Source organism: Tyto alba, unplaced genomic scaffold (assembly GCF_018691265.1).
Source record: "Tyto alba isolate M040663 unplaced genomic scaffold, T.alba_DEE_v4.0 Super-Scaffold_8, whole genome shotgun sequence".
Lineage (NCBI taxonomy): Eukaryota > Metazoa > Chordata > Aves > Strigiformes > Tytonidae > Tyto > Tyto alba.
In genome coordinates this window covers 23,232,201-23,354,096 of record NW_024881329.1, presented here as the reverse complement: position 1 = coordinate 23,354,096, position 121,896 = coordinate 23,232,201, and the positions used below count along the sequence as shown (strand labels likewise).

At 56.9% G+C, this 121,896-nt stretch overlaps 16 protein-coding genes and 2 long non-coding RNA genes across 35 annotated transcripts in view; 13 read left to right on the top strand and 5 right to left on the bottom strand.

Annotated features, from left to right (window-relative positions):
• Positions 1 to 865: 865 nt before the first annotated feature.
• ANP32E (acidic nuclear phosphoprotein 32 family member E) lies at positions 866 to 14,289 on the bottom strand. Of its 4 annotated transcripts, none has more exons than XM_042784584.1 (7): positions 13,984 to 14,289; positions 11,928 to 12,077; positions 11,198 to 11,320; positions 9,619 to 9,784; positions 7,942 to 8,096; positions 5,793 to 5,847; positions 866 to 3,693 (listed from the first exon to the last, which is right to left on the bottom strand). In XM_042784584.1, the coding sequence occupies exons 1-7, from the start codon at positions 14,245 to 14,247 to the stop codon at positions 3,626 to 3,628; spliced, it is 981 nt and encodes a 326-aa protein (XP_042640518.1). In that variant the 5' UTR covers positions 14,248 to 14,289; the 3' UTR covers positions 866 to 3,625. The 4 variants fall into 4 exon arrangements, with proteins under 4 accessions (XP_042640518.1, XP_042640520.1, XP_042640517.1 ...); XM_042784586.1 differs by having other exon boundaries at positions 866 to 3,690; XM_042784583.1 differs by having other exon boundaries at positions 7,942 to 8,099; positions 13,984 to 14,288.
• Positions 14,290 to 14,836: 547 nt separating this feature from the next.
• LOC116962703 lies at positions 14,837 to 19,299 on the top strand. The gene is made up of 3 exons (XR_004407738.2): positions 14,837 to 16,615; positions 16,735 to 17,561; positions 18,269 to 19,299. It is a non-coding gene; the product is annotated as an uncharacterized LOC116962703 (long non-coding RNA).
• A 12,813-nt stretch (positions 19,300 to 32,112) lies between these two features.
• Positions 32,113 to 33,052, bottom strand: LOC116962697 (M1-specific T cell receptor beta chain-like). Its single transcript, XM_032997311.2, has 3 exons — positions 33,010 to 33,052; positions 32,515 to 32,844; positions 32,113 to 32,429 (listed from the first exon to the last, which is right to left on the bottom strand). The coding sequence occupies exons 1-3, from the start codon at positions 33,050 to 33,052 to the stop codon at positions 32,113 to 32,115; spliced, it is 690 nt and encodes a 229-aa protein (XP_032853202.1).
• A 1,487-nt stretch (positions 33,053 to 34,539) lies between these two features.
• On the top strand, positions 34,540 to 36,214 carry LOC122152526 (titin-like). The gene is made up of 3 exons (XM_042784909.1): positions 34,540 to 34,584; positions 34,941 to 35,232; positions 35,934 to 36,214. The coding sequence occupies exons 1-3, from the start codon at positions 34,540 to 34,542 to the stop codon at positions 36,212 to 36,214; spliced, it is 618 nt and encodes a 205-aa protein (XP_042640843.1).
• Positions 36,215 to 37,330: 1,116 nt separating this feature from the next.
• On the top strand, positions 37,331 to 41,955 carry APH1A (aph-1 homolog A, gamma-secretase subunit). Its single transcript, XM_042784590.1, has 7 exons — positions 37,331 to 37,456; positions 39,517 to 39,687; positions 39,929 to 40,002; positions 40,242 to 40,364; positions 40,487 to 40,614; positions 40,959 to 41,082; positions 41,352 to 41,955. The coding sequence occupies exons 1-7, from the start codon at positions 37,344 to 37,346 to the stop codon at positions 41,414 to 41,416; spliced, it is 798 nt and encodes a 265-aa protein (XP_042640524.1). The 5' UTR covers positions 37,331 to 37,343; the 3' UTR covers positions 41,417 to 41,955.
• On the bottom strand, positions 41,571 to 46,609 carry CA14 (carbonic anhydrase 14). Of its 5 annotated transcripts, none has more exons than XM_042784577.1 (11): positions 46,453 to 46,602; positions 46,270 to 46,290; positions 45,221 to 45,400; positions 44,971 to 45,113; positions 43,401 to 43,496; positions 43,257 to 43,323; positions 42,994 to 43,151; positions 42,785 to 42,911; positions 42,655 to 42,675; positions 42,477 to 42,555; positions 42,173 to 42,354 (listed from the first exon to the last, which is right to left on the bottom strand). In XM_042784577.1, the coding sequence occupies exons 1-11, from the start codon at positions 46,502 to 46,504 to the stop codon at positions 42,273 to 42,275; spliced, it is 1,026 nt and encodes a 341-aa protein (XP_042640511.1). In that variant the 5' UTR covers positions 46,505 to 46,602; the 3' UTR covers positions 42,173 to 42,272. The 5 variants fall into 5 exon arrangements, with proteins under 5 accessions (XP_042640508.1, XP_042640507.1, XP_042640509.1 ...); XM_042784576.1 differs by having other exon boundaries at positions 42,477 to 42,561; positions 46,453 to 46,600; XM_042784574.1 differs by lacking the exon at positions 42,785 to 42,911 and having other exon boundaries at positions 41,571 to 42,354; positions 46,453 to 46,608.
• Positions 46,610 to 48,902: 2,293 nt separating this feature from the next.
• LOC116962707 lies at positions 48,903 to 50,164 on the top strand. The gene is made up of 3 exons (XR_004407741.2): positions 48,903 to 49,182; positions 49,283 to 49,361; positions 49,482 to 50,164. It is a non-coding gene; the product is annotated as an uncharacterized LOC116962707 (long non-coding RNA).
• A 283-nt stretch (positions 50,165 to 50,447) lies between these two features.
• MRPS21 (mitochondrial ribosomal protein S21) lies at positions 50,448 to 52,842 on the top strand. The gene is made up of 3 exons (XM_042784600.1): positions 50,448 to 50,542; positions 50,845 to 50,940; positions 52,618 to 52,842. Exons 2-3 carry the CDS (start codon positions 50,858 to 50,860, stop codon positions 52,796 to 52,798), a joined length of 264 nt encoding a protein of 87 aa, XP_042640534.1. The 5' UTR covers positions 50,448 to 50,542; positions 50,845 to 50,857; the 3' UTR covers positions 52,799 to 52,842.
• A 166-nt stretch (positions 52,843 to 53,008) lies between these two features.
• PRPF3 (pre-mRNA processing factor 3) lies at positions 53,009 to 67,446 on the top strand. Of its 5 annotated transcripts, none has more exons than XM_032997330.2 (17): positions 53,009 to 53,173; positions 53,553 to 53,630; positions 55,247 to 55,428; positions 56,204 to 56,334; positions 59,471 to 59,617; positions 60,087 to 60,170; positions 60,281 to 60,501; positions 61,677 to 61,983; positions 62,714 to 62,880; positions 63,522 to 63,604; positions 64,194 to 64,337; positions 64,621 to 64,720; positions 65,263 to 65,376; positions 65,932 to 66,050; positions 66,642 to 66,725; positions 66,841 to 66,902; positions 67,201 to 67,446. In XM_032997330.2, the coding sequence occupies exons 3-17, from the start codon at positions 55,284 to 55,286 to the stop codon at positions 67,345 to 67,347; spliced, it is 2,055 nt and encodes a 684-aa protein (XP_032853221.1). In that variant the 5' UTR covers positions 53,009 to 53,173; positions 53,553 to 53,630; positions 55,247 to 55,283; the 3' UTR covers positions 67,348 to 67,446. The 5 variants fall into 5 exon arrangements, with proteins under 5 accessions (XP_032853221.1, XP_032853223.1, XP_032853222.1 ...); XM_032997332.2 differs by having other exon boundaries at positions 53,010 to 53,127; XM_032997331.2 differs by having other exon boundaries at positions 53,015 to 53,121.
• A 667-nt stretch (positions 67,447 to 68,113) lies between these two features.
• On the top strand, positions 68,114 to 88,899 carry RPRD2 (regulation of nuclear pre-mRNA domain containing 2). 2 transcript variants are annotated; one of them, XM_032997328.2, is made up of 11 exons: positions 68,114 to 68,464; positions 75,091 to 75,220; positions 78,315 to 78,415; positions 79,585 to 79,662; positions 80,989 to 81,041; positions 81,879 to 82,005; positions 82,924 to 83,099; positions 83,756 to 84,041; positions 84,402 to 84,677; positions 84,966 to 85,169; positions 85,850 to 88,899. In XM_032997328.2, exons 1-11 carry the CDS (start codon positions 68,245 to 68,247, stop codon positions 88,555 to 88,557), a joined length of 4,359 nt encoding a protein of 1,452 aa, XP_032853219.2. In that variant the 5' UTR covers positions 68,114 to 68,244; the 3' UTR covers positions 88,558 to 88,899. The 2 variants fall into 2 exon arrangements, with proteins under 2 accessions (XP_032853219.2, XP_032853220.2); XM_032997329.2 differs by lacking the exon at positions 79,585 to 79,662.
• A 987-nt stretch (positions 88,900 to 89,886) lies between these two features.
• On the top strand, positions 89,887 to 98,258 carry TARS2 (threonyl-tRNA synthetase 2, mitochondrial). Of its 2 annotated transcripts, XM_042784564.1 has the most exons (18): positions 89,890 to 90,426; positions 90,547 to 90,767; positions 91,343 to 91,457; positions 91,576 to 91,697; positions 91,783 to 91,900; positions 92,399 to 92,463; positions 92,568 to 92,646; positions 92,741 to 92,887; positions 92,976 to 93,074; positions 93,975 to 94,141; positions 94,229 to 94,391; positions 94,508 to 94,645; positions 95,330 to 95,407; positions 95,500 to 95,600; positions 95,983 to 96,084; positions 96,539 to 96,611; positions 96,933 to 97,047; positions 98,005 to 98,258. In XM_042784564.1, exons 1-18 carry the CDS (start codon positions 90,367 to 90,369, stop codon positions 98,151 to 98,153), a joined length of 2,112 nt encoding a protein of 703 aa, XP_042640498.1. In that variant the 5' UTR covers positions 89,890 to 90,366; the 3' UTR covers positions 98,154 to 98,258. The 2 variants fall into 2 exon arrangements, with proteins under 2 accessions (XP_042640499.1, XP_042640498.1); XM_042784565.1 differs by lacking the exon at positions 92,976 to 93,074 and having other exon boundaries at positions 89,887 to 90,426.
• Positions 98,259 to 98,522: 264 nt separating this feature from the next.
• ECM1 (extracellular matrix protein 1) lies at positions 98,523 to 102,675 on the top strand. Its single transcript, XM_042784571.1, is given in 8 exon segments — positions 98,523 to 99,328; positions 99,605 to 99,682; positions 100,194 to 100,498; positions 100,595 to 100,749; positions 100,751 to 100,952; positions 101,831 to 102,051; positions 102,279 to 102,366; positions 102,460 to 102,675. Coding segments are annotated over 8 exon segments (1,254 nt in total). The 5' UTR covers positions 98,523 to 99,282; the 3' UTR covers positions 102,619 to 102,675.
• A 2,460-nt stretch (positions 102,676 to 105,135) lies between these two features.
• On the bottom strand, positions 105,136 to 106,217 carry RPS27 (ribosomal protein S27). The gene is made up of 4 exons (XM_042784601.1): positions 106,116 to 106,217; positions 105,783 to 105,891; positions 105,577 to 105,687; positions 105,136 to 105,335 (listed from the first exon to the last, which is right to left on the bottom strand). The coding sequence occupies exons 1-4, from the start codon at positions 106,119 to 106,121 to the stop codon at positions 105,307 to 105,309; spliced, it is 255 nt and encodes an 84-aa protein (XP_042640535.1). The 5' UTR covers positions 106,122 to 106,217; the 3' UTR covers positions 105,136 to 105,306.
• A 260-nt stretch (positions 106,218 to 106,477) lies between these two features.
• Positions 106,478 to 108,808, top strand: RAB13 (RAB13, member RAS oncogene family). Of its 2 annotated transcripts, XM_032987243.2 has the most exons (8): positions 106,478 to 106,650; positions 107,514 to 107,574; positions 107,673 to 107,733; positions 107,883 to 107,960; positions 108,050 to 108,139; positions 108,237 to 108,302; positions 108,432 to 108,482; positions 108,567 to 108,808. In XM_032987243.2, the coding sequence occupies exons 1-8, from the start codon at positions 106,527 to 106,529 to the stop codon at positions 108,639 to 108,641; spliced, it is 606 nt and encodes a 201-aa protein (XP_032843134.2). In that variant the 5' UTR covers positions 106,478 to 106,526; the 3' UTR covers positions 108,642 to 108,808. The 2 variants fall into 2 exon arrangements, with proteins under 2 accessions (XP_032843134.2, XP_042640525.1); XM_042784591.1 differs by lacking the exon at positions 107,883 to 107,960.
• A 333-nt stretch (positions 108,809 to 109,141) lies between these two features.
• JTB (jumping translocation breakpoint) lies at positions 109,142 to 110,337 on the top strand. Its single transcript, XM_042784592.1, has 5 exons — positions 109,142 to 109,318; positions 109,419 to 109,459; positions 109,547 to 109,632; positions 109,742 to 109,821; positions 109,951 to 110,337. Exons 1-5 carry the CDS (start codon positions 109,242 to 109,244, stop codon positions 110,105 to 110,107), a joined length of 441 nt encoding a protein of 146 aa, XP_042640526.1. The 5' UTR covers positions 109,142 to 109,241; the 3' UTR covers positions 110,108 to 110,337.
• A 124-nt stretch (positions 110,338 to 110,461) lies between these two features.
• On the bottom strand, positions 110,462 to 112,534 carry CREB3L4 (cAMP responsive element binding protein 3 like 4). 2 transcript variants are annotated; one of them, XM_042784581.1, is made up of 9 exons: positions 112,340 to 112,534; positions 112,057 to 112,213; positions 111,842 to 111,927; positions 111,673 to 111,753; positions 111,480 to 111,586; positions 111,290 to 111,382; positions 111,111 to 111,186; positions 110,928 to 111,024; positions 110,462 to 110,849 (listed from the first exon to the last, which is right to left on the bottom strand). In XM_042784581.1, exons 1-9 carry the CDS (start codon positions 112,448 to 112,450, stop codon positions 110,635 to 110,637), a joined length of 1,023 nt encoding a protein of 340 aa, XP_042640515.1. In that variant the 5' UTR covers positions 112,451 to 112,534; the 3' UTR covers positions 110,462 to 110,634. The 2 variants fall into 2 exon arrangements, with proteins under 2 accessions (XP_042640515.1, XP_042640516.1); XM_042784582.1 differs by having other exon boundaries at positions 111,290 to 111,358.
• Positions 112,535 to 112,675: 141 nt separating this feature from the next.
• SLC39A1 (solute carrier family 39 member 1) lies at positions 112,676 to 115,926 on the top strand. 2 transcript variants are annotated; one of them, XM_042784588.1, is made up of 4 exons: positions 112,676 to 113,074; positions 113,328 to 113,598; positions 114,270 to 114,400; positions 114,849 to 115,926. In XM_042784588.1, exons 2-4 carry the CDS (start codon positions 113,424 to 113,426, stop codon positions 115,473 to 115,475), a joined length of 933 nt encoding a protein of 310 aa, XP_042640522.1. In that variant the 5' UTR covers positions 112,676 to 113,074; positions 113,328 to 113,423; the 3' UTR covers positions 115,476 to 115,926. The 2 variants fall into 2 exon arrangements, with proteins under 2 accessions (XP_042640522.1, XP_042640521.1); XM_042784587.1 differs by having other exon boundaries at positions 112,677 to 113,091.
• A 567-nt stretch (positions 115,927 to 116,493) lies between these two features.
• CRTC2 (CREB regulated transcription coactivator 2) overlaps positions 116,494 to 121,896 on the top strand; it is an 11,920-nt gene continuing 6,517 nt past the window's right edge. For both annotated transcript variants that reach the window (XM_042784562.1, XM_042784561.1), the window contains exons 1-4: positions 116,494 to 116,684; positions 120,489 to 120,590; positions 120,900 to 121,016; positions 121,247 to 121,308. In XM_042784562.1, the coding sequence (XP_042640496.1) occupies positions 116,514 to 116,684; positions 120,489 to 120,590; positions 120,900 to 121,016; positions 121,247 to 121,308 (452 nt within the window). In that variant the 5' untranslated portion in view covers positions 116,494 to 116,513. The remainder of the gene's footprint in view (positions 116,685 to 120,488; positions 120,591 to 120,899; positions 121,017 to 121,246; positions 121,309 to 121,896) is intronic.

The window sequence follows — 121,896 nt, the reverse complement described above, 5'->3', positions numbered from 1 at the left end:
CCTAAAGATCAGGTTCCCCGTTTGGTCTCAGTCCCGTGGGCGAGTAGGTGCACAGGGATTGAGTGGTCAATATGAGGCTTTTGATGGAAACGCAATTCCTCCACACACTTAAAAAAATTAATAAAAAGAAATACCAGAAAACCACCACCCATTTCTTAGCTAATCACTCATCTAGTAGAAGAAAAGCCTGTTTAGTTACTAGCTTTCTCAAGTGCATCCAGGGGATTTTTGCCAAGAATGCTGGACTAATCCCAAAATAAAAAACACAATGCTATGTCTAGCTGGATAGGAGAAGCAGCTTTTTTTAAACATTGTTCTTAAATGAGGAGTAATTCACACAGACTGAGGCAGCTACTTTGAAAGGACTGCATTAAACTTGCAGCTCAGGCTGTTGGGCACACCAAGTCAGCATTTATGAAAAGCAAAATATAAACAGGCTCTTGATTTTCAGTGGTGGTTTGTTTTTTTTGTGTTTTTTTTTTTTGTTTGTTTCTTAAGACTCAGCCAGACTTGCATAGCTCAGCTACACTCGAATGGTATTGATTTATATGGCATGCAAAAGCCCTGTCAGCTCCAACACTGTTTCTACATGAAAATAATCTGGAAAGACTAAGGGAACTATCCAGACCCTGCTTTGAGTTTTCCATAGCATCCTTGACAATGACAACATTACCAAGAGATAGAGTATCATAAAATCCCAAATTCTAGCCCCAGAATGATACACAATTCTACAGATTTTCCCCAAACTGATAACAGTGAACAACAGTTTCTTCTTACTCCATTCCTTAAGGAGTATCACATTCTCCACAGCTGTACATACTAAAAGAAGTAATCCAATACAATATTCTCAATTTATTTGAAATAATTCGGTTTGAAAACTTTTTAATTTAAAATTTACAGCACACGTGGGGAGGAAATGTTTTGTTACAACTAAAAATTATCAGAAGAGTGCTGCAGGGTTGTTTTCTTTAATTTAACACTGTCATGGCTTTATTCAAAACACAGTTGCACAAAATCAGTTACTCCAAAGTTTAAGGAAAGAGTTTGATAAGGAACCGAAACACACTATATACATACTGCCATACAAAGAGCATTAAAATAGGACAAAACCTCTACAAAATATAAAACCCACCCTTACATATTTGCATGAAAAGACCACCCACCAAGCAAAAAAGTTTCAAAAGTTATCTGGAGGCTCTGTATTACTCATTTTAAAAAATGCTATGCTGTTTAATTGCATGCCAAGCTGACAAATATGAAACTATACTTAGATGGTAACACTGAGGAAAAGACAAAGTTACTTAGGAAGTTAAGGTTTGCGTGAGGCTCAGATTTTTAGATGTAGCGGCTGATGCACGACCCTGCAAGTTGTTCCGAGGAAGTGTGAAGCCTGCCTGTCTGCGGGAAGGTCTGCTAACCCCTTCCAACTTTATTCTGTTTTGCCCAATTAGCTCATCCAATGTCCGAGTTGGACTCGCTTACTGAAACAAGACCAGTACTCAAGTAATTTTAATCCATCGAAATAGAAAGGTTTCTTCCATTTAAAACTAATTTTATATGCATCAGTGAAGGACAGTTAAGGAAAACCCTGACAATGAGGTACTTTAAAGTACACACTTATAAATAATAGGTTTCAATCATTCGCCGAGACTAAAAAAAAATAAGCAAAAAGATGGGAAAACATACTTTACTATCTCAAAGCTGAGCACAAAGCAACGGCCTTGAACACAGAGCCTCCATGACAAGATAGGATGTGCACTTACCTAAGGTTTCTATTCATTCAGTATTCATACACAAACACAGGAACTCAGATTGTGGTTGCAAATGTAGTTTTACCACTACTTTTCTAGTGTCTTTACAGATATTCATTAAAAAAATGCAAAACCCATTTAGTCAGTTCATTTCCAAGTATATTGCCGTCTGCCTGACTCGTTTCATTCCGATGCCGTTAATGGCTGGCTATGCTTTACAGCTACATGAGAAACTATGATTTAAGGCTCTATTCGGGGGAAAAAAACACACACACAAGAAACTGGGCTTTGCAGAACTTCAACCCTGCAGTATCTAAACTTGATTTAAGAGTTGGAAGTCACATTGAAAGTCTGCTAGTGTGTGAAATACCTATTAAATATTCACAGGTAACGATCTATGGGTGACTGACTCTCACTTAGGTCCAGGAAATCTCCCTCTTCCCCACCCTTGGTGTCTCCCCCAGTTTAATGGCAGCTATTGTCAGCCAAGACAGATATAAAAATAAGTCTCTTGAATAAAGCTGTGTGTGATATTTGGTTCAGTACCTACGTGACACAATGTAAATTAGTTTTATATCAAGACTACTGTTTTAAATCCAAATCCTGACTGAAAGTGGAATGCTGTATGTTTGAACTTGCGTCGCAGTGGCTCAAATAGAAAACATGGATCCATTGGGGCAGAATTATTAAGACCTGTTGGTCACAATCAGGCTGCTAGAAAAGAAGCTCGTCTGCATGTCTCCTGTACTTGCCACCAACTATGCAATGGAACAAATTTCTGCAGCCATTCAATATAAAAACCCCTAAACTATTAACTAGTATTATACACGAGCTTGAATGTTTTGCTTATAACCAGATTTAAAAAGTTTAAAAGGTGACCTGTGAGGAGAGATGAACTCAGGTTCATCTTTCCCCTTTCGACGAGTCTATAAAAGTAAGGGGGTAGTTTGAAAAAAATGTGCTTGAAGGAGTTACCCCGTAACTTCTGCATCAGAAATGCACATATTTTATAGCCAAACACCATGATTGTTGCAGAATTCCTGAAATGACAATGCAAGAGCAAGTGAGTGAAAGTTTCACAAACACTTCTAGTGAAATGGTTTAAAACTACAGATTATTTGCTTTTGTCAATACCTGCAATGACTATGTATTTTGGAGAAATTTTACGGATTACATGACCCTTTCTGTTTGCCAAGATACATTCTTGAAGGTATCTAGTGAATACTCCAGCAAACACTGAACATCAGAACAAGCAGAAAAAAACAAAGATCTTCTCAAACCCACTCAGGCTTTACAATGTAACACACAAAATGGGATTAGAAGACTTAAAAAAAAATATTACAGGAGTCACCTTTTAAAAAGCTGAAATAAAGGTGTGATCTAGTTGTTGATTTCAAACAGAATCCCTGGTAAGCTCACAGTCAACTTTTCATTTAAAAGAGACTGGACTTTGCCATATAGCATTTTTGAGTTCAGCTTTTTAAGTATAAAAACTTCAAAATCTTGACGGAAAGTCACAATATTAAACCCACGTGAAATGGGTGTTTTAACTCTGGGCTAATGATGACCAACACAGCAAGCTTGTAGAAAACTAAAGAGCTCCAAATAAAAGTCTAGGGGGAAAAACTCGACAATGGCTTCAGTGATTATAGGGCTGAAAATTGTTTTCTACATATAGGTTCACTAACAGGCTATTATATCTTATTTGGAATGATAAAAAGGGCAAGAATAGTAAAACCACACTTCTCCTATAAAAAGTTAACATATTATCTTCTGTAGGGACATCTATGGTACATGGAGACATACAGATCTGCATAATCACTATTGCGTATTCTGTAACTTAAGAGTCTGGTCCTACTTGTGTCTATCACAAATTAATCATCCTCTTCCTCGCCTTCATCTTCAGGGTCTCGTTTCCTCTTCTCCCCTCGGATGCCCTCTGCTAAGGAAGAGAATATGCACACATCTCATTATGTTCTGCACAGACATCACGAATGCAAAGTTATACTTTTAGAACAGGTAATTGAAATAGATTACTGTTGGTTTGTAGTTAATGCCTTCACCGCTGTAACATCTGCGTTGCTTATGGCTCTCAAAAAAAGATCAGTTTACATTACTCTGAATAATTCATGCAGGCCATATTAAACTAAGTTCAAGCTAAGCATGTGATGTTCCATACAGGAATTATTGATATGAAGCAATTTCTAAAACAGTGTTTGTTAACATATATTTGAGAATTAAAATGGAAACAACGTTTTTCTGTCTGCCTAACTTACGTTTTCAGGTGTTGCATACACCCTGCCCAAAACCCAGCAGTTTCTGCAGATACCAAGTGGAACACGCTCCGTTCTTGCTCCAATGACAAACTGATATAAGATCTTGCATAAACATCTTTGTGCTTATTATTAGAAATATGCTTAATTCAGTCAGTGGACTATGCGCTCTTGTGGTGAAATCATGAAATGCAATTTTGTCAAATCTAATAGATTTATTTTCCAGCAGTCATTTCCTGGCTAATTAGCCATCCTGACCGCCTGCTTTGTTGTCTTAATAGATTCGAAGGCTGCATTTGTAAGAAGTGAAGAATTGGCATTACTGCGTGAGAATTTCAGTTTTTTCAAGTGCACAATACATCTCCAAAAACTTTTCCATTAAGCCAAGTGTACAGATAAGTCTGGTGAGGAATTCTAGAATTTGTCTATAGTTTGCACAGGCGTGGAACCAGGCCTCAGGATTAATACAAAACTTTGCAGCTAGGGATAGTTTAAAGATCAGAACAGAGCTCCGAACCATTAGAAAAGTGAAGTTCTGGGCGAGCCTTGTAGCAAGAGAAGTGCAGAGGGAAAACCAGCTCATTTTAAGATAAAGCTTGCCAATTTTTTTAAAGCGACTCTCACAGCCATCAACCGGTAGTAACATGGGGCTCCTGCCCAGTGTCTCCATCGCCCTTGGAACACAGAGATGCAGACAACCGAGCCACCCACAAACCAGAGCACACCTGTATCTGCACGAGAGTCAAAAAATAAGCTGCCTGCCTATAGAGCAACCTACAGAGCAATCGCTCTGGAGTTCCAGCAGTCCAGAACAGAGCAGGAGCATCGAACACGCAGCTGGTCCCTACCCTGACGGCTTGGAAACCTCACACAAGGTGCAAAAAAGCATGAGATACACGTTTGTCCTGTTTAACTTCTGGCAGGTCCTCTTTAAAATATCAAAAGCTAAAGTTATTTTATGACAAAATACCCAAGTAACCCACTTCTTGCAAACAGAACTATGTTCCACAAAATGCCAAAGGAACAGGATCAGCCTGCAAGAACCAGCAGCTACACACCCTCAACATGCTGTACCTTCTCAAAGCAGGATGAACCACACACAATGGCTTTTTTTTTTTTTTTGGCAAGCTTTTGAGTATTAAGCATGTATCTGACTTCAAAACCTCAATTTCATAAATTACTAAGTTACAACCATTGATAAAAAGACTAGATAGAAAAAAATAGGATTGGGCTCACTAGGTAAGCCGCTGGGCAGGACAGTGGGTCAGGTTTGCCTCTGAAGTAGAAAGGTTTATGGGAGAAGCTGCTTTCAGCCTGATAAAGGGAAAAGATAGAGCTGCTGCCACTGCTTCTAGGGCTTTGCCAGTGGTGCCTTAAATGAGGTATTTTAAATGTATGTAAATAACATTTGCAAGGTATATGGAAGAGTCCCTCTCCCCTCCATGCTGGAAAATTAAAACTTGTAACTGTGTAGGAGATGCAGTATCTTTCATTTTAGAAAGCTGCTTCAATGACAGACTGAAAACCTGTCATTTCTTCTTTAGTTTTATTTTACGAGTGGACAAAAAATATCCAGTACTGCCCAGCTGCTTTACTGCCTGCTCGAGCTCCTGCTTAAACCAATCCTAAAATACTCTACATACCTTGAGAAACAGAGCAGCCAAACAGTGATTTATGGCATTAAAAGTGCACATCCCAAACTTGCAAAGTTAGAGAATTACAAAGAATCAACTGTTTTAGTCACAACTTTAATAACTTGAGAACTTACCTTCTTCCTCCTCATCACCTCCTTCTTCAACATAGTCATCATCATCATCTTCATCCTTTACAAAAATTGTGAAATATTTTTACAAATGCTGTTTATTTAAGTTTTGCTTACATGCTGATCCTGAGCAGAAATTCAGAAAATCCCACTTACTCTGTTCAGAGGTCACATTCCACATTTACTTTTTTGTTACTGGCCATCTGTACAAGGATAGGCAGCCAAACTGACTAAAGAACATTTAATCACCCAAGCCAGCATACTATCTGGTCCAGTATTCTCATTTGTTTTTCCCTCTTATCACTACCTTACGCCCGTTCAAGAGTAAGTTATTGCAAAATTAACTGAAGAGGCCGCGACAGCAAACAGAGCTGACAAACAGCTTTCGCTTTCCTCTCAACCCACTGTCATTAAAGGACAAGGAAGAGGAGAAAGCAGAACAGCTAATATCTTTAAAAAATTTTTGTTTCTACCTCAAGTAAATTAAGTTGTTGAATTTTTTCCTTACTTTTTTAAAGTTGATAGCTGAAAAATGTCAACCAACTAATAATCAGCTGCCCCAGAAAATTAAACAATGGTGCAAAGTCTCTGCCCTACTGGCACCACGTCAAGCCTCGAAGACAAGCTGAAGTCTTATTTTGATATCCATCTGCTATATCAAATTTTATACATAGGGTAATTTAACAAGTAAAAATGTGAAAACAGAGCGCCCATCTGACATATGCCCTTAGAACATGGGAATTAAAAAACTCTCTGGATTAATTCATCGCAGTTAGAACGGTGCATGATTTCATTTTTGAAAATACACGGAAAAGGTACCAGAGCAGAACTCTCAAAACTTGACATGCTTCCCCCGACCACCACCTGTCCCTTACCTAAATTAAGGCAAAATACAATCTCAGTATCTGCTTTTGTCGCACTGTCATCAGGAGGGCCACGGCTTTGAACTCTCCTGACAATGTTCACGGGGATGCACAGCAATTCCTGGTCACCCAACACACAGAGCATATGCATATACTAACAGCCACGCACAAGTAACTACCAATATTCTTCCTAGTCACATACTGTTCATTTTCCAGAAAACTACCTTTAAGGTCTTGGCTTCAAAAGAGATTTAGTTATTTAGTTTTAGCTTCATAGTGTTACAGCCATTATCTCTTTGGAGTATTAAGGCAGGAACAAAGTTACATTCGTAAGTAAATGGCACCAGCACTAGTTCCAAGAACAAAATGAAGAACAGTGAGGAGTTTAGCTCAAGATTTTCTGCACGACCATGTGAAATGCAGCCGATGGGAAGTAAACTCTTATCAACAGCACGGGAAGTGACGTCCACGGGCTGTTTGTGATCCGCAACGTGTGAGCTGCCTGCGCAGACTTGCACACCAAATGCCACACTCGCCCTCAAACTCCTGCAGCTGTCAAAGGACAGCACTAAATCAGGACTCCTAGGTTTTACTTCTATCCAATAATCATTTAGGCATGACCAGTTCATATCTACAAGAATCTACTCGCAATCTTGTAAAATGTGTATGCTTTCTTATCCTAGCTTCTTAATACTCCTCCCTTTGCTTTTTAGCACAGCACTACTCGGAAGATCCTCTGGGCTACTTTCCACAGCTCTCCACACCACCACTAAGAACATTTTGAAGTGAGTGCATGGTAAAACCCCAGCACTTATCACAGCAGAAACCATCGACTTTGCCTTTGTTTCATTTTACCTGAAGTACCCCTAACTTGTTGCTACGTTGTTCTCTTCTTGTTACGTTGTTCTTTCGCAAGACCGAGGTTATGTTCTTCAGTTTTCCAAGAGAAATTACTTTTTTCTACCTAATAGGTATTTCTAATCTGACACTTTAAACGGTAGTGGCGCGTAGTTTCAAAGCGCTGGGGAGGCTCTCTTAGCTTCTCTGCCATCCTGTGGCATCAAGGGGTGGGCTAAGAGTGGCCCAGCTCTTGGGAGCCAGCCAGGACCACCCCGGGAGCTGACAGCCAGCACTCAGCAGCGAAGCCCACGCTCCGTCCCACAGGGACGGCGGCCTTCTCTGAAACACCTCCCTGCATTCCTGTTCCCTGTGGCTACAGGTTCAAATTCACACACAAGTCTGGAGGCAATTTCTCTTCATTTCTTGGATTTGGTAGAATCTACAAACTTTACCTGAATCTCTTCTTTCATCAGGTAGGAAAGACCAACTTCCTCCTCTTCTTCACCTTCCCCCAAATCTGAACCTCCATCATCTTCATCATCTTCCTCTTCATATTCTCCTGGAGGACCAGCTTCATCCTCCTCTTCATCATCATCATCTTCATCACCTTCTGAAATGAAGGATACATTTATACATATATGCTAAAAGTGAAGTTCCATGAACTCCTCTTTATGCAAGTTTGTATACACCAGGCCAAGCGAGTTGTAATGTTTTGTTTCCAGAAGGATTTTTAAATTTTTTTTTTTAAATGCAGGCAACAAGTGAGAAGCAAGCATGACTTTAATGAAGTTAATCTTTATAATTTTTTTCCCTGAAGAAAGGCTACCTAATTTACATCACAAGCTTCAGGCAAAATTCTCAATGCCTGAAGCGGCTCCGTATGCAAACTCCTGCAAGGGAGCTGAAAATTTAGTCAGTGGAAGGGGAAGAGAGGCTTCTATACAGAATCAAACTCTAAAATATTTAAAGGCAAAACCAGCTTAACAGATTACATATATCTGTTATTTAATCACTTACTAGTGAAACACCCACAGTTCCAAAGAGATGCTCTCTCATTTCATTGCTGTCTGGAACATATAATCACTTTCACAGTTTCAGCTAAGCAAATTACAAGAAATGACAAGGTGATGTAACACTTAAAATAATTTTCAAGTTAATAACCTATTAATCTCTTTCCAAATATTTGGTTTATTTTCACCTTCCAAGTATCAACTATTTGGCTTTCACTGAGTTTTTAAACAAAGGCGTCCAAAGTTTGCTGTGTCTGAGCACTTGCCAGGAGCCCCCCGACAGCCGTGACCCCGCGTGCAGCAGCATCAGCTCCCAGCTAAGGATTTAAGGCACAAAAAACCCACTGAGAACCCCCCAGCAAACCAATACAGCCCAAACCTTGCTGGTTATTTGCGTGGGTATTTAGAACGCAGACACGCACAAGACGCTCCATCACAACAGCAGCCCGTCAGATTTCCAACAGCGCTCAGAACACATTTTGGGTGGGTTTTTTTCTTAACAGATTTGACTGTGTCAGTCATCTGTTAAGGGAAGGATGTTTAAAGAAGAGCGCTTGTACTGCTGTTCCTGCCATCACATCGTCGCAGTTTGTAACCACGTGCTGACAGACCCAGACCTATGGGTTTCGTTTTCAGTCAGGTAACGACCGTGGCAAAAGATGCACGAACAGCCTCATTAATGACAACAACTGAGGCCCAATCAAATGGAACTATATACATTTTTTTGAACAAAAAAATGGTATAATAATTTTACTGGTTTTTGCAACGGCTTCAGTCCCATGCTCGAGTATAATTTTGCAGGCAAAATAATGTGTTTCTCCCCTAGCTTTGTGTCCTCAGTAGTGCCAAAATGCTTTACTACTGGCAACAACGTATTTTGAGAATTGTAACAGTATCTTTAGTCAAATTTCCTTAAGCTCAGAAGGCTTCTGCAAGAACACTCAAGATATTTGACAGGAGATTTTCTTCTGTACCACAGTGTGTTAATACCAAATGAGCTCTAGAAGTCTGCGCTTCAAAAGTAAGAGCACACACTGGTGCATTCAAGAAGTCACTGTACCCCACGCTACATCTTTATTACAGCACACTATTTCTATCCAGTTTATTTCAAGAAGTTACCCTCATCATCATCATCTTCTGAGTCCGGTGCCTCGTTATCCTCCTGATCAAATCCATCTAGGTATGTGATTTGCTGAAGCAGCTCAAAAATGCTGTCTCTGTAATCCTCGAGGTTTGTAATCTCACAGTTGAACAGGTCAAGGCTCTTCAAGTTTTTGAGATTTTGCTGAAAATAAATGGAAAGGGTTTTTCTCCTCCCTGTATCTTGTCATGTCAGGTTACAGCACAGTCATAGCCCAAATATCGGTAACCATACAGCCAGCTACAGAAATTATTTTGCCCCCATCCCTTCTTTTCCATTCCGTATTTTGCTCCCCATTAAATACAAGCTTCAGTTCAAAAACCTGCCGGCAGTACCCACAGCTCCTAAGGACGGTGCTTTTACAGACCCCACAGCGCGTTCGCAGCATGCCCAACACCCCCCCGGCACACCAAACCACCGCGCACCGGCCGCCTGACACATATTTGGGTTTGGTTCTGTTTGCACAGCCTATTTTTGTTCAGGCAATCATGGGCAAAAATCTTAAAACTCCAGCAGCCTTTCAGTAACCAGTTTGATTTAATTACAGGCCTCTTGTGAGGAGCAAGAGCCCCTTGGTAGGATTTATAACTACACTACAGAGTTTGCTCTCCAAACAGTAAAGACGAGACAACTGATGGTGATTTTTCTCACCTTTCTGACTTTACGCACGTGCAGAACGAGCCGCGTGCACAGCTTGGCAAGTATCCGAGATCTAAATAAAAGTGTTTCTTCCATAGAGCACTAACAGCTTTACTCAGTCTACTAACTGCACCATTAAAGTAGATGGAGGACCTTTATGAGCAGTTTTAAAAATAAGCAGTCTATATCAAAGGCCTATAAAAAATAATCATCATCTAGAAAAATAGGTGAACAGATCAGGCAGGGACATGAGCTGGCAGCTTCTTCCTCCAATTAAATGACCTACTAGTGGTGTTTGCCAGGTTTGCTCCTAACCAACCGTCTCCTACACCACCACCTCCCTTAAGCTTTCATTAAACTGTCAAGTTGCTTATCAGACAAACTACACCTTACCAAATGAACACAAGGGGACTAGAAAGACGTAACTTGGCTACTTTTCTTTCAAAGACAAAACAGAAGCTCAAAAATCTCTTATTCAGTACATCCCACTACTACCACAGAAGGAACTTTATAGCAGCATATTTACAAATACGGTCTCTGATAGCCGTGACATTGAGTTAATCGAGTCAGGACCAACTGGAATACTGACAAACCTCAAACACCACAGCATCCATTTCACCTGAGCTGGCAAGAAAAAAAAAATATATAGAACACATAACAGGTAAGAAAAAAAAAAATTCATTTTGCATGCCTTTCAGCTAGAACACACCATGCTGCATCTCTCTACCTGCTGACTTCTTACACTGCACTAAAGTCCCTCTTTGCTGGTTCTATACCCTGCTTGAAAAAACTGCCCATACACAGCCCTTGCAGCCGTGTTTGTACCACCCCATCACACAAAAAAGTAATTTATTCTTGATAAAAACCAGTGTTTATTAGATTTACGTTTTCAATTAGCCCCTCTCACTTTGTACTTACAAGAGCTTCCACAGTGCCAAGATCTTTGATTTTGTTGCCACTTAGATTTAGATATGTGAGATTTGGACATCTTTCTGCAAGGACCTCCAGGCCTCCTGAAATGATGTTGTCGCTCAGCTCTAACTATTATACAGAAAAAAAAAAAAAATAAAAATCAGTAATTAAATGGTTGGCTTCTTACCATTCGATTCAGATCGCATCATTTTTAATCATTCTCCCTTTAACAGTTTCACCGCAAAATGCTTTTGAAGACTCGCACGAGTTAACAAGCTTTGGCTGCCAAAAAGTTCCTTAAAGTTTGAGAATTATAAATAACTCCTTAAAACCTCTTGGGTTCAGATACCTACATTTTCAGTGAGTACATAACGCTGGGATTCACTGCAAGCTTTTGTTCTGCCAGCAACGCGCAACGGTACTTCACGGCCTCGGCTACACAACGGCCTCTTCCCAACCGTCGGCACTGGGCAAGCCCTGGCCAACCTTCGCGTTTTTAACACACCAGCACGGACTGTCTTAAGAGTCGTTGACCAAACCCAACGGGGCCATAATTAACTGGAGATACCCAAGTCAACTCAGATCTTAAAAAACCAACCCCGCCACAGTGGACTGGACGCGGCACTGTTTCCCAGGGCTGCCACCCCATCAATTCCGAGCGCCGGAAGGCACAACCGCGGGCTGGCACCTGGGACTTTGACTTCTCAAAGCCCCGGCAGCCGCGAGACACACGTACCTTTCGGAGCTTACTCAACGTGGGAAGCTTGGCCAGCGATGTCAGCTCTACATTGGCCATGCTAAGAAACTCCAGTTCTTTAAAGGAATCATTGAGACCTTCGATCTCACCGTTGCTGGATCGGCAGTTATCGAGCACCAACTCCGTCACCTTCGAAGAGGACAGCAAGTCACTTGTCAAGTTAACAAGCACCAAAAAAACCGCGCACTTCATCTAAACCACAACTGGGAGACTGTTAAATATCTGTTGGTTTGGTGTTCGGTTTAAATTTAGACAAGACTTGCGGTCTGAAATCACTGACACCCGCCTATTTGAATAAAAAAAAAAAAAAAAAAAAAAGAGTATGCAACAGTTCCCCTTCCTCTGAGCATGCGTCAAATTCTGCAAAAACTGCCATCTAACCCCAAACTTTACCGATAGACACTTTTATAGCTTCCTATAGTGCCACCACAGCCGGGGCTGTACGCTGCCCTTGTGCACAAGTGAACTGCTAACTTGTTTCTGAAGTCTAATTTAATTGTGCATATTCAAACCTATAAAAGCGTTCAACTTCTTGCTGAACCCTAAACCTTCTGGCTCCAGATTATTTTACCAGTGAGTTCTGCAGGTTAATTAAGCCCAATTAAATTATTTCCTCATGCCAAAGCCACTAAAACAACTAGATAATCGATACAGCTCGCGTACTTTGAGAAGCGGTAACAAGGAGCAGCCAATTAATTTTAAATTATTTTATCTACAGTGGAACATACCACTCATTAGAAAGGACATTAACAAGGTGACTCTTTCTTTCCCCGAATGCTTTTAAATAATAACATTTTAAGACTGCTGCAGAAATACTTGAGTTTCTGGCACATTTTGCCAGCTTCAAGTCAGATCTAACTATTGTTTTATTTTTTTTCCATCAAAAAACATTATTCCAAACAAGCACAAAGTTTTAAAGAAAGCTGCCAGGGAGAGGGGGGCCTTCACAGCTTCGCCCAAGAAAGACGCACGCTAAAAGCACACCGAGGCCTTTCCAGGTACCTGCCACTGTTAAACTTACTGAAAGACGAGCAGTTTGATTAAATCAACAGTTTTAGGCACTTTTTCCCCCAAATCCCCCACGACTCAGGTCAGCCTCGCAGCGATACCGACGTCGCTGGACTTTACTCCTGGGGCGAACCAGAGGCACCGGCTGCTCTTTTTTTTTTTTTTTTTCTTACCGACCTCGATGCAAAACCATCTGCCAGAAACACGAGTGGGGCAGCGGAGCCCGCGAGGTGACACGGGGCGGGGGGGGGTGAGGACCGTCCCACGCGACGTGGCCCCCAGGCTTTGGCGTGGGGGGGTGTTGGCGTTTTGTGAGGGGCAGCGCGCAGCCTCGCAGCGCACGTGAGCTCCCAAATTTTCAGCATTTTTTTTTTTTTTTTTTTGCATCTTTCCAAATAAAAGGGAAGTTGGCGGCGTGGAGGTGGAGGGGACAGCCGTGACCGGGGGGGGGGGGGGGGTGGTGGGACCCCCCCCCCGCCCCACCGCCGCTCCCCATCGTGCGGCAGGAAGGAGCGGGACCGAGCCACGCAGCGCACCGGGGCGGGGGGGGGGGGGGGGGGCTGGAAAATTAATTAAAAAAAAAGAATTAAAAGGGTGAGGGAAGGGTTGAGGCCGGACTCGGCGCCACCGTGACCTGTTTACTACAACGGCGCTCGCAAGTTGGAGGCGGCCGGCGGAGAGCCGGGAGGGGATTAACGGCGGGCGCAAGTTGGGGGCCCGCCCGCCGCCCCCCTCCGCCAACTTCGGGGGGCGAGGGGCGACCCGGCGGCGCGGGGCGAAGTTGGCGGCGAGGAGACGGAGGGAAGGAAGGAAGGAGGGAGGGAGGGAGGGAAGGAGGGGGCGCGGGTCCCCGCCGCCCGCCGCCCACCGCCCCGGGGCCGGCGCCCGGAAGCGCCGCCCGCGCCCCGCGGGGCTCCTGCGCCACGGCTGACCCAGATACGGCGGGGCCGGGCCCGCGCGGCCCGAGGGCGGCGGCGGTCGCCCGGGCGGGGGCGGGAGCGCGGCCCGCCGCCCCGCCGCCCCTCACCTTCTCGGGGGCCCGGTTCCTCAACTCCAGGTTGATGCGCTTCTTCATCTCCATCGCCCCCCCCCTCCCGCAGCTCCGCAGTGGCGAGGGAGGGTGACCGGGCGCGGCGGGGGAAGGGCCGCGGGGTCGCTGCTGCGGCGGCCGCCGCCGGGAGGGAAGCGGGAGTGGGGAGGGGAACGCCGCGGGCAGCCGCCGCCGCCGCCCCGCTCCGCCCGCAGCTCCGGCCCCGTCAATGGCCGCTCGCACACTGAGCCTCCATGACATGGCGCATGGCGCCCCCTCCCGCCGCCACGCCCCCGCCCCGGGGGCGGGGCTTCCTCCGCGCCACCGCCCCTCTCATTGGCCCCGCCGCGCCGAGGGGGGCGCCTCGCGATTGGTTCGCCGCGCTGCCCGTCCGGCGGCGCGACCTTTTAAAGGCCGGGTTGGGGGGGGGGAAGGGGAGGAGGCGGGGTTTGTCTGGGTGCGCGCGGGCGCGTTCCCGCCAGCCGCGCGCGCCCCCTTTGCACGTGGCGATGCGGAGGTCACGCGTGGGGTGTTGCACGCCCGGTCGCAGCGGGGACGGTTGCACGGGGTGGGGGGGGGGGAGGAATGACATGGCCGCTGCAAGCGGCGCTTTGCACGCGGCGTTTTGCGCGCTCGCTCGCGTGGGGCGGGGGCCGCGCGTGGGAGGGTTGCGTGTCCGATTGCACGGAGTGGGAGATCGGCGGCGGGGGGGGGGGGGGTTTGCATGCCCTCTTGCGCTGGGGTGGGCTGCGCGTGGAGGTTTGCACGACCCGCTCAGCACGGGGATGAGGCTCCGTGCCGCGTTTTGCGAGTGTGTGTGTGGGGGGGTGTTCGCGCGTGGGATCTTGACTGAGGGAGGGGGGGTGTTTTGCACGAGGGTTCGCGTGGTGGACTGCAAGCAGGGCTGCGCGGTGGGTGCTACCCGCCCAGTTTCATGGCGGGAGGTTGCCCCGAGTTTTTGTTGTGTGGGCTACTGCGGAGAAGTTTTTGCGTGGGGGATTTTGCATGCCTGGTTCCACGGGGCAAGGGGTGTTGCTCCATGCTCTAGTTAAAACCTGGATGGCAACAGGGTCAGCTCTGGGCCTTGGGCTGTCCCTGCCCTGTTTGTGTCTCCCCACCAATGGCTGCACAGGCCTTGCGGTTAAAATTGCAAAAAAAAAAAAAAAAAACAAAAACAAAAAGCCACAAATAAAAGGTGTAAAAACACCCCGAATAGGGAAACGTGCAGGGAACGATGAAACGCCAAAGCAAAACCTGTTGGGTCTGGCCAAATCTCAGTCTGGGCTGCCCACAGCCCCCCGTGGCAGAAGGAGAGGCCGTTGTTTCTGTTAATTTGCATTATTTTTTGTTAATATGCACGAGGGCAGCTTTGCAAACGTACAGGGTGTGTAGGGGAAGGTAGGTGAATGAGCAAACAGCTGTGTAATAGCATAATTCTTCAATTTTGAGGCACCTCTGTGTGGATATACGTGGGTTCTATACTTCTGGAAACATGGGAAACTTCCTTGGTGCTTAAATAATATTTCTATATTTAAAATACAGAATTCAGCGGCCGCAGACCGTGCCCATAAGTCACCAATATCCTTAATGTTCAGTCCAGGCTTTGCCAGGCTGGAAGTTTTAGTCCCTCCTAGACAAGTAATTCCAAATATTTATATGTTAATTCTTTTAACTTGGAGACACAAATAGCCGGAGATGTCCTGGCAACTCAGTGGCAGAACAAAAAAAAAAAAAAAAAAAAAAATCAACATGGGAATCTGCTGGTCTATTCTGCTTTGTGTAAACTGAGCAGAGAAAATATTTCCTGTTTCAGGCTCAAATAGTGAGAGTTCAGCCAGTCTGTTTCTCTGGTTATTTGAGAAGGGGTTAAAAATGGGGTCAAAAAGACTGACTCTTGCCAATTCCGTGCCGTATTTGGTCTGGAAGGTATTTTATTTTAGGGGGTCTTGAATACAAAGTCACCCATGGCTGTAGGAAAAATGAGGGGTGGTTTTGTTGGGGGGGGGGAACCTGGGGCAGAGCTGCTTGTGGCACCAAGGGCAGAGCATCGCTTTGGTCCAAAACTGAAATTGCTTTGTGATTCCTGACATTGCTTAAAAATAGACATTTGGAAATAAAAGTTTGTGGGGGGGGAGCTGAGGCAGGATTTGATACCGGCAATATTCTGCCAGTGCAGAATTGTACTTGGCGCGTGCCTCGCCTATATTGCGGGGTTTAAACCAAGTCTACAATTCTCCTGAATCGGTGTTACCCACATTTGTTTTAGAATTTGGTGTCTGCTTCTGGACAGCAGCAGGAAAAAAAAGAGTTTCAGGGTTGAACCTACAAAGTATCTCTAACGTTGCTGATTAGCCAGAAAAAAAATCTGTGTATTTGGTCGGATGATGCAGCGAGTCTGTGTCCTCGGGCGCTGGGCTCACGCCTCGTCCCGTGCCTGTTTGCCGTGAGAGTCCTGGTCCGAGCGGCGTGTCGTGAAGGCAATGGAAGAAAAATGGCAGAGTTAAGGAATAAAAGCAGAATTATGCCTTTTTTTTTTTTTTTTTTTCAGATCCAGTTGCTCTGTGTGATGCTGATGGAAATGTGCTCTCGGCGCTGTCGCTCTTGCTGGGGCTTTAAGATCTGACATAAGGTTGGTATTGATACCGGGACACTGAGTGAAAACAATCACTTAGGGCTAAAAAAATGCAGGAGACCAGTCCCAGCCCTCATCAGTTACTGTATAAATCTGCACAAATTCACCTTTAACAGGCCTCTGAAAAGGGGGTTGCAAACCCTGGAGCCGGTTACCTCCTCGCTGGCCCTGTGGAGGGCGGCTTCGAGCTGCTCTTCCGTAGTCGTGTGCGTTTTCGTGCGCGCCGCTGGTGGGTTTGGGGGGTGAAACCAGACCACTGTGGTGGCTTCTCTACGAGCGCTCGGCAAAAATCAGGATCGTCAACACCCAGAGCGAGAAACAAGCCCTTAAGGCCATCCCAGACCCTTTTATTTTTTGGCATCCATCAGGTCGCCGGGGGGCTGGATGCCCTTTCTGAGGCTGGACCGTGTTAAATGCATCCAAAAAAAGGTGGTTGCCCTCCCCTGCGGGCTAGCAGGGGGAGAGCAGAGTTGCCTCGACGCCTGCTCCAGGTCTTGCCCCCTCCCCGGCTCTCGCAAAGCCCCCGTGGGCTGCAGCTCCCCTGGGATTTGCACCCGGATCCTGGGAATCGCGCTAAGACCGGGCGCAGCACAATTTATTTCGCGGAGCGTTTGATAAGGTGCTGCTGGAAAACACCAGAGACCTTGAGGGACCTTCTGCTTGCTTCTCGCCTGAAGATAACTGGGAAAGGTTTTCAAAAGCGGAGGGAAATCCGCTTTGTGTTAAAGCAGCTTATCCCCTGGAGGTTTGCTGGGCGGCCGCTTGCAGAGCTGAGGGTCGGGCGGGCATTGCACGAGCAGTAAGAAAAAAAAAAAAAAAAGGGTAAATCTGGGAAAGCAACTTGGGAAAGCGTCCGGACGCAGTGCAGGGAGGATGGCTTCACCCCCGGCTTCGGATGCGGACTGAGGAAAAGCTCCCGGGTTTACCGTCGAAAGGACCCCGGGTGAGATTTTGGTTTTCCTATTAGAAACACAGGTGTGCCTTTCTACAGGAAAAGACTTAAAATAACATCTTAAATGCTTAATATTTTCACTAAGACAAGTGCGTTTGCTCACTCTTAGTATCATATGCAAGACTGCGGATCCTGTAACAGAAAACCTGGGTTTTTCCCCAGTTGGAGCTCCCCGGGCTGAACCCAGAGCATTGGGGATGGCCAAGGATGGTCTGGCTGGAGCAGAGCCCAGCAGCAGGAACTGGTGTTTGTGGGAAAATGCATTTAGTGTTGCAGGAAAAAAAGAGCATTTATAAACTAAAGAGATTTTGATGAATAATATCAGCTTTAGGCAAAGCAGTAAGGTCATTTCCAGCTATACATCGTTAGTTGTAATTAGGTCAGGACATACCTTATCCTGAACACTGAATATAATTTTTGGCTCTTCCTTCTGGTCTTGAAGTGAGCTATAAAGCTAAGCTGGGTTTGGACAATAAACTTGGGGTACTCTGTATGTCTTCACATTAAATAACTTTGTGTGGTTGGGTTTGTCTCACACTTCTAGAAAGGGTTTGTGGTTTTCCATCCCTGGGTGTCAGGAACACCACCATTGAGTAGTGATGCCAGTAATTATTTAGTAATATATTTTAATGAGTAAACAGCATATTATAAGCCTCATGCGTGTGTTTTGCTTTCCCTTAATTTTTTCTTCATTGCAGGATTGCAAATCTCAACGCTGTGTGTTCAGACATTATTTTCCAGAGCTCTTCTAGGCAAAGCTCAGCATTTTTTCTCAACTTTTATAGCAGCGAGGAGCCAGGAGGTGGCACTGGCTGGCAGCACGTTCAGACCTCGCTCCCTTCAGCAGCTCCTGGCCCTGTTTCGGAGCCTTTTGGCTTCCCTAGAAAATAAACTATCTCTACTTTCCAAGGTTGGGAGCCTGGATAACCCCGCAAGCCGGGGTGTGAGGTGGCAGGGACTGGTCGGTGACGGCACCGTCCGCGGCACCGCTGCTCTGTGGGTGTCGAGGAGATGGGTGGGTTTGGGCTGTACGTGCTCCGGCAGACCGGGGAATGTCTCCCGGGGGCTCTGGAGGTGTGCCCGGGGGAGTTTGGAGCTCTGCAGCCCCGGGGGTTGTGCGGCCGCGACCACCATGAGCTCTGCCTGTTGGGTTGACTCAACCTCCGTTGACTTGCAGGAGCTCCAAGACTACGTGAGTGCACCTGGATCAGGTTTGATGCTCTTCCTTCCCCATAACTCTTCCAAAGAAAAGCAGTGTAGACACACAGAGTGTGGGATTGCATATTTTTCCCCGGTTGGGCCAAGAGGAGCCTTCTAAACTCCCAACTTCTTGACCAAAAAAACCCTCTTTCTGGCACAGTCTCTTCTCCCTGGGGAGCTGGTGGGGGTTGTATTGGTTGGAGGGGCTGGTTTTTGTCCAACTTCTCATTGCACTTCAGATTTTGCTGGTGTTTCTAGAAAACCAATAGTATTAAGAGCAATTCTGAAAAAAAAAAAAAAGCCTAAGTGGAAAAGTTCTGCCTGCAATTCCTAGGTAGCTATTAGCTTGTGTTTTATGGGTTTAGATGCTTAAACAGGTTCTTTTGATGGGACGGTCACTGTACAAGTTTCTTGCATTTGTTATCCCTGTTCCTCTGGTTGATGATGTGGAGGGTTTGTCCCAAAACAGCCTCATTTAAGGTGGTGGCTTGGGAAGATGGGACATGGCAAAATCTGCATCCAGTCCCCAGGGTGCTGAGGTTTTCTTGGGGAATTGGGGCAGAAGGAACCCAGCTCAGGGGTGGATGGGGCTGGAGTTCTTGTGCTTTCCTGGAGGGAGTTGGTGGCTTCATGCTAGAGACTGAATCCTGATTGTTAGTAATTTTATTGGCAGGAGTTCATATTTACAATAGAATAATAGGAAATAGGAAAGAACCTAGTCATTACAAAGCACTTAAGTGTTTGCACAACTTTTATGGCTTGGGACAGCACCATCCATCTATTGAAAACTTTGTACATGAAGTCACAACTGTACTAAAAACAGAAGTGACCGCTTTGTTCAGAGGATGTAATTTCCAACGCGGTGACGATATGCTTTTCTTCATCAAAGCCATCATGTCTGAAACGAGGGGAAAAGGTGAGGAAGTGGTTGCCACGTCCTCCTATTGTGTTTCAAGACGCGCTTGTGGCGGGACGGGGATTTCATGTGCACCTGGGATGTTAGTGAGCTTCAGGCTCTGGAAAAAAAAAAAAAAAAAAGGGATTTGGGTGGTTGAGCAGCAGAAGTGCCGGGGGCCTAGACCCAGTTTGGGCCAGGGGGTACCAAAGGGGTGTTCACACTCTTGAAGCTCCCCCTGAAGCCTGAAAGCAAAGAGGTCACTTGGGTGCTTTGGAAAAATACCCTAAAATGCCTTTTCCAAGTCACGAGTAGCAATTAAAGTTTCTTTGATAGTCCCTAGCATTGCGGCTGGATGCCCAAAATGTTGAATTTTTTTTTTTTTAATTATTTTGAAAAGTTGCCACAAAGCACTGCTTGCTGCTGCTTTAGAAAGGGATGAATTTTGCTGGCTTAAAGACATGCTTTTAGTGAGTGCTTAAATCCTACAGGGCTTTAGTACCTTCTGAGGAGGAGCACCGGGAGTCATAGCAGGAAACCCAGGAGGCTGAGGAGGATGACGAGGGGGAGGTGACACTGGAGGGGTGATCCCGTCGACTCCTGAAACACCTGGCAAGTCGACGAAAATAAATTGGTCAAGAATTGCTTCTTTTTAATGTGCTAAAACCCAGTGGCAGAGCTCGTGTCCTGACGAGCTCCTCTGCCTTCCCACCTATCCCTGGTGACTTCTCCGCGGGGGAGAAGCCACCGCAGTGCCCTGGAGCATCCTTATCCGTATCCATCGCTGAAACCTGGGGGGTGGCATCCTCTTTTGCAAATCCCTTCCCTAAAGTCCTGATGGTGCTTGGGTAGATGTATAGGAAAAGGAATAACCTATGATGCCACAACACAGAATTAATTTGTATCCAGAGGGATCCCTCATTGGGACGGATCTGATAATATTTAATTAGGGAAACTGGGAATTTCCCTTTCTCTAACCTTCAGTGCAAAATAGCAAAATAAATCCATGGCAGTCTAATCACAGCTATTGCATGCCCAAACTCATTTGAGTTGTTCAGTGACTTAAAATCAATGTTTTAAATCCATTTATTTCTTGCAACAGTGGTTTCATCAAGGAAACCCCCCCTTTTTTGGGGAAACACAAAGAGAAAGTCCGACTCACCTCATAGGAGTACATGGTGGGTATTAATGTGGTGTTGTCAGCATAATAGTCTACTGTTGCATATAAGTAGTCACCTGGAATGAAAGCATTGTTCTGATGAGTCTGTATTAATACTTAGTGTAACCAAGCAGGCGTCTTACCCACTCAAGCCATTATAGTACCACTGAGCATCGATTCCAGAGGTTGGAAATGAATTTTAGAGGCTCCCTGGGTTGGGGCCGAGTTTGCTTGCGAGGTGCAGGAGCCTGTTACTGCTGCAGAGATCAAAGCCAATCTCTGCCCAGGAGCAGCTGTTGGGGTTCTCTCTGACTCTTAGGCCAACTCAAAAACCTTTTTAGCTCAACGAGGTGCAACTTGAGGTGGTAACCGGAACAACCAGGGGCAGAACCACTCCAGAAAAACTCTGCTTTTAATGTTGGTTTAGGTTTTACACCACCCTTGTCCAATCACTTAATTTATGGTGGTCAGACCCATTCAGCGTTAGGGCACGTATTTCCTACAGGCGATTCACATTTATGTCGGAGGTTCCTGAGGTAAATGTTTCCATCTGAGAGAGTCTCCAGAAGCTCCTTTTCAAGTCGGTGGAGATACTGGGTACCAGTTTCTCTCCACTGACACTGAAGGGGGTCGGGGGTACCTGTGCTCTGGGCACATCACCCAGCGTTAGGTGAGATGAGTCCCACCTGTATGTCATGACATTGTTCTTGCTCATCTTTTCCCTTCTGAATAGCCAAATTAATTCAAATTAATCTGAATAACTCGGAAAAACACACTGCTGCTGCTTTGTCTGAGCACCCGTGGTGGCTGTAACCAGCCACGCGAATGAATCCCCACGCAGCCACGATTCAGCGAGCCTCTTGCTTCGTGGAAGCAGCATCTCCCCAGACCTCAGCTCCGTTTTCCTACGGGTATTTCTGCAAAGCTCCAATGCCGCGAGGACCTTGGGCCACAGCAGCCCTTCAGTTTCCTTCCGCTGTCCGAGGCAGCCTTGAGCTTTTAGCTTAAATTAAAGATTGAGGGTGCCGAGGTCTGTGCCAGTGGCAACAGAGGGGGGTGGGATGGGCTCAGTGTCCCTTGGGGGTTACTTATAATTGCAGAGGACTTGATTCAGTGGCTTCTCGGTGCCTTTGCATTGATTCATGTGGGAAAGCCTCATCTTGCCTGGCAGAGGCTGGATGGAGACCTCCCAGCATCCTTTCCAACCCCAGTTATTCCAGCTTGCTCACGCAGCCTGCATAAAATGATCAAAAAAAAAACCCCAGAAAAAGAATTTCTCACTGAAATGAGATGCGTAGTCGTATAAAAACTCTGTTATCTCCTCTTCTTCTCCTATCTCAGCATTCCCTAAAAACAAACAAAAAATGAACAGTTCATCATCTGGCACCGTCAGCAGAGACTCGCATCAAGCCGGTTGGATTTGGTTTCACACGGGTAGTTCCATTGATTTATTGGCACTTTGTGCAAAAGCTGTTCCCTGGTGGGAGTAATGGATTTGCAATCCGGCCCCTAATTAAATCAGGGATTTCACAGCAACAGGTATCGTGTTGCAGACCGGACCAGAGCTTGTCCCAGGTGGGTTTTTTCCCTTTCTTTTGAGTGCAGATGTACCGGGGGAAGGAGATGCAGTAATGCAGCCCTCCAACCGTGCTCCTGCACCCCAGATTTATTTTGGGGTGGATCTCAAAGCTTTGCTTCGTGCATTTTGAGCCGCTGCTCAGCCACCGCCCCGGCTGCTCTATTCCTCACGTGCCTTTTGCTGTGAAACCACTGAAAGCTCCCAAAGAAGACTCGTGTTTCCTTAGGGCTGAGCCACTATAAATAGATTTCTGTATCGTGTGATGTTGTCAAGGTCTTATCAAGTTACTCGTTTCCCTTTTCCAAATACAGTGTTCAATGTGGGGGGGGGGGGGGGTTGGGGTGTCTTATAAAGGAGACTAATTGGGAATATTAATATTATAATACTTGCATGCTCATACAATAATATAAGATGCACAATAATATAATAGGCTACTTGTACAACAATATAAGAATTTTATAATATCGATATTTTAATACTCATATATACTCAGATAATATCAATTATAATCCTGATGTAAGTTCTACTATTAATAACTTTAATGATGCCATTAGTTGTGCGTGGGGCCAGCCGTAGCTCCAGGTACCCCTCTCTCAAACTTCCCACCACTTCCTAACGTAGCCCCGAGTTTCTCGGCGCTGGCAGCGGGCTGAGCGGGAAGCCCAGATCCCAAAACTCTCCTCGTTAGGAAATCATCTGAAAAGAGTGACCCAGCCTAAAGATTCCTGGGCAGGCACCAAAGCCCTGGGGAAGGAGCCTGGGCTTTGCGGGACGCGACGCGGCGCAGCCTCATCCATCGCGGTGGGAAACGCCTCGACCCGTCTTATCCCCATCCCGAGTTTTTGGGGGAAACTGGGATCAAAATGGGGAGCTGCAGGGCGGAGTGTGCGCCCAGGCACCCCCACACCTTCCCTGGCTCGCCCTTCGAAAATGCTCTGTCCTTTTTGGCTCTGGCGGCGTAAACTCTGGGGCACATTATCCCACGCACGAAGCTTCCTGAGAAAGTTATTCAGAGTTGGCCGTTGTATTTACACTGGAGCCACGCTAAGAATAACAGCAGAGTTGGATTGCCACAAAGAGCTTCCATCTGGAAATTCCCCCCCCCTGCCCCCCGCAGCCGCGTTTAACCCCTCGCGTGATGTTTTGCGTTTGGCTTCGTTCCTCCAGCACGGGTAGAGGAGGAGGAAGGCTCCGGGCGGGCGGCGGGCACGGTGGAGCCGCAGGCAGCCACCGGTTCCCATTTCCCCCCCTCGGCTGGGGCTGCCTGCCCTCTCATGTTCCCAGAAGCGTTCCCTCATTGCACACGTGCTCGGCAATATTTAGCTTCAGATTCCTGCTTCGAGCTGCCGCTCGTCTTTCCCAGGCGCTGCCAGCGCTGTGGTTTTCCTCCCTCAATTGCCCCAACTTTGGTCTCCCCACATCTCTTAAGTGCCCAGCTAACACTTCAGGAAATCCTGTTTGGGTTCGGTTTGTTTTTTCTTTTTTTCCCCCCCCTTGCCTATATCTATCTCCCTTAATAGCTCCCAGCTGTATAATGCAAATTATTTTGAATGCAATATGGAAAACATTAATTATCAGACTCTACTCTCCCAAGCACAGGCTGTATTCTGCAAGCACACACTTTATTGCAACTTTTAGTAATTGCATCATTTTCCCCTGTTGTTTTTTTGTTGCTCTCTGTCACCAAGCAAACACCCCAAGACCTTTCAACCCCTGAGACATCACCCCACATGCTGTGCAGAAGCACAGAAATCAGCCAAGCCCAGCACTTAGCAGTGTGATAAAATTAAATTGCAAGCCGGAAAACCAGAGAAACATATTTACCCAGCAAAAAATGAAGGACCAAGAGTGCTGCAGTTAAAAAGTTTGTCATCCTATGTCTCGGTGTCGTCTGCTGGTGCGGCTCAGCGCTGCTGCTCGGGAATTACTTGAGTCGTCCCCGAGGAGGCAGGAAATGACTCTTGCGAGGGCTGGACCGAGCAGCCTCCGCGCTCAAAGATTTTTCTGCAATTTGCCGAGCGGTGCCGGTGTCAGGCTGGGCTAGCGGTTGTCCTCTGTGGGCAAGGAGATGTGCGATGCCCGTGATACCGCTCCAGCGATGGAGGATATTTTCCCTCTGCAAAGACTTTTCCGATGGCTGAGTTGCAAATCATGGGAAGCTGTTCCCCGGGGAGGGTGAGTGCGGCTGGATGAGCTCGCAAATCGAGGGAGGATGGTTTTGATTACGTTAGAATGGATTATAACAGGAGTTATTCACAGCAAAGCCTTCTTGTAGAAAAGGCGGTGATTAAGAGGCAAAGGCAGAAATGATGACTGGGAGCCAGATTCAGTTTCTGACTTCCCTTAAACTCTTGGGGGATTTTTTTCTTGGCTTCGTTTCACCTTCCCATGCCTCAGTTTCTCCACCTATAAGAGGAAATGCGAACGGTCATGGGCTTATTTTATATTATAGCAGATAGAAGTGCCCCAGCTCGGGGTGCTTTAGGAGCCACACTCGGTGTTTAGGGTCGCTCCTGTTGCTGCATCCGCAGGGTGTGGTGCCTTGGTACGTGCTGGCATCAGCTGCGTATTTTCCTTTCCCCTCTAACAATAAAAACAAAATAGGAAAACATTTATTGGAAGATGAATGGGGGAGGAAAACAAAATCCAGCTCTTCTGCTGTAAGGAACTGAAGGAATTAATGCCTTGAGCGCTCATCGACACAGAAAGCCTCAACGACAAACTGTGGCCTGTGTGATCTGACCAAGGAACGCCGCCCACGGAGGCACCGGGTGTGTCGAAGGGCTCACGTCCCCGCGCCCTCGCGGCTCCCGTGCCAAAATCCTTCATATCACAAAGTACCCTCGAAGGGAGGAGACGCCGACTGAGGGAAACCAGATGTTCGGGGTAAAAGACTGATAAGAGACATAAATAACTGGCACCTGATGGACCTAAGCAAAAACTGAGGAAAAATTAAAGGGGGGGTGGGGGTGGGGGGGTGGGTGTGTGTGAGCACGACCACCGACTCAATTGACAAGGGGGTTGATGCACCCTGTTGCCCCTCAACGCATGCGCAGAGCTCGTGCTCCACCTTCCCCTCGTCTCTCATGGAAATGGGATCGTGGGATTTGCTGGGGTTGCACCCCCCACCCAGGATTTCTGGACCTGAGACAATGCTGGAACCTGGGGTGGGGAACCAGACTCTTTTCCTCTCCTTTCCATTTCTTTCTTTTCTTTTCTTTATTACAGATTTATCAGTAAGAGACTACATTGCTTACTATCCTTTTCCAAGTTTAAGTTGTTTCTACCCCAAGGAAAACATCTGAACCGTTCGTTTGGTGCTGTTTCACCTTAATTTAACCCGAGGGGATTGCAGAACTTTTACAGCTCCCTGGGCTCCCAGTCTGGGTCGGAACATCTGCTTTTGGGAAAAGCTGGTGGCGGTGCAGAGGGCCTTCTCTGATATCACGTGATGCTGGTGGAAACTGGTGTTAACTGGGGTGTGAAGCAAAAGAGGAATAGAAAGAGCAGGAGGTAAATTAGGTGTGACCAGGCTGGTGTAAAATCAGTCCCCGAGCAGCGTGTGGCGGGGGCTGCTCGCCACCGCGGGTTTGCTGCACACCCCGGGGTGTGCAGAGGTGGCTGTTTACTTTATTGTTTATGCAGCAATAAAAATCAGTTTTTGTGGGAACCAAAAAAAAACACATCACCCAACACAGTTTCCTCTCCCAGGCGGTCTCTAGAGCCTGATGGCTGGCCGTACGTTTTGGGGGCTCTTTGCTCTGGTGTAGGAGATGGATGCTAGCAAGTGGAGAGAAAGCAAGGTAAGGCTTAGAAGGTAAGAGAGGGGCTGTATTTTGAGATCTGATGAGAAGAAATTCACAACCGGGAAGATTCACCTGGAAAGAGAACCCTTGCCAGCCAGGAGGGTGGTTGAACATGGGAGAACCTTGGGAGGAGGTGCAGACCCTGCTCTCGCCTTGTCTTTAGCCACCTGCCCTCGAGGCACGTTCTCCCCATCTTAAAAAATCTTTTCCCAGCCCTACGTTTCAGTTTTGTCCAGCAAAATGCCTGGAGGAGGATGCTCCCCCTCCGCGGACCCAGGGGCTGCGCCCGCCCCCGCCTCCCGCGGTGGGTGCCTGCCCCCACGGGATGTGGGCTCGGGAGTTTCCTCTCGCAGATGAGAAAACGGAAGCGAATTTTTCAGTGGGGTGAGGGAGTTTAATGGCAAACAGCTGTGCTGAGCTGAGACTAAGGGGGGGGCACGGGCTGCAGGCGGGGATGGAAAACCACTGGCTGCGGTGGGACGGGTGCGGGCATCCACGGGGCAAGCAGCCGGGCAGCAGCAGGGAACGTTCTCATCCTTGTGCTGCTCATTTTTAAGCCACGGATGTCTACCAATTTTAATCCAAGAATATCTACTAATTTTAAACCAAGGATTCCCATCGATTTCGAAGCCAAGGATCCCCGATGATTTGAAGCCAAGGATCCCCGACGATTTTAAGCCAAGGATCCCCGACGATTTTTAAGCCAAGGATTCCTATCGATCTTAAGCCAAGGATACCTATCAATTTTAAGCCAAGGATGCCTATCAATTTTAAGCCGAGGATTTCCAAAGGCAGATTTTTTTTCAGCTAAGAGAGGACCCAACCGAAGAGCTTTCCAACTGCCTCCTAAAAATAGTTTGCAGCCTCCTGGGGCTTTTCCCCTCCGTAGGGAGATGCTTGGCAAAGGGTTAAGCGCAAGAGGAATGCTGAGCGGCGGAGCAGGCAGGAAGTGAATATCTCCAAAACTCTCCCCTCGACCCACAAAACTAACATCAAAACTCAATATCTCAACCCAAGCAGAAATCTGATCTTGTTGGGACAAATCCCTCCGGGGCTGGGGCTGCTGGCTCAGCCCGGAGGCGCTTGGGTAGCGTGGGGAGATGTCGAGCTGTGAAAGAGTTAAAATATTGTGGTTATAAAGTGATGAGGAGGGAAGGGGCAAGGAAGGTTTACGAGGGGGGTGGCGGCTTTTATTAGAGGAATGGATGGGGTTGGACAGACAAAGTTCTTGGCGTGCCGGTTTGGAGTCTGAATTGAAAGGGATTTGCTGGCTTGGGGCTGAGAACAGCTCCTCGTGGTTGGGTGCGATGATGCAAAACTTGAAAAAACTTGGAAAAGAAAAATATATAGTACCTGCAGCGTGGAGATGGGGCTGAGAGAGCTGGATGAAACGCGTTAGAAGGGGGCAAAAGCGGGGGAAACAAACCCTTTGCCCCAACCTCTGCCACTCTCTCACGGCTGCGAACCCACCGGTGCCCGGCTCGAGCATCCTCACGGCGTGAGGGACGCTCCTGGGGGGCTGGGGACCACTGGGAAAGGCTGGGGCACGTTCTGCATCGTATTGCTGGCTGGAAAAAGAAAGCGTTCTATTTTTGTTCCCTTTTTTTTTTTTTTTTTTTTTTTCCCTCTTACATTTGTTCTTACTCGCTTTTCATGTCTTGCAACACAGAGCGAAAACATGACCCAAAGAGCAGCCAAAAAAGCAGTGAAACCATCTTTTCCATCTCCAATCCCATGCTCCTTTCCCAAAACCTAATTCCTATTTTGCACAATCTCTGTACTTTTATGTACTTTTTTTTTTTTTTTTTTTTGGGTCGTTGTTCAGGTTTTTTAATTATTAAAGTTTACGTGCTGAAATCAAACCATAAAAGGTTGAGCAGTGTGGGAGTGATGCCTTTCACATGGGAAAACTTGACGTGCAATCCAAAAAAAAAAAAAAAAAAAAAAAAATGGATTTTGGGAAAGGTCTGGCAAAGCTGGCTCATGGTGCCGAGGGTGCTGCATCCCAGGGATGCTCCGAGCATCCCGGCGAGCTGCGTTGCGGGGCTCACACCCTGCGCCCGGGTTTCACGTTTTGAGGACGAAGGTGGGGATGAGCTCACCGCCGTCCCCCGCTCTCGGATGCAGCGAGTCATTTCCCAGCTTTAAGAGGCGGAAACAAAACTGGAAGGGAAATTAAAAAACTCCAGCCGGTCAATAAAACTCTCCCCTTAACAATGAGTGGAGCCCGAGCAGATGACATTAGCAGGATTCCTGCGGAAGTCGCTGGAGGGGACATTGTTTGGTGGTTCTGCTGGAGGAGACGAGGAGATGGGGGAAGGAACCCCCAAATCCATCCCCCCCAGCACCGGCTGCCGCGGGGGTTTTCCCGCTCCCGGAGGGGCCGCGTGCGGCCGAGAGGTAGGTGGGACGAGCTGCCCTCCCCGCGGGGGTCTGCCGGGGAGTGGGGGGCTTCGCTGCCAGCCGGGCTCTTCGCGGGAGTTGTCTACTCTAAATAAACCTTTCCTGCCCTTCCCCGAGCTTTGGTAACTGCGGCCGACCGGGGCGCGCGGCTCTGCCGGGGAGAGCGGGAAAGGGGAGCGTGGTACTTCAGGTGCTTTGAAATAAAGGGGAAAAGCGTGGGTTTAAAGCAGTAATGCTTTGAAAAAATAGAATAAAAAATAAAAAGCGAAATAAAATAAAAAGTAAAGTGTAAAAGTAAATAAAGGGAAAGTGAAATAAAGGGGAAAAAATGAAATAAATGTAAAAAGTGAAATAAAGGAAAAAGGAAATAGTGAAATAAAGGAAAAAGTAAATAGAAAGTGAAATAAAGGAAAAAGTAAATGTGAAGTAAAATAAAGTAAAATGTAAAGAGAGATAAAGTAAAAAGTGAAAGTGAAATAAAGTTAAAAGTAAAGAAAAAGTGAAAGGAAAAAATAGGGAAATAAAGGAAAAAGTAAATGTAAAGTAAAATAAAGTAAAATGTAAAGAGAGATAAAGAAAAAGGTGAAAGTGAAATAAAGCAAAAAGTCAATAAAAAGTACAATAAAAAAAGTTTTTTAAAAATAAAATTAAAGAAAGTAAAATAAACAAAAAAAAATTAATGTAAAATTAAAAAAAATTAAAATGAGTAAATAATAAAATAAAAAATAATGAAGTAGAATAAAAGGAAATAAACCCCTTTTCCTGGTTTTCCCAGGTGGACCCCCCCCCCGCGCCGCCCCGGGGCTCTCCCCCCGCGTGAGGCCCGAGGGATTTTTCACCCCGCGCTGCCCCAGCGCCGGGTTTCGGGGAGCTGAGCCCCCCGGCCGGGGGATGCTGCGGGATGTGGTGCCGGGTGGCCCGTCCCAGAATCGTGGCTCCCAGGCGGTTGGTTGTCTTTTATTTTTTTTTTTTGCCTTTCTTAATCACACCCAGAGCAGCGGCGTGAACCCCCGGGTGCGTTCGAGGGCTCTGAGCAGCGGCGGGGGCTCCCCACCCCTTCCCCTCCCCTCCGAAACACCCCCCCGGCTGCAGCACCGGGGGCACCAACGCCCCGAACGGGGGTGCCAACAGCACCCCAGCACCCACAGACCCCCCCCCGTGAGCCGGGGGGGGCACCGAGCAGCCGGGAAAATCGGGAGCAGCCTCGGAGCGAGGCGAGGAGCTGCTCATCGCGCATCGTGGGGTTGCAAAATCAGGAGAAAAGGGGCTGTGCTACGGTTTTGCTTAATTCCCGAACTTAGAAAAAGCTTTTTTTCCTCTTTAACGGCAATTTCTGATGGCTGCTGTACAGCCTGCCGCCAGGCACAACCCGCTGGTTACCCAGGAATCAGGAATTTTATTATTTTTACGCCACCCCTCGTTGCTACGGAGCATCCTCTCCCTCCCCGCGGTGCTTACAGCCTTCCTCCTCCTCCAAGCCAAGTGGAGAAATCCAGCAGGAAAAAAAGGAAAAATTCTTTCCCACCCAGCCCCGCTGCCCCAGGAGGGGGAAAATGGGATGGCAGAGGTGCCGGAGGTGCTCCGGCCGCCCAAAGTGGAGGTGCAGGGTCGGGGCGGTGGGACGGTGACATCGCGCTGGCGGGTCCCACCCCACCTCCCCGCCGGCCCTCAGCACCCACCCAGCGTTTTGGCATTTTTTGGAGCATTTGGCATTTTTTTCCAGAGCGTTTGTTTGAATGTCAGCTGGGAAAGATCTCTGACAGAAGCTCTCTGGGCGCTTCGCGTGTGATACCGTCTACGAGCAGCTGTGAAATTTGCCTTTGAGATTAAAAATGAATAAAAATAAAAATAAAAATTGTGCTGAAAGCCCTTCCCAAGAGGCTAGAAAATATCTGAAGGGAATTTTCCCAGGGCTGGTGCTCAAATCCTATTGGGAAAGATGACGCCGAAAAAAATCCTCCTGGCTTTTGCAAAGCTCTGGCAAGTTTGCAAACTATTCCCAGGGCAAATTTGCAAGTTATTGATGGAGGTTTGTGAACTGCGGCCGACAAGGGGCCGTGCCCACCCAGCTCCCATCCTGTAGACTCTCCTAGTTTTCCCTTTTCTCTTCTTTTTTAACTCATCTGTGGACAGTGGTTTTGGCAGAGCTGGGCAGGGGCATTTCAGCACCTCGCCAGCGTGGATCTGTCTGCAAAAGAAAGCAAAAACTGGAGTTATTAAACCTCCTTTTGCACTTGAGGAGGTGTGGAGCAAAAAAAAAAAAAAAAAAAGCTTTTAAGGTTTTTTATCTCCCCTGGGTGAGACTGAGCAAGTGATGCTGGGATCCGGTGCCAGTGACAGCAAATGTGGTCCCTCTGACTCAGAAAATGAAATATTTTGTGTCTAACCCAGACTTGCACCCAGTTTTGATGCTTTCTGAAGCAGCTTCTGAGCAGCTCCTGCTGTGCAGAGGGCTGGGGTTCAGGCTGGGGAGCTGCGGCGCTCCCCCAAAGAGAGTTTTGGGGCAAGGAGGGGGGTTACACCCAAAAGTGAATTTTCACACCAGGCTGGTGAGTTTTTCTCCTCTTCCAGTGAAACTCCGGAGGAAATTCGGAATTTGAGGATGTTGTATTTTGACCAGAGCAGAGTTATGATGCAATAAATAAATGAATTTATTTCACATCGGGGTGGAGGAAGTGGTTTTACCTCCCGAGTGCGTCTCAGGGGTTGGTGTGTGGGTGGCTGGGGGAGGCGAGGAGAGAGCCGGGGTGAAGGGGCTACGAGGGGGTTGCTGGGGGGGGGTCACCTCTGGCCAGTCGCCGTCCGCGGAGCAGGATGATCAACTGGAGCAGGAGAAGGAGGGAGAGGCAGGGCAGCCCCAGTGCCAGCGGCCAGGAAGGGCAGCCGTCTGCAGGGAGTGGGGGGAAAAGGAGAGTTAATAGAGGGGGAAGAACGTGGGTTGGTCAGTCTGGGGAGACGAGCGTCCCCCGAAATGGGGGGTCAGGGCTGAGCATCCCCTGGAATGGGGGATCAGGACCAAGCAGCCATTGAAACAGGGGGGATTCTGGGCTGAGCATTTTCCAAAACAGGGGGAGCAGGGCCAAGCATTCCTCAAAATAGAGGATCAGGGCTGAGCAGCCCCCAAAATGGGAGGTCAGGGTTGAGCATCCCCTGAAATGGGGAATCGGGACTGAGCATCCCCCGAAACAGGGTGGGGAGGGGGGTGGTTCTGGGATGAGAATCCCCCAAAATGGGAGGTCAGGGTTGAGCATCCCCCAAAACAGGGGGGGTTCAGACTGTGCAAGGGGGGCGCCTGCAGGCTTAAAGCCTTTCAGTGCAGGGAGATCCCAGCATGGAGATTTGGGGGGGGGGGGGTGGGGGGGTGAGGAATTTCCAAAATGTATCTTGGTAAGGAATAATTGGGGTTCAGGGAGTTCCTAAATGAGGGAAGGCTGGAAGAATTGGGACGCAGGGGGTGGATGGAGGCTGGGATGTGCCCTCAGGGGAGTGGGGGGGATGGATTAATTACCCTCTCTGAGTCCTTTGGCGATGGCAACGCTGAGGGTCGTGCCCGTGCTGTTCTCCACGGCCGTGCACGACACGGTCCCGTCCCGCTGCTCGGGCGAGACCCGGGTGATGCTCCAGGCACTGAGGACACCGTGCTCGCCCGTGGCCACCGCTGTCACCTCTGTCACCTCCCCGCTGGGCTGCCAGCGCACCGTGTCCCAGCCGGGAGGGACGTTGTGGAGGTGGCAGAGCAGGGGGATGTCAGTCGGGGGCTGCCCAGGCTCCTCCACATCGACGGGCACCAGGATGGAGAGCTCGGGCTCGGTGGCAGCTAAAGAGGGAATGGGGATGCTGGGGGGTGGCACAGACCTCCCCGGGGATGTCCCCAGACGCCGGGTGACTTACCGGGCACTCACCAGTGACAATGAGCCTGGTCCCATCCCCAAAGATGGGGTGGAAATCGATGGAGCTGCAGTAATAAACCCCGGAGTCCTCCCTTTGCGTGGGGCTGATGATGAGGGGAAAATTCTGCTGATCTTCCTGCTTCGCTGAGTATCTTCCCACTGGAGAGCAGCAACTCAAGCTCTGTTTAATCCAGTATAAACTGCCATCCAGCTCCTCCTTGTACCAGTTCACATACCCGCTGCCGTTCGAGATGCGACAGCTCAGCTCTGCCGTCTCTCCGGGGAGCACCCAGAGCTGCCGTGGGCTTTGCTGGACCCATCTCTCCTCTGCCGAGGCAGCTCCTGCACAGGGGGAGCAGCCCTGAGTTAGATTTTCTGCGCTTCAGGCTTTCCAAGATATTGCATTAAAAATGTTTTTGGGAAAACAAAACAAAACAAAACAAAAACACCGAACTCCACTTCAGCAAATCTCACCTGGTTTGGGGTATCTCTGGAGCGGGCACGTACCTGGCAGGAGGAGCAGGAGGGTCCCCAGGAGCCCGTAGGACATGCTGGAAAAAAAAACCAACTTTTGCCTGGGAGATATTTTGCTGTCCAGGGTGATTTGTTTCTCCCCCCGAAGCTGGGGGGGCTCTGACAGAGAAGCTCCCCCAGCGTTTTGGGCAGCCGCACGCCCCAGGGATGATCAGAGGAGGCACCCCAGGAGCTGGCCCTGCCCCAGCCAGCATGGGGGGATCTCCCACGTGTCATCCCCCCCCACCGTGGGGCTTTCCAGCCTCAGCCGCCTCCACGGGCGACGGAAATTGGGTGGAAACGGCAGCTTTGTCACCTGGACCCCACCAACGTGACCCTTTTGGGCTGGGTTTAGCACAGGGTGGTGCCAGGGAGGGGTTGAGGGTCGCAGGGACCAGCTCATCCACCAGCCTGGGGCTTTCTTTGGTGTTTGGGAGTCTGAGGGGGCAAGAAAGGGGGATTTTAGGGAGGGAACAGTGGAGGGAATTTGAGGAGGGAACCATGCAACTTGGTCTTGCTTGAAAAATTTGATTTTAATTCCACCTCCGTGTTGCAACGGTGGTTTTCATCCCCCTGCCCATCTCTCCGAGGAGCCCTGGGTTTCATCACCCCGGGGTTTTTCTGCTCACCCAGGCAAAAACGTTTTGCTCAGTTTTGGTCTTTGGGCTGGATTTCCCAAAGCTCCCTCATGGGAGCTGCCGGGAATTGCCCCCGGAGCATGGCATGGGCCAGTGAGAGACCTGTATATAATTAATGCAATATATAATATATATTTTCCGACTGCAACAGCCGGAGGCTTTGCTCGAGCTGGGGGTGGCTGCGGTCAGCCTCGCTGCTTTGTTTTGTCACTTCAGTGGGGTTTATTGACAGCAAACCCCTTCCCCCCCCACCCAGCAATGGGGCTTTATGATGTTTTTAGGTGCCGGTTTGGCCGAGGGCCTGATGTGCCAAACCGCAGCAGGAAAGGCAGCAGCAGGGCTGGGGGCTGGGAACGGCTTTGCCATTTTTAGTCCCCTTGAGGGGCCTTTTGGGGTGGGGGGGAGGGCAGCTGAGGGGTGGCTGGGGGAGACTCTCCATCAAATGCTCCCAGGGATTGACCAAAAAACAGCAGCAGTGATGGGATTTCTGTGATTTCAGCGTGTTTGGGACGCCGCTGGGGTCAGGAGGGTGGACCCAGCCCCAGTTCTCTCTTGGCCAGGACTGTCTTCATCCCCCCCCCCCCAAGTCCCCAAAATGCTTAAACCCCACCAAATTTCCCCCGTTGAGCCTGGTGCCAAGCAGCACCTGGCTCAGGACCTGCAGCATCTCTTCAGGTTTTGCCTCCAGAAAAGATTTTCTCTCTATCTCGGGGGTTTCACAGGGGGTTCATCATCCCTTTGGCACAGAGCGTCGCCCAGGTGGGTTTATTCCCCCACGGTGCTCCAAAAAAACCCCAAATTTTGCTACGAGGCTTTGAAACCAGGGAAGGGGGTGAGGGTAAGGTGTACATAGCAGCATCCCACCCCCGGGACCCTCCTGCCAGCGATGCTCCGGGACTCGGCACGTGGCCGAGCGGCTGCCACGTCCCTGGTGACGAGGCCAGCGGGGTGGGGGGGGTGTCGCTGCCCGGGGCACCCGTGTTTTTTCTTTGCAGCAGTGGCAGCTCTGCGGAAGGACTCAGCTCCGAGGAGGAACCACCGATGGCAGCCAGGGGCTCGTGGGTCCCCGCGGGGCTGCTCTGGCTCTGCCTGGGTGGGTGGTGGGGACCAGGGCTGGGGGACAGCAGCCAGGCACTGGTTGGGGGAGATTTCCAGGCTTTTTGGAGCAACTGGCTGCTGAGGGCGGGAGGCGGTGGGGGTTTCGGTGGGGCTGGGCTGGAGTTTGGGGGGGGAATGAGCCCCCGGTTGGTCCCCACAGCCCTGGCAGCCCTGCTGAGGCTGTGCCAGCCCCAGCCCGTCCTGGTTGTGGAGCCTGGGGAGTTGGTGGAGATCGAATGCGAGGTCAGAGACCTGGAGAGCAAATCCCAAGTGTCCTGGTACCGGCGTGGGACGGGTGGACCTGAGCTGGTCCTGGATTGCACGAGCAGCACCAAAGAGGGGTTCTCCTGCACATTCAAGCAGCACAGTGTCACCCTGCACATCGCCAGCGCCCGCCCCGACGACTCCGGCCTCTACCTGTGCGCCTTTCGCAAACCTGTGTACCTGAATTTCAGCTGCAGCACCGCGCTGCTGGTGGGAGGTAGGACGGCGGCTTCACTGGGGGGTGGGACCCCCATGGCCCCTGCTGTCCCCCACTGCCCTGTCCCTTTCCAGCAGCCTCCGTCCCCATCCACCACCCGCTCTGTCCTGCTCCATCCCCTGTCCCCTCCATCCCCATCCACCACCCCCCATCCCTCTCCATTCCCCTCCATCCCCTCCATCCCCTTCACTCCTATCCATCCCCTCCATCCCTCTCCACCCCCTTCATCTCTCTCCATCCTCTCCATCGTCTCTATTCCTCTCCCTCCCTCTCCATCCCCTCCATCACTCTCCATCCCCTCCGTCTCTCTCCAACCCTCTCCATCCCCTCCCTCCCTCTCCATCCCCATCCCTCTCCATCCTCTCCATCCCTCTCCATCCCCTCCACTCCCTCCATCCTTTCAATCCCCTCCATCGCTCTCCATCCCCTCCGTCCCTCTCCAACCCTCTCCATCCCCTTCATCCCTCTCCATCCCCTCCATCCTCTCCATCCGCCTCCATCCTTTCCATCCCCTCCCTCCCTCTCCATCCCCATCCCTCTCCATCCTCTCCATCCCTCTCCATCCCCTCCACTCCCTCCATCCTTTCAATCCCCTCCATCGCTCTCCAACCCCTCCATCCCCTCCATGCCCTCCGTCCCCTCCACACCAGATCCGTGCCCCCCCCCCGCCACTTCGCTGCAGCCCCCTCTCCTTCTCGCAGACAGCTGGAAGGCCGGCAGCTGGGTGCGGGTTCTGGCACCCCACGGGACCCCCCCCACCCGCTCAAACCTGGTCTGTGCCGTGGGTGGCACCGCCGGCCCTGTCCTTGTCTCCTGGCAGGGGGGGGCCGGGAAGGTGCTGGGGCTGGGGGGTGGCAGGAAGCTGCTCCTCAGCCCCATGGGCACGGCCGGGGGGGCCGGGGGGCTCTGTGAGGTGCAATTCAACTCCTCTGGTCCCCCCGTCCGCAGGAGCGCCGAGCTGCGTGGGTCCCTGGGTGAGTAGAGGGGAACCCCCCCCCAAGCTGGGTCACTCCTGGGGAAACCGAGGCCGTGGGGATGGCTCGAGGGGGATGGGGGAGGATGTTGGGGGTCTGCAGGGGGATGGCAGGACGAGGCAGCCCCTCTCCCCCAGGCAGCTGCATGACCCCCGGCACCTGGGTCCTGGCTGGGGCCGTGGTGCTGCTGCTGCTCAGCCTCTGCCTCAGCGCCCGCTGGCTCCGCCGCCCCTCGCCCGTGGGTAAGGAGCGTGGGGGTGGCATCCCCCCCGTGTCCCCCGCTGTCCCCCCATGTGCTGTCCAACTCCCTCCGCCCCCTCCATCCCCAAATCCTCTCCATCCCTGCTCCCCCTTCATCCCTCTCCAACCCCCCCATCCCTCTCCATCCCCCTCCATCATCCCTCCTCCCCCACCGTCCCCCCCTCCCCCCCAACACTGGGGACACATCCCCCCACTTTGTCCCCTCCAGGCCACCAGCCTGTGCCACCTCCATCACAGAAGGATGAAGTGAGTACCCCCCAGGCTGCTGTCCCCTCTGCTCGGGGACCGTGGGTGTCAGGGGACAGCCACGGCCCCGCTGCTGCCGGAGTGGGGGGAAATTGGGGGGTGCGGGGCTTGGGGGGGGCCCTGATGGCATCGTCACCCGCAGGGACAGCTGACATACGCCCAGCTGAGCTTCGCCGCTCCGGCAGGACCCAGAGTGTGACCCGCAGCCCGACGTGGCGACAACCCCAAGCCCAGAGCTTGTGCCTGAACCGTGCCCCCCCCCCGGCATCACCGTGCCCCCCCCCCGCTCCGGCTGGGGCTGCTCCAGCCGCTTTACCAAAGAGAGTGAAATAAAGAGCTTCGGGCTTTGGCAGCGTCCCGGCTCCATGGCGCCGTGTGCCCGGGGGTGCGGGGGGGTGTCCGGGGGGGGGGGATGCACAGCTCCTTTTTTTGCTGGGTTTTGGGGTGCAGAGGGGCTCCCCCCCCCCCCCCCCCCCCCAAGCTCCTGCGTCTGGTCCTACCGCCCCCCCACACCCCCCCGCCAACTCCCGCGGCGCGGACCTCCCGCCGCCAGGGGGCGCGGTCTCCCGCCCCGCGGACTACAGCTCCCGGCGTGCCCCGCGCGGCCTCGCCCCGCCCCGCCCCGCCGCCATGGGGGCCGCCGTCTTCTTCGGCTGCGCCGGGATCGCCTTCGGGCCGGCGCTCGCCCTCGTGCTGCTGACGGTGGCGGCGGAGCCGCTGCGGGTCATCGTGCTGGTGGCGGGGTGAGCGCGGGGGGGCCGAGGGGGAGCTCTGGGGCGGGCGGGGGGGTCAGAGAGCGTCGAGGGGGAAGTTGGGGGGTCAGAGAGGGCTGAGGGGGTCAGAGAGCATTGAGGGGGGTAGTTCTGGGGTGGGGGGGGTCAGAGAGCATTGAGGGGGGCAGTTCTGGTGTGGGGGGGGGTCAGAGAACATTGAGGGGGGCAGTTCTGGGGTGGGGGGGGTCAGAGAGCATTGAGGGGGGCAGTTCTGGGGTGGGGGGGGTCAGAGAGCATTGAGGGGGGCAGTTCTGGGGTAGTTGGGGGGGTCAGAGAGCATTGAGGGGGCAGTTCTGGGGTGGGGGGGTCAGAGAGCGTTGAGGGGGGCAGTTCTGGGGTGGGGGGGGTCAGAGAGCGTTGAGGGGGGCAGTTCTGGGGTAGTTGGGGGGTCAGAGAGCATTGAGGGGGCAGTTCTGGGGTAGTTGGGGGGGTCAGAGAGCATTGAGGGGGCAGTTCTGGGGTGGGGGGGGTCAGAGAGCGTTGAGGGGGGCTGAGGGGGTTGGAGAGCATTGAGGGGGGCAGTTCTGGGGTAGTTGGGGCGTCAGAGAGCATTGAGGGGGGCTGAGGGGGTCGGAGAGCGTTGAGGGGGGCAGTTCTGGGGTAGTTGGGGGGTCAGAGCATTGAGGGGGGCAGTTCTGGGGTAGTTGGGGGGTCAGAGAGCGTTGAGGGGGGCAGTTCTGGGGTGGGGGGGGTCAGAGAGCATTGAGGGGGGCAGTTCTGGGGTAGTTGGGGGGGTCAGAGAGCATTGAGGGGGGCAGTTCTGGGGTGGGGGGGGTCAGAGAGCGTTGAGGGGGGCAGTTCTGGGGTAGTTGGGGGGTCAGAGAGCATTGAGGGGGGCAGTTCTGGGGCAGTTGGGGGGTCAGAGAGCGTTGAGGGGGGCTAAGGGGGTCGGAGAGCATTGAGGGGGGCAGTTCTGGGGTAGTTGGGGGGGGTCAGAGAGGGCTGAGGGGGTCGGAGAGCATTGAGGGGGGCAGTTCTGGGGTAGTGGGGGGGTCAGAGAGCGTTGAGGGGGGCTGAGGGGGTCGGAGAGCACTGAGGGGGGCAGTTCTGGGGTAGTTGGGGGGGGATCTGGGGCAGGGCAGGCGGCAGCAGGGGGGTGAGGGGACAGTTGAGGGGGGGTGACAGGGCAGGAAGGTTCAAAGCGGTCAAAGGGGCAGCTGGAGAAGTGGAGGGGGTAGTTGAGGGGGCTGCGGAGGGGTCGGCAGCTTGGGAAGGGTAGTTGGGGGGGGGCTGGGGGAGTCTGGGGTACAGGCAGCACTGGAGGGGGCTTAGGGGGGGCAGTTGAGGGTGTCTGAGAGGGGCAGGCTGGCCAAAGCAGCGTGTGGAGGGGGTGAAGGGGGGGATCTTGGGGCAGCCAAGGAGGTCTGGGGTGGGAGGCAGCACCCTGGGGGGGCAGTTCTGAGGTGGCTGGGGGGGCAGGCTGTGCCGGGGGGGGGTGGTGGGTGGGCAGGGAGGCTTTGGGAAATGCCCTGTGCAGGCGGGATGAGGCCGTGGGCTTGTAGGGGGTGGGAAGGGCTGTCCCCGTACCGGGGTCCCCTCGCTTTGGGGTGTCCCAGCTGAGGAACTCGCCTCTGTCCAAGCTCAGCGACCCCCCGCAACCCCTCAGTGGGCTCCTTCCTCCTGTGCCCAGCCGGTGCCCAGGGTCACGGCTCCTGCCCCGCGTGTTAGCGTGGGGGATTTGCTCTTTTAAAACGTGAGAGGAGCGGCTCTGAGCAGGCCGTGTCCTGCCACACCCGGCTTCCCGCAGGCAGACCCCCGTTTCAGCTTTGAGGGGCGAAGCACCGAGCGTCTTTTCCCCGCTTCGCGGGGCAGCAGCTTCCCTCCGAGCGGGTCGTCACGGCTCTGAGAAGCGAAAGGAGGATTTTGGGCTTCTGAATCTGATTTTCAGCCACACGTGACGATGACCAGGCAGCCCACGCTGCCGCCGAAAACTTCCCCTGCTGAACGCGTGACCTGGAGCCCGGGCAAACCAAGCGAGCGGCTTGGCACACGCACGCGTGGCTGAGCTTGGTGTTCCTCCGTTCCCTCAGGGCGTTTTTCTGGCTGGTGTCTCTGCTCCTGGCGTCTCTGATCTGGTTCGTTTCGGTCCATCTCAGCGACCGGGAGGATGCCAAGCTGCAGTACGGCCTCCTCATCTTCGGGGCTGCCGTCTCCGTCCTGCTGCAGGAGGCTTTTCGATTCGCCTACTTCAAGCTGCTGAAGTAAGAGCCCATCCGAAGGCGGTCTGTGTCCACCCCGAGAGGCTGGGTGACTTGTAGCTGTGGTCGGTACCGACCTCTGCTTTTTCTCTGGGGGACCCCACAAAGTCTCTTCCTTATTAAATCCCAGGAGGGAGCAGTTCCTCCTCACCTGGGCTCATTTATAACCACCCCTTCCCCTCTCCCGCGTGCCGCGGCTCCTGTTCCGAGCCAGCCGCTCACTTTTTCCCTCCCGCTGGAGCAGGAAAGCAGATGAAGGTCTGGCGATGATCAGCGAGGACGGCCGGTCCCCCATCTCCCTCAGGCAGATGGCTTACGGTGAGCACAAACCTTGGGCTGCTGCTCACCCCTCCGCGCTTTTCCAGGATTCTCTGGCAGCGGCGTTGATGAACCCACCAGGCTAATGCAGCCTTCCCAACTTTTTTTTTTTTTTTCTTTTTTTTTTTTTCCTGGCTCTCCTGCCTTCCCCTGGGCCCACGCGCTGAGTCTGGGGCTCGTGGCGGGAGGCAGCACGGCCGGGGTCACTCGTGGCTGACTCCCTTCTCCCCCCTCCGCAGTCTCGGGCCTGTCCTTCGGCATCATCAGCGGCGTGTTTTCCGTCATTAACATCCTGGCAGACTCCATCGGGCCGGGCATCGTCGGGATCCACGGGGATTCACCGTACTACTTCATCACGTCCGGTGAGGCTGGGGGCCGGCGCGGGCTGGTGCCCAGGGTGCTGCGGTTAGAGCCCAGGCAAGGAGGAGGGGGAGGAAGGTGGTGATGAAGTCTGAGAGGGTCCCTGTCGTGCTTTTTCCCCCAGCGTTCCTCACCATGGCCCTTGTCTTGCTCCACACCTTCTGGGGAGTGATCTTCTTCGACGCCTGCGAAAAACGCCGTTACTGGTGCCTGGGGCTGGTGGTTGCCAGTCACCTCCTCACCTCGGGGCTGGTGAGTTTTGCCCTCTGGGCGCCAGGAGGGGGGTACGGGGACACCTGCTGCTGCTTCGGGCTCCCCAAATCCCCCCGCTCTGAGCTGCGGGGTGAGTCACAGCCCTCGTGGGGACCTCCTCCCCGGGTCAGTTAATGAAGGAGGGGGGGGGTTGGATGGGGGATTAGCCGCTAAGCTCCTGGTGGGAATCGCTCGGCGGGAGTTTAAGCCAGGCTTAGGGGAGCTCTGCTCTTCTTGGAGGCTCCCTGTTCCCCCCCTGTGGCTGTTGGGGGGGGGCTGTGGGGGTGGCTGGCAGGTGGGGGATGTTTCTAACATGACTCTCTTCACCCTCCCACCCACCCCAGACGTTCCTGAACCCCCGCTACGAGGCCAGCCTGGGCCCCATCTTCATCATCACCCTCATCATGGGCCTCTGGGCCTTCTTCACTGCCGGGGGCTCGTTCCGCAACATCCTCAAGTGCCTTTCCTGTAAGGGGGGGGCCTGGGCAGGGAGGGGCATGCAGGGGGGCTTTTCTGGTGGATCTTAGTCCCCTTTTAGGTGTTTTTTTTTTTTGGGGGGGGGGGGGTGCGGTGTTGGAGCTGCTGGGATGGGGGAGGACAGGTCCTGCCTGTACCTGCCTTCTGGCTACCAGAGCTGCTCCCGCAAACCCCAAAATAGATCCTCACCCCCAAAACAACCCTGCTTTCCCACCGCTCACCCTCTCCCTCCTTTCTGCCCACCCCACCCCCCCCCCCAGGTAAGCAGGAGGACGACAGCAGAGTGATGATGTACTCAGCACTGCAGGTGCCTTTCGAGGACTGAGCGGCCGCTGCGGCCCCGCGCCGCCGTACCCAAGTGCCCTCGGCAGCTGGGAGACCACGACGCTGCCCCCGCCGCGGCGCAGAGGTGGCTCCCTCCCCTGTCCCACTCCAGAGGGGGATATTTCTTTTTTTTTTTTTTTTTTTCTTTTTTTTTCGGGGGGGATCCGACCAGTGCTTGTGGGCAACCCCGTTAGCGGCTGCCGTTAAACTTTTTTTCCTGACAGGGTATGGCTGCGGGGGGAGGCAGGAGTGGGGCCGGGTGCCCTGGGGTGCGAGGGGGCTTGCGGGGCTCGGGGCAGGACCCCCCCTTCCCTCGCATTTCTCCCCCTCCCCACCACCACAGCCTGCTGCCGTTCCCTGCTCAGCCTCCGCAGAAGCAGGGGGAGCTGGGATTGGGGGGTGCTCTGTCCCACTCACCCCCCTTTCTGCTTCCCCCGGCAGCGGGGGAACTCGTTACTCTGCTGTGCAACTGGGAGGGGGGTAAATTATTTTTCTGATTCAGAGTAAAACCCTTTTAATAGAGCGATGGGTACCACGGCACTGAGGCGACTTCTGTAATGGGGGTTGGGGGGGGGAAGAGGGGTTGATCTCCCCCCCACCCCTTTTTTGCTTTGCTCCCAGTTTTGAGGGGAGTCCTGGTTTCTTGGGGCTGACAGGATCCAGCCCCCAAGCCCATTGGGTCCCTTTCCCTCCCCAGTAATGAGCCACCAGTGCTGTGGGGTGGGGAAGGGGCTTTATTTCCAGTGGGGCCAGGGCAGGAGCTGCCGCTGCCGTGGGGCTGAGCCCCGGGCAGCTCCCCTGGTACTGGGGGGGGGGAGGTCTGGGGGGGTCTGTCACAGCCCAGCCTGGGCTGGGGTTCAAGGGCGAGGGCCGTCGTCGGAGGGGGTGTGGCGGGAGGAGGCTTTGAACACGACGTCCTGTTCCTGCGCCCTCCTCGCTCTGCCTCGGGGAAGGGGGGGAGAAGGGCTGAGGTGAGAGCAAACCTTGGGGGGGGGGGGGGGGGAGGTCCCCTGCAGCCAGAGGCCGAGGGGGGGTCCTTCCTCAGGGTGGGGGCCTCTCACCGCATCCTCTTGGCCACAAAGTGAACGATGAGGAAAAGGCAGAGGCAGCCGGAGCCGGTGCCGAAGATGATGGCAACGACTTCACCTGCAGGATGCCACAGAGGGCTCAGGGGGGAATTGGGGGCGGGGGGGGGACACATGACACCCCCCCATTCCAGCCCCTCAGGCTGGGCCGTACCTGTTGAATACCCCTTGGGCCCTGCAAGAGAAGAGTTGGGGCTTGGTGCTGCAGCCTTGCACCCAGTTGGGGCTCCAGGAGCCATTTGAGGGGTGGAAGGGGGGCCCTTCCCACCCCCCCCAGCTCTCACCCCTGGGGAAGGATGACAGCACCAAGCGCTGGTTGAGCTCCTGCGGCACCCGAAAATTATCCACCAGGCGCTGGGGCTCGGGGTCAGCTGCCGTCGTGGTGTAAAGGGCTCCCTGGAGCTGTTCCAGCTGAAATGGGGGGGGGGGGGGGACGGCTGAGGCTGTCCCTCCACCCCAAAACCAGGGGATTTCACCCCAAAGTGGGTCCTACCTGGGCCAGGCTGATGCGGACGGGCTGCTGGAAGAGGGTCCAGAGGACACCCTGGAAGCAGGGAGGGGTGGTGAGGGACCCGTTGTAGCGGTAGTAGAGATCCAGGCGCCGGGGCAGCAGGTCCTGCACGCTGAAGGAGGGGATGGCTGTCGTCTGCCCTGGGGGAGTACAGAGGGAGAATTTGGGGTTCCCCCTCGCCACCCCTGCACGCTTTCCCTGCTGTCTCCCCGAGCTACCCCCTCGCTCACGTGCCGTTCGCTCACCTGCGTAGCGGATGCTCCCGAGATGGCTCAGGATGTTGTCATAGGCAGGGTGGGGGTCAGCACCCACCTGGGGGGGGGGGGGGAGGGTGTTAGGGCTGCGGGGAGTTTGGGGGGTGGGGTGGGTGTTTTTTGGGCTCCGTGTACCTCCAGGAGGACTCCGAGCACGGCCAGCCCCCCGGTGTGGTGCTGCGCCTCACTGGCGTTGGCGTAGCGCTCCGCGTCGTAGTGCACCACGTGCATCTGCGGCGGGGGGGACACCCCCCCCCCCAACCTGTGACCCCCTCCCAGCCCCAGGGCTGGTGTCCCCCACTCGCCCCCTTTCCCACACCCGATCCCTCATCACTGCCCGCACCCATCTCCCGGTCCCGACATCCAATTCCTGCACCCGGAGCTGTTCCTGCTCCCATTTCCCACCCCTGTCTTCCATTCCTGCTCCAATTTCCCACCCCTGTTTCCCATTCCTGCCCCCATTTCCCACCCCCAGACTCCCCTTTCCCATTCCTGCGCCCATTCCCGTGCTGGTTCCTGCCCCCAGACCCATTTCCCACCCCTATTTCGCTGCCTGCTTCCTCTGCTTGGACCTGTTTCCCACACCAGGACCCCCTTCCCATTCCCTGCACCCAACTCCTGCATACATTTCCCTCTTCCCTGCCTGTTTCCTGTGCCCAGACCCCTTTCCCATTCCCTGCACCCATTTCCTTCCCCCAGACCCATTTCCCGCGCCCCTTTCCCTGCCCGCTTCCTATCCCCAAACCCCTTTCCCATTCCCTGCACCCAGCCCCATTTCCCACCCCATTCCTGTGCCACTTTCCACCCCCATCCCCATTCTTGCACCCATTTCCCTGCCTGTTTCCCATTCCCTGAACCCAGTTCCTGCTCCCGCACTTGTTCCCATGCTGGTTCCTGCCCCCAGCCCCCTTTTCCACCCCATTCCCTGCCCACTTTCCACCCCCAGACTCATTCCTGTGCCACTTTCCACCCCCAGCCCCATTCTTGCACCCATTTCCCTGCCTGTTTCCCATTCCCTGAACCCAGTTCCTGCTCCCACACTTGTTCCCATGCTGGTTCCTGCCCCCAGCCCCATTTCCGTGCCATTTCCCACCCCATTCCCATGCCCACTTTCCACCCCCAGACCCATTCCTCTGCCCATTTTCCACCCCCAGCCCCATTCCTGCACCCATTTCCCTGCCCATTTCCCATTCCCTGAACCCAGTTCCTGCTCCCACACTTGTTCCCATGCTGGTTCCCGCCCCCAGCCCCCTTTCCCACCCCATTCCCTGCCCACTTTCCACCCCCAGCCCCGTTCCTGCACCCATTTCCCTGCCTGTTTCCCATTCCCTGAACCCAGTTCCTGCTCCCACACTTGTTCCCATGCTGGTTCCTGCCCCCAGCCCCATTTTCCAACCCAGCCCCATTTCCTTGCCGTTTCCCACCCCATTCCCATGCCCACTTTCCACCCCCAGCCCCATTTCTCTGCCCATTTTCCACCCCCAGCCCCATTCCTGCACCCACTTCCCTGCCCGTTTCCTTTGCCTGGACCCATTTCCCGCTCCCACGCTCATTCCCACGCCAATTCCCACCCCAGCCCCATTTCCCACCCCATTCCCATGCCCATTTTCCACCCTCCAGCCCCATTTCCCACACCCAACCCCTTTCAGGACCCCCCCCCCTCCCCGACACACCCCCACACACACTTTTGGGGGCCACCCGGTACCTCGGCGGGGGCCCGGTGGCCATCGAGGAGATGCTCGGCACCACCAGTACGACCAGACCGGCCCCAGTGGAAATGGAGCTGAGCGGCGGCGAAGCTGCGGGGCAGCCCCTGGAGCCGCAGGGAGGGCGGCAGCCCCAGCACGGCTGCAGGGGGGGGGACACACACACATTGGGGGGGGTGTCTTAAGAGAGCTGTGACAATCAGGGACACACACACCCCCCCCAAACCCCTCCTGGCCCCCCCCCCTCACCGGTGTGGCCGTTGTTGGCGAGGGTGAAGGTCGGGGTGCCGGGGCGGTGGTAGCCCACGGGGCGAAGGGGCGGCAGCGAGGGGTCCGGCTGCGCCCGCTGCGTCCGGATATCGATGGGCGACTGGGCTCGGCCCCCGCAAGCCGGGTGGCCCTCGGGCCAGTGCTGCTGCCCGTGGGGGCCTTGAAGGGGGGGGGGGTGGGGGGGGGCAGATGTGACCCCCCCCCTTTTTAGGGACGCTGCTTTCCCCGTGACCCCAAACGCCCTTCGTTTCCCCCTCAAAAAAACGAGGATGCGGGGTGACGTTCCCAATGTGCTCGTTAATCTTCCAGGGACCTTTTTTTTCCGGCTGGGGGAGCGGGGACAAAGCTGACCCGGGGGGGGTGGGGGGGGGGGACGGGACACCCACGGGGTCCCCGTGGGCCCAACGGGATGGGGCTTAGCCGGGATTTGGCTGGGGCCGGATCCTAATTGGATTTGGCAGCCGGAGCCTTATGTAAAGGGGCACAATGGGAGCATTGGAGCGCGAGGGGGACCCGGGGGGGGACCCGGGGGGGGCATGGGGGGGCTGCACCCATCCAGCCCCCTCCTATTTTAGGGGACCCAGGCATCCGGGAAAGGAGGAGGGTTGTCACCCATCTAGCTCTTCATTTTGGGGTACCCCAGTGTCTGGGAATGGGGTGGGGGGCATGGGGGGGGCTTCACCCGTCCATCTCCCTCCTGGTTTTGGGGACCCCGGTGTCTGGGAATGGGGTGGGGGGCATGGGGGGGGATGCACCCATCCATCTCCCTCCTGTTTTGGGGGACCCCGGTGTCTGGGAATGGGGTGGGGGGGGCATGGGGGGGGATGCACCCATCCATCTCTCTCCCGTTTTGGGGTGATCCCGGTGTCTGGGAATGGGGTGGGGGGCATGGGGGGGCTTCACCCATCCAACCCCCGCCTTTCTGGGAGACCCCGGGTGATGCCCCTTGACTCTGGGGTGCGTGAGGTGATGAATTTGAGGTGTGGGGGGAAAACGGGGGGTCCGGGGGGGGGGGGGGGCCCACTCACCCTCATATGCCCAGTGGGGACCTGTGTGTGTGGGGGAGCAGAGGTGTCAGGGGGGGCACCCTTGGTCCCTCCCCAGGAGCTCCCGTGGGTGCTGGTGGCTGCACCCTAAAGCGGGTCCTGCTCCCGGGGGGTCAAGAATTGGGGTGAAGGTGTGAAGGGGTTTGGCGGGGGGGGGGCACTCACCGGCGGGCAGGCTGGGGGCCAAGCCCCCCAGCAGCAGCAGGGCACGCAGCATGTCCGGGGGGTGGGGGGACCTGGTGCCACCGGCCCGGCCTTAAATACCCACCCGGGACCGGGGGGGACGGAGGGGCCATCCCTGGGGCGTCGGGGCGTGGGGCTGGGGGGGCTTCGGGGGGGAGAGGTGGGGGGGGGTGGAGGGGTGCGGCTGGGAGCTCTGGGGGCTGGGGGGGGGCGGTGCTGGGAGGGGCGTGGGATTTCGGGGGGCTGGGGGGGGGCTTGAAGGTGTGTGGGGAGCCATGGGGGGGGGAGCGCTGCATGAGCTCCCCTCGCCCCGCCCCCTTTCTCCCAGCCCCGCCCCCTCCTCAGCCCCGCTCCCTTTGCGCCCGCCCCCCCACCCCGCCCTCCGGCGTTCCACTGCGCGCGCTGACGTCACGGAGACGCGCGCCCCGCCCCCACGTGGGGGCCCACGCGCCTGCCCTCTCCCATTATGTAACGGCGCCGAGGCGAGGCCACCACCCCCAGCCCTCCTATTGGCCGCGCCGGCCGTGACGACCGTGTCAGGCCGCCTCCCATTGGCGGTGGGCGGCGGGGCGGAGCGGGGGCGTGGCCCGGGACCCCCCAGCGCGGAGCCCCGTGACCCACCGCCCCCTCCTCCCGCCCGCCAGGGGGCGCTGCCCCACGCTGCGTGTCCCCACATGGAGAGGCGTGGCCTCGGCCCCACCCTCCCGACCAATTAGCGCAGGGCAGCCTCCGCATTGGGCAGCGCCGGCGCGAGCCGGGACCAACGGGGAGCGAGAGGGCGGGGCGAGGCGGGGAGGCTCCGCCCGCTGCCGGGGAGCGGGGACCAATGGGAGCGCGGGAGGGGCGGGGCCCAGCGGGAGGCACGTGCGGCCGCGCACGTGTCCGCGTGGGGCCGCCGCAGCCGGGGCGGAACCGGCGCCGGGACGGGACGAGAGCGGGAGCGGGACGGGGCCACCGGCACCGCCGCCGCCGGCAGCAGGTGGGGCCCGGGGGGGACACGGGATGGGTAAGGGGGTCCCGGTTCTGGGCGGGGGGGGGAGGTCCTCGGGATGGTTAATGGGGACCCCGGGGTGCCGGGTGGGTTCCGGTTCTGGGGGTGTGACCAGGTTGGAGGGGGGGGTCCCGATCCTGGAAATGGGGGGCTCGGTGCCGGGCGGCCCGGTTTTGGGGATGGGGACGTCCCGGTGCCGGGGATGCAGGGGTCCCCGGGATGGTTAATGGGGTCCCGGTGCCGGGGGGGGTCCCGGTTCTGAGGTGGGGGGTGGTCCCCGGGATGGTTAATGGGGGTCCTGGGGTGCCGGGAGGGTTCCGGTTCTGGGGGTGGGACCAGGTTGGAAGGGGGGTCCCGATCCTGGAAATGAGGGTCCCGGTACCGGGGGGTTCCCGGTTCTGAGGTGAGGGGAGGTCCCCGGGATGGTTAATGGGGTCCTGGTGCCCGGGGGTCCCGGTTCTGGAGGCGGGAGGGGGACACACGTCACAGACACACATCCCGGTGCTGGGGGCAGGACCGGGTTGCGAGGGGTCCCGATCCTGGAAATGGGGGTCCCAGTGCCAGGGGTGCGGGGGTCCCCGGGATGGTTAATGGGGTCCCGGTGCCGGGGGGTTCCCAGTTCTGAGGTGGGGGGAGGACCCTGGGATGGTTAATGGGGGTCCTGGGGTGCTGGGGGGTTCCCGGTTCTGGGGGTGGGACCAGTTTGGAGGCGGGGGGGGTGTCCCGATCCTGGAAATGGGGGTCCCAGTGCCGGGAGTGCGGGGGTCTCCAGGATGGTTAATGAGGTCCCAGTGCTGGGGGGTCCTGGTTTGGGGGGGGGGGGGGGAAACAGGTCCTGGGGGTGGTTAGGGGGGTGTCTCGGGGTCGGGAGTAAGGGGTCCCCAACCTGGGGGGGCGCTTGGTCCTGGAGGGGTGCTGATCGGGGGGGATCCTGGTCCTGATTATGGGGCTCGCAGTGCTGGGGGTGGGGGGGTCCCCACCTTGTGGGGGGGGGTCTCCTGGTCCTGGGGGGGTACTGGTGCTAAGTGGAGGGAATGCAACAGTTTCTCTATTTCCTATTTTTTCTCAATTTCCGCATTTTTTCATCCCTCCCCCAGGTAGTCTCAGCCAGGCAACACCACAGGAGTTGAACTCAGGGAGAGACTCCTTTTGGGGGGCCCCCCCGTACCCCCCTGCCATGGAGCCCCCCGGCCGTGCCTGCTCCTGTGGCTCCCCCGCCTCCAGCCCAGGGGGTCCCTCCGACAGCGAGGCCGAAGCCAGCGCCCCCACCACCACCCCCCCCAAACCTGAGAGGAGCCGCAAGAGGCCGGGGGGGTCAGATCGAGCACCCCCCGAATTGCCCCCATCACCCCGGGGGGGGAAGCGACCCCGAAAAGGGGATGTGGGAGACGCCCCTCCCAGCGACGGCGATCGCCTCTTTGCCCAAAAAGTGAGTTTTTGGCAGCAAAACGGAGGAGCACCCGCAAAATTGGAGGGTGGGGCGGTACTTGGCACTGTAAAAATTGCATCTCCTCCTGGCTCTGCCTCAGTTTCCCCCACCTGAAATGGGGGGGAAGGGGGGATAAGCAGGCTTGGGGGGGGGCACACAGGTCACCCCCTGCCCAGTCTGAACCCAGCCCAACCATCCTCCTCCTCTTCCTCCCAGTGCCAGGAGCTGCGGGGCTTCATCCGGCCGCTGGCGGAGCTGCTGGAGGGGCTGAAACGAGGGCGATACGATAGAGGTGGGTGCCCCCCTCCCCCCCCCCCAAACCCCGTCTTTGGGGGCCCCCCCCAGGCCTTCCCCCCCTTAAGGAGAACTTACAGATTTTTGGGGTTCCCCAGGGCTGAGCAGCTTCCAGCAGAGCGTGGCCATGGACCGGATCCAGCGGATCATCGGGGTCCTGCAAAAACCCGAAATGGGGTGAGTGTCCCCCTGCTAAAAATCTCCGGGGGGGGGGGGGCAAAGGGACACCCCTCCATGGGGGTGTGTCCCCCCAGCAGTGGGATAACAGGGTGCTCTCTGCTCTCCCCCCCCCCCCAGTGCCCGGTATCTGGGGACGCTGCTGCAGGTCGAGGGGATGCTGAGGGTCTGGTTCCCCCACGTCGCCCCCAAACCCCCGCAGGATCCGACCCCCGCCTCCACCCGCCGCCGCCCCCCCGCTGGCCCCCCTGGGGCACCCCGCTGCCGGCGCCAGCCTGCGGACCCCCCCACCTCCAGCCCCGCGGGGACATCGCATCGGGGGGCACAACCCAGATGTCACCATCCCACCCAGACCGGGACCCCCGCGTCCCCCTCAGCGCTGGATGCGTGACCCCCCCCCAGCTTGGAGAGGGGGGCGTCTCTCCTGGATTCCTTGAGTTTTGCCTTTTTTGATGTTTTGGTTTTTTGTTTTTTGTTTTTTTTTTAATTGTGGACAGTGAGACCTGCAGGCGGGCGGGGCCATCCCATGGGCCCCCCCCTCAGTGAACCCCAAAACCCTGGAGAAAGGGGGGGGGGGGCTCGTGCCTTGGCGCACCACTGGGGGGGACAGGGCGGTGGGGGCTGGCCCCCCCCGCCAGGCTTGTGCCTTCCCCCCCCTGTGTGGTGTTTGGGGGTGCGGGGGGGGGGGGGGTGGGTCCGGGGTGGCGGGTGTGCATCGTTCCCCCCCCCCCCCCCCAAAATGGGGCTGCCTCACAGCTCGGCCCTGCTGGAAGCAATAAATGCCGCGGGAGCGGCCGGGGCCACTCGGTGTCCTCTGTCCCTTTTGGGGGGGGGGGGGGGGGGGGGTGGGTGTCTTGTCCCCGGGAGGGGGGGCGGTCACAGCTGCCTGGTGCCAACCCCGTCCCCCCCCAACAGTGGGTCCCCACGTACCTCCTGTCCCCGCTGATGGGGGGGGGGGGGGAGGGGGGGGAGCAGGCCCGGTGTCCCCCACATCGTGTCCTGTCCCCCCCCCAAACTCAGCCCAACAACCCCCCCCCCCCATCGCAGCCCTGAGCCCCGGCGCTCAGGCCACGCCCCCATCCTAAGCCACGCCCCACACGGGCTAAGCAGCGGGCTAAGCTCCACCCACCCGCACCGGTAACGACTTCCGGTTCCGGAACGTCCCGCTGTGACCGGGAGCTGTACGGCACCGGGGCGGGGACCGGGAACCTTGGCGGGGGCGGGGGGCAGCTCTTAACGGGGCTCTTCCCGGAGGGCCGGGCTTTACCGGGTTCTTCCCGAGGGAGGGGGGGAGGGGGCGGGGGGCCTTTAACGGGTCCTGCCGTGACGGGGAGGGGGGAACGGCACTGCCAGGCCCCTGCGGGTGGGGTGGGGTGTTCGTGCCGTGTTTCCCGGGTTAGGGTGGGGGGGGGGGTGGGGGAAGGACCGGTGCCACCGGGAGGGGGTGCGGGGGGGCTCACCCGCCGTCCCCGGCCCCCCGCAGAGCGGCGACCGCCATGGCGAACCACCTCCGCTTCCTGGGCCGCACGGTCATGGTCCAGAACGGCAACGTGGACGCGGCCTACGGGGCTCTCAACAGGTGAGGGGCCGGAGGGGGGGGTCTGGGGAGGGGGGTTTGGGGGTCCGGGGGGGCCACCGGGACCTCCCCGCGGCTCCCGAGCTCAGCCAAGAGCCGGTGACCAGGCACGGAGCCAGATGTCCCCGGGTGGGTTTGGGAAGGTCCCGTTAACCTTCGGTACTTGAGTACATAACGATTGCACGAATTAACCCCGGTGTAATTAGATTTTGGCTGGGGGTCTCATAAACCAACCACACCCCCCCCCCGGCATGGGGGGTGCTCGTCTCGTTTCACCCCGTCAGTCGGGTTCGGGACATCTGTCATCCCCGCGCAAATCATCTGCCAAGGTCACGCACGCTGTCCTTGTCCCTAAATTTGGACAGAGGACAGTCTGAGGGACGGACCCACTCGGCAGGTGAGGGATTGGCTGGGTGGTTGCTCCCCAAAAGTTGGGGTCAACAGCTTGATGGCCAAGAGGTGCCAAGCGCCGTTCCTGGGGCTGGGCCTGGTGATGTGTCACATCTTTGCTGAGATGGGGACAGTGGGATCGAGGCCCCCTCAGCAAGTGCCCCGATGGCCCCGAGCTGTGCGGTGGGGGACACGCTGAGGGCAGGGATGTCACCCCGAGGGACCTGGGCAGGCTGGAGAGGGGGGACCGGGCAAACCTCATGGGGTTCAGCAAGGGCAAGGTCCTGCCCGTGGGTCGGGGCAATCCCCAGCACAAACCCAGGCTGGGCGAGGAGCGGCTGGAGAGCAGCCCCAAGGAGAGGGACTGGGCGGGTTGGTGGGGGGAAAACAGCCTGTGAGCCAGCCCCGTGCGCTGGCAGCCCAGAACCCACCCGTGCCCTGGGCTGCAGCCAGAGCAGGGGGGGCAGCAGGGCCAGGGAGGGGATTCTCCCCCTCTGCTCCGCTCTGGGGAGACCCCCCTGCAGTGCTGGGGCCAGCTCGGGGGCCCCCAACAGCAGAAGGACCCGGAGCTGCTCGAGCGGGGCCAGAGGAGGCCACGGAGATGCTGGGGGGGCTGGAGCAGCTCCCCTGGGGGGCCAGGCTGAGAGAGTTGGGGGGGTTCAGCCTGGAGAAGAGAAGGCTCCAGGGAGCCCTTCGAGCGGCCTCCCAGGGCTTAAAGGGGGGACAGGGGAGGTGGGGGGGGACTCTGGGTCAGGGGGTGGGGGTAGGATGAGGGGTCACAGTTTTAAACTGAAAGAGGGGAGATTTAGATGAGATATAAGGAATAAATTCTCCCCTGTGCAGGTGTTTGGGCGCTGGCCCCGGGTGCCCAGAGCAGCTGTGGCTGCCCCCTCCCTGGAAGGGTTCAAGGCCAGGTTGGATGGGGCTGGGAGCACCCTGGGCTGGGGGAAGGGGGCCCTGCCCGGGGCAGGGGGGTTGGGACTGGATGGGATTTAATGTCCCTTCCAACCTAAAGCAGTCTGGTTTTTTTGGGGCTTTTCTCTAGACTTGAGGCATCAGGCACAGGCGGTGACAGGAGAGTCACACAGGGCTTTTCCCACCAGCTCTCCGTCCTGATGCTGCCTTATCTGTGGGTTTAATTAAATTAAAACGAATTAATAAATGAACACAAAAGCAGGGAAGAAGGCAAACCGAATCCCCCAGGTTTCAATGCGCCGTCAGGGAGCTCGCGGTGGTGGGGGGGGGGTTCACGCAGCGCGTCTCACCTCGTGCCTTCCCCTCCCTTCGCAGGATCCTCTTGCAAGACGGGCTGGTGGAGGCGGTGCGGCGGGCCCGGTACTACGAGAAGCCGTGCCGGCGGCGGCAGCGCCTGGCCTACGAGGCGTGCCGGCGGGTCTACAACGCCGAGATGGGGCGGAAGATCAGCTTCCTGGCGCGGAGCAACCGGCAGGACCCCTGGCTGGGCTGCTAGCGGGGAGCGCACCCCGCCACAATAAAGGCCGCCCCATCCCCTTAGTCGCGTTTTAATTTAGTTTTAATTAACGACGCCGGAGCGCGGGCACATGGCGGTTCCCGCGCTGGCGGGAAAACAGAGGGGGGGGGGGGGTGGGGGGGGTGGTCACGTGGTGTGGGCGGAGCTACGGCAGCGCGGCACAGCTCGCCCTCCTCCTTCCCGGCAGCCTTTGCGGGCGCGCAGGCGTACGGCGGCCGCTGCTGTTTCCGCTTCCGCCTCGACGCGCCGTCGCCGTCAGGGCCGCCGGGGCCTACCGGGGCCGCGCCCCGCCCCGCGCTCCGGTGAGGGTAGGGCCGTACCGGGGATTGCCGCGGGATCGTTCTCCCCCCGCAGGTGGGGCCTTGCTCGCCGCTTCGGAGCCGCGGGATCTGTTGGAGGGGGGGGTAGTCGGTAACGGCAGCGCGGGCCCCGCTGGGATTTACCGCACCGAGCTGCCGCCTCCGGTACCGGTGGGGGAGCGGGGGCTGTGCGGGAGGCGGGTGCAAGCCGGGGGGGAGGGGGGAGGCGCCGGGATTCCCAGCGCTGAGCTGGAGCGGTTCGGCGGCAACCGGGCGCGGGGAGCCGCATCCTCGGGGCTTCAACCTCCGCGGGAATTACGGATTTCAGGCCAGTTTTACTCTTTTTGTTGAAAAATAAAAGTAGTTAAACTCTTTAAACTCTTTTTTTTTTTTTTTCTTTTTTTTTTTTTTTTTGTCCCTTTTAACGCCTGAAGGAAGCTGTTTGGCCGACGGTGCTGCAGGAGCATCACCTTCAGGTTCTCACCGTTCTGGGAAGTAGCGTAGCGAAGACGGTTAGTGCCTCTTTCTCTAGATATATATTTATATATATAAAAACCTGACACGGGTGTTTTTTTCCCCCCGGTTCCTTGTGGCCACGGGGCCCTGCTGGTGCTGATGAAGCCGTTCGCTCTCCGGCTCTTACGAGCGAGACGCCGTTAAACTCGCGCTCCTCTGCTGGTCCTTATTAGATTATAAAAGTTGAAGATGAATGTAGAGATTAAAATAAGCACTAATTATATAAATTCTCTATTTAAGAGCATACGTGCAGGAAGCTGTGGGTGCGTCAGCATAGTAATTAATTATTTCCACTTGTCTTGAACCTCTGGCTTTATCCCAAAGCATTATATCCTGCAAAGTCAGAACTCATAGGTAAAATTCTGTAATGTTATTTTGGGCTGTATCTGATGCTACTTTTGAATATATGCTTTGAATATATATATTTTTTCTCTGAGAAACCTGCTGTAAAAAGTGGGCGGCTGTGGTGATTTTCAGGTTTTTGGCTGCAGAGAGGGAGGAGCTCTCTGGAGGGAGCGTAAGCCCCCTCGTCACGGCTTCAAACTTATAGATTTACTTCTCTTGGCTGCTGTTCACAGCCCCTAAATCAAGAAGCACTTCATCAGAACAAGTGCCCAGGCCATTAATTCTCAGTTTCAGGAATGACAACCGTATTTGACTGAATTTCTATTAAAATAGACCCACATTAATGTCAAGGCTTTTTGCATGGGGAAGAAATGCTGAGGTCAAACATATTTCCTTAAGAAGATTTTCTCCGGTTTCCAGATAAAGGGGACTTGGTTTCCAAATCAGATTAGGGCCTGGGCACGTAATTAAACATTATTGCATCTGCAGACTGGGATTAACAGTGTGAGAACGGCTGCCGATTAACGGCGAGACATTTTTGCCGTGAAAAATCTGTAATTTGGGGTTCGCCAGCAGTGGCGGTTGGTTCAGGCAGCGAACATGGGGGCAGCCAGGCATGTGCTGAGCTTTTCAGCATCAGTGAAGCAGAACGTGTTCAAAGTAGTTTGTGAACCTCACGGGAAAGAGCTTTATTAAGGGTGAGCGGGTGCACGTGAGGGTTTTCTATACCTGTTTGAAGGGTTATTTAGCTCACGGTGTGCAAGTCAGTTGCTCTTTGGAAACTATCAAGCACAGACTTGTGGGTCTTGAGACACGTTAGTAACTGGCCCAGCAGCCACGAGCAGAATGGAGAGAAGTTTAGAGAGAAGCCGAGGTGTGAGGGGATGCCGCGAGACCAAATATTTTCATTCGGTTTGTGGTAGATCCGGGTGTGAAAGCGGAGCCTGGTTCCGTCATCTGTCAGGGAAGGCTAGTGGGATGTAGGAGGTTCAGGGTTTTCCCTGCGGAGTGAACTGGGGGCACAATTTTTCCTTGCAGGGCTTTCTGCTGCGGCTTCTCTGCTCAGATCACGGGATCCTCACTGCTGAGGCCCTTCTTCCCCCTGGACCACAGCGAAATTTTTAAAACTAAGGGAGCAAAAGTCACCTCTAAGAGATTTCACCACTTGTAAGCTTTTTCACAAAGGAGAAGAGCGTGGCACCAAAGCAACAATAATCCAATACTTTATTTTACTAGTATGTGGTTTTCTCATCTGTCTTCTTTACAGGTACAAGCAAAATAATTCAATTCAGCTCCTTGCAAAGATGTCGCTCTCCAAAAGGGAATTGGATGAGCTGAAACCATGGATCGAGAAGACGGTGAAGCGAGTCCTGGGGTTCTCAGAGCCCACCGTGGTCACCGCAGCGCTGAACTGCGTCGGGAAGGGCATGGACAAAAAGAAAGCAGCCGGTACGTCCCGCGGGCTCCAACCTTGACCCTGCAGCTGTTCTCAGAGGTGCTCAGACCCCTTGATGGGGAAAATAGGTGCACACAAATCCTCAAAGAGCCTTGAAATGGTCTCAAATAGCATTTAAACTCGCTCCCTCTCCTCCTGGAACACCAGCTTACTGCTGGTGGGGCTGGGCTGCGCGGCAGGTCGTGGTTTCAGTGCCAGTGGTGGCTGGGAGCAGGGCGAACGCCATCCTTGCAGGTGTGAAAGCTAGTTTGTGTTGAGCTAGCTTTATAAATCAAACAACCCCCCCCCCCAAACCTGGGAGCTCTCGAGCATACGTGCAGGTGTAGAGCCGGGGTGGGTGCTGACTCAGCCTCAATGAGGCAGAGGTGAGTACACACAAATCCACCCAGACAGATGAGATGTCATTAAAAGCCTTGGAATATGTTAACAAAAAACAAGGAAGTAAAAATGAATTTAAGGCCCCTTTTTCTAAAGGAATTGAAAATGATAATTTAACTTGTGGCTTTTTTCTTTTTTAACCATTAGAGCCCTAATATTTTTTTTCTAGTCGAGGCCTGGACTCCCTTATTCCTTCAGAGTTTAAAGCTCTTGACAATAGGATCCGCAGATCCCAGAGGCTTCTGGAGCCCAAGTCACAGGCATTAGTGGGGTTGAACCCTCCTTTAAATGAGTGTTTTACAGCTTCGCAGCAGTCCCTGCGAATTCTCCATTCTCCCCCTCGTCCCAAGTAGTGAATTCAGAATTTACGCAACTCCTGTTCTTTTCCAGACCACCTCAAACCCTTTCTTGACGATTCCACCCTGCGATTTGTGGACAAGCTCTTTGAGGCAGTGGAGGAAGGCCGAAGCTCCAGGCACTCCAAATCCAACAGTGACCGGAACCGGAAGCGAGAGCTGAAGGTGATTATTGATTATTGATTGCTTTTTTTCTGTGATTTAGTGGCCGTGGAGGCAGCACTGGTTACTCTGCCACACTTTCCTCTTCCAGAGAGGTACATCTCATAATGCTTAAAGTTCAAGAGAAAAGACCCTTCTCCATGATGAAGTGTGTGAGCCTTTACCTTTCGGTTCTCTTTCCTTTTGAGTGAGGTAGCGCTGTGCTCTTCTTGGTGGAAACTTGGGCTTTTGACTTCTTTAACGATCTCTACTAGGCTTGGGCAGTGGAGTAGCTTCACAGGGCTCCAGCTCTCCATTTTCTTTCGTACTCCTTACCGCTGCATTGGCAGTGCTGGCTTTGCACTGGGAGCCTGGGGTAGGTGCTCCCCCTCCCAGCAGCTTCCTGTTGCTCTTCCTCGCCCAGACGTGCTGCATTTCACTCTGCGAGCCGGCTCTCCCCGTCAGCGAGTGGGGCTATCTGGTGGGTGATCTGATGGGTTTTCATTCTCTTTTTTTCCACCCAGAATCAACAGAGGGTGGTTTTTGACAACCCTTGTTTTGTAGCACAAGGTTAATTACAGCAGGGATTTAATATGCTCTAGTGTTTCTGCCATCTAACGCTTGTCTGGGCTGGTGGAAGTCTCATGCATCCAAACCTGTTTTCACCTCCTTTCTTTTCTTGAAGACTTTACTCGCCATCTTCTGGAATTCCATTTTTTCCATCACTTGCATACCGAGTTTAAAAGGGGCTACTCTCCATGCTGCTCCCCGCTTACAAAGTAAGTTTCCTTTCACTTTTTCTGAGGTTCCTATTTTATGGCAATCTGTGTTTGAACAGTTTTAATCAGTGCTTAACCTCAGTTAGCTAGAATAATCCTGTTCAGGATTTGGATCTCTTTAGGAATGTTGGGAAACAGCTGCCTTCACTCCTTATTTTCTGTTAGACACTTGCTTTTTCTCTCACTGCCTGAGGCTTTAACTGCTTCCAAAAAGGGTCTCCTCCAGGTCTGGGTAGGTTCACCCGTTAATGAACGGTGTGTTAAATCAGCTTCTATCCCTCAGAGCTAGTACAGCCTGAGGAGCAGTGGTGCAGCCCAGTTTATTGATCTGGAGAGGTTTAGGTTGACATGTCCCAGCCCCCGGAGAACAGTGATAGCTTAAAAGAATCCCAGTCTTCTGCAGGTTTCTTGGTGCCAATAAGTGTCTTTCTAGTATTTTTTTCCGTGCTGTGATTCCACTTCAGTTTGCATATTGGGCTGGCACAGCCACACACTGTGCTGAGCTGCCACGGGGCAGTTGGAAAGCGAGGTTTTGGCTAGGCTGGTGGATCCTGGCCGCTTCCCTCGACCTTCTTGCTTTTGATCTCTTGCGGGGATGGCGGCGAGATAGGGACGTCCTCAATCCCATCGCTTTTTGGTGCTTCATGGTGGCAGGATTGCAGGCTGCAGCCTGGCAGGGTGACTCTTGCAGCCCCGTGGCACAGCTACTGCGCGTGGATCCTGCTTTTCTTCACGAGTTGAATTCAGATTGTGCCCACTCTCGGGCTCTCTTGTCCTCTCATCTTCCTCGTGGCCGTGGCCAGTGCGCTGCAGGACAGCGGGAGGGGAGGGAGCAGCAGCCTGTTGCAGAGGGGATCTTGTGCTGGCAGAGGGGAGCAGGGACAGGGCTGGGTGTGGAGTAGATAATTCTTCTCCAGTGAAGCACCTGCTGGGGCGTCTCGCACGACTGCAGACGGCTGATGGTGTTCCCAGTTAACCCAAAAGCAGGGCTGGGAAGCAGCAGAGCAGACCCATCCTCTTGGCTCCTGGTGTGGGGACAGGCATCCAGCCTGCAAAATCGTCAGTCCCTCTCTCCGGAATTATTTTTCTTGGAGGTCCTCCATCAAGATCTAATCTGTCCTGACCCTGCTGTAACGTGAGATGGTCTAGGGAGGTTGTCAGATCAAGATCATACTTGCGGACTGACTTCTGCCCCCCACCCCAGTGTAGGTTTTAGAGTTGAATTTGTACTTGCACGCTTAGGTCTTGTAGCAACAAGCAGTGGATTAATTCAGAATGTTACTTACTGGTCATGTTAGCTGTCTTCAGCACGCTGCCTGGCCTGTCTTCTCTCTCCTTGGTTAACTCTTATGGGGTAGGTCATTGCTTGGGAAGTTTCAGGAACTAAAACGTAATGGTTTACACACTTTATACTATGGGCAAGTCCTTTCTCTTGAACTTGTAGGTTTTCCAAGAAGTACCTGTGTCTGGATGAGGAAGTGTCCTTGTAGAATATGAACCGTTATAGTGAAGAAGGGATTGCAACTAACGCTTACAACCGGTGTGTATATTTTCTTTTCAAATAACACCTTGACACGCACACTACGGTAACACGGTCGCATGGACAAATCCAGTTTACTGTACACAAACCAGGCACTGACTAGATGAAATCCATGGCCACAGTCTCACGAGCTGGGGCGTGTTTGAACAGAGCTCTGTATAAAGTGCACCTCATCTTTTGTTTTGTGACCCTCGCGCTGCATGCGAGTCCATCAGCGTGGTCGTTGCTCCGCCTGCTCTCCGAGCTGCACGTCTCCGGAGCGGCTCAGTTTGAGCGCAGCGTCTTTGGATCCGAGCTGGAGTTGGCTGGGTCGGAGCGTGAGGGAATGCTGCGGGTGTCCTGACCCTCCCTGGGTCTGGGGCTGCATCCTCCTTTTGGGGAGGACGTGGTAGGACAGCGCAGCTTCCTTTCACCAAACCCTCTGAAGTTGGTGGAAGACGTGGAAACCATTTTTGCCCAGTCAGGTCAGCCTGCAGGCAGGCTTTTTCCATCTCTCCAGGTAGCTGAGCGAGACTTTAAACCTCAGTGCCAAAAAACCTTTAACTGCCTGAGAGAACGATGGTGGCTTTTACACACGCACATCCCTGGGATGTCTGCTGTCCTTCGCCCTCTTGGATGGATCATCATTGATGCTTCTCTGGTGGGGGAGCAGGGCACAGGCTTCGTGCAGGGTTGCCAATAGATGAGGCTGCAAGTGCCGCCCTGGAAATTCAACCACAGCGCAGTGCTGACCGTACAGTGCTGGATCTGATCCACGTGGTGGTTTCTCATCTTAAAACACTGGCCCTGAGGAGGACTCTGTTTTTAACCACAGTTTTCTCTTTCTTTTCTTTTACATTAGGATGTGTTTGGTGATGACTCTGAGGTATCCAAGGAATCTTCCGGTGTGAAGAAGCGGCGCATACCGCGATTCGAGGAGGTTGAGGATGAACCTGAGGTCATTCCAGGCCCGCCGTCAGAGAGCCCTGGGATGCTGACCAAGCTCCAGGTCAGTCTGACTAGGCTGTTCTGTGAGCTCTGCCCCAGAACGGACCTGCCTGTGCCGGAGATCTTGAATCCCAACATGGTTTAGTGTTTAATTTCTCTTAATTTGTATCTCCAGCTGAGCAAGCAAATGACAAGTTGTTTTTGACTGTCCTTTGTTTGCCGCAATCCTTGCCTGTGATCCCTTCACAAGGCTCACTGCAGCTCATGTGTTAGGATAACAATAATGTGAAGCCTTAGAGTGAGGAAAGTTTTGATGTTCTTTTGGAGTAAACGGACTTGGTAGAGAGTGCCTGCACTGTTAGATTCCTTCTCTGCAGCTGGAGGTTGTTGATTAGAGCAGTTTTATATGATTCTGGTGTCACTAAACTGGCTTACGTGTGTTTGCAGCTGTAAAAGGGTGCTGAGGACACCAGAATTCACTCCTTCTGATAGAGGGAAGAAGAATTCACTGTCCAGTTTTCTGTCCACAGATCAAACAGATGATGGAGGCAGCCACCCGGCAGATTGAAGAGAGGAAAAAGCAGCTGAGTTTCATCAGTCCTCCAACACCACAGGTACCTACCAGAAGCAACAGCCAAATCCCATGGTCCCTGTTCCAGTTATGTCATACTGACTTAGGTGTGCTTAAACAAGCATATAACAAAACTGCCTTCTTTGTCAACAGCCAAAAATTTCTTCTTCATCCCAATCGGAACGTCTCCCCATCGGCAACACAATCCAGCCCTCCCAGGCAGCAACGTTCATGAACGATGCCATTGAGAAGGCCAGGAAAGCTGCAGAGCTGCAGGCCCGAATCCAGGCTCAGCTGGCCTTGAAACCGGGGCTCATCGGCAACGCCAACATGGTGGGGCTGGCCAACCTGCACGCGATGGGGATCGCGCCACCGTGAGTACCGGCCATTTGCTGTCTAATCCTGACGAGTGGCATGCCAGAATGGTGAGGGAGGGTCTGACCAGAGGTTTCTCCAGCTTTGTTGGTTCCCTAGCAGTGCCCTTAAGGGCTGCTGAAGGAACAAATCTGATATAAAAGAGGTGAAATAGAGGTTACTCCTTCCTTGGGTAAGACTCTCCCATCTTCTGGACGTGGGATTTGAGTTCTTTCTAGTGGCATAGATGAGATTTAATGTTATGAGAAGGCCTTTCATGCATTGTGGGCTGGTTTGGTTCTTACGGAAATAAGGCTTACGTTTCTTTTGGAATCAGAATCACAGACTGGTTTGGATGGAAGGGACATTAAATACCCCCCAGTGCCACCCCCTGCCCCGGGCAGGGCCCCCTTCCCCCAGCCCAGGGGGCTCCCAGCCCCGTCCAACCCGGCCTTGAACCCTTCCAGGGAGGGGGCAGCCACAGCTGCTCTGGGCACCCGGGGCCAGGGCCTCACCGCCCGCACAGGGAACAATTTCTGCCTCAGATCTCACTTAAATCTGCCCTCTGTCAGTTTAAAACCATCACCCCTCGTCCTATCCCCACCCGCTGATCCAGAGTCCCCCCCCTCCCTTCCCTGTCCCCCCTTTAAGCCCTGGGAGGCCACTCGAAGGGCTCCCCAGACCCTTCTCTTCTCCAGGCTGAACCCCCCCAAGTCTCTCAGCCCGGCCTCCCAGGGGAGCTGCTCCAGCCCCCCCAGCATCTTCGTGGCCTCCTCTGGCCCTGCTCGAGCAGCTCCGTGTCCTTCTGCTGTTGGGGGCCCCCGAGCTGGCCCCAGCACTGCAGGGGGGGTCTCCCCAGAGCAGAGCAGAGGGGGAGAATCCCCTCCCTGGCCCTGCTGCCCTCCCTGCTCTGGCTGCAGCCCAGGGCACGGGTGGGTTCTGGGCTGCGAGCGCACGGGGCTGCCTCACGGGCAGTTTTCCCCCCACCAACCCCCCCAGTCCCTCTCCTTGGGGCTGCTCTCCAGCCACTCCTCGAGGGCCCAGCCTGGGTTTGTGCTGGGGATTGCCCTGACCCACGGGCAAGACCTTGCCCTTGGCCTTGCTGAACCCCATGAGGTTTGCACAGGCCCACCTCATACCTGTCAGTTAGTGCTGTACTCACAGTTTAATGTAGTGTATCTTGTCTTGCCACCAGGAAAGTGGAGCTGAAGGATCAGACAAAGCCTACGCCACTGATCTTGGATGAGCAAGGCCGAACTGTTGATGCGACTGGTAAAGAGATTGAGTTGACTCACCGCATGCCAACCCTAAAAGCAAACATCAGAGCTGTGAAGAGAGAGCAGTTCAAACAACAGCTTAAAGAAAAGCCCTCGGAAGATATGGAATCGAACACTTACTTTGACCCCCGGGTCTCCATAACCCCAGCCCAGCGTCAGAAACGCACCTTTAAGTTCCATGAAAAAGGCAAATTTGAGAAAATTGCCCAGAGGTTGCGAACGAAGGTATTTGAGGTCTTGCCATGCTAACTGACAGCACAGAAGTGAGGGTTCGGTTCGGGATGGGAGTTGATTCTCCTGTCCTGGGATGTTGAAGGGATGCTGTGTTGGCTTTGAGTAAGAAGCTTTTCAGCAAAGTCACCTGAAACTTTTCTGTCAACACTGTTCTTGTTGGAAAGGCAGATGTCCAAATTACAACACGTGTGTGGAAAGCATTCTCTTACAGCTATCTTCACTTGATGAGAGACAAAATCTGTTTGACAAAAGATTGAAAACTTCCTAAAAGAATAGATTATTCTCTGGATGAGTGTTCTTTCCGCAAAAATGATCACCCTAGAGGTGGAGATTTAAAGGAATCTTGGTAAAATGCCCAAGTACTTGGGGAGAAGGGGAGATAAGAGCTTCATTAGGCAGAAAAGTCCAGGGATATGATGCCTGGGGAGACATTCCTCTAGGATTGTTCCATGCTTCTAGGAGGCTCGGTAGTAAGACCAGATTTTTGGCAAGCTTGTGAGCTTCTACAAAAGCACTCCACTGTCATGTGCTGTGTGGTTTCTTCTGTGGTCTGCTTCAGACTGTTTTTTAAAAAAAAAAAAAACAAAAAACAAACAAAAAAAAAACAAACAACAAACCAAAACACAAATAAATCCGCAGGTGCATACATACTGTGCTTTTCCTGAAGGTTGTGCTATTTTGGAATGACCTTTATGTTCCATTTTCCTCCCCTTGTTCTCAGGCTCAACTAGAAAAACTGCAGGCAGAGATCTCACAGGCTGCCAGGAAGACAGGGATACACACTTCCACCAAGTTGGCTCTTATTACCCCGAAGAAAGAGCTGAAAGAGGGGGAGATCCCAGAGATAGAGTGGTGGGACTCCTACATCATCCCTAACGGCCTTGACTTGTAAGTAGTTTACTTGCCAGGTTTTGATCGTTCTGCTGCAGGAAGAAGCACGGGGCGCTTCTCGGGGGTGACATGGTGGTTTGTTGAGCACTTGGGTAAATCAGGCCAAGCATATCTGCTTGAGCTATTCAATTCTGCTTCCCTCGCCTCCCAGATCCAGGTGGGTGCTGGGTTTGCTCCCAGATCCTCTCTTGGAGCTGGTGGTAGGCAGCTGCCTTTCTCCCTTGTTGGAGGCAGTGTTCCCTCAGCGACCAACGAGGTGACTGCCGTGCAATTAGAAGGATTATTTTGGCCCAGAGTTGGTGCTGTGTTTGGGTTTTTTTCAAGCGTGAGTGTTTTCTACAAGTCTGGTTCACAGTGGAGTTGTGGGAAGCCTGCCTCCTAACCATGAACTGTGGGTGGATATTCCACCGGGGGAGAGACCAACGCATTAATACTTACGCCACCGCATGTCTCCTTCAGCACATGGAGCTCTGATCTATGCTTTGGGTAGGGATTTGTGTGTGTCACATACCCGTCACAGCTGGCCCAAGGGAAGTGTTTTTTTTTTTTGTTTTTTTTTTCCCCATGGCTTGTGTTTAAGGGAACGCAGGAATTCGGGCTGGGAGATTTGCAATGACACCCAACTCTCTCCTTTCTAGAAAAGGTGGAACGTCTTCAAAGAGAGACGAGTACTTTGGGATCACAAACCTCGTGGAACACCCAGCGCAGCTCAACCCTCCAGGTACTGCCCCAGTTTTGGTCGTCTTCACTGTCAAACTCAAGATAAAATACTCTGAGCGGCCAGCACTTGGTGGAGTGAAGCACCATGCAGGCCCCCACTTAACACTGTGGCCCAGCATCTCTTGTCCCTCTGAGGAGAAGAAATTGTGCAAAGATAAGCCTGAAAGCTCTGCAGAGATAGTTGAAAATGGGAGGGAGAGTCTCTGCTGCGTTTTTGGAAACTTGATATAAAACCTGTAGCGGTAACCAGCAGCTCGCTTACATATCGATGTATTGTGCTCGGTGCTCGCTGGGCTGCAGACACAAGCTCCTCATGTCCAGCAGGTTGGTTTTGACCTTCTTTCCCTGAGGAAAGGACATGAAAATAACCACGGAGTCTTTTACTTTTCAGTAAAATCAAAAAAATAGCCAAAACCTGCCTTCCTGGTTCCGTGTTTGGTGGGAACAGCTTGCAGTGCTGCAGAGGTTGGGTTTGTCGCTCAAGTGTGGCTATAACAGAGCGTGGTGTGGGTGCAATGGTTGCAGGCAGTATTTCCTCTTGCTTTTTCAAAAGCAGATTTATGTTTATCTTTCTTCATTTCTCTTCCCAGTGGACAGTGACACACCAGTGACCCTGGGTGTTTATTTAACTAAGAAAGAGCAGAAGAAATTACGGCGACAGACTCGGAGAGAAGCCCAGAAGGAACTTCAAGAGAAAGTCAGGCTGGGCCTGATGCCACCGCCGGAGCCCAAAGGTAAATGACGGGCACGGGGCGGGCAGGCTGCCAGCAGAGCTCCGGGCTAACGCGGGCATGTAAGCCATCCAAATGGTGGCCCAGACCACGTGTGGACGTGGTTGGGAACACATAACCTCTGCGGGAGCGCACGGATCTGCGTATCGGTGTGTGTTGGTGTGATCCACCCCGTACAGCCGGTTTGCGAGCCTGGGAGTGGGCCTGGTGTTTCTGTGCTTTACCATTACGGCAAACGGGTGTCCGGCAGGAGCCTCTCACAGCTCCTCTCGTGTTTTCCTTGCAGTAAGAATTTCAAACTTGATGCGAGTACTGGGGACGGAAGCTGTTCAGGACCCAACAAAAGTCGAAGCTCACGTTAGAGCGCAGATGGCGAAGAGACAGAAGTAGGTGGCAAGTTTTAACCTCCTTTTTTTTTTTGTGGTCATTTTTAGATGGATCTAGTTCTGGTGCTGTGTTTGTATAGAACAAAATCCTTGAACTGATGCAGAAAAGCAGAAACAGTGTGGATTTTTTTTTTTTTTTTTTTTTCACATACTGATCATGTAGCCTATTTCAGCTACCTTGAACGACCCCTCCAAGGTGTGTGGGGAGTTGGGTCTTGGGGTCAGCTCTTGCCACTGGAGAGTGGCCTCGTGCCCTGTGTTAATCAAGTTTCTTGCAGTGATGATGATTGCCATTGCAGTTGTTACTAATTAATGTTTCCAGGGAAGAGACCATGAGGGAATTGGACTGGTGACTGGCTTAAAAAAAGCCCATGTGCTTTTAATACAGGCAGGTGCAGGTAGAAGCCTGGGCAGGATTTGGAGCTGCTTTGGGATCTGTGGAACATACTACGTGCTTAGGATGAGAAGGATCCGTCTCGATGCCATAACAGGTATGCCGTAGGCTGCCTTTTGCTTATCGCTGCCTCTCTCTTTGCATCCAGAGCTCATGAAGAAGCAAATGCTGCAAGAAAGCTCACAGCAGAACAGCGAAAAGCGAAGAAGGTTAAAAAGCTGAAAGAAGATGTTTCACAGGGAGTTCACATAGCTGTGTACAGGTGAGTGCTGGGCTGGGCGCTCTCGGTGGTGGTTCGCCATACGTGTCTCTCTATAGCTGACAAATGCCCTATGGAAATGTGCTGATAGAGAGGAGCAGCCTTCAGTAGCAGGACTGTGTGCCTACTTGTCAGGTTTTCATCAAGCATTAAAGAATCCTGGCCTGTAGGAATTACGTTGTCCCAACAGACATGTCCCTTAACTCTGACCTTAAGGTGTCCTGTTAGAGCCGAGCACTAAAATCATGTCAGGTTTGGAGCATTTCAGCTGGGATTTAAGCTTCTGATGAGGAGAGCCATTTCCCAGCTTTAAGAGCTAACCTGATTCATTGATGTCCAGAAATCAGAAAACTTTAAAGATCTAAATGAAATGAGAATGGGAAGGGACGGACACAGCTTCTCTGAGCAGTCTGCGTGTCATTTTGAGGTGTAGATAAAACCCCTGAGGAGCTGGAGGAGGAAATGCTGGAGCCAGAATAGGGAGCTCTTATGGCTGGTGATAATAGTTCTGCTTTTCCATGACCATTTCTTTTTTTTCTATTTGTTTTTTATCCTAAGGGTCAGAAACTTGAGCAATCCAGCAAAAAAATTCAAAATCGAGGCGAACGCTGGCCAGCTCTACTTAACAGGCGTGGTGGTTTTACACAAAGATGTCAACGTGGTCGTGGTAGAAGGAGGTGAGGACTTCCGAGGCAGGCTTTTGGTCACAGCGTAGCATTCAAAAGCTTGCCTCTAGCAGAAATTACCATGAAAATTGTTGACTGAGAGTTGCGGAAGGACAAGGAAGTAAGGAGGCCATTTGAAACTCCCTTAATTACGGCTCTAATGGGGTTAGTGCTGACTGGAGAGCACACTGTAATCCAGTTAGAAAACCCAGCGCATTTGCTGCTGAAGGGAAAAGCACTTGATTTGAATCCTTGATTCTCTGAGTGGATATTTAGAGTGAGGAGAGCCTCAGCTCTCAGTCTGGCATGGTTCCTCACAGTTTGTGCTATCCTAAGTAATTTTTCTGAGGTGTTGAAGAGCCTATTTGGCAGCAGGAAATCCCGAGGTGGCCGACAGTTGAGTGCCATGCTGTAGGATACGGGAAAGGCTCGGCCACCCCAGGGGTGTTAATGCTGGATCGGCCTGGCTGCTTTACATGCTGTGCCTGGCTGGCACGGAAGTGTTTGTGGATGTTGTTTGGCTTCCGCTGCTTTTTAGAAAACTTCCTAAAAACTGAAGTTTAAAGGACTTCATATGAACGTTGAGTCTTGATTCTTCCCCAGGCCCGAAAGCACAAAAGAAATTCAAACGTCTTATGCTTCATCGAATAAAGTGGGACGAGCAAACATCGAACACAAAGGGAGAGGGTAAGTGTAAAACTGTATGCAGGTGGGTGGTAAAGCAGCAGTGGGGCTCCTCGCTCTTCCTCTGCCTTTGAGACTAAAACTGGCTTTATTGGTTGGTTGTTTTTTTTTCTTTCAGATGATGATGAGTCTGACGAGGAATCTGTTAAGAAAACAAACAAATGCTCTTTGGTTTGGGAGGTGAGTCATAGGTGTAGTTCAAGATGGGGGTGCTCAGGCTGGAGGCAGGCGAGCCCTGTCTGACAGCAGCTGAGGCTTTGGATCGGATGCAAACCTGCTGCTCTGACTCTTTCCATAGCGTTTCTCGAGCTGTAGCAGCACTAGGAGCGTCTCCCCCGCACCGTGCTCGTGCAGCACGCCTCCTAGTCATGCCTCAGCCTGAAAACATGTTTATTTTACCCAAGTCACTGAGAACAGCGTTTCCTGTGACTTTTCCCCCCTGGAGATGGGTTGAGAAACATCCCTTTTCTCCTCCCAGGGCACAGCGAAGGACCGCAGCTTCGGCGAAATGAAATTTAAGCAGTGCCCCACTGAGAACATGGCACGGGAGCACTTTAAGAAGCACGCTGCGGAGCACTACTGGGACCTGGCCCTCAGCGAGTCCGTGCTGGAGTCCACAGACTGAGGCGCGGGGGCGGCCGCTGTCCCCCCCTGCCTCGCCCCACAGCCCCCCCACCAGATCTCGGACAGCCCCCTCCTTCCTCTGCTCTCCTCAGCACACCGATTAAAGACATATTTTTTAAAACAAATCACCGTTACGCTTGTTTTCAGGAGAAAGAGAGAGGTGGTGATGGTGGGGGGGGGGTGATGGTGCTTCTGCGTTTTGCTCTCTGTGGAAAGAAGTGGGGAGTGGGGTGATGCCTGCTCTCAGGAGTGGTTTTGAGGGAAGTGGGGGGGGCAAGCCCCCACACACACACTTAGGGTCCGGGGTTGGCAGCAGCCGCCTCCCCCTCTTTTATTTACGCCATAAAGTTTATTTCTTTTATCTTTTTTTTTTAAAGCCGAAGCGGTTTTCCAGCCCTACGCTCGTCACCAGGCCCGGCCGCCATCTTGCACGGCGAGGGCAGGGGCGCAGGCGCGCGCAAAGGGGCGGGGGGCAGGGCGGCCCGGCGCAGGCGCGGCGCGGCGGCGGCGCAGGCGCGGAGGGCGGGGGGGCGTGTGAGGGAGCCCGGCACAAAATGGCGGCGGGGGGGCGGGCGCTGCGTGCGGGGGGGGCCGGCCGGTGACCGCGCCGCCGCCGCCGCTCCCAGCCGCCGCCCGGGGCAGCGGGACGGGGCCGAAGGGCCGCGGCTGAACGATCGTCCTCGGGGGGGGGGGTGGGGGGGTGGGTAGGGGAGGGCGGGCGGCGGCGCCGCCGCCCGCCGTCTTTTCCTCGGCCCGGCGCAGCGGGCCTCCGCGTTCCCCGCCCCGCCGCGGCGGGCCCCGCCGCCTCCTGAGGCGCCGCCGGGCCGCGAGCGTAGCAGGGGAGCGGCCGCGCCGCCGCCGTCCGTGCGCGGCCCGGTTGGGCGAGCAGGGCGGGAAGATGGCGGCGGGCGGCGGAGGCGGCGGCCGGGCCTCCTCCTCCTCCTCCTCGGCCGCCGCCTCCTCCTCCTCGGCCGGCGCGCTGGAGGCCTCGCTCGACAGGAAGCTGCAGGCGGTGACCAACACGATGGAGTCCATCCAGGGCCTCTCCTCCTGGTGCCTGGAGAACAAGCGGCACCACAGCACCATCGTCTACCACTGGATGAAGTGGCTGCGCCGCTGTGAGTGCGGGCGGCGTGGCGGGGGAAGGCCGGGAGCGGTGGGGGGGGAACGGCTCTTGCACCGGGGCAGGTGCTTGTCCGCCTCCCCGCAGCCTCGTCCCGCTTCACCCGAGGCCGGGCGTGGGGCGGGAGGCAGCCGGCTGCGGGATCCGCGGAGGGGGGGGGAGGAAGGAGATGGGGTGCAGCTTACGCGCCTGCACCGGAGGTTTTGGACCCGACATCGGGCACTGAAGTGAGACGTGAGGTTTTCCGATCGCTCGGGAATCCGCTGGCGTTGCGTGGCCCCTGGGCAGGGTTTCTGCTTCGCATCACCTTGTCACGCTTAGTAAAATACAAATTGCGTGTCTGCACCTGAATAGTGGCCCCTTCAACCTCCTGAATTCTGTGTGTGTTTGCCCGCGGTCTGCTAACATGTTATTTTAAGAGCTGGGGGGAAAGATGCCTTCAGCTTTGTGGGGGTGAGGGGTTGTCGCTGTCCCCTTCCACAGGCTTTTTCTGTTGTGGGCACAAATAAGTGTTGGGTGCCAAGCTTGGATTTGGCGAGCACCCGCGGGCGATGCAGCAGTGACCCGAGAGTGGGAAAGTTAATGTTTTCATGAGTCTAAACAAGGCGGCGTTATCTCCGCTGTCTTGCTGCCGTGTGAAGGTTTTGCCTGTTGTTGCAGGAATTAAAGCAAGCTTAGCAGTAACGCGAAGATAACATTCCCATTTCAAAGTATCGGTCTGGTTTGTGTTAAGTCTTTTGTAAAGTTTGAGGTAGCCGGTTTTCTCTGTCAAGGCCGTTTTGCAAAATGCGGAGGGCCCTCTTCCCCCAAATTTTGATTTATTTTTTTTCACGTCTGTACACCATGTGATTAAAGAGAGTAAGGTAGGAGCCTGAGGGCTGTTCTCTGGTCCCTACTGACCTGCTGGTGAGGAGAAGCTGGCCCTGGTCCATCCTGCCTCACTGTTGTTGGCCAACTCACCTGGAAATCCTATTCCCTTTGACAGCCCTTGTCACCAGAGGTGGCCTGTGGGACTGTCCTTGGCCCAAGCACACCCCCTCCAAATAAAATCCAGCTCCTGTCTCTCCTTGGGATGTGCAGCCGCCTCTGGACTTGGTGTCTCTTCTCACAGCTGCCATTCTGGCTCCTCTCTAAGACCTCAGTGAAAGCAGTGTTCACTTTTGTTTGACTTTAACAAACTCTGGAAACCTAAGGAAGTTCAAAAGTACTGGGAAATAGCTGTTGCTTTAACAGTATTTTAAAAGGTTAATAGAGCAATTATATAAAATGAATGATGTGTTTGATTGTTTTAATGATTGATTGTGGTTTCAAATGTTTGATTGACAAGTGCATGCTGATATTAGGAATATTAGAATTTTCAGGAATTTCTTTGGTATTGTGCAAAATACTAGTCCTAAACAAATTCAGGAGCCTGAATGCAGCAACTCGGTCCCTGCCTGTACCTCAGGGCAGGTCATTGCTTTGCCTGGCTGCTCGCCGGGAGTGTGGAACCTTTGTGTCAGTGCAACTCCCCCATGTTTATCGTCGTACAGCTCCCATCCCGCTGGCTTGTGGAGCCGAGACTCTTCCCTGGATTCCTGCCGCTTCTCCATGGCTGACATTCGTCTTAGCTGCCTTGGCCAGGAGCTGAAGAGCTTCCAGAGATGCTGCTTTGGCTCTTCCCCTTCCCTCTCCCTTGTGCTCCTTCGTTAATCCTTCCCTCCTTCCCAAGCTCATCAAAAGAAATTTAATTGTTCCCCCTTGCAGGGCCCTTGATGCTCCGTTCCTGCCCTGCTGGGCTGTCGGCTCCTGCCCCTCAGCCCTTGGTACCAGCCTGGGGGTTTTTGTTTTATTTTGGTATGAACGCTTTCAAGGCTTTTCTTGCATATCCCTTGTGAGGATCACCCCTCCTGTTTGAACAGGTTCCTCCTTAAGCATCTTATTTGAGGTACCAGCTAAAATAATCCTTGACAGTGGCCATGATGCTGCTGTGCCCTGACCCCTGTTTATTTGGTTACTTCCCACTTATGTGTTTGGGGTTTTTTTCCTGCTTTTCCCTTTGTGGTACACTTCATTCTCTGCCCCAAGGACCTCGCAGCCTCTCCATGTTCTCACGCAGCAAGAAGTTACAGTCCCAACCAGAAGAGTTCAGTGATAATAACAATGGCGAGTGCCACTTGGGTTTGGGTTCCTTTCCTAGCTTTTAAATATTCTAACTCAAAAGCTTTTAACAATGCATAGAAGCTGTTTTTTCCAGGGAGCTCCTTGCGAAGGATGGATGTGATGGGGTCAGGGACTGTATCTCGGTGCTCTACCCGGGTGAAGGTGAAGGCACCTGCACTTAATCAAGGGGGAGAAGTGCATTCGTGTCTTTTAGATGTGCATCTCTGTTAGGTGTGAAACCTTTGATTAGGGCAGTTCCTGCCCAATGTCTCTCCAGCGATGCTGGCACTAGGCTGAGGGCAGTTTCTTGCAGGAGACATGTAGAAAATGTCAAGTGTGGAGAAAAAGATTGGCCTTTTTATACTTTATCTTTTATAAATCAGAGTAAGTAGGCGTTGGGCTTGCTTGCGGGGCAGTTGGTGCTCGTGCCTTGGGCTGTGAAGGGGTTTTGCCCCAAGCATTGGTGGTGTCGTGGGTGCTCCTGCCCTGGGTTGGGGTCAGTCCCTCTCCTTCCACACACTCTTGGGAGGAAACAGCTGCATTTTGCTGTGGATATTTCCTAGCATCTTCATTTTACCGTATGTCAACAGATTTTTTTCTGTGCTTCACTGTTAGATATTTGTTTCAGCTGATGTGAAAAGTACAGTTTAACCAAAGAGATGTGTGGCCACTTGGATAAAGAATTTGATCCTTTCAGAAAGAAAAAGAGTGCTGGCATTTAAATACGTTGTTGTTGACATGGGCATCCCCCTTCCCAGGTCAAGGCTTGTCCTGAGCACGAGCCAGTCACGGCTGCAGTAGTTGGCCAAGAGTGTCACGACATAAATGTTTCTGAGAGGTAGTGCTGTGATAACTTTACCTCTGGGAGGTTTCGGTTGTGAATCAGGAGCTTTCTTGTAGGAAAATCTTGCCGGTGTGTCCATATGAGCAGCTCTTAAATGCAAGTTAGATTGAACACACTGCGCACCGGCTGCATGGAGATGTCGGTCAGTGGAGCTGGTGGCCATCCTGGAGCTGAGCAAAAAGCTGGGGTGGGCTCAGTTATAAAATTTCCTGTTTCTTGTCTGTATTTCCTCTCCAGTTTAAGCCAAGACAGTCTTAAGAGTAATTAAGAAGCCGTTCACCCGTCAGATATGGCTAGTTGCATAAGGTGGTTGAAACCCCTTGTACAAAGTTCATTTTGGACCGAAAGGCACTTGGTGTAATTTGTGTGGTTTGTCCATAGCCTAGGTATTGGTCTAGCATGGATTTTTCCTTCTGTACAATTTGAGCAGATCTTGTTTTATGCTAAATTAATTCTGCCTTGGCTGAAGTCTGCATTCAGCCTTGTGGAAACAGTGGCAGTGGTGATGGTGTGAGCTGTGCTCCATGTGCTTGGTGTTTGTCTTAAACTTGGCTCTGGGTTTTCCTGCTGTGTTTGAATGCTGTGCATACATTGAATCGTTTAAATCAAAGGTTTATATATCTTCAAGATCTATTTTACGATACGTCAGAAGATCTGAAATCAGTGCCATTTCTGCTGGTGAATAACGTCACATTCAGTGACCAGCAGGGGAGTTAGCAGTGAAGTGCTGGGTTTTAATTAAATCGCAGAAAACCTGTTTTGTTGGGATGATGATCTGATAGATTATTGAGGCTGGTGTTTTGGGGAACGATGGTTCCAAATCGTTTTGGGAAGCCAGGCAAGCTCAGCACTGCTCCGGTTGGATTTCCAGCCCTCGGGGCAGAGCAGAGCACTCCTCACTCCACTCCTCACTCAAACAAACAAACCCCAGTCTGCCATGTAAGCACGTTCAGGGTGAAGGTTGTAAATAACAGTTTCTGGTAATGAATCCTTGGGTTTGTTGCTATAAAAGCTTATTCTGGAACGTGGGATCGGAGGCTTCTTGACATGGCAGATGCCGGAGCAGAGTAGCCTCATGGGAAGGATGAAAAATACCTTCAGGAAAAAAATAGTTGGAAAATACGTGAGGAGCAAAGTTACAGGTGAGAAGTCGGCCGCAGTGCTGGCGGAGGCAGCGGCTGTGCGATGCCCGGCTCGGGTCTCACACCTTCGACCCTGTGTCTGGTGGCTGTGGCAGGGGAGCAGGGACATCCTGGGGGCTGGCTGTCCCCTTGACCTGCCCATGCTGTTCCTGCCCCAGGTGTAGTGCTGGACGATGCTTCTTGCTCACCCATTGGTCTGTAGTGACTCTGGGCACCAGCAGCGAGCAGGAAGAATCGGTGCTGCTTGTAAGGGTTTGTGAAGGCTTCACAGCATCAACCTGTTGAGGATTTGACAGTCAAACCAAACTAAAGCTTTGCAGGTATCCTCAGCTTTGCTTTCCTGAAGAGGCTGCCTTCTGTGGAAGGTCTTCATTTGAACAATTAGCTTGCTAAGTTATCCCTCAATATAAGTAAGTTAGCGTAGAGCTCATATGGTCAAAATGTTCCTGGCGTGAGCTTTCAAGGCAAGCTCCCTGTGTGCTGGGACTCCTGTGCTAGGTGGGTGCTGGACCCAGGTCCGGTTGCTTGGTGCTGATTCCTCGTCCAGGATTGAGCCCTTCTGCAGGAAGGGTGTGCGAGAGCACGTGCAAGAGTTGTGCACAGAGAGGAGTCCCGGGCAGCACCAGCATTTCGTGGCCAGCTTCCCATATGCGAGTACACTGTGTCATACGTGAGCAGGGATTCTCTGCCTGATAATATTTGGCTTTTGAATAATTGCATTCAATATGCTAAAAATTAACTAACCCCGTATTTCTGTTGCTACGATCCTACTTTGATGGACTCCTTGCCAGGAGTCTCTTGGTGGCCACTTCTCCGAATTGGAGAGGAATGTTGGAAAAGAGGCAGGTGATAAAATTTAGCAATTAGTTTTCAATAAAAGCGCATGATCTTATTAGCTGGAAAATACTTAAGTAGTGGCTTTTCTGTAGGTGCAATCTAAGGTGCAGATGAGTTTTGTGAAAAATACTGGCTTTATTTTTGGTTGGCTTTGAGCAGGAGGAATGTGTGGAGCTGCTGGAGATTGAGTCGCCGCGGTAGAGTGGTTTGAGGTTTTTCGGCGACGGGTTGTGAGTGTGGGAGCGGTGTCAGTAAGGGGTAAGCTCCCACCAGGGTCTTTGGACAAGGAATGATGCTGAGAGCTTCCCAACAGGAAATCCAGAGACCAGGAGGGCCGCGAGGTGCAGCCGTGCTGTGGGAAGAGGCTCTGCCGAGGTAGAGACAACTGGAAAAATGAAGCAGGATGGAGAATTAAAAGATTTGTAGATAAAAAACCTGATTACTAATGCAGCTGGGGTACAGCTGGAGGGGGGTATAACGCGGGAAAGGTGGGAGCCTGATAGAGCTCATGGGCACGTGAAACAAAACCGGCTATTGTCACTGCTCCTATTTTTAAATCCTCGTGTTGTGTTGTTAAATTAAGTGAAGAAGCTAATTAGCATGTGGATGAGATTACTGCGCTACAAGCGCTGTTACTGGCTGACTGAAGAGGTTTGATGAAATAATTAAATTTGGAGCTGAATATAAGGCAGATCAAAGGTGCGTTTGGTGCGGGTGCGTTTGGAGTACAACTGGGGGTGGGAGGTCTGGGTGCGAAGGTCAGTGCCAGCTCAGTGGGGACAAGGGAGGTGTTTTTGGAGAAACCGATCTCTGGAAGAGAAGGGATGGGGATCCGGGGTCCTTTGTGTGCTGCACAAAAGCTGGTGCCTGGCTGGTGTTAAATCGCATGTTGGGAAGGGCCGTCCAGGCAGCTGCGTCCGAGGAACCGGCAGCACTTACTAAACATATTAATAAACACTTGCTTATTAATAGGAGGCATTTAAAGGGATGTGGGGGAGGTCTCCCGGTCTGTAGTAAGTGCCCTCTGGACAGCTATGGAGATAGGTACATGTCTGGTAAAACCTTCCCGATAAAGCTGTAAATCTTAGAGACCATTTTAAGCCATTACAGCTTTAAAAAAGGGAGATTTATACATGATGATTCATAGAAAATATGAATAAGTGGCCTCTGAATTAGTGGCCGAGAGGTTACACTGAGTCTGTAGCCAAATGAGGTGATGCTGGAGCTTCAGAGACCAGACCAGAGACACGCTCTGGAGCGGTTGAGATTTTGTCCCTGCAGAAGTTTGTGCCATTTTGTGTTTGACCTCTTAGCGCAGGCGGTGCTGATCTTTCTGGCTGTATTGTTCCTCTTGCTGGGCAGGTATCTTAGAAGTAGCATGGGTCCACGGCTTTTTGTGCCCTTTCTAAGCCCAAGTCAGAGTCAAGGCTTGCCATTACCAAACATGCAGTTTTGGGGAAGATCTTGAAAGGATTTGTAAATTGAAGATTTCCTCTGTAGTCCCCAGTTTTGACCATTGGACTTGCCCTTGGATGCGCCCTTGACAGAAATGCTGAAAACCTCCCCAAAAACAGGCACTTAAATGTTGTTATCAAACTGTGGCTGACACAACTGCTTCTACTCAATGATGAATCTGAGTTTTCTTTTTGTCTTTAGCTGCCTTTCCTCATCGACTGAACCTTTTTTACTTGGCCAATGACGTCATACAGAACTGCAAGAGAAAAAACGCGATTGTCTTTCGTGATACATTTGCAGAAGTGCTTCCTGAAGCTGCTTCATTAGTGAAGTAAGTGACGGTGTGTTGGAAGGTTGAATGTCTCAAAAAATGTGAATTTTTCTTCTAACTTCTAAACTCCCTGGAAACATCAGCAACATTTCAAGGATTTTGTTCAAATGACTGTGTGAGTTTGAGCTACTCTACAAGGAGCGTGCTAGAACAGGTGTAGAGCTGCCTTTTAATTTGCGTGGGGGTCTCATTTGAGTAAAGTTATCATGTGAAGTGGTGTGAGGGGCAAGCCTTGCACTGATATGTGTGTGCCCGGTAGCTCTACCCTCCCCTTGCACACAGGCACTGTGGCTTGTCCTGCTGCTGCTGGGGGGTTGGTGGCAGACTCAGGGGAATGCTTGCCGTGAGAAGGGGTATGACAAGACTGGGAGGAAGAGGAGGAGGAGGAGGAGGTCTTTGCGGTCTCCACCAAGAGTACAAGCATCGCAGATGCCAGTTGAATCCCTGCCTGCCTTCTGCGAGCTGCTTCTCTGATGCCATACCTGTCTGCTAAAACGTTATTTTATTTCAAAGTAACGCGTTCTCAAAGGTGGTTTTGTGCTCTGCTGGAAATTGAAGACTTTAATTTATTAGAGTAGCGTGGGACAAAAAGATCTCATGCTGGCATGTGTCCAGATGGAGCAAGCCCCATCCTGTTGTTGCTGCCCTCTGTGTTGATTTACAGACCTTCCTCAAATCAGATGGTTTATAAGGGGCAGAACATAGTGAAAATACAAAGCAGCTCCTTAGCAGTAATGCGATGTTGCTGATTTGTGTGTCTTTGGAACAGAGTTTGAAGTGGCAGATGGTTGAACATAGCATGAAGCAGAGAAAAGGTTAAAGTTGGACTGTTCATTAGCTTATATTTAAATGTAAGTTGCCAGAAGAGAAAGTTGAAAATACCATTAATAGATGCCAGCAATGAGAAGGAGGGAGAAAAAATTCTGGGGCTATCAGCTACCAAAACGTAAGAGAGAAGGAAAAGCTACAGTAAGAATTACAAGTTCCTGATTCTTTGGGAGCCCAGACAGGCTTTACCAAGCCTGGTCCTATTCGAGGTGTTGATATAGAAATGATGAAATGGATAGAAGTTCTGTGAACTTGCTGCTTCTATCCTTCAGCATTTGTGTAACTCGGGAGTGTGACTTGGCTACCCTTTATGGACACTGTGAGGGATTTTTGTCTCTTCCATGTGCACCTTGCTGGCTCTGACAGGTGGTGTCACTCTGCAAAGCTTTGTGTGGCCGAGGACAGCACTGTCACTCCATGGCAGAATCTCGGTGACTGACCTTCTTCCAGTCAGTTTAAAAAACGGTAAAAGTGGGCAGAAAACGAGCTTCTCTTTCTTGGGTCACTGAGCTGGAACGTGAATGCAGCAGAGCCTAAAGTCATCATCACAGACTGGTTTGAGCTGGAAGGGACCTTAAAGCCCCTCCAGTGCCACCCCCCTGCCCCGGGCAGGGCCCCCTTCGCCCAGCCCAGGGGGCTCCCAGCCCCGTCCAACCTGGCCTTGAACCCTTCCAGGGAGGGGGCAGCCACAGCTGCTCTGGGCACCCAGGGCCAGCGCCTCACCCCCCTCACAGGGAAGGATTTCTGCCTTAGATCTCACCTAAATCTTCCCTCTTTCAATTTAAAACTTACCCCTTGTGCTAAACCCATACTCCCTGCTAAAGAGTCCCTCCCCACCTTTCCTCCCCCCCCTTTAAGCCCTGGGAGGCCACTCGAAGGGCTCCCCGGAGCCTTCTCTTCTCCAGGCTGAACCCCCCCAACTCTCTCAGCCCGGCCCCCCAGGGGAGCTGCTCCAGCCCCCCCAGCATCTCCGTGGCCTCCTCTGGCCCCGCTCGAGCAGCTCCGTGTCCTTCTGCTGTTGGGGGCCCCCGAGCTGGCCCCAGCACTGCAGGGGGGGTCTCCCCAGAGCGGAGCAGAGGGGGAGAATCCCCTCCCTGGCCCTGCTGCCCCCCCCTTCTCTGGCTGCAGCCCAGGGCACGGGTGGGTTCTGGGCTGCAGGCAGAAGTTGAGTCAGATGGCTGCTCAGGTGGTCGTTAAAAGGTCCCTCCTGACCCAAACGGTTCCACCCTTCCTTCCATAGCTCTGGCTGGCAGAGCACCCACCGCCCATGGGTGCGGAGCAGCCCCTTTGCTCTGGGTTTGGAGCCCTGGCGCGATGACATCTGCTGCCTGGGTCCCACAGGGAGCGGGCAGTGGCAGCTCTGCTTTCCATTTAGAGTTTATTATTCTGAGCTTGAGTCCTCTGGGGCAGTCGCTTCTGATTGTTGGCAGGTTCAAGCTCATGAGCTGCACTCAAATTGCTAAATTCAGGGTGCAGGAACTTTAATTTGGGTTGCTTTGCAGGAAGTGCTCTTTGCTTGGGTGATTAGCAGGGTGACGAGTGGGTCCGAACCCTTGTGTTGACTCAGTTATCTTACCTGGCGTTTTTTTTCCTTGAAACAGAAGTGCCTGGACAAGATACACTATTTGAGACCAAGTCGTCTCTTTTTTTTTTTTTTTTTTTTTTTTTCCTTTGGAGATTCTTACAGATGACATTACTTGACTCCCAAGGCTGATGCTGCTAGGCACAGAGGGGATCTGTGATCAGAGATGAGTGGGAGAGCTCGTCCTGATGAAGTTCAACGCCTCTGATCACCTGCTCTACAGTCACTTCTCTCTGAAGCAGTTACTCTTCTCTGTGAAGAAAGTAATGTTTTCTTTTTTCCCCACCCTGGAATAATCACTTTTTTCCCAGAGCATCCATACAGAAAGCTGCTTTGGAAGAGTAACAAGCATTTTTTTTCCCATGAAGAAAAGGTTTGGAGAAACCCTATTGGTGTTCCTACTGCTCTGAAACCTTCTAATTTTACCCAGAAAAGGGCCCCGATCCATTACAATGTGGAAGTGTGTGTATGCTTAATTCCAGGTGTGTGGACTTTTTGCGTTGGTCTCACTGGGACCCCTTGCTATAGAACTGAAGTTGTCACCTGGACAGAGAGCTTCCTAGTCTGAAGGGTCTTTTAAAGTTTCGCTCTAAATACATAATTACTTACATTATTACCCATTCTGGAATCACAAGAAGTTACAGTGTGGGGGTAAAGAAAACTCACTATGCTCTTCTTTTCCAGGGATCCATCTGTTTCCAAATCTATCGAAAGAATCTTCAAAATCTGGGAGGACAGAAATGTGTACCCTGAAGAAACCATTTTGGCACTAAAAGAAGCTCTGAGTAAGTTACTTGTCCTTTGCATTTCTTACCTTACAAACTAACGTGTGAGGTCTAAGAAAATGTCTGGAATCGTTGAGTAAAACGAGCTTCTATCTGTTCTTTCTGCATTTGCACCTAGCACAGACTTTAAAGTAGCGAGGTGTTGTACGTGAGCAGCACTGAATTCACCTGCTTCACATTTTTTGTACCTTTCTAAAGACAGCTCTGAATCCTTTCACGTAAGCTGGAATTGTTCCAGCTGAGAGTAAACAGAACGTGAGGGTAAAGTGGTCCTACAAGTCCTGAACAAGGTGCCCTGGCTCTACCTTTGTGTCCCTGGCTCTACCTTTGAGTCTGTTTTAACAATAAGTTGTTTTTACTAATAATATCTGTGGGGTAGGAAGGAGGCTGGAAGCAAAGCTGGAGAGTAAAGTGTCCTCAAGTACTTACGAAGGAACTCTGCTTAAAAGCTGATATGGCTAATGTTAACTGAAACATGCGTAGTCAGTTAAAACCAGAAATGAGCCAATACTCAAATACTTGAAGGAAACTAGTCCGTGTTTCTGCTTTACTTGGTTACATCATTGAAAGCTAAAGGTGCTTCAGGAGATCCTCACCTGTGGTTTTGAGAGCCGGTTGTCGGCATGGCAGGAGAAACACAGTGTTTCGGGTTCAGGCTTTGGCACGTGAAAAGGCTTTAGTTGAGTGTTGCATGTTGAGAAGTGGATTTTGTGCGTACGTTCTGAAATCTCTAATTTTTGTAACCTGAAAGCAAAAATATTTCAACTTACTTGTGAATTAGGTATTGTGGCTGTTTTCCCGACTTGCATTACTTGCCTGTTGAATGCTGATGCTGTAAAAGCCTACCTAAAGAGCCGAGCGGTGTAGCTTTATTATTAGTTGCCTTGTGTTTTTCCTTTTTACTTTGGTCATTACTGTGATTTTTGAACTGTCTTAGTGTAAGGGCAAACAGAAACTTGATTTAAAAATGGAAGACCACCCCACAGGTTGCTGTATTCCTGAGTAAACTTAGGTTCTCTTGGGCATCCAGCAGCTCCTCTAAGGAAGTTGGTCTAGGTATTTTAAAACAAATTTCTGTTCACTCTTTTACGTGCAACCGTATGGCACCAAAACCAGATTCTTAAAGGAATCCCATAATGCCAGACTGCAAAAAATGAAATGTTTTCCAGGTACCACTTTCAAAACTCAGAAGCAGCTGAAAGAAACTCTGAACAAACAACCGAATAAGCCGTGGAAGAAATCACAAAGTAAGGAAACAATGTGAACTCTCTGAACTAATATAGAAATTGCCTTCTTGTGGAACAGAAGAAAGGCTAGCCCAAACCGGGCAAAGTACCTGGACTAAAACATGAGCCAGCATGCATCTTCCAGGCTTGTAAAGCTCCTTACAGACTAATATGTAAAGCACCAAGGAGTTGTTGCTAGAGAACCACTTTTAAAGGAATGAAGTAACAAAAAAATTAAATCTTTATGAGAGCGGAGGTTATGAACAGGAGAGGAAAGAGCTGGTGGAACCTCTTGGAAACTGGCATTAGACTATTCAGAGATGGAGAGAAGACAGACAGAACCGTGTACTTTGGCAGCAGGAGGTGGACACTACCTTCGTGCTCGGGAACACATCTTCAACAGCAAACAGGGTGCTAGGATAAAAGAAAACTGGAAGCTGGCAGTGCAGATAATGAACTTTGGCGTCCGACAGTACCGGGAGTACAGTCTAGCAGGAAATGTGTTTATAATATACCACTCTTACTAATCTCATTATATGCTAAAGCCTTGAATGGTCCGTAAAGCGAAATGGTGGAACGTTAGGTGTAAGATGTGGCGTGTGCCCGCCCGCACAGGTGCTGAGATCAGAAGGTTTAACAGTTTGGAAGCGTTTATTACTTGGCTTAACAACACAAGCTGCTTTCCCAAACAAAAATGTGCTATATTCAGCATGGATGAAGGGTTTAGCATTTTGCTTCTTATCAGATGTTTCTCCTGTTTTGCCCAGAAACCAGTGGATTTAGTGTCTCTTGACAGTGGGATTTGATCCCCCCTGCTCTGTTAATAAGATGTCAGAATAGTGGTATAAGAGTTTTTAAGGTTGAGAGCGTGGTTAGGCCTAGTAAGTACTGAAAGGAGGACCCCGTCCAAAGGAAACGCTGGGCTGCACATGTCAGCTCTAAGTCTGGCACTTAGGAAATAACATTACTTTCCCTGTAGAGAGGTATAAAGTCATCAGATAAGGCTGTTAGATCAACCCTTGCAGGGACTTGTCTTCCCAACCGTAGAGCTGGAAAAGGTATGCACAGTAAATTTTTATAGCATGTTAAAAAAAAAAAAAAAGGCAATAGTATATAATTTGTTGGCCTCAGTCACAATCTAGCTGCACGTGGCTGTGTCCCAATTAGCTAATGGAAAGCCAGAGCACTGAGGGACATCTGTGTGGAGGGGAAAATATAATGAGTAACAACAGCCTGCAAATCTTTCGTGGAATTATGTTAAAATATTTTTTATTAGAACTGTCTTTTGTGACTTTTAGTCAGGCTGTAGTTCCTTGATTTCTTTATACTTTTTCTTTATTCCAACAGCATCCACGAACCCAAAAGCTGCTTTGAAGTCCAAGATTGTTGCTGAATTCAGAGTAAGTCTGCAAGTGGAAGCATTCTATTGCACTATTATCCATCCTTGGGCTGTGGCTTTTGTGTAGCTTATCTCCACCAGCAGCATAAACTCGATGGGAAGCTCGAGCGTTCGGTGTCTTTTAGTTCCTTGGCACATAATGCCTGCTAGACATTGCAGCTGTGAGTTTTGTTAGGGCTGCCACCCCGTTTGTGCACTGTTAGGGACAATAAGGAAGTTGGAAAGTGTTCGGAGCGCTGCGGAGGATCCCCGCAGAAACACCGGTTTTCATTTCGGGTGATCTCGTACAAGAGAGCTGTTCACCTTCCAGGGAGCTCCATGAAATCCATGGGCCCCTATGCTTAGAGGGGCTGGCCGAGGTGTATGGTCAGGTCATCCTAGTGAAGGAGGAGTTTAGGGTGGCTGAGGAGTTGGTGGCGAGGAATTTATCTAAATTAGATGCCCAAAAGAAGTGCAGTGTGTTAATGAAATGCATGGGCACTAGTAGAGTGAGAAAAAGGAAAGAAGAAAGGCCTGTCCCTACTCTTAACCATCATAACCAGGAGACTTGTGGAATTACAGCCTCTGCCTGAGCCAGAGTCCGCTGATCTGTTTGACTTGAGGTTTTTAACCCAGAGATTTAAACCCAGAGGTTCGCCCGGTTTGTTTCTGCGTTAGCTCCCGTTTGGAAATGGTCTTGAACCCGGAGTGTTGTTTGTCGCTGAAGCAGATCTGTGCCGTTAGCTCTGCGCAGCAGGGCTTCTCTTCCATGGAATGTGATGAGGATGCTTTTCTTGTTTTTTTTTTTTGTTTTGTTTTGTTTTGGTTTGGTTTTTTTGTTTTGTTTTTTTTTTTCCAGCCACAGTCTCTCATTGATGAATTGCTATTATATAAGCGCTCAGAAGACCAGATAGAGCTGAAAGAGAAGCAGCTCTCCACTATGAGGGTGGATGTGTGCAGCACTGAAACTCTTAAGTGCTTAAAAGGTAAAGACGGCGTATAACATACAAAACCCGAGGTAATTAAAGGAGACACAGATACAATTGTCGGAGCCTCTGGGTTCTGTTGAGCCTTAGACCAGAAATCAGACTGGGTCTGTAAAATGCCAAAATTTCAAAGTGCAATTAAGAACTACCAAGCAGGAGCCTAAAACTTCTGTTAGTTTGAACCTGCTCAAAGAAACCTGCAAATACAGGGCTCAGAGCAAGCAGAAGTGATGAAGATGTGTTTTGTACTATGCAAACACGCTCTCGTGTATTGTTAAAACATGCATTGTTCTTAATGTGTTCAGAACCCCTTAAATAATTTTGGATTTCATATTTTAAATTAATTAAGGCATCCATCAGTGGCTACTGTCTGAGAATGCCAGTTGTGAGTCCGATGGCAAGCAGCGCGTATTAGGGATAAATGAACTGAGTTATGTTGAGCTGTATCAACAGGAAATTTAATTGTAAAACTGCAGATAGCTCTAGCTGTGCTTGGTAACCCATGACTGCAGTCTTTGAAAATGGTCATTTACAGTCGTGGTCGCTCGTAGGTGTTGTGAACCCTGATGATGTAGGAACTCTTGGAATACAGTAGCAAAGAAAAAATAAAACTCAAGATTTTTGCCTCTTCCAAAGTGAAAGTAGGCTCCCGGGGTAGTTGAAAGTGTAAAATTTTACACTTCTGTGTCTTTATTCATCACTTATAACTAGTTGCAAAACAATACAGACTGCTAGCAGCTTGGCCTCTCTTTTTCAATGGCTGCTGATGGATGAAGGGGGTGGTCTGGGGAGCGTACGGCGTGATGCAGTGTCCGTACTCTGACCTTCCCGGTTGCTGCTGTCGAGGCCGCGCTTCTGAGAGCTGATTTCCCATTTGGGGGACAGCAGCTTATTTACGTGCTGCTAATCTCCTTGCAGACAAAACAGGAGGAAAGAAGTTCTCCAAGGAGTTTGAAGAAGCAAGTTCAAAGCTGGAAGAGTTTGTAAATGGCTTAGACAAACAAGTGAAAAATGGGCCTTCTCTCACGGAAGCCCTGGAGAACGCTGGTATATTTTATGAAGCACAGTATAAGGAAGTCAAGGTGGTAGCAAATGTAAGTACGCTTTTCCTTGATCCTCCTCAGGCAGACCGACATCCCCCTGTGTTTGCTAAGCATCTCAGAGGCTAGAAAATGCATCATGGCTCTTCACAAATAAAGAAGTTTGGTGCGGTTGTTGTACAGATGGTTTCAAAAGAGAGCAGAGTTGAGGTGTTGGGCAAGAAAAGGAGACACGAAAAAAATGCACGGGTCAGAAGCTCAATTCTTGTATGTTGTTGGAATTTTGTAGCCCACCCTGGATGGGAGTGAAATTACAGTTAGTCTAACAAATCCTAAATTCTGGAAACTGTACAAGTCGTGATTAATATGCAAACTAGATGAAAAAAGAAAGAATTCGGTAAAGCATTGTGAAAACCAGCAAGCCCCCTTAACCCTACAAAAAAAAACCCTCAAAAACAAACAGGCAGCATACTTCTTAGAAAATCCTGGGGTTTATGAAAATTGTTTTAAGTCACTGGAAAAAGGTTTTACCTTCCCCTTTTTTTGTGGTTGTTTCTCTGCAAGTCACACTGAAAAGCTGAGTTCTGACTGCAGGGTACAGGTAATTGGAAATGATTTTTCTAAGACGGTGTGCTTCATCATTAGGGAAGTGATTGAGGCACGCTCTCTTCCTATAAAAGATACTCAGTTTGCTGTCCTTTCTTTCTTAGGCTTACAAAACATTTGCTAATCGAGTGAGCAATCTAAAGAAAAAGCTAGACCAGTTGAAAGCAACGCTTCCGGATCCGGAGGAATCTCCTGTCCCTTCTCCAAGTATGGATGCTCCATCTCCGACGGGCTCCGAGTCGCCTTTTCAGGGGATGGGGGAGGAGGATAACTCCCGGTCTCCAGTGGTCGGAAGCCGCAAGACGGTATCTCCGGAGCCTGTGACGGATAATCGGGATGTGGAAGACATGGAGCTCTCTGATGTGGAGGATGATACGTCTAAAATTATTGGTACGTTGCGTGGGGCGGGGTGGGGGGGGCCGGGCAGCAGAGTAATTGTCATGTAGAAATTACATTGAGACAAAACAACCCTTTTGAGCCTCGTTGGGATGTAGCGGATGCGGCAAAGCCCTCGCTGGGCTGCGGGTTGGTCCTGTTGGGTTTCACTCTTCTGCCCCAGTCCCCTCAGACAAAGCAGGGAAATCCCGATCTAGCCGTGATTGTTCCCATCTCCCAAACCACCCAGCGAATACGTTTTCACACCGCCTGCGGGAATCGGCCCTAACGTGCCCATTGAAAATCCTGTACCCCGAGTAATTCCGCAGGGACAGGGTGATGATTGTGGTCTCGTTCTCCTCCTCCCTGATGCAGTGGAAGAGAGGAAGGAGAAGCAGGCTGCTCCAGCTTCGGCACCCGCGAAGGCTGAGAGCGTCCCCAAAGCGGTGCCGTCTACCGCTGCAGCAGGCACAACTTCGGTGACAGTGACGCCGCCTGCCCAGACTCCTCCGGCTCCTCCGGCTCCGAAGGCAGTGAGCGCAGCGCCCGTCCCTCCGTCGCCAGCGCTTGCGTTGCCCAACCTGGCCAACGTGGACCTGGCAAAGATCAGCTCCATTCTTAGCAGTTTAACTTCTGTAATGAAAAATACAGGTGAGTGCTGAAGCGGTACTAGCCCAGGTGTTTGGTTAATGGAGCCGACAATGGAGTTTGGTTTTGTAACCTTTTAAAGCTTTAATTGTCTCAAAATAAACGTGAGTGAGTTACTGTTTAAAAGATCTGGCTCAGTCTCTCTGACACACGACTGTCGGCTTCGTGAGCCTCTCCTTGGTCACGCTCGGCGGAGCTCTGCTGCAGTTGTAACTGTGGAACAAACCTGAGCTAAGAAAAAGCTTCCGTTAACGAAGCAACGTACGTGAGTGGTGTGTGCTTCCATCCTAGGTGTCAGTCCCGCCTCGAGACCTTCTCCAGGAACCCCGACGAGCCCAACAGCTCTTACTAGTGGCCTGAAGACTCCTGTCATGGGGACTCCGTCTGCTCCTTCAAACCCGTTAGCAAACATTCTCTCCAAAGTTGAAATAACTCCCGAAAGTATTTTGTCTGCTCTCTCCAAAACCCAGACTCAGACTGCACCAGCATTGCAAGGTACCGGAGTGGGTCTTGAGGGAATGGCTAACTCTGTATTTGATGGTAGCAGCCGCGCTGAAACGTGCTGCTCTGCTTACCCTAAAGTGAAAATGAGGGGAGAAAATCTTACTTGGAATGTATTACGTCTGTGGCAAATGCAGATGACTTTTTGTCAGGTTGCTTATGTGTTATGGACCAGTGAGTTTTATTACTTCATATTTTCGCCATGACCGAAGCGCACTTACCCAGAATGCATTGTGGAAAGGTGCTGGACGGGACAGGAGACCGAGAGAGGTCTCTGTGTGATTTCCCTGTGCTTGCCAGAGTGCTTTTGCAGAGCAGAAACCTTCCCAGAGGTGCTGCTCCCGCTTCTGCACCTTGCGTGTGTAACCCTGATCAGTAGTGCAGTGGTTTTTATGCCTGGCTACAAAGCCAGGATGACTTACTACCCAAGTTATTCAAACATATGTCATAATTTATATGTATAGATCAATCTGAGCCTCTGGCAAAAGTCTGCACCTCGGTGGGTGCTAAAGACAATACTAATGCAGCAAAATGCAGTCATTTCCCTGGCTAAAACATGACGTAGTTTTAAGGAACGACATCTGCGGTACAAATACCGAAACGTTTCCCTTGACAGCGGCTCAGGTTGACTTGCCTCTTACCCGAATATCTGAACGCAGCGTTCTTTTTTCCAGGTTTGTCATCCTTGCTTCAGAGTGTTGCTGGAAATACTGTTCAGTCAAGCGAAACCGCGTCACAGAGCACTTCAGCATCGCCAGCTAACACGACTGTTCCTTGCGTGAAGGGGAGGAATATTCCTTCCAATACTCAGTCCTTTATATCCAAAAGTTTTGGTTATTCTCCAAACTCCTCTACTGCTGAGGTTTCCTCAACTTCAGTTAATAAGGCTCCTGTTGGACATACCCCAGGGCTGTCAAGCTCCAGTTTTAAGCCGCCAACCAATTCCTTGGGATTTTCCAGTTCCCACCCTACCAGTCCTTCCTCCCTTTTGCCAACAGAAACCTCACTGGGTCAGTCCTCTGAAATTTCAAAAGCGAAGCTGGAATCGGAGCCCCCTTCTCCGAGCCTGGAGATGAAGATACACAATTTCTTGAAGGGAAATCCTGGCTTCAGTGGCTTGAACTTGAATATTCCAATTCTCAGCAGCTTAGGGTCCAGCATCGCAACGGAAAGTCACGCGTCTGACTTCCAGCGTGGTCCTACCAGCACTTCCATGGACAATGTGGACGGAACACCGGTGCGCGATGAGCGAAGCGGGACGCCCACCCAGGACGAGATGATGGATAAGCCGACGTCGAGCAACGTCGACACTATCTCCCTGCTGTCAAAAATCATGAGCCCCGGTTCTTCTACTCCCAGCAGCACGAGGTCGCCTCTTCAGAGCCGGGATGACGGATATTCCCAAGAGCTTTCCAATTCTGTGCACACCTACCGGCCCTTCGGCCTCGGCAGAGAGTCTCCGGCCGGCCTGTACAAGCAGTCTGCAGACAACATGGAGATACCCTCCTCTTTAATGGACTCCTCCCAGGAGAAGTTTTACCCAGACACGTCTTTTCAAGAAGACGAGGATTACCGCGACTTCGACTACTCGGGGCCGCCGCCGTCGGCGATGCTAAACCTGGAGAAGAAGCCCGCCAAGTCTATCTTGAAATCGAGTAAACTCTCAGAAGCTGCAGAGTACCAGCCGGTCCTGTCCAGCTACAGTCAAAGATCGCAAGAGTTCGCCGTGAAGTCGTCCTTTCCTCAGTCGATGAGGTCTATTCTTGATCAGAGCGAGAGCTGCGAACCGCTGACGTCGTCTCCGGGGATGTACGGGAGCTACGGCCTCAGGGGAAACGACTCCACCTCGGACGGTTCCCCTTCGCCCAGCAAGAACGACGTGTTTTTCACACCGGACTCCAACCACAACAACTTACCGAAATCGGTGGTGCACTCTGGCCTCTCGCAGAAGCAATACCCGGACTCGCCCCACTCGATTCCCCACCGCTCGCTTTTCTCTTCTCAAAACGCCCTCTCCAGCCCCGCGGGCAGAGCGCCCGCGGCGAGCGTGGAGAAATCCTTGGGTTCTTCCATTTCTGCCACGTCGACCATCGAGTTCAAGAACATGCTCAAAAACGCCTCCCGTAAGCCCTCCGAGGAGAAGCATTTTGGCCAGATTTCCAAAAGCAGCTCCGGCGAGGGGGTGAGCTTGTCCGGAGCTCCCAAGGGAGAGCCGCAGCCGCAGGAGGAGCACTACCGCATAGAGACCAGGGTCTCCTCGTCCTGCTTGGACTTGCCCGACAGCACCGAGGAGAAAGGGGCCCCCATCGAAACGCTGGGTTACCACAACGCCTCGAGCAGGGGGATGTCGGGAGAGCCCATCCAGACGGTGGAATCCATCCGGGTTCTGGGGAAGGGGAATCGAGGACACGGGCGAGAGGCGAGCCGAGCGGCGGGGTGGTTCGAGATGAGCGGCGGCGGGAGCGCCTTCGATAACGGGCCCTCGGGCACGTCGGAGCTGCCCGGCATGGGCGGCTTCGCGGCGCCCTACAAGGAGCACGTGCCGCCCTTCCAGGAGAGCGTCAACAACTTCCGAACAAATAACTTCAGCCCCGCTTTCGAGCACCACATGCCGCCGCCCCTCGCCCCGCCTCCCATCGAGCACGGGACTCCCTTCCAACGGGATCCGGTGGGTCCCCCCGCCGGGCCCCCGCCCGCCCCCCCCAAGGACCACGGCAGCCTGTTCCCGAGGGATCACTCGGTCCCTCCCCGCATGCCGTCGGTGGATCACGCCAACCCCTTCTCGAAGGAAACCTCCGCTCCGCTCTCCCTGCCCCACGGCGTGCCCCCGCCTCCCTCCGTCGAGCACGCCGGGGTCCCCTTCCCCACGCCCCCGCCGCCCCCCGTCCCCGGGGAGCACGCCAACGTCCCCTTCCCCGCCCAGCCGCCGCCGGCCGGGGAGCACGGCGGCGTCCCCTTCCCCGCGCCGCCCCCCATGGCGGTGGAGCACGGCGCCGGCGCCTTCCCCAAGGAGCACGGTACCATCCACCAAGGGACGATGAAAGAGCATTTCGCCGTGCACGCCGGACCCCGCGAACCGTTGGCCCAAGCCCAACAGCGGGACCACGCCGCAGCCCCCCTGTCCCGCTCCCGCGAGGCCGTGGGGCTGACCCCCCTCTCCAGGGAGCAGCTGGGGGCCCCCCGCGGCCTGGGCCCCCCTGCTCACAGGGACGGTGGCAGCCGCGGCGGGGTGCTGGTCAGGACCCCCCGCGCTGACTTCAGACCGCGAGAGCCCTTCGTAAGCAGAGACCCCTTCCATAGCCTGAAAAGGCCCCGGCCGCCCTTCGGGAGGGGGTCCCCCTTCTTCGCCCCGAAACGCCCCTTCTTCCCCCCCAGGTACTGAAGCAGACGCCCAGCTCCCAAGCGAAGGCATCCGGACGCTGTAGAGAGCAGCGGAGTAGCGCTTTCACTTGGTTTTTCCATATTTTATTTTTTTTTCTTTCCCTCAAGAGCCCCATAACCTTCTCCTAAATTAAATGTTCTGGGTTATTTTTTTTTTGGTTTATTTTTTTGTTTGTTTGTTTGTTTATTATTTTGGGGTTTTTTTCTTTTTTTGTTTTTTTTTTTTTTTTTCAGTTGTTTCTTTCCCAAGCCCACCCAGTTGGTGCAAGACTAGGAAAAAAAAAAAAAAAAAATTAATGAAAAGAAGAATTGCTGTTGAAATAAAAACTTCCAGTAGTAGTTTAAAAAAAAAAAAAAAAAAAGAAAAAAAAAAAAGAACACAAACAAACAAACTAAAAAACTGAAAGGAAAGATGAAGCGTGCTGTTGGGATGATGTTTTTTAGCCGATTACCAAATCGCTGCCACAGGGAGGAGTGAAGGGGCCAAGCGCTGGCGGTGGCAGAGACCCCCCCACCCCTCCTGTGCCTTCCTCCGCAGCGACGGTCACCGCTCCCCCTCCGGCTGGCAAAATAAAAAACACAAAAAAAAAAGGCAAAAATGACAAAAAGAAAACAACCCATCACCCTATGATGATTTCCACGGACTGTTTGGCTCCCGGCACCCCGGGAGTGAGGAGGGGTCCCGCAGCCTGTCCTCCCCCTCCAGCTCACCCTCCTCGGGAAAAAAAAATCTGTTGTCTGTTGGTTGGTTTTTTTTTGTTTGTTTGTTTTGTTTCTTTTTTTTCTTTTTTTTCTTTTTTTTTTTTTTTCCCCTGGGAACACTGTTGACTTTCTACGTGTGTGTATATAATAATCACTTTTTAATTCCATCTCTCAGATCATTCAAAACGCGCAGACGGAGCCCGCGGGGGGCTCGGGGCGCTGCCCCCAGCCCAGGGCCGCCCCGCAGCCGCGCCGGCGGCTTTTATATGAAGTTGGAATTTTACTTGATTTATTTTATTTTTGTTTTGTTTTGTTTTTCTCCTCTCTTTTTTTTAGTTGCTAGAATCCATCATATATGTTTGATAAAGGTGTAGGGTTAAGTATCTACATAAAAATTACAAAAACGAGTTGGTGGCGGATCGTTTCTTTGGCGCGGGCGCCTCAGCCCCGAGGGGACCCCCCCCCCCCCCCCCCCCAGCCGTGACCCCCGGGCTGCGGCTTCTCCTTCCCCTCAGCGGCCCCGGGGAGCCGGGCGGGGGTCGGGGCTGCCCAAACCCCCCGTTTCCCCCGAACACCAATGGGCTGTGGGGGGGTCCCGTTATTCGCTTCCCGCCCCCCCCCCGCGCCCGTGAGTGGTTTCGTTCCGCCCCCGCGGGGCTTCCCCACGGGCGGGCGAGTCCAACGGCCTCCGGGGGGGGTGGGGTGGGGGGTGGGAACCAGACTCGGGCCGCACGCGCTGCTCCCGCCACGCGGGAGGGCACCGCCCCTGGGAGGGAGTAGCCTCGTCTGACCTCGCCTCTGGGCGGAGCATTCCACACAGGCCACGCCCCCTCGATGGGTGCTATCCGCTGTTGGCTCCGCCTATGGGCGGGACACTCCACACCGGCTCCGCCCCTCTATAGGATTTAACAGTGGTTGGCTCCGCCCCCTTGATATGGCTCATCGGTGTTTAGCTCCGTCAATGGGCGGGGTTTTCCCATAGGCTCCGCCCCCTTGCGAGAGTTCAATCTCTGGTTGGGTCCGCCTCTGGGCGGGGTCTTCCCATCCCGCCCACCGTGCGGCGGCGGAAGGGGCGTGGCCTGCGACGGAAGGGGCGTGGCCAGCCGCCATGCCGTGCGCCCGTACAGGGGCTCGGCTGTTCTTCGCGGGAGTCCCGCGCCGGCACCGGGTGCGCTCGGGACCCCCCCCCCCCCCCAAACCCCCCCGGGACACCCCCCCCCCCCCGCTCCCCGCGTACCCACCGCGTCCTGACCCCCCGCTAAACACCCCCCACACCCCCCCCCCCCAGGTCTCCGGGCCCGACCCCCAACTCTCCGAGCGCCTCCGCCTCTTCCAGCAGCTCCGGGCGGCGCAGGAGCAGCGCGATGGAGCCGGGACCGGGACCGGGGCCGCGGGGGGCCGCTCCCCGCCCCCCCCGGGGACCCCCATCAGCATCACCCTGCCCGGGGGGCGCCGCCTCCCCGGCCGAGCCCTGCAGACCACCCCCTTCCAGGTGGCCACGCAGCTGGGGTACGCGTGGGCCCGGGCCTCCCCCCACCACGGGGTCCCCAGGGCCCCCACGGTAACACTCGGGGTTCCCACGAGGTTCCACGGGGTCTCTGCTCTGTGCCCACGGTCCCTGGGATGTCCCCACGGTGCCCCCATAGCGTTCCCGCGGGGTCCCCACGATATCCTCACGGGGTCCTCGGGGTCCCCCACGAGGTTCCACAGGGTCCCCAGGGCCCCCACGGGGTCCCACACCGTCCTTGGGATGACCCCCCGTGGTGCCACCACGGTCCCTACAGGGTCCCCGCAAGATCCCCAGGGCCCCCACGGGGTTCCACAGGGACCTCACAGTATCCCGACGGTCCCCACAAGGTCCCTAGGGCCCCCACAGGATTCCACGGGGCCCCCACAGTCCCTCGGCTGTCCCCAGGGTCCCCACGGTGCCCTCACAGTGTCCCCGCGGTGTTCCCACGAGGTCCCCAAGACCTCCGCGTGGTCCCCAGTGTCCTCACGTTCCCCGTGGTGTCCCTACGTGGTCCCCACCATGCCCCCCAGCATCCCTCCAGTGTCCCTGTGGTCTCCCACGGGTGTCCCCACAGGGGGGAGGTGGCACTGGTGGCCCGGGTGAACGGGACCCTCCAGGACCTCGACCGGCCCCTCGAGAGCGACGCCGACCTGGAGCTCCTCGACTTCTCGGTCCCGGAGGGACGCGAGGTGAGTCCCGGTGGGGGGACACGGGGTGGGGGGGCCAGACCCACGTCCCACTCCCCTCGCAGCCCGTGTGTCCCCCCGTGTCCCCCCCACTTTGTGTGGGGGTGTGTGTCCCCCCCAGGCTTTTTGGCGGTCCGGCGCCTGCGTCCTGGGGGCGGTGGCCGAGCAGTTTTACGGGGCCACGCTCTGCAGCGCCCAGGCCACGGAGGACGGCTTCTTCTGTGACATCCACATGGGTGACAGGTAAGGAGGGGGGACACGGAGAGGGGGACACACACACGGCGGGGGTGTCCCCCGTGTCCCCAGCCTGTCCCACCCCCACCCCCAGGACGGTGCAGCGGGCCGAGCTGCCGGCGCTGGAGGAAGCTTGTGCGGCTTTCGCCCGCGCCGGGCACCGCTTCGAGCGCCTCGAGGCCACCCGCCAGCAGCTGGCCGAGCTCTTCAAGGTGACACCCCCCTCCCCGGCGTGTCCCCTCCCCGGCCCAGGATGGGGTAAAAGAGCCCAGTTGGGGGACATCAGGACCCTCCTGGTTGGGGTGATGGGCCTGGGTGATGCTAACGGGGACCAGTGTCACCCTCCCAATCAGTGTGCCCTGCCCCAGCCCCCCCCCAGTGTCACCTGTGTCCCTGCCACCCACCGCGGTTGTCACCCCCCCCCCCCCCCTCCGCCTCGGGGTCACCTGTGTCACTGTTACCCACTTCAGTCCTCCCCCTCCCATGTCCCCCCAGCACGGTGTCACCCACCTCAGCCCTTCCCCACCACCTTAGTGTCACCCCCCCTTGGTGCCACCCACCTCGGTTGTCACACCCCCCCCCCCCTCGGTGTCACCCACCTCAACCCTTCCCTGCCACCTCAGTGTCACCCCCCCACCTTGATGTCCCAACCTCAATGTTCCCTATGCTATTGTCACCCCCCTTGCTGTCCGTGTGTGTCCCCCCCCCAGCACAACCCCTTCCAGCTGCAGCAGATCGAGGAGGAGGTGACGTCCCCTACGGCCACCGTCTATAGGTGAGAGTGGAGGGGGGGGGGCACCCCGGGGGGGGGGGGGGGGGGCTGAGGGGGGACACTCCCCATGTCCATCTGTCCCCACGCCTGTCTTTCTGTCCCTGCAGGTGCGGCCCCCTGCTCCAGCTCTGCCCCGGCCCCCTCCTGCAGCACACGGGGCTGATCGCGGCCCTCCGCGTCCTGACGGTAGGTGGGACGGACAGACAGACACCCAGACACCCCCAGGCATCGGAGCCCCACTGATTTCTTCCCAAATTCCTCCCCCTTCCCCCCCCGCCAGAGCTCGGCGGCGTTTTGGCGGGGGGCCGGGGGCCGCCGGGCGCTGCAGCGCGTCGCCGCCGTCGCCTTCCCCAGCGCCCGCGACCTGGGCGCCTGGCAGCGAGCGCAGGATGAGGCCGCCCTGCGGGATCATCGCCGCATCGGGCGGGTGAGCCCCGCGGTTTTCGGGGGGCAGGGATCACCGGTGACACCCCCCCCCCCCCACAGTAACACCCGTGGCCCCTCCCCAACTCCAGGAGCAGGAGCTTTTCTTCTTCCACAAGCTCAGCCCCGGCAGCTGCTTCTTCCTCCCCCGCGGCGCCCACATCTACAACGCCCTCGTGGAGTTTATCAGGGTACGGCCCCCGCCATGGCCCCCCCGACTGCACCGGCGTGGGGGGAGAAATTGGGGTCTGCCTTTCCCCCCCCCCCCCAATACACCCTGCTGCCCCCCAGCTACCCCAAAGCACCCAGACCCCGTTACACCCACACCTCAACCCTCCCTGTGCCCCCCCAGAGCACCCAGACCCCATAACACCCCCACCCCAAAGCACCCAGACCCCGTTACACCTGCACCCCAGCCCTCCCTGTGCCCCCCCAGAGCACCCAGACCCCATAACACCCACACCCCGAAGCACCCAGACCCCGTTACACCTGCACCCCAACCCTCCCTGTGCCCCCCTGAGCCCCCAGACACCATTACACCTGCACGCCAACCCTCTCTGTGCCCCCCCCAAGCACCCAGACCCCATTACACCCGCACCCCCACCCTCCCTGTGCCCCCCTGAGCACCCAGACCCCATTACACCCGCACCCCAATCCTCCCTGTGCCCTCCCCGAGCACCCAGACCCCGTTACACCCGCACCCCAACCCTCCCCGTGCCCCCCCAAAGCACCCAGACCCCGTTACACCCCCATCCCCAGCTGCACCCTGACCCTCCCTGTGCCCCTCCTTGCACCCCGACCCTGCTGTGCCCCCGCTCCTGCTCTGCACCCCAGCTCCGCTCTACCCTCACCCCTCTGCACCCCAACCCCGTAGCACCCCATAACCTGACACGCGCACCCTCTTCCCCCCCCCAGCTCCATTGTGCCCCCCCCCCCCCCCAAACTGCACCCAGACCGGGCTGCACCCCAAATCCCTGCCCCATCCCTGCATCACCCCATCCCTCCTGCGCCCCAAACCTGGACCCTCCCTGGGCCAGGCACCGCTGGGGTTGGGCTGATGTCCCCGTCCCTGTCCCCGCTGTCCCCCTCAGAGCGAGTACCGGGCGAGGGGCTTCTGCGAGGTGGTGACCCCCAACATGTTCAGCCCCCAGCTCTGGGAGCTCTCGGGGCACTGGCAGCACTACAGCACCCACATGTTCTCCGTCACCGCCGGCACCGAGACCCTCTCCCTCAAACCCATGAACTGCCCGGCCCACTGGTGAGCGTGGGGGAAAAGGCAGGGGGGGGTGGGATGTGACCTGGAAGCCGGGGGGGGACACACAGACACCCGTCTGTCCGGCCGCAGCCTGATGTTCGCCCACCGGCCGCGGTCGTGGCGGGAGCTGCCCTTGCGCCTGGCTGATTTTGGGGTGCTGCATCGCAACGAACCCCCCGGCAGTTTGACGGGGCTGACGCGGGTGCGGCGGTTCCAGCAGGACGACGCTCACATCTTCTGCACGCTGGAGCAGGTCGGTGGGGGGGGGTCCCCCCACCTCCCCACTGTCCCCCCCCCCCCCAATTGTGTGTGTGTCCCCCACGCTGTGTCACACCCCCCCCTCCCCGGCCGTTGACCCTTTGTCCCCAGCTGGAAGGCGAGATCGACGCCTGCTTGGATTTCATCCGGACCGTCTACACGGTGCTGGGCTTCTCCTTCCGCCTGGCGCTGGCCACCCGCCCCCCCGGATTCCTGGGGGACCCCGAGACCTGGGACCGCGCCGAGCAGGTGGGACGGGGACGGGGATGGGGACGGGGGGTCCAGGGCTCTGTCCCCAGGGATGGGGATGGGGACAGGGGGTTCAGAACTGGGTCCCCAGGGTGAAGGGACAGGGATGGGGACAGGGACAGGAGGTCCAGGGCTGTGTTCCCACGGATGGGGACAGGGATGGGGACAGGGGGTCCAGGGATGTGTCCCCAGGGATGGGGACAGGGGGTCCAAGACCGTGTCCCCAGGGATGGGGACAGGGGGTCCAGGGCTGTGTCCCCAGGGACGGGGACAGGGGGTCCAGGGCTGTGTCCCCAGGGATGGGGACAGGGGGTCCAGTCCAGGACTGTGTCCCCAGGGTGAGGGGATGGGGACAGGGGGGTTCAGAACTGTGGCCCCAGGGTGAGGGGACAAGAATGGAGATGGGGACAGGAGGTCCAGGGCCGTGTCCCCAGGGATGGGGACGGGTATGGGGACAGGAGGTCCAGGGCCGTGTCCCCAGGGATGGGGACAGGGATGGGACGCGCCGCAGGGAACAGGGCGGCAAAGCCGGGATGCGATGCCGGGGGCGGCACCCACGGGGTGTCCTCTCCGGTGTCCCCCCCATCGCGTCCCCTGCCCCGTGTCCTTGTGTCACGGCTCCCTCCATCGTGTCCCCTGCGTTGTCCCCTGTGTCACCCCCCCCCCCCCCATCTGTCCCCGCAGCAGTTGGAGCGGAGCCTCCGCACCTTCGGGCAGCCCTGGGAGCTGAGTGCGGGCGACGGCGCCTTTTATGGCCCCAAGGTGAGAGATTTTGGGGGTGGGGGTCCCCAAAGGGTCCAGGTTTGCCCCCCGGGACCTTTGGGGACCACCCCCCCCGCAATTATTCCCGGTAGATCGATATCCGGATCCGGGATGCGCTGGGGAGGCACCATCAGTGCGGCACCATCCAGCTGGATTTTCAGATGCCGGAAAGATTTGGGCTGGAGTACGCCAGGTGGGGGGGGTAGGGGGGGGCAGGATCGGGCCCACGGGGTTGGGGTTTTGGGGATGGGCAGGATTGGGTCCCGAGGATTGGGGTTTGGGGGGGGCAGGATTGGGCCCAAAGGGTTGGGGTTTGGGGGGGGGCAGGATTGGGCCCACAGGGTTGGGGGATCGGGGGAGAAGGATTGGGCCCAAAGGGTTGGGGTTTGGGGGGGGTGGGCAGGATTGGGCCCACAGGGAAGGTAAGGATTGGAGGGTGGGGGCAGGATTAGTGCTGGTGGGGCCGGGCTGAGGGGGGGGGGGGCAGAGTTGAGCTAAGGGGGGGGGTGGGGGTCCCCCTGCACCCCCCCGCCCCCCTCCCTGACCCCTGGTACCCCCCCCCTGCCCCCCCACAGCCCGGCGGGGGGGGCGGCGCGGCCGGTGCTGATCCACCGGGCGGTGCTGGGCTCCGTGGAGCGCATGGTGGCCGTGCTGGCCGAGAGCTGCGGCGGCCGATGGTAAGGGGGGGGGGACTCACACCCGGACACCCACACACCCCCTCCCTTTGGGGACACCCCCTCCTACCACCCCCCCCCCCCAAAAAGAATTCTCCCACTTTGGGGCTGTAAAAAAGGGCCTCCCCCCAACCCCCAGCCTATGGGCACCCCCCTCATCCCCAGCGTCACCCACCCCTGTCCCTGGGTGCTCCCACCTTGGGGAGGGGGCCCCCCCCGCCCACCCCCCCAGGGCCCCCCCCCCCCCGAATCCCTGGAGCACCCTCATTCTTGGGGCACCCCCCGCTTTGGGGACACCCCCTTTTTTGGAGGACCTCCATCGTTGGGACACCCCCAGGGACACTCCCTGATCCCTGGGATGCCCCATCCCCGGGTCACCCCCTTGTGACACCCCCCATGACTCCCCCCCCCCCCCCCCCATGTCACCCCCCCATGACCCCCCCCATGTCCCCCCCAGGCCGCTCTGGCTGTCCCCGCTGCAGGCGATGGTCATCCCGCAGACGCCCGAAGTCGAGGACTACGCCCGGGAGGTGTGTGTGCCCCCCCCGCGTGTGACCCCCCCCTCCCCACCATGTGGTCCCCAAATCCCCCCCTCCTGTCATCCCCCCGAGTCCCCCCCTCATGTCCCCCCCCCCCAGTCCCCCCACATCCTCCCATGTCCCCCCCGTCCCTGCGGCCCCCCCCATCCTTCCTTGTCTTTCTTTGTCCCTTCTGTCCCACCCCAGCCCTCCCTGTCCCCCATGTCCCCCCCCCCCCAGCCCTCCGTCTCCCCCCATGTGTCGTCCCCCCCCCCCAGCCCTCTGTACCCCCCCTGGCCCCCCCCCGGCCCCCCCGCTGATGCTGTGGGGCAGGTTCAGGCGGTGCTGCGTGGGGGGGGCATCGTGGCCGACCTGGACGGGGACGCGGGGGCCACCCTGGCCAGGAAGATCCGCCGGGCCCAGCTCGCCCACTACAACTTCCAGCTGGGTAAGGGGGGGGGACGGGAGCAGGGCGGGGGACACACGGACACGACACCCCAGCCCATAGACCCCCGGGACCCCCCCCACACACATACACCCCCCCCCTCTGCCCTGGGACCAGCTGTGCTGAGTCAGCAGCACCCAACAACACCCCCCACCCCCCCCCAGAACCTGTGAGCGGCTGGGGGGGGGGAAGGAGCGCTGGGACCCCCCCTTGGGAACACCCTGGGGCCACCCTGAGACCCTCTTGGGACCCTCCTGAGACCCCCCAGCACCCCTCCAGACACCCCTTGCCTTGGGACCCCCCCTGGACCGTCCTCTGAGACACCCCCCCCCCTTGGGAACCCCCCCGGGACCCTCCTAAGACCCCCCCAAGTTCCCCCTGGGACCCCACTCTGAGAGCCCTGCCCCTTGGGACCCCCCCTGGGACCCCCCCTGGACCGTCCTCTGAGACCCCCCCCCCCCTTGGGAACCCCCCTGGGACCCTCCTAAGACCCCCCCAAGTTCCCTCTGGAACCCTCCTCTGAGACACCCCCCCCCTTGGGAACCCCCTGGGACCCTCCTAAGACCCCCCCCGCCTCTTGGGAACCCCCCCCGGGACCCTCCTCTGAGACCACCCCACCCCCCCTTGGGAACCCCCTGGGACCCCCCCCAACATCCCCCCAGGACCTTCTGAGACACCCCCCCCCACCTTGGGGACACCCCCAGGGACCCCCCACCCCCTGAGACCCCTATGAGACGACCCCCCCCCCCCCCGGGCGCTCGGGAAGGGGGGGGGGGCCGGGACACAGCCGCCGCTGCGGTTACCCACATGGGTGCACGTGTGGGTGCACGTGTGGGTGCACCCGCGGGCGGACGTGCTTGGCGCGAGCGTGTGGGGGGGGGTGTGCCGGGTGGGTGGGTGCCCCCCCCCCCTCCTCCACCCACCCGTGTCCGTGTCCGTGTGTGTCCCCCCCCCCCGCAGTGGTGGGCCGGCAGGAGCGGGCGCGCGGCACCGTCAGCGTCCGCACGCGGGACAACCGGCTGCTGGGGGAGCGCGACCTGCGGCGGGTGCTGCAGCGGCTGCGGGAGCTGCGGGACGCCCGCGTCCCCGACGCCGAGCAGCGCTTCTGACCCCCCCCCCCCCCAAAAAAAAAAAATTACCTCCCTGTGTGTCTGTTCCCCCCCCCAACTCCAACCCCAATTAAAACGCTGGGAAACAGCAGCGGGTTGAGCTGAGACCGGGGCAGCTCGGTGCATCATTGATGCTGGCAGCACCCCTGGGGGGGGCGGGGGGGGGGGGGCAGGTGTGTTTGTGTTCCCCCCCCCCCCATCTTCCTCTGGGTCCTTTCTGCTTGGGATTTTCCCACCCGGACACCCACGTCCCCCCCCCCTTGGGGGGGGATTGTTGCGCAAAGTCGAGTCACGTCGTCGCCGGTGTTGGGCAATCAAGGGGGGGGGGGGGCTGGTGTGTGTGTGTCCATCCCCCCCCCCGCCGTCCGTTGTCCCCCCCCCACCTCGGCACCTGCCCAAAAGTTTGGGTTGGGCAGGGTATGACTGTGCCATGGTGGGGGGGGGGGGCACACACGTATTTCCCCCACCTCCACATCTTGGGGTGAAGGGAGGTGACCGAGGCCGTGCCACCGCTGCCCCACTCGCGACGTCGCCCACTCGGGGAGGGGGGACACACACGACACACCAGCTAAACCCCCCCCACCCCGGAGGGGTTCTCCATGGGTGGTCCGTGCCCCCCCCCCATCGTTACTCTGGCCCCTGTCAGCACTTGTTTGGGGGGGGGGGTGGGTGACTCACTGGGTGGGTCAAGCCCCAAAACTGGGCAAAAACCACAAAAATCCGGCTGCTTTCGCTTATCCTGACGTGGGGGGGGGGAGGAACATTAGGGCCACCAGGGAGGGGGGGCCACCACCAGGGTGGGGACAAGGCCACCTTCCGTGTCCCTGAGCCCCCCCCGCCGCCCCCCCGGGGCTGGTTGGGCCGGTTGGGGTTGGGACTGTGGCCCTGTTTGGGGGTGCAGGATGTGGCCCAGCCCCCCCCGGGGGGTGTGTGTGTGTGTGTGTGTGTGTGTATCCCCCCACTGTATGTGTGTGTGTCCCCCCCCCCGATGTGTGTGTGTGTGGCCCCCCCGGCCCCTACCGCGACGTCAGGCTGGTGACTCAGCCCCGCCGCAGGATTCGGCCCCGCGCCCTCCCCGGCTCCTTCATAAGGCGGCGGAGCCGGCGGCGGCCCCACAGCACCCGACGCCATGGCTGCCTTCAGCCTCCTCCTCCTCCTCCTCCTCGGTGCCGCCGGTGAGTCCTGCGGCTCCCACCGACGCTTGGGTGTCGTGTCCCCCCCCCCCCCCCGCATGGTGGGGTGTCCCCCCTCCCCACCCCGGGCCACCTCGGTCCCCCCGCGGCCACCTGGTTCCCCTCCTCGGCCACCTGGGTCCCCAATTTGACACCTGGGGCCCGTCCCATCCATCCCGTGTCCCGTCCCGTCCCCCCCCCGCCATTATGGGGCCCCAGGTAAGGGGGACTGTTGGGGGGGTTCCCCCGCTGACCCCCTGTGTCCCCCGCCGGTGACAGTGGTGGCCCTGGAGGGACCCCAGCACGTGGCACAGGAGAGCCTGGTCCTGCAGCACCCCGACATCGAGCAGCATGAGGGTAGGGATGAGGGGGACGCTGGGGGGGGAGCGGGGTTTGGGGACATGGGGACACATCCACACCCTGGGATGGGGGGGGGGGGGACACCCAGGGGTGGGGGGACATGGGAACAGGCAGGATCAGGGGACACCCAGGGTTAGGGACGTGGATGTGGGAGGACAGGGGGTGTTGGGGATGGGGGGCATGAGGACAGGGATGGGGGAGACACCCAGAAATGGGGGGGACATGGGGACAGTCAAGGTTGGGGACGGGGTGACGTGGGGACGTGGTGATGGGGGGGGCGGGGGGAGATGTCAAGGGAGACACCTTGGGATGGGGGGACATGATTTGGGGGGGACACAAGGTGGGGGTGACATGGGGGATAGCGAAGGTTGGGGTGGGGACACTACACCGGGGGGGGTCGGGGCACAGGGAACAAACAGTTATGGGGGGGGGGGGGGGTCGCATAGGGACGAGTGTCACCTGGGGCCGTGGCAGTTGGGGACACGCATTGCCCCCCCCCCCTTTTCAGTGCGTCAGGAGGAGCAGGACCCCCCGCTGCCCCCCGACGTCCTGGCAGCGCTGGCGGGTGTCCCGGCCTCCCCCAGCCACCCCCCGCCCCGCTCCAACACCCTGGACGGCTTCCCCCCGCCCTGGCCCGTGGCCGCCGCTGTCACCCGTCACTGCCGCCACCCGCCGCCGCCCCCCCCGACCCCCCAGCTGCCCCCCAGCTCCTTCGCCCACCTCCGGCGACAAGCGGCCGCCCTCGACGCCCTCCGGTCCCGCCTCGGCGCCTGCTGCCACCGCGCCCCCCCGCTGCCCTGCGCCCGCCGAGCCGTGAGTGCCGGGGGGGGGGGGGACGGACACACACCCGGGGACAGCGGGGGGGGGTCGGGGGGAGCGGGTGGGTCTCACCTCTCCGCTCCCCCGCAGTGGACGGAGGTGCTGGACGGCTTTTGCGCCGATGAATTTGGGGTGAAAACGCGGCAGTTCCACTGCTGCCGGCAGCGCGGCGAGGCGCGGCACCGCTGCTTCAAGGAGGCGGCCGCCGCCGCGCCCCCCGCCCCCCCCCCCGCCGCCGTTGCCCCCCCCCCCCGCCGCCGAACCGCCCTTCCCGCCCGGCGAACCCACCGCCGCCAACATGGACAATATTTGCGGGTTACGGGGGCTGCGGCCCGGCCCCCCCGGCCCCTCCGGCCCCTCCGGCCCCCGCGTCCGCCTCCGCCTGCGCCTGGAGCGCGACTACGGCCGGTGCTGCCGCAACAGGAGCCTGGCCTGCGCCCACGAGGCCGTGAGTGCCGCGGGGGGGGGGACACGGGGGGGGGGGGACACGGGGGGGGGGGGACACGGGGGGACACACACACACACCCCCCCGGGTGTTTGGGAGGGGACCCGGGTATCCAGGAAGGGACTCGGGCGTTTGGAGATCAGGGAGGGGACCCGAGCATCCGGGGTGGGGACCCAGGCATGTGGGGAGGGGACCCGGGTATCCGGGGAGGGGACCTCGGTGTCCCCGGGATGACCCCCCGGTGCCCGGAGAGTGACCCAGGGGTCCGGGAGCTGGGGAGGGACCTGGGTGACAAGGGGGGGGACACCCAAGTGACAAGGAGGGATCCAGGGGGGGGGACCCAGGTTGCCTGGGAAGGGACCCAGGTGACAAGGGGGGACCCAGGGGTTTGGGGAGGGACCCAGGTGACAAGGGGGGACTCAGGGGTTTGGGGAGGGACCCAGGTGACAAGGGGGGGGGACCCGAGTGACAAGGAGGGATCCAGGGGGGGGACCCAGGTTGCCTGGGAAGGGACCCTGGTGACAAGGGGGGACCCAGGGGTTTGGGGAGGGACCCGAGTGACAAGAAGGGACCCAGTGGGCTGGGGAGGGGCCCGGGTGACAAGAAGGGACCCAGTGGGCTGGGAAGGGACCCTGGTGACAAGGGGGGACTCAGGGGTTTGGGGAGGGACCTGAATGACGGGCAGCGGCCCAGAAGTTTGGGGGCTGGGGGGGGTGACACCCAGGTTGTTTGGGAAGGGACCCAGGTGACAAGTGGGGACCCATTGGGGTCCAGGGAGGGACCTGAATGACGGGGGGGGGGGGGGGGGGACGGACCCAGGTGACCTGGAGAGGGAGCCGGGTGACAAGGTTGGGGGACTCCAACCGCTCCCCCCCCGGCAGTGGCAGAAGGGGCTGCAGCGGTTCTGCCGGGAGGAGGCGGCGGTGAAGACGAGGCAGCACCGGTGCTGCCAGCACGGGGGGGGCCGCGCCCGCAGCCGCTGCTTCGCCGCCGCCGCCCCCCACCCTGCCTACGACCGGGAGCTGCACAACGTCAGCCTGGCCCGGCCGAGCCCCGCGCTGCTCCGCACCCTCTGCGGGCCCACCCGCCTGCTCACCAAGAGGTGGGTGCCCTCCCCCCCCCCCCCCCCCAAAAAAAAGGGACCCCAGCACCCCCACCCCATCTCAAAGGGGACCCAGGCATCCGGGACCAACCGTCAGGGTGGAGACTCAGATATACGGCCCCTCTCCCCCCCCTCAAATCTCAGAGGGGGCCCATGCATGCCACCCCCTCCCCGTGTCCCCCCCCTCACCCACGGGTGACCCACCCCTCCGTGTCCGTGTCACCCAGGCGGCCGGTGCCGGAGCTGCTGGGGGCCGTGACGGCCGCGTGCTGCCCACTGCCCCCCGAGGAACAAAGCGCCTGCACCCAGGACCAAGTGAGTGAACTTTTTTGGAGGGAGGGGGGGGTCCAAAGGCTTTTCCCCCCCAAGCCACCCTGACCCCCCCCCCCCCCCCCCAATTTCTCACAGCTGTCCCAGGGCATCGCCACCCTCTGTGATACCCAGCGGGACACCTGGCGCGACCCCCAAGGCTGCTGCTCGCGGGGGGGCCCCGAGCGGCGTCGCTGCTTCGACACCAAGTACCTGGCCCAGGTGACCCTGGGGGCTGCCGTGGCCCCCCAGGACTAACAACCCCCGCCGGGGTGAGGAGGGGGGGGGGCAATAAAGGTGCTGGGGTGTCACCTCTGAGTGCCTCAGTGTCTCTGTTCTGTGTGTGTGTGCAGGGGGGTCCCCCGTGCCTCAGTTTCCCCATAGGGTGAGTTTATCCTCTCCCTGTGGCTCAGTTTCCTCATAGTGGGGGGGCTCCCCCTCCCTGCCTCAGTTTCCCCATAGTGTGTGTGTGCGGGGGGGGAGCCCTCCCTATGCCTCAGTTTCCCCACTGTGCGTGTGTGGGAGCCCTCCCTGTGCCTCAGTTTCCCCACAGCAAGTGGGGCCACACCCCCACCAGTCCCTGTTTTCCCAGGGGGTGTGTGGGGACACACATGCCTCAGTTTCCTCCACAGCTAGTGGGGTTCCCCCCCCCCCCAGTGCCTCAGTTTCCCCCATAGTGTGGGGACACCCCCTCCCCCGGGCGTGGCGGGGGCGGCGCGTTTCGGGGTGTGGGGTTGGGTGTTGGGGTGTTTGTGTGTCGGGGTGTGTCAGGGCCTGGGTGTGACACGCCAGGGTTGTCTAGTGGGGTGTACCCCGGGGTGGGTGGGTGGCCACACATCCTGGGGTGTCCCTGTGTCGTCCCCCCCCAGTGTCACTGTCTCCCGTGTCCCCCACACCGCCACGGTCCTGGAGCCTCCCCGTGTCCCTACAAACCCCAGGGTGCCCCCCCATGGCCCCCGAGATCGTGAGTGGGGAAACTGAGTCACAACAGGGGGGACACCAACCAGAGTGGGCTGCCCTGCTCTCATGGCTGCGCCCCCCCCTTTTGAACCTCCAGTTCTACCCCCCCCCTCCCTTTGCACCCCCTTTTTTTAACCCCCATTTTTGCAGCCTCCTGTTTCTTACTCCTCCTTTTGCACCCCTATTTTTATACCCCCCCCTTTATATGCCTGTTTTGCACCCTGATTAACCCTTATTTTCACACACACCCCCCCTTCACACTCTTTCTGCTCCCCCCCCCCAAGCAGCACCAGGATGCAGGGTCACCCCATTCTCCCCCCCACCCCGTGCCTCAGTTTCCCCTCCAACAGCTCAGGCTCCCTGAGGGATCCTGAGGAGTTCGGGCGGGGGGGTGGGGGTGGTGTTGTTGAGAGTCCCTGGCAAAGGATGCTGCTCCACGGGGGGGGGGAGGGGGGGGCGGGGCCTCCTCTTCTACACCATGTCTGCCCCCAGCTGCTCCAGCCATCTACTGCCAGCCGTCCGTCTGTCCAGCCAGCCCTCCACAGCATCACAGACTGGTTTGGGAGGGACATTTAAAGCCCCCACCCCCAGTGGCACCCCCTGCCCCGGGCAGGGCCCCCTTCCCCCAGCCCAGGGGGCTCCCAGCCCCGTCCAACCTGGCCTTGAACCCTTCCAGGGAGGGGGCAGCCACAGCTGCTCTGGGCACCCGGGGCCAACACCTCACCGCCCGCACAGGGAACAATTTCTGCCTTAGAGCTAATCTGAATCTCCCCTCTGTCAGTTTAAACCTGTCTCCCCTTGTCCCCCCTCCCTTTCCTGCCCCCCCTTTAAGCCCTGGGAGGCCGCTCGAAGGGCTCCCCGGAGCCTTCTCTTCTCCAGGCTGAACCCCCCCAACTCTCTCAGCCCGGCCCCCCAGGGGAGCTGCTCCAGCCCCCCCAGCATCTCCGTGGCCTCCTCTGGCCCCGCTCGAGCAGCTCCGTGTCCTTCTGCTGTTGGGGGCCCCCGAGCTGGCCCCAGCACTGCAGGGGGGTCTCCCCAGAGCGGAGCAGAGGGGGAGAATCCCCTCCCTGGTCCTGCTGCCCCCCCTGCTCTGGCTGCAGCCCAGGGCACGGGTGGGTTCTGGGCTGCCAGCGCACGGGGCTGGCTCACGGGCAGTTTTCCCCCCACCAACCCCCCCAGTCCCTCTCCTTGGGGCTGCTCTCCAGCCACTCCTCGCCCAGCCTGGGTTTGTGCTGGGGATTGCCCCGACCCACAGGCAGGCCCTTGCCCTTGGCCTTGCTGAACCCCATGAGGTTTGCTCGGTCCCCCCTCTCCAGCCTGCCCGGGTCCCTCGGGGTGACATCCCTGCCCTCAGCATGTCGATCAAAGTATCGGCATATCTAGAGCAGTACACGATTAGAGGCATTCAATTTTTTCACATTAAACCCCTGGTTTCTGTTTCATCAACATTTCCTCACAGGTTAAAGAGCACCAGCGAGAGCTGCAAGCGTGCACAAGCAGCTTCCTCGTGGAACACCTCAGATATTCCTCCCTGAGCTCCCTTCCTTGCAGGATATTCCCACCCTCTTGAGGCTTCCCAGCATGAAACAGGACTCAGCTGGGGCTCCGGAGCATCGGGAAGTAAATCCCAACGTGCAGAGAGCGTGACGTTACAGTGGCAACAGATCCTATGCTGCATGTGGGGATGGTTTTGCTCCTGGCCTGAATACAAGGAAGGATTTAGTTTGTCTCAAAACCAAAACTAAAACTCAACTTCAGAACTGCTGCCAAACCACCCTTCTCTCACAGAGAATCAGAGCGGTAAAAGCAAACTGATTTGTATGTATTTTATCCAAAATTTATTGACAGAAAGATGGGTGGGGCTACAGGGACAGTACGAAAGTCACATTCGTGGTTGGCCTTCCGGGGACGCAGCTCCACGGTGGCAGCCCCTGCTCTGTGCGGCCGTCTGTCCGAGTAGTCGCAGCCATCCCCTACTCCCTCCGCTTAATGCTGCTTTCGTCTGAAAGAGCAGCCTGAAGAAGAAAAAAACAAACAAACAAAAAAAAAAACGGCAAGGCAGTCAGAAACACTGCGGCCTCTTTAAGCCCGGTCCCTACAGGGATTTCCTTGCCTCACCAGCCCAAATTCAGCAGTTTTGCCATGTTTTAGGAGAAAAGCACCACCACGGTTCTGAAAACGCCCCATACCGAGTAGTTTTTGGAAGCTGCCAGCCCAGGTGACCCCCGAAGAAGCAAAGGGGGGACCGTTACCCACCTTCTGTCAGCCTCGCCTTGCCCCCCGTGGGCTGGCACAACACGGTCGAGCAGCCCACGCACAAAACGACGGTCTGAGCGTGGCTAAACACCGTAGTGATCTTGTAACAACCTGCCGGGAAAGGGAGAGCTGTGAGGGGAGCGGGAAGGACAGCGGGGGCCGGGGTGTCGCCTCCCCCCGCCCCCGGGGGCCGCCCGCCGCCCTACCCGGGCACTTGACGTCCATGAAGTAGGAGTTGGGGCTCTGCACCAGCCGCTTCTTCTTGTGCTTCCTCTTCTCCTCCTCAGGGGAAGGGTGCAGCAAGTCCTTGGCCAGCTGCGGGGACAAGCGCGGTTAGAGCGCCCGCCCGCCGCCATCTTGGCGCCTCCGCCACGGGAGATGGCGGCGGCGCCGGCTCACCGCCCCCCCCCCCAACCCCGCCGCCGCCACAACCGGGCCTGTCCGCGCGCCTCCCCACCCCGCCGCCCTCCCGTGACCGCGGCGCGGGGCCCCGCCGGGGAGCGGGGGGAACCGCGTCCCGGGCCCGGGGCCGCACTCACGGGCATGGCGGCGTGCGGGCAGCCGCGACCGAAAAGGGGCCAGGCCGGAAGCGGGCGCCGCTATATCCGCTGCGGGGTTCCCCGCACGGGCGGAAGTGAGGCGCGGGCGCTGGGCGGCGCCATGTTGGGAAGGGCGCTGGGCGACGCCGTCTTGGGAAGGGCGCGGTGTGGGCGGCCATGTTGGGAAGGTCGCCAGTCTCGGCAGCCATCTTGGGAGGGGCGCTTGAAGGCGGGGATGGGGTGGGGGGTGTGACGTTAGCTGGCCTCCCGCGGTGGCGTCACGGAGGTGGGGGTGGGTGACGTCATGGCGGCGGGGCATGGCTCGGGCCGAGTCCCCGCCCGACAAGGGGGGGGGGCGGGCCGGGGCCGGGGCCGGGCCGGGGCTCCCGGTGGCGGCGGCGGGCGGGGGCCATGGCCAAGGCCTACGACCACCTCTTCAAGCTGCTGCTGATCGGGGACAGCGGCGTGGGCAAGACCTGCCTCATCATCCGCTTCGCCGAGGACAACTTCACCAGCACCTACATCTCCACCATCGGTACGTCACCGGGACCCCCCCCAACCCCACCGCCACCTCCCCCGGGGACCCCCGGCCCCTTCCCCTCCCGCTGCGGCCCCGCCGCTCACCCCGGGGCCGCTCCCGTCGCTCGCCGCTCTTCTCCTTCCCGCCGCCTGCCCGCAGCCCGGTACCGGCGGGAGGCCGGGAACGCCGCCGGGGCAGCCCCGTGTGCCCCGTCCCCACCGGGGAACGGCGGGGGGCTGAGCCGTTTCCAGGGGGGCTGCGCCACGAAGGACGCCGGCGTGGCACGGTGTGCGGCTCCCCTGCCACCCACCCGGCACCCCGGTGCCCGCTGCCCCGTCTTCTTTCTCCTCTTCCAAGTTTCCACCGCACTTGTAAAACCATTTCCTGAGCCTGGAGCAGCCGCCCCGGCACGGCCCGTGCCATAAACTCCCAGTACGGACACGCCAGCTGCCAACTGGGCCACGCTGTGCCCCACCATCATCCTCCCAGCCTGGCGCTCCAGCCCTTCCTCCTCCGCTTCAGTCCCCGAAACGGGGTGTCCCGCATGTCCTGAAACGGGGCTGAGCAGGGACATGGGAGTTTTTGGGGGGGATTTACCAGCTTTTGGGGCTGATGGATTTGATGGGGGGGGTTCCCAGCTCCATCCCGGCGCAGGCAGCACCGCAGGCGGCCGTGTGGGGTGATGCCATCCCGCAGGAATGCGACGTCCGGCGGGCTGGGGGACGCCGGTGACCCTTTCCCACCCACCACGGACAGTGCCAGGCCTGGACTTTGCCTCCCCCCACTCTCCCGGGATGCCAGATGGTTAACTGGGAAACTGGAGGCTGGGACTGGGAGTGGAGCTGTTTATGGCCCCCGTTTTTCTCCTCCCATCCCAGGGATCGACTTCAAAATCCGGACAGTGGACATCGATGGGAAGAAGATTAAGCTGCAGGTCTGGTAAGTAGTGTGTGTGGGGGGGGTGTGGAAGTGGGGACCCCCCCCCACTGCTCCCCACCAAACTGCCCTCACCCCTCTCGTCTCTGCCTCTCCCCCAGGGACACGGCAGGACAAGAGCGCTTCAAAACCATCACGACAGCCTATTACCGTGGAGCTGTGGTACGGAGGGGGGGTGCAGACAGCCCCCAGAGAGGTTGGGGCAGCTTTGGAGGGGGGGACACCACAGATTCCTGGGGACAAGTCATTGTGTCCCCCCCCCCAAGCTGGGTCAGAGGATCCCTGCCCTACTGACCGCACCATCCTGGCAGGGCATCATCCTGGTGTACGACATCACTGACGAGAAATCGTTTGAGAATATCCAAAACTGGATGAAAAGCATCAAGGAGGTGGGGGTGCATGCTGGGGCAGGGGACACAGTGGGGGGGGCGGGGCCCGAGGGTGGGGAGGGGTCCTGCCCATCCTCTCCTGCCCGCAGAATGCCTCGGCTGGGGTCGAGCGTCTCCTCATCGGCAACAAGTGCGACATGGAGAGCAAGCGGAAAGTGAAGCGGGATGAGGCTGAGAAGGTAGGGAGGGGGGCACTGTGGGGCTGTGGGGGGGGCACCGTGGGACTCCCCCCGCCCCCAGCAGCCAGGTCAAAGTGGGGATCCCCTTGTCCCACAGCTGGCGAAGGAGCACGGGATCCGCTTCTTTGAGACCAGCGCTAAGTCCAGCGTGAATGTGGAGGAGGTGAGAGGGGGTCCTAGATGCGGGGGGGGGGGTGGTGGTGGGGGAGGCTGTGCACCCCCAGACGGGAGCATTATGGGGGGGTGTCCCCATCCCCGGGAGGTGCCCCAGCTGACCGTCCCCTCTCCCCAGGCCTTCAGCACGCTGGCACGGGACATCCTGCAAAAATCCTCCCGGAAATCAGTGAGTGGGGCTGGGGGGGCCGGGCGAGGGACACCACCCCCCCTGCTCTGCCCCCCTCCTGACCCCCTCCCCTCCCTTTTCCAGGCCCCCAGCAGCAGCAGGCCCCTGCTGGAACCCGGCCCCCCGAGGAAGGCAGGGGGTAAATGCTCCCTGGTGTAGGACCGCCGGGCCCCCCCCCCCCCGACGTCACTGCTCCCCCCGCCTGCCCCGGGGCAGCGTGGGCGCCTCTCCGGGGAGGGGGGGGGGGGGCCTCCGGGCCGGGAGGGGGGGAGGGCTGACCCCCCCCCGGTCCGCACTTTGTGCCATAAAGCCCAGCTTGTGCCTTGCCCCGTCTTCGGTGTCTCTGTTGGGGGGGCGGTGGGGCCTGGGGGGGGGGGGGAACCGGGGACGGGGCGGGGAGGGGGCGGGAGCGCCCGGGGCGCCGCCGCCGTGCTAAGCCACGCCCCTTCGGTGAAAACCACGCCCCCTTCGCGGTAAAAATCACGGCCCCTTCGCTCAGAGTCACGCCCCCTCGCGGAGAAGCCACGCCCATTACGTGAAAACACGCCCTCTACTCTCGAAGCCACGCCCCCTTTCGGCGAAAACACGCCCCCCTTCCCCCCTCAACGCCTTCGCTCAAGCCCCGCCTCCGCACAAAAGCCCCGCCCCTCGCTCTCCCCGCCCTTCCCGCCGTCCCCCGCTTCTCCCAGCGGCCCTCGCGCCCGAAGATGGCGGCGCTGGCAGAGAAGCGGAGCCGGGCTCGGTAGTTCGTTCGCGCTGATGGGGCCCCGCGGCCCGGCCGGGTCGCGCCCCTGCGCTCTCTGCCTCGTCCTGGGAGCCTTATTGTGCGGCCTGCGGTGAGCGGGAGGCTGGCGGGCGAATAGCGGCCGGGGAAGCACGGGCCGGGCAGGCCAGGCCCCGAGCGCGGCCTTCACGGCGTCTCTGCTCTCTCCACAGGCCGACGGCGGCGATGGCGGCGAGCGACGAGAGGCGCTCGGGTGAGTTGGGGGGGGGCCGGGAGCCCGGGCTGAGCCCGGGGGGGTTTTCCCCGTTGGGTTCATGCTTAACGGGTGCGCTTCCCGCAGCGAGCCCGGTGGCGGTCACACCGTGCTGGCGGGTGGAGGATTTCGTGGTGGCCCAGGAGTGCGCCCGCTGCTCCAGCTTCCAGGCGGTGAGTACGGGCTGCGCTCGCCCCCTCAGCCGTGCTGTCCGGGGCTGGTGGTGTTGGGGGGTCACATCCTGCCCCGCCACGGCTTCTCATGGTCCCCGCTCGGTTGTAGAAGACAATACCAGAGTGCAACCCTACTGGCTTCATTGAGACGATCAACTGTGCCACCTCCAAGAGGGATGAGTTCAAGAGGTGGGTGCAGGCCCTGGACGCAGGGGACGGGGCAGCTTTTAGCCCTGGGGGAGTCGCAGAGGGCGACGGGGTGGAATTTGGGGGTGAGGCTGTTCCCTACGGGGTTCCTAACTTTCCTCGTGGGCGCAGCTGTCGCTCCGCAGTGATGGAAGCGCACGTTTTCTGGAGGTTTGTGGGCACCATGATGTGCGTCGCCGCCATCTTCGCGGTGCTGGTGGTGTGTCGCCAGCGTGTGCTGGACAGGAAGGCCCTGGAGAAGGTTCGCAAGCAAATCGAGTCCATTTAGCAGAGCCCGGCTGCCCTGGAACAGAGGACTCTACTCGCCCACTGCTCCCAACCGGGTGGGAGGAGGAACAGGGACCTGGGGAAGGCCCTGCCCTGATTTGTGAACATGAAATCCTGCTGGGAGCTGCCTCGGATGCTACTGGGTTGTCCCGTGGGGCCGGTTGAGGGGTGCCCTGCCCGCGCGGGAGGCCCTCAGGGAGCGCGGTGTATAATAAATCCTGATCGTTGTCACCAGAGCGACACTGGCATTTGGCCCCGGGAGGACAGCAGCGACGCTGGCTCCGCTCCCCCCTCAGAGGACTGGGGGGGGTGGGGTGTCACTGTCCTGCACTCAGCGCCGACCCTTTAACAAGCATTGGGGTGCAAACCGGTTGCAGGTTTATTTATCAGTGCTCAGAGCTGCTGGGACTGGAGGAGGCAGGGCACACCCAGCACCCCCTGCTCAGGCTGGGTGTTCCCTCACTGCTGCCCACCCTCCTCCAGGGCAGCTCCCAGGACCCCAGAGCAGGAGCTGCTCTCTCCTGCTTGTCACATCTCGTCCCCATGTCCCTGTTTTGTTGTCTCCGGGGGGTTCTGGCTTGAGGCGTTGGGGGATCTCCCATCCCCGTGCCCCGCCTCATCTCCATCCTCCGCGGCAGCCGCAGGTCCTGGCTCTTCCACCTGCAGCCACCCCGGCACAGGGAATGTGGCTTCTCCACCCGGTCCCAGCGTCTCCCTCCGGGTCAGGATGTGCCTGGAAATCACTGTGGGAACACGGAACGCCGGGGGGAGGGAGCTGCAGCTGGGCAGTCCCCTTGGGACTCCTGCAGCCCACCCGTTACCTCCGGTGGGTCTGTCGCCATCCTGGCTGTCCCCCAGGCCCCGGCGGAAGGGGCTGTAGCTGGGGAAGAGGATGAGTCCCAGAGAGAGGAGCAGGATCTGACAGGGAGGGACAGGAACCATGTGTCCCCAAGCAGTGGTGGGGGACACCAGCGTGTGCTGGGGGTTGCCGGTGTGTGCCCTACCAGGATGCAGGTGCTGGTCTGGGCAGCCTTGTTGGACGTCTGCTTGATCAGCGCCTGCAGCTGCCGCAGCAGGGACCTGCGGGACGAGGGGTCAGCAAAAGCGCCTGTCCTGGTGTCCCTGTACCCCCCCCACCCACTGGCACCCCATGTCCCCCTCCGGCGCCCTGTCGCATGCTCACCCGTTGTGCTTCTCCAGCTCCTGGACTTTCCTCCTCAGCTCCTGGTTCAGGGCTGAGCACGCAGCCACCCTGCCCGGGCAGAGATGGGGACGGCTGAGGGGATGTGTTGGCAGGTTGGGGACACGTCGGGACCCAGGGGACATGCTGGGACACAGGGGACGTGGCAGGACACGGTGCCACCGGCACCCACCTGCTCTCCAGCCCATCCAGATACTCCTTCTTCCTCCGCCGGCTGTCCTGGGCTGACTGCTTGTTCCGGATCTTCCTCCTCACCTTTTTCAGGATCCGCTCCTCAGCCTGGGGTCGAGGCGGGGTGAAGGGGTGAACCCTGCCCCATGCCACCCTCCAGCCCCTCTTCAGCCCCCCCCCCCCCCCCCACATACCTGGGTGAGGGGCAGAGTGCCGGGCAGCGTCACCCCCTCCTGCGCCAGCAGCCGCTTCTCCTCCTCCGTCAGGCGCAGGTGCTGAGATGGGACACAGGCGCGCGCGGGGATGGGCTGGGGGTGCCCGGCAGCGTGGGGACACCCCCGGGGGGAGGTTTTGGGGACTCACCGTGGGGCTGGGTGCTGGCAGGGGCGCGGCAGGCAGCTCATTGATGATGCAGGAGCCGGGGAGCAGTGGGGGGCACAGCCAGTCATCTGCAACAGGGAGGGGGAAGAGCCAGCTGTGTCCTGCCTGCCCTTAACCCCGGAGCAGCGGGAAGGATGCGGCCCCCCCCCGGGGTTGAATGTCGTTTGCGGGGGAGGGGGGGGATCAAGCCCACTAACCCCCCAGCTGGATGGAGATGACACCACTGTGCAAGGCGGGGCTGAGGTCGCAGACCACCTCGTAGAGGGTGGCGGGGGGCTCGTTGCGAGTGGGGGGCTCCGGGCTGGCGTCCTGGGGGGTCACCGGCAGCCGCACCAGCTCCTCGGCTTTACTCCCCTGTGGCCGGAGAGATGGGGGGTGGGGAGAGACAGACATGTGGACCCCAAAGGGTCCTGTGATTCCCCCCTCAGGGTCCTGGTGTCCCTCGGGGGTGTCCCTGCTCCCCCTTCGACACCGACTCACGCCATCGTCGGGGAGCGTCCAGCCCTCGAAGGCCGACTCCGAGGGGACCGAGCCGGGGAAGGGGCAGAGCCCGTCCTGCGGCTCCGGGAACTCCGGTGCCTCCAGCTCCATCGGTTCCGGGGGGGGGGGGGGGCGGTCGCCCCCGTGGGATGCGTGGAAACTCTCCCGGCTCTGTGCTCCCACTTTGGTTCCTCGGTTGCGCAACCGCCTCCGCCCGCTCCCGGGGCCGCGCAACCAGGATCTCCGGTATCCTGGGCAAACCCAGCCAAGTCCCACCCTCCGCAGCCTTACACCGGTAAAAGGGGCCGGGCTTCTCGGACGCTCCCTCCGTCTCGACCGGGGCGGGGCACAGAGAGAAAACCGGGCTGGGAGTTGAGGCCGCCCCGGTCCCGCGTCCCGGAGGCACCGGGGAGCAGCAGCGGGGGGAACCGGGACCCGGGGGCGGGTCGCTGCAGCCGACGGTGGCTCCAGACTCGGGCCGGTGTGTGTGTGTGTGTGTGTCCCCTCCACTACCGGGGGCGGGGAGCGGGACCCCGGCCCCGACCCGCCCCGGTGGAACCGGGACACGTGTGCGCGCCGCTGCGCGTTCCCGGGACAGCGGCACCGCGCCCGCTCTTCTCGTTTCCTATTGGCTGCGACGCTCGTCACTCAGCGGCGCCGTCGGGGTTTTCCGCGTCGCTATTGGCTGCGGCGCGCCGTGGCGGCGCCGCCCTGTGGATCGCCGAGGACGCGCGGGTACGCGGTGACGAGCGGTGAGTGCGGGGAGGGGGAGACGGACACCGGGACCGAGTTCTGATCCCGGTCCGCTATTACCGGAGCTCAGCCCCGTTTCCCCGGGCCACCCACCCCCCCTCCCCCGCCCCGGGGATCCCTATCCCAACCCGCCGCGGCGCTCCGGGAACTGCGGGCCCCGGGACGGGGAGGGATCTGTGAGTCACCGGGGCCGGGAGGCGGCACCGATCGCTCTGACGGTCCCGTCCCGCCGTAGCTCCGGGGATGAGAAACACGGTGGAAACGGCGGCGGCGGTGGGTCGGAGCTTCCCCCGCGGTGGGCGCTGAGCTCCCGCATCGGAACCCGAGCGGGATGGCGGCGGGAACCGGGGCCGGGGCGGAGGAGCTGGCCTGGAGTCCCGGGACGGCGCCGCGACCCCCGCCGGGCCTGGAGGCGAAACTGGGCTCGCTGGTGCTGCTGCTGCTGCTGCCCCTCGGCTGCGGCCTCGCCCCGCTCTGCTGCTTCCGCCAGCCCCCGAGCTCCGCCGGTACACACCGGGGGGGCCTGGGGGGGGGGCCGGGGAGTTTGGGGGTCTCAGGGCTCTTCGGGGGATTGAGGGTCTGGGGGATCCTGGCAAGGCTTGGGGTGTCCCGTGGGGTTCCAGAGGGGTTCAGGGGAGTGTCTGGGATGTTCTAAGGAGTCTGGAGGGGTGTCCAGGGATCTCATGGGTCCATGGGGTTCAGGGCGTTGTGGGGGGATCCCGGGGGCTCAGGGGGTCGGGGGGGGGGGGGGCGTCTGAGGATGTCTGAGGTGTCCTGGGGAGTCTGGGAGGTTCTGGGGGAGTTGGGGGTCTCTGAGGTGTCCCAGGGAGTCTGGGGGGTGTCTGGGGGTCTTGGAGGTTTGTGGATGTCCTGGAGGGTTGGTGGGGGTCCAAGAGGTCTGGGGCATTCTGAGGGGCTCAGTGTGTCTGGGGTGTCCTGGGGATTCTTGGGGGAGTCTCAGGGACTGGGGGGGTCCTGAGTGCCCGAGGGGTTTCAGGGGGTCTGGGGGGTCTCAGGGTCCAGAGGATCCCAAGGAATCTGGGGGGGTCCTGGATAGGCTGGAGACAGCACTGTCACCCAGGGCAGGGCTGACCCCAGGGGGACCTGCTGGATCCTGGGGTGTGGGGCTGGGCTGGGGGGCTCAGCGGGGGGCTCAGCCCCCCCCCCACCCCCGCAGATGCCCGCAGCCCGGTGCTCAGCCTGGTGAGCTGCTTCGCCGGCGGCGTCTTCCTGGCCACCTGCCTGCTCGACCTCCTGCCCGACTACCTGGCCAGCATCAGCGCGGCGCTGGAGGGGCTGCGCATCACGGTGAGAGCCCAGGGACCCCCTCCCTGGGGGGCCTGTCCCCCTGTCTGGGGGAACCCCAGCTCTGCCCTGGGGGTTTCCTGGTGACCCTGTCCCCTGGGATCGGGGTGAGCTGTGTGGGGACAGCGGACAGGGGGATGGTGGGGAGGGGGACAGTTGGGGCAAGACATCAGGGATGGGACAGCGGGAATGGGATGGTGGGGAGGGGGACAGCGGGGATGGGACAGTGTGTGGGGGGACAGCAGGAAGGGGATGGTGGGGCCGGGCGGGAGGCCCTCGTGTCCCGCCGTGACTCATGGAAAGATCCTCCCTCTGCCCACGGCTTCCCGGCAGCCACCACCTCCAGTTTCCCTCCCCAGGGCCGGGTGCAGGCCAAGCCGGGTGCAGGCAGGTGCTGAGCGTCCTCCCCCCACCCCCCCACCCCGCTTTTCCCCCCCTACCATTTTCCCAGCTTCAGTTCCCCTTGCCGGAGTTCATCCTGGCCATGGGCTTCTTCCTGGTCCTGGTGCTGGAGCAGGTCGCGTTGGCGCAGCGGGAGCCGTCGTCCGTCCCGGAGGAGACGCGGGCTCTGCTTCCCACCGGCTCCATCCAAACCCCTTTGCCCCAGTCGCCCGTCCCCAGCGCCCGGGGTGCCATCCGCGCCGGGTTACTGGTGCTGGCGCTGGCGCTGCACGCCGTGCTGGAAGGGCTGGCGTTGGGCTTGCAAGAAGCCGAGGGGGCCGTGCTGAGGGTCTGCCTGGCCCTGCTGCTGCACAAATGCGCCGTGGCCTTCAGCCTCGCGCTGAAGCTGCTGCGGGGCCGCCTGCGCCCGCCGGCGGTGGTCGCCTGCTTGGTGCTCTTCGCCATGATGTCGCCTTTAGGCGTGGGGTTGGGGACGGCGGTGGCGGCGGGCGCTGGGCCGCGGCAGCGGTTGTGCCGGGGGGTGTTGGAGGGGTTGGCGGCCGGGACCTTCCTCTACATCACTTTCCTGGAGATTTTGCCTCAGGAGCTGGGGGTTCCCCAGCATCGCGTCCCCAAGGTCATCTTGCTCCTCGCCGGCTTCGCTCTCGTCACCGCCATCCTCTTCATCAAGATCTGAGACGCTTCCTCTGCGGGGTGGGGGGGGAGACACCACCCCCCCCCCCCTTCCCCATACAGAACCAAGAAGGGGGTTCCCCTCTGCACCCCCTCCTCTGTGCAAGTGCCAAAGTGCCCTCCAGGGGCTGTTCCTGCCCCCCACCCCCCGTGCACCCTGGGTGGGGGGGCCTTCTTGTGGAGACCCCCCCCCCCCCAGGGTGAGGCTCAGCTCCGTGCCTCAGTTTCCCCATCTGCACAGGGGGAACGGTGCTGTCCCCGCCCCCCGCGGGACTCCAAGATGGGGGGGTGGGGTGGTGAGTGTGTATGTGTGTGTGTATGTGTCGTGTCCCCCCCCTCACACCCACAAGTGCCCTTACAGCGGGGGGGGGGGGGGGCGTGTTGGGGTGCACAGCCCCGGCCCCCCCCAGGACAGGGAAAGGTGTTGGATGAAGCAAATAAAGGACTGAACCAGACAGTGCTGCCTCTGCCTGGGGTGGGATGGGCGGGGGGGGGGGACACCACAATATTGGGGAGGGGGATGACAGTGCCCCCCCACTCCCTCGGGGTCTATATGGGCTGGGGGGTTCAAGCCCCCCCAGTTTTGAGGGGGAATGGGGGGTCTGCTCTGTTCCCAGTTGTGGTGGGAGGGGCTGTGACCCAATATTGCCACGCCCCCCTCCCTCCCCCCGTCTCCAGCTCCAACCATTACCCCCGGCCCCCCCCCACAGCGGGCCCCCCATTGCAGCCTCCCCTCCAAGCCCCGCCCCCTTACCCCGTCGCTCCGCCCCGGAGGAGGGCTGAGGCCGCGCGGTGCATGCCGGGGCTTGTAGTCGGGCCCGCCCTCCTCACCCCGCGGGGACCATTGGAGGGGGAAGAGAGGCCGGGGACTCCGTTTCCCATCGTCCCCCGCTAGCGCGCCGCGGGGTCTGCTGGGAGTTGTAGTCCTCCTCCCCACCGCTGCCCAGCGGCACCGCCCGGCTCGCGGACTCCCCGCCCCAGCCTGCCCCGCGCTGCGGCGGCGGCGGCGGCGGCGGCGGCCGGAGCGGCCCGAGCAGGGAAGATGGCGGCGGCGGGCGCGGGGGCCGGGCCCGGGCCCGGTGCGGGTTCTTCAGCCGGTGCCGGCGCTTCCAACCCGCGGAAGTTTAGCGAGAAAATCGCGCTGCAGAAGCAGCGGCAGGCGGAGGAGACGGCGGCCTTCGAGGAGGTGATGATGGAGATCTGCTCCACACGGGTGAGCGGCGCCGCCGAGGCCTCCCCCCCTTCCCCCCCCCCCCCCCCCCCCACCAACGCGCTGCCGGATGCGCGACGGGCCCGGGGGGGCCGGGAGCTGTGAGGGGGGTTGAGGGGGGCCCGGAGCTGTGGGGGAGCCGGGAGCTGTGAGGGGGCAGGTGGGTCGTGAGGGGCCGGAGGGCGACTGGGGGCTGTGAGGGGACTGGGGGCTGATTTAAGGCCTGGGGGGTGTGGATTAGGGGGGACTGTGTGGAGAATGGGGGTCTGGGGGCTCGGGGGGGTGGGGGTGCAGAAGGACGGGGGGCCGAGGGTTCTGATGGGGGTGCGGGGTGAGTGGGGGGGTCAGGAGGTGCAGAGGCAGTGTGTGCGGGGGGCTCAGGTGGGGGCCCAAAGGGGCTGGGGGGGGGTGTTTGGGGGGTGCAGAGGAGATGGCACTGGATGGGGCATCACCCCGAGGCTTGGGGGTAGGTCTGCATTTGGGCTACTGGGAGGGTGTGGAGGGGCCAGGAACGGCCCCCGCCAAGAGAAACACTCTTTCTCCGGGTGCCCCCCTGCACCCCGCTTGTCCTTTCCCCCTGGGTTTATTTTGATTTATTTGGTTGGCCGTGGGTTTTTTGGCAAGGCTCGGCACGTGGTTCGCCCCGGCCCGCGGCCGCCGTGCGTGGGTCCCGGGCGCGCACCCTGCGCCTCCTCCGCTTCCCAGCGACCAGGTGGAAAAAGCGACTCGCTGCCTACGGCACCCCAGGGTTTGCCGGGGAGGGGAGGGGGGGGGCGAGGAGGGGATCCCCGTGCCCACGGCTCTGGGACTCTCACCCTGTCCCAGCCCCGTGTTGCCTCTGCCGGGTCATCCTCCACCGCCCCCGGGGCTCGGGGGGTCTGCCCCTGAGCACCGGGAACCCTCGGGAGGAGGGTTGGGTTAGTCCTTCCCGTTAATGTGGCCGGCTCCCGCGGGAAGCAGCGGATGCTTCGTCCCTGGAGACGCTTCAATTTAGCTCGGCTGAAGCCTGAGAAAACGCAGCGTTGGGAACGCGCCGGATCTGAGCCGGCAAAACAGCCCGCTCGCAGCTTCTGGGGAAGGGGAGTCATCGTTCCCTGAGGGCTTTCAGAGGGACCTCGGTGGCAGGAGGGCTGTGCTGGGGGGGTGGAGGTGGAGCAGGGAGGTCGGGAACGCTGCGCGGCGCCTCTCCAGGAGCGTGGTTTCCTGGACAGGGGACGATGTCGAGAGGAGACGGTCAGCTCCGGTTTGTGTTTCTCTCTGTGTCGGCCCTGAGGAGGCGGTGGGGATCGCGCGGCCGTTTGCCAAGATCGGGGTTTGGCCAGATTTCAGCTCCTGGGGAGGCGGGTTGTGCCAACCCCAGCAATGGGGTTCTGCGGCGCCGCGGGTCGCTGGTCCGGCAGCCAGCGCCGTCCTTCCTGCGGGAGATACGGGATGGATGAGCGAGGGGAGCGGAGTGTGGAGTTGAGGGAGCCGGAGACACGGCGAGGCTCTTTCAGGCGACAGGGACCGCTGTTGGGGAGGCTCATGTGTCACCCCACACTTGGGGTCAGCGAGACTGAAAGAAAAGGGGAGCAAAATCCCTCAGACCTGTAAAAAAGGGGGTGTTTGGGTTGGAGAGCCCCGCTGGCACCCTGGGTCTGGTGAGGCAGCAGTGACCCACGGACCTGAGGCTGTTGCCAGGAGGGTGACGGTGACAGGATCTCACCGGCCCCAGGGGAGCGACGTGCGGCTCTTCCCCGAGCTGAGAGCAGCCCCGTCCCCGGCAGGCAGGCAGGGCTCCCGAGTGGGGGGACATCTCCCTGGAGGTTTTGTCCCCACTCTCGCCGGGACGGCAGGCGGGAGCTGCGACCTGCACATCGCTGGTGAGTTTGGGAGTGGGCTGGAGCCTCCCGCACGCTGTTTGCACAGTAAACAGCTGGTTAATGTGCAGCAAAGCCGGGAGGAGAGGCAGCAGGACTGTCCTCCCCACTAATCCCCTGCTCCAGGACGCTTTCTCCGGGGAGTTTGTTCCCCACATGTGGGACTGGCAGTCCCGGAGAGGCATAAAGCCGCACGGCCCGGGACAGGAGCTGGTCCCAAGTGGGGTGCTGGCCCCGTGGCTCCCCTCCATCCTTCCCCACAGGGCTGCAGGCAAGGAGCTGGCAGTGACCGTCGTGCCGGCAGCTTGTGCCCGACACGGGTGCCTCCGTTCTGTGGCTCCTCACCGGCGGAGAGGTGGTTGGAGGGGCTGCTGCCCACTTCTGGGGTGCCCTTCTCCTGCTGCTGGGGTGTAACAGCCCCTCAAGCTTCTCTTTGTGTTTCCTGGAGTTTTTTTCTGGCCACTTGTGAGCTGCTGCCTGATTTCGGCCTCGTCTGGCTTTGCCGGCTCCCGCAGGGACCCTGGCTCGGAGAACAGAGCAGGCTCCCAAGACCTTAAGCCTCAGCGCAACTCCTCGCACTAATCCTGCAGTGCCAGCGCAGCCAGCTGTTGACTAAATCTCTCGGTTTTTTGTTTTTTTGGTTCTTTTTTTTTTTTTTTTTTCCCCCTGGATCTGGATTTCACTGGTCTTAAGCTTGGGAATTTGCTGTCGCAGGTTTCCCGGCTGCAGCCCATTTCCAAGCTGCTTTTTATGCTTCGTCTCCTCTTTCCCTGGGGTTTGTCCAGGACCGACGAGCGCTGGTGCTGACTGGCGCGTGGGGCTGCTCAGGGATCCCCCCCCAGGTCCAAAGGGAAGGTGAATTCGTGTGCGCTTGGCCTTGGCTCTGTGGGTCCGCACTGGGGAAACCCTCCTTCTCCAGTGGGATGCTGAAGGGGGAACTGGGATGTGCCCTGGTGCTGGAGGGGATGATGAGGGCCGTGCCGTTTCCTGGGATTTGGGCAGCAGAGCCCTTTCCCGCTGCTGTCACGATGAGGGAGTCTTGTGGTGGGTCAAACCCTTGCGGGGTCGGGGCAGGAGGGAGTTTTGGGTCCAGCTCGGTGCTGGTGCTGTCCCAAGGACCCTGACTCTCCTCTGCTGTGGGGTTTTCCACCGCCACCGACCGCTGGGGGTGGGTGCCCAGACCTGGTTATCTCCCGCCTGCGGTTTGCTGTGACTCCTTCCCTTGGCCTTGAGCAGCACCGGGAGCCGGCAGGCTGCCGGGCCGGGCTGAGCAGGCAGCCCCTCCTGCTCGCCAAGCTGGGATCTCCCCCACTTATTTGGGCTGCAGCACTTTAGTGGGGATGTCTTTAGTGGGGATGAGGTGCTTGCTGGAAACCCCAGCACCTCCAGATCGAAGAGGATGAGCTCATGCACTGACTGCCAGTGCTCGGGGAGCCCAGAGCCCTCTCGGGTGGGCACGGGGGCTTTGACTGTTTTTGGGCAGGGCTGGGCTCAGCTTCTTTGGGGATGTGGGTGCCACAGCCTGCGGGAGGGATGTGGCTTTCCCCGCTCTGGGCTACCAAACCCAGCGGGGGTTCAGCATCCTTCCTGCACTGGAGCACCCACGGAGAGAGGAAAGTCCCTCGCAGGGCCTCCTCCGTACTTGGTGGCTTTGAAGTGGAGAGGAACTGGGCACCTTGAGCCCTCCCAGCCCACTCCCACGGGATTTTTGAAGCTGTGTGGGTCGGACATGCCTCGCTCAGGGGTCGCCTCCTCCTGTGGGAAACCCTGGGGGGCTTGATACCGCGTGTAGGGCAAGCTTGGGGCTCGGCTGCAGGAGGGAAGAGCGTGGGGATGACTCACCGGGATGGGGACAAGGATGTCTTGGGTGTAACGGGGCAGTTTGGAGGAGCCCCAGCACCCTGGGGGTGCCTGCTGGCCCCTCCCTGACCTGCCCCCCCTGGCCCAGCTACAGGCACAGAAGCTGAGGCTGGCGCACAGCCGGGGACCCTACTACAGCGGCTCCCTGCCCAATGTCAACCAGATCGGCAGCGGCGTCTCCGACTTCCAGGTGGGCAAACACCCGCTGCGCCGAGGGGGAATTTTGGGGAGGGGGGGTGGGTGTCTGCACAGCAGCTGCCACCCTCAGTGCCCTGGGGAGGGGGGGCCAGGACTTGAGGAGGAGGATGAAGAGCTGTGGCACGAGCCGCTGCTGGGGACGGATGATGGGGTGAGGGGGTGTTCTCCTCTAATCCCTCTGCTTGGCCTCAGCTCCATCCCCCCACCCCGGTGGCGCTGGGGCAGTCGGGGGCGGGCTGATCCTGAGACCCCCTCCCTCGCAGACGGGCGGTGGGCTCACCCCGGTGTCTCCTCCCCGCAGGGCCCTTTGCACTCGCCGCTGGACTCCACGCGCAGCACCCGGCACCACGGCCTGGTAGAGCGAGTGCAGCGGGACCCGCGCCGCATGATGTCCCCGCTTCGCCGATACGTCCGACAGATATCCTTTATCCCGTTCCCTCCTGCCCCCTCCGCGGGGGACGAGAAGCCTTTTCTCCCACCGCTGGGACTCCTGCCCCGATCCCGGTGCCCTCCCAGCGCTCGTCTCTTTGGGATTAACGAGCATTGACAACGCGTGCTGCCCCGGCCCGTCTGCGGGGTTGCGTTAGGTGCCTGCACACCGGCTGCTCAGCCCCTCGCTCTCCGTTTGGCCCTTAACGTGCCCCTCACATCGACAGCTCTCCCTACGGACCGACCTACCTGTCACCTCCGCCCGAGCCCAGCTGGAGGAGGTAAAGACCCCATGTTTTCTTGGCTCCTGGCACTTGTTTTCGGGCTGCTGGTTTCCAGCCCGCTGCCTCCCCGTGTCTGCGGGGTCACTGGAGCCCGGGGCTTGCTCTGTGGTAAAGAGCACCCAGAGATTTTGGAAACGGGCAGGCTGGCAGGAGCCCAGTGCGGGAGAGTCCCTCGCAACGGGCAGCCCCCCCTGGGAGGATTTACACAGCTTCCCTTGCCAGTCTAAGGGGGAGAAACCAGGCCTGAGATGCCAGGAGTGGGGCTGGGAGGTCTCCCCCCCCACCTCTGATTTCGGGTGCTGCCCGCACTGTCTCCCCGAGAGGGAATTTTTAAGGATGAACAATTTCATCATGCCCAAAAGAGCCGGCTCCGGCGTGCAGGGCGGCATCCACCTCCCATGGCAGCGGGAAGAGGGCTCCTGCCCGAGGTGAATCACCGGGCGGCCGAGCCCCTGCATGCTCCGGCCCTTGGCCCCGGGGGCAGGCGAGGACGGGGCTGGCTGGCCAAGCCCGAGCGTGCCCCGAGCGTCGGCTCCGTCCCACCGAGGTCCCGGTGAGCTGCGGCTCCACGCCGGAGCCGCTCAG

Coding starts and splice junctions, on each gene's coding strand:
- ANP32E (XM_042784583.1), bottom strand. CDS start 14,247: ATGTCATGGAGGCTCAGTGTGCGAGCGGCCATTGACGGGGCCGGAGCT. Junction 9,785..11,197: donor TTGGCACTGTGGAAGCTCTT/GTAAGTACAAAG, acceptor ATTTATTTTCAG/CAAAATCTCAAAAACTTGAA. Junction 5,848..7,941: donor TGATGAAAGAAGAGATTCAG/GTAAAGTTTGTA, acceptor ATTTTTGTAAAG/GATGAAGATGATGATGATGA.
- LOC116962697 (XM_032997311.2), bottom strand. CDS start 33,052: ATGTCCTACGGGCTCCTGGGGACCCTCCTGCTCCTCCTGCCAG. Junction 32,845..33,009: donor CCTCCTGCTCCTCCTGCCAG/GTACGTGCCCGC, acceptor CCCCCTGTGCAG/GAGCTGCCTCGGCAGAGGAG. Junction 32,430..32,514: donor GACCAGGCTCATTGTCACTG/GTGAGTGCCCGG, acceptor TTCCCTCTTTAG/CTGCCACCGAGCCCGAGCTC.
- LOC122152526 (XM_042784909.1), top strand. CDS start 34,540: ATGCTCCGGGACTCGGCACGTGGCCGAGCGGCTGCCACGTCCCTG. Junction 34,585..34,940: donor GAGCGGCTGCCACGTCCCTG/GTGACGAGGCCA, acceptor AGGCTGTGCCAG/CCCCAGCCCGTCCTGGTTGT. Junction 35,233..35,933: donor CACCGCGCTGCTGGTGGGAG/GTAGGACGGCGG, acceptor TCCTTCTCGCAG/ACAGCTGGAAGGCCGGCAGC.
- APH1A (XM_042784590.1), top strand. CDS start 37,344: ATGGGGGCCGCCGTCTTCTTCGGCTGCGCCGGGATCGCCTTCGGGCCG. Junction 37,457..39,516: donor GTCATCGTGCTGGTGGCGGG/GTGAGCGCGGGG, acceptor CCGTTCCCTCAG/GGCGTTTTTCTGGCTGGTGT. Junction 39,688..39,928: donor GCCTACTTCAAGCTGCTGAA/GTAAGAGCCCAT, acceptor CCGCTGGAGCAG/GAAAGCAGATGAAGGTCTGG.
- CA14 (XM_042784573.1), bottom strand. CDS start 46,504: ATGCTGCGTGCCCTGCTGCTGCTGGGGGGCTTGGCCCCCAGCCTGCCC. Junction 45,114..45,220: donor CGCCAACAACGGCCACACCG/GTGAGGGGGGGG, acceptor CCCCCCCTGCAG/CCGTGCTGGGGCTGCCGCCC. Junction 42,355..42,476: donor TTTGTGGCCAAGAGGATGCG/GTGAGAGGCCCC, acceptor TCCCCGAGGCAG/AGCGAGGAGGGCGCAGGAAC.
- MRPS21 (XM_042784600.1), top strand. CDS start 50,858: ATGGCGAACCACCTCCGCTTCCTGGGCCGCACGGTCATGGTCCAGAAC. Junction 50,941..52,617: donor GCCTACGGGGCTCTCAACAG/GTGAGGGGCCGG, acceptor CTCCCTTCGCAG/GATCCTCTTGCAAGACGGGC.
- PRPF3 (XM_032997330.2), top strand. CDS start 55,284: ATGTCGCTCTCCAAAAGGGAATTGGATGAGCTGAAACCATGGATCGAG. Junction 60,502..61,676: donor GCGATGGGGATCGCGCCACC/GTGAGTACCGGC, acceptor TCTTGCCACCAG/GAAAGTGGAGCTGAAGGATC. Junction 62,881..63,521: donor ATCCCTAACGGCCTTGACTT/GTAAGTAGTTTA, acceptor TCTCCTTTCTAG/AAAAGGTGGAACGTCTTCAA.
- RPRD2 (XM_032997328.2), top strand. CDS start 68,245: ATGGCGGCGGGCGGCGGAGGCGGCGGCCGGGCCTCCTCCTCCTCCTCC. Junction 75,221..78,314: donor GAAGCTGCTTCATTAGTGAA/GTAAGTGACGGT, acceptor CTTCTTTTCCAG/GGATCCATCTGTTTCCAAAT. Junction 82,006..82,923: donor AACTCTTAAGTGCTTAAAAG/GTAAAGACGGCG, acceptor ATCTCCTTGCAG/ACAAAACAGGAGGAAAGAAG.
- TARS2 (XM_042784564.1), top strand. CDS start 90,367: ATGCCGTGCGCCCGTACAGGGGCTCGGCTGTTCTTCGCGGGAGTCCCG. Junction 94,392..94,507: donor TCTTCTGCACGCTGGAGCAG/GTCGGTGGGGGG, acceptor CTTTGTCCCCAG/CTGGAAGGCGAGATCGACGC. Junction 95,601..95,982: donor TTTGGGCTGGAGTACGCCAG/GTGGGGGGGGTA, acceptor GCCCCCCCACAG/CCCGGCGGGGGGGGCGGCGC.
- RPS27 (XM_042784601.1), bottom strand. Junction 105,688..105,782: donor CATGGACGTCAAGTGCCCGG/GTAGGGCGGCGG, acceptor CTTTCCCGGCAG/GTTGTTACAAGATCACTACG. Junction 105,336..105,576: donor CAAGGCGAGGCTGACAGAAG/GTGGGTAACGGT, acceptor TTTCTTCTTCAG/GCTGCTCTTTCAGACGAAAG.
- RAB13 (XM_032987243.2), top strand. CDS start 106,527: ATGGCCAAGGCCTACGACCACCTCTTCAAGCTGCTGCTGATCGGGGAC. Junction 107,734..107,882: donor CCTATTACCGTGGAGCTGTG/GTACGGAGGGGG, acceptor CCATCCTGGCAG/GGCATCATCCTGGTGTACGA. Junction 108,303..108,431: donor CCAGCGTGAATGTGGAGGAG/GTGAGAGGGGGT, acceptor CCCTCTCCCCAG/GCCTTCAGCACGCTGGCACG.
- JTB (XM_042784592.1), top strand. CDS start 109,242: ATGGGGCCCCGCGGCCCGGCCGGGTCGCGCCCCTGCGCTCTCTGCCTC. Junction 109,319..109,418: donor GCCTTATTGTGCGGCCTGCG/GTGAGCGGGAGG, acceptor CTCTCTCCACAG/GCCGACGGCGGCGATGGCGG. Junction 109,822..109,950: donor AAGAGGGATGAGTTCAAGAG/GTGGGTGCAGGC, acceptor TCGTGGGCGCAG/CTGTCGCTCCGCAGTGATGG.
- CREB3L4 (XM_042784581.1), bottom strand. CDS start 112,450: ATGGAGCTGGAGGCACCGGAGTTCCCGGAGCCGCAGGACGGGCTCTGC. Junction 111,928..112,056: donor CATCTCCATCCAGCTGGGGG/GTTAGTGGGCTT, acceptor TCCCTGTTGCAG/ATGACTGGCTGTGCCCCCCA. Junction 111,754..111,841: donor TGCCAGCACCCAGCCCCACG/GTGAGTCCCCAA, acceptor GTCCCATCTCAG/CACCTGCGCCTGACGGAGGA.
- SLC39A1 (XM_042784588.1), top strand. CDS start 113,424: ATGGCGGCGGGAACCGGGGCCGGGGCGGAGGAGCTGGCCTGGAGTCCC. Junction 113,599..114,269: donor CCAGCCCCCGAGCTCCGCCG/GTACACACCGGG, acceptor CCACCCCCGCAG/ATGCCCGCAGCCCGGTGCTC. Junction 114,401..114,848: donor TGGAGGGGCTGCGCATCACG/GTGAGAGCCCAG, acceptor CCATTTTCCCAG/CTTCAGTTCCCCTTGCCGGA.